The sequence below is a fragment of the Taurulus bubalis genome (genome assembly GCF_910589615.1).
Source record: "Taurulus bubalis genome assembly, chromosome: 18".
NCBI classification, from domain to species: domain Eukaryota; kingdom Metazoa; phylum Chordata; class Actinopteri; order Perciformes; family Cottidae; genus Taurulus; species Taurulus bubalis.
Window position 1 is genome coordinate 5406174 of NC_136606.1, and position 143305 is coordinate 5549478.

The window sequence follows — 143305 nt, forward strand, 5'->3', positions numbered from 1 at the left end:
GTCACAGCGCTGTCTGAACTCTTGCCTGGAACACAATCCATCACTCTCGTCTCCTCCGCAGTGCGACCGAGGGGTTCGCCTCGACTGTCTGGCTTTGCTTTTGATTAAAACTCTGCAAATGTTTCATTTCTTCTTCTTTTTCTTCTTCTTCTTCTTATTGGCTCTGAAGGTTTACTAAACAGATTCCCAAACCGTGATGAGTGAAAACAGCGACTTACACTTTGTTAAAGATAATATTTCCATATTTAATGTCCCATAAGGGTAGAAAAAAACTCTGAAAATTGGAGATTTATGCAAACAATACTCTGAGGGAGAGAACATGTCATTGGTTGAGTTAAACCAATATGATTCAGAACTGGTGGAGCTTTTCTTTTTGTTCAGTGGCTAACTGAACAGAGAGATGTCGAAGGTGTAGCCTCGCTGAGGTCTGTTTGAGATGTGCAGTGGTCAAAGTCCACATATTACTACCTTAACTTTAACCACACCAAACCAAACCTAACCCCCACTATTTCTTATTCACATATAATGAATGTCGTCTCACAGCTACACATAACCCCGTTGGACCTTTAACAACCCGACCTCAGAGTTTTGCACACCAGTCATGCTTTTGTGCCACAAATTTAGTAAAGCCACACTAAGGCGGTTAGCTGGTGAGCCTATACAAATATAGACACGCTCAGTACACTCTTCTACAATCATATATTATAAGTATTTCAATGTATTATACAACAACAAAAACTGCCTTTGCCTTTGCTGTCATCTTTGTGCCCCATCATGCAGCCCAGAATCATTGCACGTTTTTAAATAGTCACAAAATTAAAGCTATTGGTCCTTTTCTTTTACCTTTTTTCACGTCGCTCGGCACGAAAACAATGCCAATGGAAAGTCAATTAGGCTCCTTTTTCGTGGCGGATACACAACTAAAACGCATCCACTTTACTATGCAACGGTCAGAGCGTGTGACATAGTATTAAATACAGAGATAGACCACTTATGGGCGGAAGGGGAAGTGGCTTGGTCCAATAAACACGGGACGTTCAACCACAAGCCTGGTGTTCGACACCGTGGGTCCCGAAGTGTTGTTGTGAAGTGAAGTGACGCATTCTTGGCGATCTTCCAAAAAACTAAGTGGTTTTGTTGCCATAACGTTTGTGTCGTATTGTAAAAAGAAATGGACTGACTATCGTGACCCTCATTAACATGTATGGGCCTTTAATGTTCCCCAGACTGGTTCAGCAGTTACAGCAGCAATACTTAACGTCCTTCATCACAATATTGGACCCTTACAGGCTCAGCCGCTGTTGGGTTTACGGGACCATTAACATGCATTGGAGCTTGTACAGCAGAAAGCATGTTACAGGTCTAGAATTAGTGAAGCTAAAACCCCATAAAAGCGCCACTGTGACCACATGAACTGCCACTGACCCGTCCCACTACTGGTCATGTCCCGCCGTAAGAACACAGGGACTCTGTTTGGACTGCACGTTCCAGCCCATCATAACATTTGCTCTGAGGAAATGTGGACTCAAATAATACACAGTGAGAGACGGCATACTGCACATAATTACAGATGTCAAGTAGACTAAAAACGTATATGGGGGGTTTAAAGAAGCCGTATTTGACATTCAGAACATTAATGTAGCAGAAAATAACTCATCTATGTAAAATACAGTGGAGTAATGTCTCCCTGTATCTGAGCTTCTCGGCCGTTAGCTTTGTTGAGTATCGGCTCTTGCAGCTTTAAACTATTTACAGCATTCAAGTGTTTGAGTCTTGATCAGCAATTTATAGCTATATACGCCCAGCAATACAAGCATGCATATTTTATTACTGCCGATGGTTTCTAATTTTTTCCCCGACTCAGCATGTTTCAGGGATCAATTCCAGTGGTCATGCAGTATTCTGATTTAGTTTTTTAGCACACAGTAACAGGGGAAAAAAGTGATCTTCACACACGCTGATTGGAACAATCGTTGCATATTGTAATCAAGTAATGTGAGAGCGTGATTTCAACAGTTGATGATCTTTAATGACATCATTGGACTGATTGCAGTGGTGAGTTGGAGGACCCGAGAGACTGTCAGTTACTTCTGAATCTGACAGAAAACAGTATCTCGCTCTTCAGTTCAACATGTGCAACCCGACACGACACGACACGACACGACACGACATGTTTTGGCAAAAAAAAAAATGCCTGGAAGTCATGCATACATACTTTTCTTCCTTCAGTCTGGGTGGAGCTGCTAACGTAGCCTCAGGGCACACACTTCAAAGTCTCACTGGCGGTGTCACGTGCACAAGTGTGCCTCATTCTCTCGCTGTCACTCAAACGACGACCAAGTCCGATCCGTGGGAATATTTCGCTTCCTCGCAGCGCCGTCAAAAACAGTGGACGATCATTTTTTGTCACGTGGTGAAAAGGTTTACTTTGAGTATTTCTTTTGGTGTCTGACACTTGTGTTGTTGCTTTTAAACAGATGGATGACATCGACGCCATGTTCAGTGACCTGCTGGGGGAGATGGACCTCCTCACTCAGGTGAACTAAGACGGCTAACACTTCACTCCACACTCATCCTTATATATGGGAGGGAAATACATATTTAATAACAGTCTTGATAATATGTTATAAAAGCTACATTTCTATGATTTTAGTCAAAATGTTTGTTTTGTTGTTAGTAGTATTGTTATTTCGTTTCCAATATATTATGTAAATCCGTATCAGTTGTTCAGATACGTTTGCAAAAATCTACTTATATATTTGCTAAAATAAAATCCACAAAACTACAGAAGAAAAGGGGAAAAGAAAATGACACAGTTTCAAAATAAATTTCTATATTTAAATAAGTAAATGATTAATAAATCATAAAGAGTGGATGGATACATATGCTTAGTTTTATTACGGAACAACAATAACCTTTTGGTTTCACTTTGTTTCATTAAAAAAAAGGCTTAAGAAATGATTTGCAATAAACAGGTGCCATTTGTTTTTTGTTTTTTTTTCATTAGGTAATTTCGTTATTTACAAACACGCCAACAGGCATTTCTGTCACAGTAAAATGCATTAAATCTTCTAAATTTTTTCAATAAAGTACAGTTTTGAAAGCTGTTATATAAGCCTTTCATGCAACACATGCAGAACACCACACATGTCCTCCAGACGCCATGGTTTGTTCTCTCGCATTAAACCTTAAATAGACGTTTCTACTTTAGCGACAGACGACAAACTCACTAAAACCCACCATCGATCACCGACACTCGAGACTGGAAAGCACAACAGACACAGCGGGGGGAAACACTCTTTGTGGTCATCTAACAACCATCAATTACACACTTATTTTAGAAGGGGTGAGGTCAAATGGCATGAACCAGCTAGAGATTACACATTTTTGTCTTAGTGAAAACCCCTGCTGATGACTTTGATGTTTTTTTTTAAACGCACCAGTCATTTTAAATCACCTCCATTTTGCCAGACGGGCCGCATACACACATAGAAGCTCTGGTACCCAAAACAGATGTAGCATTAGACAACCATATAACTTTCTTGCATAATGTTTGGGGATAGTTTATGTTTCAGTGTGTGTTGTGGTGCCGTACAGTTTGTGGCTGTACATATATTATACCAATGCTCTTATAAACACACTGCCTTGCTCATTCCTCCCTGCAGAGTCTCGGACAGGAAACAGTACCTCCTGCGTCTCTCCCCAGCACCAACGAAGAAGTCAACTTATCCATCGGCTACACTGACCTCAATGGTGACGCAACATTTTGTCTATGGACAAATGGATGGATGGATGGATGGATGGATATAGATAGATAGATAGATAGATAGACAGACAGACAGACAGACAGACAGACAGAAACATAGATAGACAGACTGACAGACACATAGACAGACAGACAGACAGACAGACTGACAGACACATAGACAGACAGACAGACACATAGACAGACAGACAGACAGACAGACACATAGACAGACAGACAGACAGACAGACACATAGACAGACAGACAGACACATAGACAGACAGACAGACACATAGACAGACAGACAGACACATAGACAGACAGACAGACAGACACATAGACAGACAGACACATAGACAGACAGACAGACAGACACATAGACAGACAGACACATAGACAGACACATAGACAGACAGACAGGCAGACAGACACATAGACAGACAGACAGACACATAGACAGACAGACAGACAGACAGACACATAGACAGACAGACAGGCAGACAGACACATAGACAGACAGACAGACACATAGACAGACAGACAGACAGACAGACAGACAGACACATAGACAGACAGACAGACAGACAGACAGACAGACAGACATCTGCTTCATCTCCCTTACGTTATCCCTCAGTAAAAAAACAAAGCTCTGGGTTCAAACACAGGAAGTATATCACATGTTCCTTATCCAGAAAATCAACCAGATTACTAGTGAAGTAAAGAGGGAGAAAACAACAACGTTGCTGTGTCTCTGCAGTATATCTGTCTGCTGTTCAAGAAGTGATTTCAGACAGAGATTGAGGTCACTGTATGTGCTAATTATTCAGTGTTTGCCTTTGGCTCTTATGGGCTGTAAAACAAGCAGGTTAAGGTAAAAGCAAGGTTGCTGCATGTGTTGGCAGTAGCACTTAAACATAATTTAACTCGTCCCTTCCCAGTTGTTTATTTTGTAGTACAGTCATCGAGTAGGCTACTTCAGTCTTGTCACGTCAGCTCTGCACCACACATTACTCTCAGCTACAAGGACAAACTTTCATGAAACTGAACTGAACGACAATCAATCACAAAATAAACTAACTAAAAATCTACAACCCGAGCAGCTCTCGGCTCTCGGCTCTCGGCTCTCGGCTCTTAGCTCTTAGCTGTGCTTTGAACAAAATGCTAACGTCATGTTCTCACAATGACAAAGCTAACTGTTTGCCATGTTTACCGTCTTAGCATTGATCAACTAGCACCGAATACGGCTGAAGGTGTTGGAAATGTCATTAGTTTTGCAGCCCTTTTGGTCATAAACCAAAGTATTGGAGATATTCCATTACATTTAGGGGACGCTTTTTTCCAAAGCGACTTCCAACACATTCATGCACCGTAGATACAGCTAAGGGAGCAATTTGGGGTTAAGTGTCTTGCTGAAGGACACATCGACATGGACTGGTAGAAGCCGGGGATCTAACCACCGATCCTCTGATTGAAGGAGTCACAGTCACCCCATATTGAGTTTAGACCTGCTTATAGGGATCAACAAAGTAGTTTTGATTCACCAAAATAGGAAGGATACATCTTCTGGGAACCACGAGTGTTGGTACACAATATCATGACAATCATTCAGTAGCCATGACAACCCTCATATGTTTATACATTGTACATATTCTCTTATTAATAATAGTTAATGAATCATTTACGAATGCTTCAGCCTGACCTGCCCAACCAGCCTTTATTCCTAAAGCCTAGAGGAAATGAACGAGGAATGGAATGGAAGAAATTCCTTCATTTTAACCACATATAATGTTACACATAAATGTAATAAACATGAGCTGCTTGCATTGCATCAGCTTATGTATTTGTTATTATGAAACAAAGAGAGGAACTTGTAAAAAATAATAAAAAATGAAAGTTCATAATGTCTAAAGAAAAAGCTCATGTCATTTCAAAAAAGGGAACTGAGGCAACTGTTTACTCAGTTGCTAAATATGCATCTCTTATCTTTAATGTTCTCGCTGTACTCGGGTCAGTTCTTTACAAATAAACTCTTCTTCTTCTCACACCAGAGTCCCTCAATGAACTCGAGGACAACGATCTGGACGCGCTCATGGCTGATTTGATGGCTGATCTCAATGCGACGGAAGAGAAACTCGCAGCGCAAATAGAAGACCTGAAGGTGCCGTCACCGACACCGCCAGACCTGCCGCCCCCACCCAAGGGCCTGAGCATCCGTCCGGTCTCCTCCCTCGCTTCCTCAACATCGCCAGCGAGCAGCACCAGCAGCAATGTTAGCACCTCCTCCGCCTCCCCTCTACCACCTCCGCCCCCCCAGGCTGCAAAGCCCACAAAGGTGAGTCACCCGAGTGACGTGTAAGCATCTCTACGACCTTTTAACCTCTCTGCTGCTGGGAACCGGTCCAACATTGAAGAAGTGAGGGCTTTAACCAAGGCTTGTCGGAAACAATAGAGTTTATTTTGGTTTCAAGGAAAATGACACAACGCTTGATGACAGATTGTGAAGAAAAACATTTAATGTCTTTGCATTGGCGGGCGACGACGGAGACATGAAGCAGAAAGAGGCAATAACAATGTCACAATTTAGATTAAAGCACTTCCTGAGTCGTTCATGAGTCGTTCCCAGCATATGAATTTCTAGCGATTCCTTTTGGTCTTTGTGGAACTGGGAAGAGTGGTATTGCTCTTATAACAGTTGGACGGTGAGATCATAGCGAGGTTGTTCCTGGACGGACGCATCTGTTCCAGTTACAGAGACCCGTGAGTCTGTCTGGAACAGATCAAACACAGACAGACACAAGGCAGGAAAGAGTAACAGAATCAATACCAAAAGGTTGGAGAAGGGGAGGTAAGATGTGGCAGGAGTGTGGGGGGGTGAATCCAGACGGGAGCTTATTACTTTAGCAGGGCTTATTACCTCATCCTTCTGAGGTAAAAACACCAGCTGTGCTGAGGCAGAGAATGTGTCATTGTTAGGTGGAGGTGTACAAGTTCATTAAAACTGCACCGTCGGCAGGATTCTTTATGTGGAAAACACATCCGAGTTATACGCCAGACTAAAGGGTATCCTATCCCTGCTAATTGAGATTTAGATTAGATATAATGTCCCAAATGAAATTCTTGGACGCACGCTTCACATATGAGACGTTATGGAATTCCAATTAAACTCTGCAGCTCCCGCAGCAGCATTGAAGCGCTGCCTCCACAGAAATGAACTCAGCATCCTTCGTCCTCGTTTACCTTCAGCTCCTTTTTTAAGCAACAGCGTAATTTTTTTTGGGAGATAAACCTATTTGCTTTTTTTGTCGAGAGTTAGACGAGAATATTGATACCACTATCATGTTTGTACAGTAGTAGAGCTACAGCCAGCAGCCCATTAGCTTAGCTTAGCATAAAAACTGGATACAGGGAAACGGCTAACTTGGCTCTGTCCAAAATGTAACAAATCTGCCAGCCAGCTCCTCAAAAACTCACAAATAATCATGCTTTTTGTTTGTTTGATCTGTACAAAAAAGTATATAAAAATGACAAGTTTTGTGTTTTCTTCTCTTCTCTGTTGGTCGTCTCCAGAGATCAAAGATAATTCCTTGGTGCTGATTCCAAAGCATACAAGCTTTAACACAATGACATTACGGTGGCATACAACCCACTTACACCAGATTAAAGCGAAGGGTGGATGAACACATTCTGCCCTTAAACACAACATTTTCTTTGTCCTATAGGAGGAAATCGAGGCGCAGATAAAAGCAGAGAAAATCAAGCTCGCTCTTGAGAAGCTAAAGGAAGCTAAAGTGAAAAAGGTAAGATGACCAAACACCGAGGAGTCCTCTGATCTTACATCCACTGGCAACAACACACTTTAAAGACGCTGTAAATTACAGCTCGTCAATGTAGAAGACGCAACGTTCAAAGATAGCACGGCTCTTTCTCTTCCTCTGGAGGAGCCATCAATCACAGTAATGGATGACTTACCTTTCATCCGGCCAACGTCCTGCAGGACATCACGGCTTCCACTCTTTGGACACTTTCTCATCTTCAAAGCAGTCAACAAAAGTGAAGACATGTGGTTTTGCATGCAAAGCTTTGCGGCAGGATGTGCCATTTTTTTACGCAGAACCAAACCATAGTTGTGTGCCAATTGCATACAGTTTTATAATAGCTAATAGGCTGATGATATGGCTGCCAATTTCTACACTTCTACACGTGTCTCGGCTGAGAAGTCTTATAATTTACATGGGTGTGGCTGCAGTAATGGTCTATTAAGTTATTAAATACAAATTTAAAGGGAGCCAGCAGAAAACAGCACCTCCAAATTGCCGTGTGTGTGTGTATATGTATGTGTGTGTGTGTGTGGATGTTGAGGAAAAACAGACCACTGACCACTTTCACAGGAACATCTGTTTGGTGCAGAAGAGCAAGGTGCATTCTCAGTGGTTTCAGCACAACCGTCTGTGGGCAGAGGCCCCTCGAGTTTCACGCTTTCGTCACGGATGGTGTATTTTTTCATAGATACCCGCCTCGCATGAGGAAGAACTGTAAGAGGAAAAATCATTTGATATCCAGTGACATTTCATTCAACCGCACGCCAAACCCATATTGTTTTCCAAAGGTCAGGACCGAGGAACGTGTGATCCAACACTCTGAATCCTCCTGTGATAACATCTCTGAATCTCCCATTTTTTTATGACGCAAGCGTAGCGACCGACTGACCTCGGTTCTGTGACACTCCTCAGCTTCCCATAGCTGGATTTGTTTCAGATGAGAGGAAATGTGAAGCCATATGATCCAGAGAGGAAAACTCAGGCAACTTGGGGAAAGGGAGGTGCTAAGTCTGCAAAATAAAAATGAATACGATGGGGAGGAAATTACTAGAAAGGCCATACAGGGTCAACAGAATGGAGATACAGAACAGCTGTAAACAAGCTGCATGTGCTTCAAGGCTTTGACTTGATGTTACACTAGAGACAACTGCCGCTGTCCACAACAACTTCTTGCTGCAACACTTTCTTGCTGAGAGTTAGATGAAAAGATAAATACTACTTTCCATTAAATATGAAGTTACAGCCAGAAGACTGTTAGCGTAGCTTTGTATTAAGACTGAAAACAGGTGTAAAGATGGTCAAGGAGAACACACACAATCTTCACCTGGTGTATGTTTTATTTGCAGGTGACAGGACACTTAAAAGCAGTTCAGCCGTAAAACAATTTAAAGAAATTAAATAAACTAAACAACAAAAATGTATCAAAAGAAGGCTCAAAGTTAAGCTCAGCCAATCACTATTGGGCAGATAGCAGCAAGTTTCCAGCAGGTGTGCACCAGAAACTTCAACCATGAAGTACAATTAAGGAGCTTCTACCTCATGCTTTAAACCCAAAGTTAATGCATAACTAATTAAGACAATTATATGTAAAAACTAAACGTTCAAATCATTCTTCTCACTCCTTTAATATGGAGATATTAGTTGCTTAGGGAGCTTAAACAAGGCTGACTATTCCCTGAAGCAATGAAACCCCCTGTCATCAACTCAAAATGGTACAGTCTGAGCACCCTCACTATAAAGCCTACTATAAGCCACTTCCTGTTTGGCAATTAGACCCATTACCCACAGGTAACATGGATGGGTGCACATGCAGCAAACATTTGGTAGATGGAAGTTGTATATAACTGAAAACTTGAATTTCTTGAATGTGTTAATAACTTAATGTAGTTATTTCATTAACAATGTAAATGACAACAGTTTGCCTTTTGAAATGTACCATAAATGTCCAGAATGACTTGCGTTAGCATGTTAGCATGGTTAGCATGCCGCACCAACATAAAACTGACATGATAAAGTCGTGTTCCTCGGACAGTTGGTGGTTAAAGTGCTGATGAATGACGGCAGCGCCAAGACTCTGATGGTGGACGAGAGGCAGACGGTCAGGGAGGTCCTGGACAACATGTTTGAGAAGACTCACTGCGACGGCAACGTGGACTGGAGCCTGTGTGAGACCAACCCGGAGCTGCAACTCGGTGAGCTACTGCGACGTAGCACCCAGTACACCGTACTGATGGTTGATGCTACACATGCATATACATACTTTTACAGTAAAACAAAGATGTGTTTAAATAAATTAGATAAAGGGCATACAATTCCAATTAAAACCCAGACTAAAAGAGGTTATAGATGTTTAAAGATATCCATATTGTCAGTTGTTTCACTGGATTGGAGCATGACAACTAATGGCATGGTGCTAGATAAATTAGTAATATTATTTTTAAATCCTCACATTAAATAATGGAAACCAATACAAAGACTTTAAGATAAGTGTAAGTTGCGCTAAGGCAGACAACTGTAATTTTTTATTTTTTTTTTTAAATGTAGGTAGAGCAGAAACAGACTTTGCATTAGCCTTCTGGATGCTAAAGTGTATTTAGTTTCAATGTATTGCTCAGTGAGAAATGATCACACTGAAGCTATTTTTTTTTCCAGATAATAAAAAGCTGATTTGGTGACATGAGCCTTAAGTTAGAGATGACTCTGAGGTTCCTGACCTCGTTGTTCGGGGCAAGTCTTGGATGATTTAATTGTGTGGCTAGTTTCTCTCTCTGTAGGACTTCAAACTCATATTTCATGTTTTGTGACATCCAGACACTAATATCTAAACTAACATAAGTGTTTTGTTCTCCACATAAAGCAGTTCGTCATCAGCAAAGAAACAGATTTGGAAGCGGTGTTAACTGGGAGGGACTAATGGGAAATGAAGCCCATACTCCATCAACAATCCCCGTTGCTTCTGACGTGTTGATGTAGCACCATGGTGGTTCAGTCTGTGGGCATTTTGTGAGCGATCTGCTGCGTTAAACACCTTGTGACAGGTTGGGTATCTTCAGGGGAAAAGGAAAACCCCTTTGGCGCATAGTTCCTGCGTCAGTTTGGAATAAATCAACGAACTACCAATATTGTGTTAACAGAAAAATAACAGAAAGAGAAAAATACTTCTGGTCATACTGCTTTGTTCACAAGAGATTTCTGGTCAATTTAGAGCAGAAACACCACAGCAAAACTATCAGAACCAGAAAAAACACAGCAGTGATAATATAGATAGACGTTGACAAGAAATACCTTTTGTGTGTTTTTTTTATATGAATTGTCAACGAAACACACGCAATGTGCCGGGAGGGATATTTCCTTCAGGTCCAGAAGATTAACTGTATTTTTATTGGCACGATGGCAGCCATACGGCAGCGAGCTCACAATGAAACATTGATCTCTCTCTCCCCCACTCTTTCCTATACTCTCTCTATCCCTCCCTCTCTTACACACACACACACACACACACACACACACACACACACACACACACACACACACACACAGTGTAGACAGGTGGGTTTAATTTGCTGTATCGGACACCGTCAGTCATCCTCTGTCATACGGAAATAGAAGCCTTATGATCTCAATCCGCCGTCTGCGCTATATTTACTTCAGCTGCTGGACTTTCCGCCTCATCGCCATCTGTTTTCTTGGTTTCACGACATTTTCATCAGATTGTTACTGATCATTTATATATATATATATTTTTTAAGAACCAATCAAATCATGAACAGAGTCATTTCCCACCTGTTTTAATGAGGTACAGGCGGTAAAGTCATTAACCTGTGAGCAATAAACTGAAAGTTAATATTGCTTTGCTTTCGAATTATATTCAAGTCATTTTATATGCAGATAGTTCAGCTGTGAAGCACGAAATTAAAGGATACGCCTGGATTTATTAGCGCATACTTTCAACAAATTCCAATACAAGTCCATTTTGAGAGACTTCCCGACCCCGTCTGCCCTGTCCTACTGAAGACATGTCTTTAAAATATATGTATTTGTATTCTAAGAAACAAAAACTATGTGCACGGTAATTTGTAGCTACCATAGTCTGTTACACAAATAGAAGTAAATGGTGCTATTTTCACTCTATTCAGCAGTAAACCACAGAGTAATGAAGATGCAATGGTGCGTCTCGTTCATGTGTTTTTAATATTTTTTTTTGACAAGATCAGAGGTCTGTGCACAGACGAATAAGATGTTTTGGATACACAGAATAACAGCTGTTAGTCGGATCAATTCATTGTTGCTTTTTGGTCTTTTCATTGGAATTTGTTGTCAATAAGAAAAAATATAATTTCTGCAAACATATCCTTTGACTGTTTGCTGCAAATACCTTGTCACAGAAAACATTTACAGGAATATTTTTGTAATCGTAGCTTCGAAATGCAAACAACTTCTTCCAGTAACTCAAAAACACAAACCTCAACCTCAAGTTTTTGGGCTGAGGTTGAAATGCTGCCTGTCACACTGGGATCTTAAACACTTGACGGGTGCCTTTTAACATCAACAAGAAGTACAAATCAAGATAAACACGAAATGTTGAACTGACTCTTTTACTTTCTGGATATTTTATGTTTCTTTTTCTTTTAAGATGAGATAAACTGCCAGTCCACAACAAATGAGGAAATGAGTGTTTCCCTTTGATCAACAGAGTTTATTTTCAACCAAATGACAGCTCGTGCTTAAATTAGCTGTCTGACTCGCACTGATTTATTTAAAGCATATCATCCACGCAAAAACCTTAGCTCACTTGACTTATAATCACAGGGTTTTGTGTCATCTCTGACTAACTACGGTGTCGGCCGTATGACAGCTTGACGTTTGAGTGTGTTCCTTTTCTAAATGCCTCTCCACCTCCTCAGAGTGTTGCTTTCCAACAGCAGTGGCAGACCTTTTAATCTTCACCGACAAAAAGCCGTGGCAAGTCATGCCCAATAAACACACAAAGCTCGACAGCGACATCCTCTTCAAACAAATCCTCACCCATGTGCTCAGCATACACAGCATACACGTGCACCATGTGGTTTGTGCTGTTCAAAGGGATCCTTTTCTCCGGATAGCTCACTCCAGCAGCAGAGTCACACCATCCATTTAATGATTGTAATAGTCAAACTGTAGACTGGAACCCTGGCAGCAATTTATTTAATTCCTACCTCTGCCTCGGCTGCTAACCTGTAATTGGGGACCACGGCCAAACTACAGTCAAATGCTCAGTGCATTCTGGGAGATCTATAGCACGGTGTCTGTGGGTGGCCAGTGAGGAGGAAAGTGCCCTTAATGTGTTTTTGAGGTTTAGTGCCATTTATTGTTCCTCCAGACAAACAATAAATGGCGTACGGCTGTGAAATTGACTTTGAACCGAGCTCAGCTGATTTTAAAGATTTCATGAAGGGATCAAACTACTGTACGCGTTTGTTCTGAACTGTTGTTGGAAGACTGTTGCAGATTCTGGTAGATCCTAGTAGCCCTGACTCTCAGCCAGTTGGATCAGACTACCTGGACAACCCACATCCTTTCCTCTTTTATGAGTTTGCCTTGGATTAATTGACCACTTTAGGCAAACAACAATTGAGTTGTTCTGTTTTGGTGTGAGAGAGTAAACTGGCTTTGGAAGATTAGAAAAGTTTCCAGATTGTTGGCAGTTTGAATGTGCTGATGAAATATTTGTTGATGGCCGTGTTTACTGCAGGGGTGGGAAGTCAGCAAGTATAATTATTAAAGTAAATGATGCATCACAACCACCCAGGTCTCTCTATATATATGTATGTATGTATGTATGTTAGTTAGTTAGTTAGTTAGTTACAGCTTCAACACTAAAATGCAACTCTGTACTTTTACTCCAAAAAATGACATTTGGCTCACACACACGAGAGGCCTCTTAAACTCTACAGCGCCAGCTGTATTATGTCTTTCAAAAATGAACAAGATAGCATACTTAAAGATTCAGATATGGTATGAGGGGAAAAAATAAATGACACATTCCCCTTCATTATCCCGTTGGCTTGTGCCTGTGAGGCCCGCTCTGTAAATGATCCATGACTTGTTACGGTGTAGTTTTACATTGGGATACTTTTACTTAAAGCCACTATGTTTCAAATTAGAAAATGGAGCGGCCCCTAATGGCACCATTTAAACAAATAAACATGGACTATTGATTGCACTTATGTTTACTAGTTTGTCTCATTTTTCTGCAACTCAAAACGTATGCCGTCAGATAGATAGATGTATACTTTATTTATCCCCAAGGGGAAATTAGTTTGTCACAGTAGGAAGCAACTTATAGAAGACACAAAAAAAGACACAAAACATATCAGGAATGCGAAATACTCAATAAATATCCAACAAAACAGTAGAGTGTATTAATTTAGGAAATTAAACAATAAAGAAAGTAAATAAACAAAGTATTTGCAGTGTATATAAGTATGTATCAGAGTTATTTAACAGATGCTATAATCACATAAGAAATTATAAGCAGCACTGATCTGGAGCTTGGAGTACTTTTATCATTTTATCGTGGTTGTCTATGTTTGTTGTAATGTATGTCGAGACAGATGCCTCGTTTTTCTACTGTTTAATTACTGCAACCCTAGTCTACCTACGGGTACTAATAAAGTAACCAAACGAAATGCAATTTGATCATCTAAATGCTACCGCCACCAACTTTCTGACCTCCAGGTTTAATTTTCTTTTGACAGAACGGGCGTTCGAGGACCACGAGAACCTGGTGGAGCCTCTCTTGGCCTGGACGAGGGACAGCGAGAACAAAGTCCTCTTTCAGGAGCGGGGGGAAAAATACGAGGTTTTCAAAAACCCACAGGTCGGTCCGCTCGTTTTATGCGCCCTTTTTATATACCTCTCCAAACATACACTGAGTGATCGGAGGTGAAGTGCGTGTGATATATCTCAAAGGTCCAACACTGGCTAGTTCAGATCTCCTTGGCCTTGGCTCACGCAAATCCATCTCCACATTGTTTCAGCTCAGCGCCATCTGGCTATTTTCACTGTCTGAATTATGAGATGTATTTCCTCCATGCAGGATGACCTCTTCCATTTATGTCCTCGCCGTTAATACATCAGCTAAAACGGCCTCAGGCAGAAGACAGTGGGATCTTGGCATGTTTGTTGATATAATGGGACCCTTTATAAACCCGGCCTATTTAATGGATTCGGTCTGTTGGCAGAGGCAAATAGTCTTGTTGGAAAACTGGTGCGATATTCTCATTTTTTAAGTACTCCATTATGTCTTCCACATCCCCCAACGCAAGGCTGATCTGTTTGGTGCAGTATGTCCCGATCAAAATACAGTTTCAACTTCTGACAAGAGCTACCAAAATAGAATTCCCCTTTGGGCTTTCGCTCGCCACAATGAAAACACAGGCCCAGACTATGATGTGAAAACACACTGGCCACACAGGGACAACGAGTGGGGTCAAGGTTGGTTTATTTTGGGCTGATAATATTAGTTTCTGCTCTGTGCGGTTTTGTTCTGATATTTAAGACATTTAAATTGGATTAAGTTGAAGATTCTATGTTTTTATCTTTGACCAGACAGACAAAAAACACTTCTGAAGTTGCATTTAGATCAAATTAATTCTGAAAAATATTCATCCATATTTAGGGAAGCAGACATTTGATAAACAGGGGTACAGACAGCCATGCTAGGAGCTCTGTGATTTCAACTAAATGCTAACGTGTGCGTGCTAACATGTTCAAAATGACGACATCCTGATGTTAAGCAGGTAGAAGGTTCACTATCTAATTTATCGTTGAAGCATGCTAACATCTGATACATAGGGCTTGACATAAAGTACAGTGGAGTCGTATTGCAGGTGATAAACAAATTCAATTTCATGGCAATCCGTCTCATAGTTGTTGAGGCATTTTACTTGAAACCTCTGCAAGAGAAAAAGTCACGAGATTCATTGACGCATGTCTTGTTTCATTCCCGCAGAACTTTTATCTCTGGAAGAAGGACAAGAAAGCTCTGAAAGACATGAAGGACCAAGACAAGGAGTTATTGATACAGGTAAGCCAACACGTGCACACAATCCAGAAGTGAAATTGTTTCTGTAGTGGCCATTTGTCCCGTGAATAAAAGAAAATAAACATATAATGAAAGAAAATAAATCCAAATCAAAAAGCCACTGATGCACCGTTGGTTTGAAAATGACGCAGCTAAACGAATGCAGGGTCCATGCGGGAGTCCGATTGTACTGATGTTTATTGAAACTTGAAAATCATAGGCCTACACGTCCTGTACCCGCCTACGTACCCCAGGTGCCCACAGCATTACCCAATTAACAAACCCAAAAAATCTAACCTAAATAAGCAAACAACTATAATTTAAACAATACTACTTGTGAATAAAAATAACGTATCATAGTAATAAATAGCTCCTACAGTTTCTTTAAGCTGCCGGTTGAGACCCCTTTCATCCCTCTTCCCCTCTGCAGGAGAACTTCTGCGGGACTTCCACTATCGTGCCAGATCTGGAGTTGGTGATGCACCTCAAGGAAGACGGAAAGAAGTCCTGGAAGCCGCGACTCTTCCAGCTGAGGGCCTCGGGAATTTATTACGTGCCCAAAGGCAAAACCAAGGTCAGGGGTGAAGAAGGGGACTTGGTTTTATGGCCACAAACACACATACAGCAGCTAATGCTCTCATCCAGGGTGTCATTCAGTTGGGCTCAAGCAAGTGGTGAGAGATTAAAGACCAGCAGGTATGGAGATATTTCTGAAATGTTGACAGAAACTTTAATAAATACACGGTTGATTTAAATGTGTCACTGGGACTACATGGTGACGACATGCAGTCTTTCTGCTTGATCAACTCTGACTACAACAAGCAGTTTGTAATCCATGCTGGAGACCTATTCACTTATATTTTGGCTTATTTGGAAGTTCTTCCCAAAGATATAATTCATATAGGACATTATGTCCTTACTTTTGCACTTGTAGTGTAGTTTATCAAGTTGATAAAGAAACGGGAAAATGACAATATGGATCAAGTTGTAATATCATCCCTTTTTCTCTTCCAGTCGTCCCGTGACCTCGTCTGTTTTGTCCAGTTTGACAACCTGAATATCTACTACGGCAAAGACTTTAAGGGCAAATACAAAGCCCCAACTGACTTCTGCTTTCTTCTGAAAGTAAGTTTGCTCTCAATGTGTCTTATCAATCTAGTTTTTCTCAAAACCACACGTCCGTTTTAACAAACAGAGAAGCTGCAACTTCCCCTCACTGAAGAAAACCTTTACTCTTGAGGCGCCTTGTCATTGTTAGGGTATTATGTTCAGTTTTTGGGCTCACTGTATATCGCAAGAGATATGAATGCAGAATTGAATATCGCATGTTGGTATCTGAGTGGATGGTCAGCCACACAGCTTTACAGGAACAGTGAAAGGCAATAAATACTTTAAATTGAAGAAGTGAAAGGAGACGGTTTTGCAGAATCGAGCTGAAAACGATGAGAAAGACACTACTTTTTAAGCAGTTCCTAATATTTCTATTTATATGTGTGAGAGAACACTATCAATTCATTGTGGAAGTCCTCTTTCTTTCTTTTCCCCTATCTTCTCTGGGAAATACAAGAATCAGCAGATGCCGTTTTGCTACAGTAGTTGGTGAGGATCAAAGCAAAAAAGAGCTTAGAGGTGCAAAGAAACTGAATGACCTACCAGTGAAAGACGGGTCGTTTTCCTTTGCCCTTGGCCGTCAGCACCTTGAGCTCAAACCTGGAGGACTGGGCCAGGTTCCATACGGTAAAACTTGTTAAAAGTTGCCTCGGTTGTGGTCAGACGGTGATGAAGATGATGATGCAATGATAAGTGAAGCCGTTTTGACAGATTGGCGGGGTGGTGTTTACGGGCTGCCGGGAATTGCTGCAATTCAAGGACGAGAGCGAAACAATTTAGCTCCATTTTGGTGTTTTATATTCAGAGGAGCGGCCTGAGGTGATCTGTAACACATCTCCATTATGTAGAGCTGGTATCATCCTCTTCAGGGGGAAAGCGTTAACTGTAGTATTAATGTGAAACCCATACAATGTGCCCTTAAAGCAAATATTACAGGATGTTCTCAACGGCATTCTAACTTTGGTTATGTTCAGAAAAATGCTGACTGGACTATTCCAAACACCAGGAATTAAACATTTAGCTCCATTTTAACTGGAGTTGCCTGTGGAGACTCTGATGCTAGACTCAGTCTGCCCCCTTGTGGTACCCAACAAGAGGAACTCCCTTGATTTAGAAGGTTTTGAACACTTTATACACTGTGTGTGTGTGTGTATATATATATATATATATATATATATATATATATATATATATATATATATGTATGTATGTATGTATGTATGTATGTATGTATGTATGTATGTATGTATGTATGTATGTATGTTATGTTAACTCCAAAATTCAAGTAGAAAAAGCCTTGAAGACCTTTTAACAAAGTCTGTTCTTTTCTAACAAGTTTGCCTTCTGTATTTGTTTCTGCAGCATCCTCAGATCCAGAAGGACTCTCAGTACATCAAGTACCTCTGCTGCGACGATGAATGGTCCATGAACCTCTGGGTAACAGGAATACGGATCGCAAAGGTAAATGCAACCACCTCTGCATTCAATGGTACTGCAGGCTATTCGAACAGAACTCTGATGCGTTTCTTGCGCTTCCAGTACGGTGCGTCGCTGTATGAAAACTATAAAACGGCAGAGAAGAAGGCCGCCGTCAGCTCCGTGTGGACGAACCGAAGCACTCCATCGAGCTCCAATCCATCGACGCCCTCACCCACCATCAAAGGTAGAACGACACACAAGCGGCCATCGCTGGTGTGAGACGAGCCAGATGTAGTGGTGGTGGTCTGAACCTAATGTTTATTTTCCTCCGCCAGCTAAATCACTAAGCCAGGCCAACGGTCACGCTCTGCAGCCCGAACCAGGACCTGTTGCTAAGGTACACTCTTCATCGTCATGATCAATTCATCTGTTGATTATTTAGTCTGTGAAATGTTGGTGAATGGTTGAAAAATGTAAAAAAAAAAGAAATGGTGATGGTTTTGTCGAGAAATCGGGCAAGAGTTTGTTTTTTAAAGTAGAAGAAAATACATTTTGATATTAACTAATTGTTTCAGTTACAGGGTAAATGTAGGAAGACAATGTTATTTCCAGGGTCTGTTATTAAAAAAGTTACAATATAGTACGTTATAGGAAGATATAGTACAGTATGTTATTAAAAAGTAGCATGATATAGCATACAAATATAAAAAACTGTTGTAGTTAAGTAAAAAAGATGTATATTGTATAGTTTGCCGTAAAAAAAAATCATGAAATGTTATTAAAATAAGTCATATGTAAGCCATATTAAAGTCATAGTGAAGTATGTCATAAAATAATCAAATTACATAAAAAGTTGTCATGAAAAAGTCACAATATAGTATGCCGAAAAAAGCAAAATATTAGAGCAGGTAAAGAAAAATACATTAAAAAGTCAGTATAGTGTGGTGAACGAAGTCATTAAAAAAGTTGTAATATGCCATATGATTTAAATCATAAAATGTAAAGTATGTGAAGGTCATGGTATAGTACGAATGTTGAATCTGGTTATATTCCGTCCCCTCAGGACTTTGGACATGTCCCACCTCCACCTCCTCAGGCAGATATCCTTCCCCCGCCCCCTCCAGAGCCATTCCTCCCTCCTCCACCGCCTCCTTTAGCTGCCAAGAGTTCTTCAAGACCTTCCCTCCCTCAGCGACACATGTCCACCAACTTCCCTCCGCCTCCACCTGCAATGGACGACCTCCCTGCTCCACCGCTGCCTCCGCCCACCGACGACGCCTCAGAGGCGCCGCCGGACTTCCTCCCGCCCCCTCCTCCGGCTGCTGGCTTTTCGCCTCTGTTTCCTCCTCCGCCACCGTTGAACTCCCTACCACTACCGCCTCCCCCGGTGAGTTTCAGGGGCGAGAACCAGTCTCTGCCTCCTCCGCCACCAGATCCAGGGTTTTTACCTCCGCCTCCACCTCAGCTGATGTTCACAGGGGCTGGAGCTCCTCCTCCTCCGCCGCCGCCTCCTCCACCTCCTGCTGCCGCTGCCACCCCACCAAGAGTCGCAGTACGGCCTTCTGGCTCGCTGAGGAAGATGCCTCCTGTTCCGCCAAAGAGAACTACGCCATCTCTGCGCGGAGGCGGAGGTGAAGGCGGAGACTTTATGTCAGAACTGCAGAAGGCCATGAACAAGAAGCGTGGTGATCATTAGCCTGAGTAGATTTTACAACCTTAACAATGCTGATCAGCTCCAACATGAAGCCAGTGGAGATCAATACAGACTTCCTCTCTTCCAGAGAACAGATGCCCATCCTTCCTTCTTCTTTACGGCTTATCCAAGACATAATCTTGCATGAATTAAGTGAACGGGTCATTATTCTACAGACCAAACGGTTTGTTCTGTTCAGCGTTTGTAACGTTGCTGAGAAGAAAACATTAAAAAAAGTATAATGCGGTCAACTCGGTTCAAGAGACATCTTCATAGAATTGTACATATTGACATGTTTTCATGGAAGGCTGTAAATACTATAAACAAAATGTCCATTTATACCGGTTAGCTTTCAAATAACTAACAAGCTAAATAAAACCTGGAATATGAAATGCAATGAACATGCTTTTTTATTGTATTAAATTGTTGGGGTTTTCTGGTTATTGAATACAAATCTGAAAGTGTGTGTGATGAATAGTCATACTGAATGTGACCCTAGTTCTAAAAAAAAAAAAGAAAACAGTACAACCTCTTCTGTAGCATCTTTGAATTTATTTAGTTGTCAAAATGGCGTGGATAGGTGAATTCCTCTGAAGCCCTCTTTTATTGTTGGTCACTGTATCAACATAAGGAGGGTAATCTTAGGAAAATAGAACCTTTAACAGCCATGACCTTGACTTTTTTGACACATTTTCATGAAAATGTTTACTAAAATACACCATAAAGGCTCCGTTATGCTGTAATCCTCTTCTCTTGAGTGTCTTTGCTCCATCCAAGAATCTCTCAGGAGGAACAGCTGACCTTTAACCTCTTGGCCCATGAGGGAGGTCTTGCGGCATAGCCCGCCTCCTCTGCAGTCTCTTGTGTAACAAAGGGCGAGGACAGAATATGGTGCAGCAGCGCCACCTAGTGGGGGGAAATAACACACCGGCTAAAAATAAGAGAATAGTGGGGGCACTGCTTTGATTTTAAATAGTACTTAAATTTAAATACAGTATGTCATAATAATGTATAGTAAGTTGTAAAAAATATAATTGAAAAGATTTTAGTATAGTATGTCGTAAAAAGTCATCATATAGTGTTTAGAAAAGTCATAAAGTATGTCCTAAAAAATCAGATGTCATATACACACCTCAGAGAAATCATTTTTCTCAGCTTTACTGATCGCAGACTCCGCCATCCAGTTCCTCAGCACATATCTGGGATTTACATCTGCAAGAAGTTTTTTGCAATCAGACAAACTTGTTCCTGGCAAAAACCTCAAATTACATATTACACGTTCAAACTACAATAACATGTAAATGTAGTGGCTTACTTTTCATCCTCTGCTGACGATCCAAATCACTATCATTTTGTTGTCTGAACAGAGAAAAACTATTTTAAATCTTTGATATAAATATATATAAAAACACCACATCAAAATGAGAGTATAGCGAATGTTTTCAGGCTTAGAAAAAACGACCGCGTGAACATTTCAGAAAAACTTTGGATCCCAAACTAAGTAGAGCAAAGTCTGCATTGCTGTTCATCTTGTTGCTCACCTGATGAGTCGGCGCTGGTACATGTTGAGCCAATCAGAAAAGAGCTCGTGGGACGACAAGTCTTCAAGAGCCCAAAACTAATACAAAACAAAAAGAAAAAGGATGCCTAAAAATCTAACTTGAACATCCTAATAAATCCACTGCTGCTTCATATAACTGCAGTAGCAGCAGTGATCATGTGGTTTACCTGCATACTAATTGCACTAATCCAATATTCAGATAGACGGAAATAAAAATCTGCGACAGTGTAATATACGTAATACGTCGTATTTATCACCATTTACTCATTCTATACGTTACAGTGCAAATACACCCCAGCAATAATCGCGTGGTACAGATATTAAAGATGCCACCAACTTCAAAACACGATCTCAAAGCTGCTTCGGCTCTACCTGAGTGAAGTCCCTGTCGGGAAGCTGCTGGGCTGAAACGCCACTAAGCTGCCTGAAGGTCATGGTGAAGTCCGATCGCGTGTCCTCCATCATCTGACGAGGCAAAGGTGAAGAGAAAACAGCCGGTGAGATAAAATGTATTTAGTAGACTGTGATGGAGAATGTGAATATGTCTATTAAAGTAACCATGCATCTCATTGTCAATGACTTGCCTTCAGCAGGAAGGCAATGAGGTAGTCATCGTCTTCCTGTTCACCCAGAAGCCCCAGTTTAGCTTTAAATAGCTGATGAATCCTGAAACGCAAGCAGGAAAACAGATAGAAAATAATATATAATCACTCTCACTGCTTGGATTTAGAATTAAGAACAATATAAAAGGGAAAATCATCATTTCACATGGACCTCACCTCTTATGGTAAATATCAACATATCCTTTTAAAATATTTTTCGCCCTTAAAAAAGATAAGAAGACAATTTAGTCCGATTACGATTCTGGCAAAGAAATTTTCAAATGTCAAGGTGTGAAGAGCAGAAAGGGAAATGTGATATTTCAGTTTGACAAGGTGCTGACCAACTCATTCAAAGTTCTTAATGTTGAAAAGGTCATCAGTGTTGTTGCACTTTACACTGACGGGAAACAGGTCCCACATTACTTTAAGTTGCCTTAATACAAACAGTAATCGCGGGGCTCTTACTCGCTCTTCTGCTGCTGAGAGAGCACAGGGTCGAGAGCCGCCAGCAGCTTCTCCAGGTTGAACAGTCCCACGTCGGCCTGAGCTCCGATGGCGTATCGGCCCTCATCGTCAGAAGTGTTGGGCACAAAATCTGCGAAAATTGAAACGTGTTTGATATTTGACGAGAAACAGGACGTTCCGTTACTTCAATGAATCGTAGACGTTGTCGTACGCACTGGGGTCGTACGACTCCATGAAGCCAAATGGTCCGTAATCAATGGTGATGGACAGGAGGCTGAAGTTATCCGTGTTGCACACACCTATTGTGGTAAAACACACACATATATATATGCATCAGCAGATGTTGAAACAAACTGTATGATAAAATGATCTATAAAGTTCTCACCGTGTGCAAACCCAACCGACATCCACTGGGCAATCAGATGTGCGGTTTCATTTACAACCGTGGAATAAAACACCTAGAAAGAAATGAAAATACAACCAAATGCAAAGCATCAAACAACAAAGTTCCGTGAAGAAACAAATAGTAGACAGCATGCAGAAGAAACACAGTAACTACAGAGTAATGTAGCGTGAACAGTTTAATTCACGTAATCGATGACAACTTGTTTTTGTTTCTCAGTTTCGACGCCACATTAAGCAAAAACCTTGTATTCAGTGGTCTTATCTTACCCACCAAATATTTGTCTGGGTCATCTGAGTTGATTGAAGGAAAATGTTCGTCAATCACAAAGGTCAACAGCTTTCTGAAATCAGCAGAACATTAACGTTATGTCACAAGCTGCAGTATTCTTAAAGCAACGGGAGGCCAATGAGTGAGAGCGCCTGAGATAATGAAACACAATCACCTCAGGAGATCAATCTCTCCACCTTGAGACAAAATCTCTAAGGAGCCGATCCGGAACCACGACTTGGCTAACCTGAGAACTACAGCTCCTGTGAAAAATGAAAAGAAGCCCGAGTTAAACATAAAACGTAATAAACCATTTAATGTGACGAAAAATAATCGAAATCTCGGTGTAGAATTATTTTGTACCTCTCTCCGTCTTCACGTTGCCGTTGTAGAACTGATCCCTCGTCACCGGCTCGTCGCTTACAATCAAACTGAAACAAAGAAAATTATCACATCAGTCACAGACTCAAAATGTCTGGCATAACTTTATTTGTCAGAACTTGTCTTAATTAAATGTATAAGTAGGCAGTTCATGTTAATACTGAGTTCTTCAACATGCCATGGAAAGTAGAGGAAACAGTGTCGAGGTGAACACTTTGAATAGATGTCGTTTTTATGTCTGCTGCCATTTCAAATGATGTGATGCACCAACGTTGTTAGCTGTGCGGTTTAACTAACGCACACATTACATGAACATTGCTGACTAAACTGCACAAGTTCTATAAACTCTATCAAAAACAAACAGATCCTTTGATACATGAACCCGGTCTGCGGCCAGTCATCCATCACCTGGCGGCCCTGCTGGTTGGAACACCGAGGGAATGCATGGCTTCGCTGCACAGGAACTCCCTCACGGAGGAACGGATCACAGCTCGACCGTCTCCAGACCTGCGTCGGAATGATCAAATTCATATTCAAACGTCAGATTGAAGATAGTTTGGCATCTCGCTACCATTTGGTATCGCCATTGTTGGCAAATGTGAAGAAAAAAAACAACACAAGGGGGGGGAAATGGAATTTGAGGGTGATTGAATGCCAAGCAGATAGAGCTCGACCGCATGAAAGTAGAGTGCAAATGCACCCAAAAGTTAAATCAGGTTAAATCATATAAATACCATCTGGATACGAGATGCATTTCAACTCAAGGTGTGAAGGGAGTCCGACATACCTTGAATAAGGTGTTTTCCCAGAGCCTTTGAGCTGCAGTTCCCACACGTCTCCTGCCCTGTGGCACATTTTTATAACGATTAAAGGTTAGTGTTAACTGTGATGCACCTTGAATTTACAGGACTTTAAATACACGAGGAACCTAATCCAAAAACATTTTCACCTGTTGGTGTATTGACCGAGGGAATGAGCTCGACCATCACCCAGCTGACCGGCCCAGTAGCCAAACTGATGATGAAATATGCTCTTCGTCAGTACATTTCAAAGTCATCAGCTGTGATCAGATCGAGTCTCAGATGTTATTATCTCTCAGAAAATGTACAGAGGCTTCAAGATTTTCTTGACTTTGCTAAACTATGCATGCGAGTACAACAAAACAGAAAACAAGTTCATATTTACCTGATGACCTCCATATCTGTGAGTAAACGGTACTGATCCCGGTGGCAGCTTGCCACCGCTGGCATAATGCAGGAAATCATCCGACTGGGTCACGGCCACATCTATGTCTAAAATCCCCTCGATGACCTCCTATTGAGACAAATTCAGGTGTGATGAATTCTTCACAATTCACTGTGATGCTGTTTATGATGATGATGTCATTGTGCATCACCTTAGAAGCTGCTGCCAGTCTCAACGGGCCTTTCAGTGGTGTCGGAAAGGATTTGGAGAATATGCAGTTCTTCACAGGGCGAGCAAAGTTACCATCAACCACATCGATTGGGAATGCTTCTGCAGAGAGTACAGAAATGGTTGAATTACGACATTATTACGGTGAGTCACTGTTTTTGTATTGAACTGAAAAGACATTCTGTACCTAGTAGCTTTTTGCAGGACACTTTGAACTGGTCCAGGTCCTGCAGAAGGTTTGAAACACTAATGTTCCACCTGGATTTAAAAGTGTTTGAGGACAGCTGGCTGTCTGATGCCGTATTGTCGTGACTATGGCAGTCATGGTCCGTGCAGAACTCCAGAACATGTACAGGTGTGAAACTGGATGCTGCTACCAGAGCTAACACTAAAGCTTTCCAGGGGCTCCACATGTCACAGACACAGCAGCTTCCTCAAAGCTACTGGACTGTAAGCACCGATGCAGTTGTAGCTTTGAAATGGGCAAATTATGATTCCCAGCTGGTAGTCGTGATACACACAGCAATGGGGGAAGAATTACTCTGGTGCTGGAAAATTAATAATGTCAGTGTAAAATACTCATTATATATCAGTAAAAGTATGTTAAATTTACTTTGAGCATCACTATTTACTATACATCCTCATATTTCATGGACCACTTTATTTGTATAGTATAATCTGAAATTACAAGGTAACAAGTACATTAAAGCATTTCACTCTGAAATGTAACGTTATTGGAGTAGTAGTGTGAGGTGTTAATACTCACGCACTAATTACTTTCCTCTTTAAGTGAATTATAATTGAGCTAGCTAGCTTCAATGAGAAGATCCGAAACTCAGCAAACGTTTATCAGTTTTAAAGTAATAACTAAAAAGAAACAACGACTAAGACATACTCTTGAATTTGTTTTTTAACAGGAGTGTGTGAACAAAAAGGCATGTTTATTCGGCATTTACACTTTACCCAGATGATATACTAATAAACAGTTTGAAACCCCCAGTAAAGTTAGTGAGCTACAGCTAGCTAGCTGTTAGCAACCCAGCTACTAACGTTAGCCCCAAATAGTAGCTAGCTAGCTAAGCTACACTTTGCCGTGCTATTTTTAAGAAGACGTATTTTATATCTTCAGTTCAAAGAAAAAAAAACTAGTTTACATCTTCGGCTCCATTTCTAAAAATAAAAAATATAACTTCATAAACGTTTAGGTCAACTCCTATATATATGGGTAGCGGTAATTCCATGTCCGGGTACGACGTCACAGGTCACGTATTTCCGGTTCCGCTCAAATATATCACCCGTCTGACGCCCGAATGCTCGGGGAACATGGCGTGCCCGTGGCTCAGGCAGTGCCGGAGGTGGAGTGCGAACTGTACGAGCACGAGTCTGTTAGAAACCGTGAGGCACTTTAACGGCCGGTCCGTGCCGCCATTCTCCGCGTCCTCTGTCGGGCGGACGTCGTGGAGCCCAGCGCCGGGGAGCGAGGTGAGTCGGCGGGTTCCGGGGCTGAGCGCGCCGCCGAGCCCAGGAAGGTCACCGCGGAGCTGTCAGTTAGAACATGAATGTGGTCGTTAGTCGTTGGCCAACCACCGGGTGTGTTGACGTTACTCCGCAGTTCTGGGACTTTTCTGCAATGTTGGGCCTTTTTTAAAATTGTTATTTCGCAAGAGAGTCTCGTGTTTTGTAAGTGTCGTAAATGAGTGTGGACTTGTTAACTTCTGGATTTGTTGTTGGAATGTTAAGAACTTCTTAGGCTCACATAAAGGTCAAGACCTGCTTCTAATAGTGCAGAGAAATGAATCTACTACCGGCTTTTACTCTGATGGTTGTCTACTTTAAGTCTAGCTAATGTTACCCTCCATTTAGATGTTTTATTACATATTGTTAGTGTGTTCAGCTTGTTGTCCTTGTTTTAAGCTCTATGTTCTGTCCTCATCATTGAGAGCTATGTGCAAGAAGTACATTGAGACATGTGTCCACATACTTGGCCAACAAAGCTTATTCTGATTTCCAACAAAAACAGTGACTTGTACAAATGCTAAAATAACCCCAAAAGTACAACATTTTCACCCTGAAATAAGAGCAGATTTCAGATTGTATTTTGCACCTTGCCATTTTGCAGCAAACCGTTTCTAACTCGTTTTTAGTTTGTTCTCCAATGTTTGGAGTCAACTGTTTACTCTTTCGGCCTTTTAAAGTCTAAAATCCTTTGGTAACGTGTCCTTTTGTTGTTTCAGAGGCAGCTATCGGCACCACCTTCACAGATGCACCCAAAAACTTTTAACTCTACCACATACCTACCCCGGTGAGTTGTCGTAACCAAACCATTTCCAGCATTTTTGCACATTATTGTAATGTGTGTATTTGATAGTTGCTGTTTATCTTTTTCTCCAGACACAATTCACGGCTGCTGACTCCGACACTACAGTCTTGTCGTTTCAGACAGAATTTACACACTGATGTGAAGTTAAAGGACCCCTTCACATTGGCACAGAAAGATTTAACAAATTTATATGATGACATCAGAAAGGTACCTTTTTCAATACAGCCTGTGCTTTCTATGCATTGTTTGCCCTAGATTAGATTATATATATTATTATAGATTACAGCTGCAAACAGGGTAAAGTGCACACACACAAGACATATAAAACAATATAAAAAGCTCAGTAGTGAGCAGGAGCTGCTGTAAAAAGGCAGCCACTCATGCAGCACCGGAAGTAGAATAGCATGTGAAATGATGGAAATGTTCAGCCGACATTATGCCTTTTTAAAACCAGACTAAGTTTAATAACAGACAACAAGTGAGCCTTCCATGTGTTGTCATCTCCAAAAGATATTGCTTTATACAATAACAGAAGATTGAAATAAAATGCATGACTTTTATTACCTCACAGGAGCTATTTGTATCCAAAGAAGAGCTGAAGTCGCTATGCGACTACTACTTCGATGGAAAGGGAAAAGCCATCCGACCGATGATTGTGGTCCTAATGGCTCGGGCCCTGAACGCTCACAGCAACAGATCCGGGTAAGCTTGGATCACTCGCACACATTTCAACAAATATCTAATGTTTTTACTGATGCACCGCACCCTGTCATAAAGCACAATTCAGGTGTTTATTTCATCTCACTTCCTGCTGTCTGTCTGTGTCCTTCTGTAGAGATCTGCTCCCAGGGCAGAGGACCATAGCTATGATCGCAGAAATGATCCACACTGCCAGCTTGGTGCACGACGACGTAATAGACGGATCGGATCAACGACGGGGAAAGAGAACCATCAATGGGTTGTGGGGGGAAAAAAAGGTAAAGGAAGTTAAATATACTCAAACTTTTCCGTTTCGCTTCACTCATTATTTAAGGATGTAAATATGTTTATTTTTCCCCCCAGGCCATCTTGGCTGGAGATTTCATCCTGTCAACGGCCTCCATGGCCATGGCTCGTATTGGTGACAACACCGTTGTGAAAGTGATGTCCCAGGTGATGGAGGATCTGGTGCGAGGTACAGCACTCTCATTGTTCATATTACCCCAGTCAGTAAGGGTCTTTATTAAAGCTGTACTCTGCAGTTTCTTTTTAAGCACGTTGGAAGCTGTTTAAAATCGTATGAACTTCAAACTGTCTGAACCACAAGTTCCTAATGTACAAAAGTGAAGCCAAAAACATCCCGAATATGGGAGATGCAGAGTAGTGATCAGTCGGCTCTATAAATACGTGTATGATCACATTGACGCACGTTCTACGACGCAGATGTCATCTCTGAAACACTGACACTGATTATATGAACACATCCGACGGTCTGACAGTGCTGGCTAATCTTCCTGTATGAACCACAGCGCTGGTCTGTATATAAAGATCTTCCATGCAGTATATGTTTGAAACCGACATGGACTCTTAATGTTCCTACTCTGTATGCAAAGCAGCTGTCAATCATGATGTCACAACTCCTTTTTATAGCATCAGGTAACTAATTATAACCAGACTTGTCAGAAAAACGAGCACAAGAACACAGAGGGAGCTAAAATGACAGAAACCATCTGTGGGAGATATACATTACATGTACATTACAGGGCTTAACTTCTATACTGCATCCAGCCACCAGAGGGCGATCTAGATGATTTGGCTTCACTTTTGGGGAGCCGGTAAGAATCCAGTCTGCCAATACTTTCATTTAAAAGAAACAACCGTTCCTCAACCTGTGCTTCCAGGTGAATTCATGCAGCTGGGCTCCAAGGAGAACGAGAACGAGAGATTCAAACACTACCTCGAGAAAACCTTCAAGAAGACGGCGAGTCTCATTGCAAACAGTTGTAAAGCAGTATGTACGTTCTGTTTCACACAAATATCACGGCGCTGCAGAAGAGACTCGGTTTCTACACTTAAAATGTTTTTGTTTGTTGATTGTCTTTCTGTATTGTTAAAGGTATGCGTTCAGGTTACTTCTGATCCTGAAATTCATGAAATAGCCTACAAGTATGGGGAGAATGTTGGCATTGCATTTCAGGTACGTTCTGTAGTTTCTGCTTTAATCTTTTTATTTTTTACTCCTTACAAGCTAACGCATGATAGCCACCTGTAGTTTACTTGATGAGTGAGACTCAAAACTTCATAAAACATAAGAAACCAGAACATCTGTTGAAATTAAAAATGTACGTCTTTTGTGTATAAAATGATTCCATGGGTTATGTTTTCCTCTGACTTGCAGCTGGTGGACGATGTCTTGGACTTCACAGCCGGAGCCAGTCACCTGGGGAAGCCCTCGGCTGCCGATCTCAAACTGGGCTTGGCCACCGGGCCGGTCCTGTTTGCGTGTCAACAGGTGAGAGAGTTGATGTGTCGTGGAAACTGTACATTTAAATTACTGGAACACACAGACGCCACGTGTCACTGCATACCGTCAGTTTACGCCAATTTTTTTTCCTGCCTGTTCAGTATCCTGAGCTCCATGCAATGATCATGAGACGCTTCAGCTCTAAAGGAGACATCGACCGAGCCTGGCAGTACGTCCTTCAGGTGCGACCAACAATACACTGAAAATATAATTTCAATGTCTAGGTTAGATGAAATGTCTCAAATGCTTCCAGATGAGTTTATACCTAAAATAGACTTTACAAAATAAATCTGCTTCCTGTATGACACTTGTAAATTAGGGTGGATGAATATAAAAAAATAAGGTTTGATTCATATAAAGTCAACATTGTGGGACCAAAACCTTACAAAAGCTATTAGTTGGTAATGGAGGAAGGAGCTTTGTAATTTGCAGTTATCTTTTCGTGAGGTTGTTGATGCCAGACGGATTATTGCATGTTTTAACAGTACAACTCTATTCACAAAACGCTCCTTGAATGCAATCGGCGGCATGTTTAGCTGTGAAGATGAAGATTAAAACAATATAACGTCAACCCCTCCTCCTCCTCCTCCTCCTCCTTTTCTTCTAGAGTGACGGCGTGCAGCAGACCAAATACCTGGCCCAGCGCTACTGCGACGAAGCCATCCGGCAGATCAGTATGCTGAGGCCGTCGGCCGAGAGGGACGCCCTCATCCGGCTCACGGAGATGGTGCTCACCAGAGACAAGTGAGCCTCCTCTGCCAGGCTGCACTTCAGGCAGCTACCTGTAGGGGGAAAAAAAAGCAACTCACCTTGAACTCTTCCGTTAGCGCTGACCGGAGTCGGCTGAAAACGTTGCTTTTAAAAACCATGAGTTTGGTTCGGAAGGACCCCTGGTGCTGGTTTGCTACACACAATATATATATATATATATATAAATATAAATACACCTGGTTTTTAGTGCAAATCTGTTTATTCAGATTTCCTGACTGATAACTTGGAAAAAGGAAATATTATGAACTTTAAATGAATGGATATTACTGAAAACTACAATCCAACTCACGTCATTCAGTACTGTGATCGTCTCATGCTTGAATTTAGTTTGTTATACGCTGGTAAAAATTGTGTAATTTCAAACGCAACGGATGGTAAACGTCGTCATCGGTGCGTTGATTTTGGATCGATGTCGATTTGTTTTTTTCTTCAAGATCCGTCCGCACCTCAGAGGCCAAACAGTCATGTGTCTTTTTCTGACTTGTGAAATGTTCTCCGGTTACTTATTTATTGCAAAGTGTCCGTTAAACTAACAAGGCCTTACACATCTTCAAGGACTGATCAATAAACTTACAATTATGCTTTTGTTTATTTACGCCGTCTCCCCCTTTTTTTGATTCCCTCCAAGTGACCACACCGTGCATGTTGTACATAGAATTGTTTATTATAAAAGACTGTACATTACTTTTTCAATCAACATATTATATGTACAAATGAAGGGCAGACAGAGACAGATTTCAATAATTCTACCCATGAAATTGAGCCGGAACATTGTTGGTTCTTTTTAATTGGAAATTTCTAAAGCAAGCGGGCAAAATATCAAGGCATAAGCTGCAGTATCCTGAAATGGTAAAAAAAAAGAAGGAATTGTCATGTTAGATGGTACGGTCGAGGGCCGACTACGATGTTGTCGAGATGAATGATGACCTGAGTGACAGCTGATTTTAAAATATGTACACCTGTGCAGCCCGGAGGGTTTCGTGTTCAGAGCAGGTCGTCGTTGCTTCATGAAGGCTGCCGAGGTATTGGAGTTGTTTGTTGGTCTACGGTACATATGACTCGTCACATGGCACATATGACTCGTCACATATGACTCGTCACATGGCCCATATGACTCGTCACATATGACTCGTCACATGGCAGTGTGTCAGGCACGACAACTCCAGCTCTAAACATCACTTTGCTGTCAATCGGGAGCACGGCTCGTTATTACCAGTCCCCTATGGATCCCACAGATTGGATGTGGATTAGTAGAAAATAACAGTGATGTGACGTAATCGTTAAAAATGGAATGTGTTCTCTTGCGTCAAACGGATCCAAATGTATGAAAACGTAAACTCCCATTTTGATTTTTAAATGCTAAGAATTGGCATTCGGGAAGCTTGAGATTTACTTCAGTCTTTAAAAAGTTCAGTGATTTCAACAGTAATAAGAAATTAAAAAGGTGAATACATTTACAACGTAATGGAAGCATAATGGCAATAAACTTAAGATTACATTATATCTTTTAAAATGTTACATGCTTTTAGCGCCAAGACTGATTTTCAGGAGTAATTGTCTTTTGATAATACCATATACAGTATTTTAATTTGTAAATAATTTCACGAATGAGCTTTTGTGGGGTCGATGAGGGCGCCACTTAATTAGAACTATCATATAAATCGACATTCACTGAATTCACATTACAGAAACCCGAGCGGCTGCGGCTCACGTCATATATACAACGGACAGTAGAAACACGTCGACCGAAGGTGTTCGCGTGACGTCGACGTTTTGTTCGCTCCATCAAACCTAATGTTCACAAAAAAAAAAAAAACACAAAATAAAAATCGCTAATCATTTTCGTGCAGGCCACGATGACGTCGTACATCCTTCAGCTGTGTGACCATCGTCTTTAGAGTTCAACCGGCGGGAGCGTGCAGTCCAATTCTTTAGAAACTTTTTTTTTTTTTTTTTTACATATTCCATAAATGTCCCCCCCCCCCCCCAACCCGCCCGCATAACACCAAAAATAAACTAAATAGATATTACTTTTCATTTTATTTGCAATCGGTAAGGGAAAGAACATTCTGTCATAAAAAAAAGAGGGGAGGGGATCATACAGTTGCGTCTATGCATCTCTCAGGAGTCAAGAATGGCGGCGGTCAGTCTCTCAGTGGATTATGATATGACTGAATAAATAGACTTTACTGTTTGCTACCCCCTCAGTCGGCGTAGTGCATGATGGACTCCACGTAGTTGCCGGGGAACAGCCCGGTGACGCCGCCGGACACGCCCTCGTACCAGCCGTCGTCGTTCTTCTTGATGACGTAGATGATGGACCCCTCCATGAAACTCAACTCGTCGTCCTTGTCCCTGCTGTAGTCGTAGATGGCCACCACTGAAAACACCGGCAGGGGAGACGTTTGTTCAGATAAAGCGAGAGTGACCCAGAATGTTAAGGGGCTCTTAAGTGGTTGCGCGCAAACCTTTCTCCACGTAGCTCTTGGGCGCCCACTGGGGGTCTCCGTCGGCGTAGGGGTCGCTGTACTGCACCACGGACGCGTCCTCCTCCTCGTAGTCCACCGGCGGAGGAGGCGGGGGCGGAGGGGAGTCGTCGAACATGGGAATGTCGTCCGGGGGCGGAGGAGGAGGCGGAGTGGGAGTATCTGCAACTGTTGGAGAGAAAGGGATTTTATTTTGTTGTTTTGTTGTTGTTAAAAAAAGATCAAGGAGCACCGGGTCAACATGCGTCCGGTGCTGGAGAGGGCGGCGGCTGAATCATGCAGAATTAGTGATTTATGAAAGGGGAAAAGTATTTCAATATTAGAGTAATGTAGATAGATTCTCAACACTGTAATTCATTTGTTAACAAATATCCACCGCAGTAAATCTCAAGTTGCGGATTCTTCCTGAACCGGATATTTGAATGTAATGCGGCTCTTTGTCCAGCAAGGGGCAGCAAAGAGTCCAATCTCACCCGGTTGTATTTTGCAGAGACCTTAGACTCCTTTCCTCTCCTGCACATTATCATTCACCTCAGCTCAACCCTGCAGCGCTGCGTTCAGCATATAAATACCACGCTTCAGTCGGTGATAAAACACCCTGCGTGAGACCAAATCACTAAAAACAGTAGGTGGCTGCTTCAACCAGCTCAGTTGGTGGCTTCTACTTTATTGCTACTGTAGTGATGTAGTTTAATAGCTGAGGAGATAAATCTGCCTCCAAACAGCAGGGAACGAAGTTACATTCGGCATGACAGCACTCTAACGAGACACATTCTTGGATGGTTCATTGCTGCAAAAGGACAAGACAGGGAAGATTGAACAAGCACAATGCATGCTGGGTGTTCTAGAAATGGGAGTAGTTGGCACAGATGAGGAGGAAAGTATGTCTTGGCCTCTTCACTTACTGCTCTCCTGCATCCTGGCCACAAAGCCAGTCAGAGGTATCTGTGGAGTCAGCTGGGGCATGGGGGGAGGAGGAGGAGCGACAGACACTGAAAGCACAGCGGAGAGAAAAGAGAGAGAGAGAGAGAGAGAGGCAGAGAGAGAGAGAGAGCCCATCAGTGACCGAGAATGTACAGAAGATAGTGAAAAGTACCTCAACCCCAAGAAAAACACACACTGCAAGAACTGTGAGCGTGTACACGTCCAACAGGACAGAGTGATGAGCAGCAGAGTGAGAGCTTGTGTCGGATTAATTAACCTGTCGACTCAAAGACTCAAATTAGATTTTTAAAGAATATATATATTATTTTAAAAGATAATTTATTGAGTCAACAGATTAATTAAATCAACTGCTTGTAGCTGCATGTTGCTGGAAAGGTTCGGTGACGTCTGTGATGGGTCTCGTGGTATCTGGGGGGTCTCCGGGGTTTGAGGATGAAAACGAGGATTAGGTTTGATTTGTCGGTTTGACACGAACGGCTCGGGAACTAAAAGAAGTGAGAGCAGCCGGCGGCCAGAGGGAGGCGCTGTTTGCACTGGAGGTCCATCCACCTCAACCCAAATCCCTGCAAACCCACTGAACTCCCTCCAGATCTGTTCAGAGTACTCTGAATCCAAAAATCGCATTATGATGTCAAAATACTATTTTAAATTAAACTAAGTTGTACAGCAGTTACACATCATATCCTACAGACTTAAAAAAACAAACATATTTTCTTTGGTACAGATCTCAAAATCCCCACCATAATCATTTTTTTTATATATTTTGCAATAAAAATGTGAATATTTATGGTAAAAAATACAATTTTCCTATGACCTTTTGCACAATTGTTCAGCTCGACTTTAAATTCTTAGTTAACATTTGAAAATGATGATATCGATCCAAAGTTGGTGACACATCGAGCTCTGTGCTTCTGTGTAATGCACATCAAAGGCTGGAGGTGAGACACCAGAGGTCCAGAGGTGAGACACCAGAGGTCCAGAGGTGAGACACCAGAGATCCAGAGGTGAGACACCTGAGGTCCAGAGGTGAGACACCAGAGGTGAGACACCAGAGGTCCAGAGGTGAGACACCAGAGGTCCAGAGGTGAGACACCAGAGCGACCTTCACACCCGGCAAGAGAAGCGTGCCGCCGCCTGCTTTGAACGAACGTCCACATCTGGAGTCTGGCTGGTGTTGAGATCTGATCTCAGCCAGGTGTGAATGCAGAACATACAGTGTGACCACATTCTTACGGGGGGGGGGGGAGACAATCCTCCCGGCGGGTTTAAAGATCCCTTAACTGCACTTCTAATTAACAACAGTTGTAAATGCACAGGCCCAGATAGAGGCAATGCATCCAGACACTGATCACGTCATCACCATGCCAAGGGTCAGGTTTTAGACAGTCGAAACCCACATAATAAAACGGAGAAATTCTCATTTTACAGGTTTAACTTCTGTTCATTATTTAGCGCGAGGCTGAATACTGGGACTTTGTATTGCGAGCAGACGTCGATTGTCTCGTTTTGTATCTGCTGTAAAAATCCAAGGACGAGGCATTCTTCATGAATATTAAAGACATCCCAGTTAGATAAGAGGCCGTGACCTAAGATCAGACTTAGAGAAGGACTTCGCCCACAAAATAACAAGCATCCTCGCTAAAAAATGACGTCGGATGAGCAGCGAGATGGTTTAGTGTTTTAAATACTATTAATTATACCGCACGAGTTGTGCAAGTTCTTAAATTAATGTTTTGATATAGTTGTGTTGTCAAACGCAGTTCCCACTTACCTTAATTCATCAAAAACCTTATTTTTTTATTTAATTCTCCGTTTGCCGTGCAGGCATTTCTTCAAGGATTCAAGGTAACGCCAGCTGATTTATAGATATACAAAAGATCATTTTGGAGGTTAAGTACTTAAAGAGCCAAAAGCACGAAATATATTTTTTGACATATACTGACGTATAATTGTTGTATTTTCTGCTTTTAGAATACAGACTAGGTATTTTGCCTAGAACAAATAGAGAAGTAAGGTTCATTTATTCACTTGATAGTTTATTGTTAAGTGGCTTACAGCTCATGTGTAGAGCGTGTAACCCAGAAAAAAGGAACGCTTTAAATCAGGCGAGGCGGGGTGTTGTTTTGGACGTTAAAAAGTCAATAAATCTGGTCAATCTTGACCTTCAGACAGCTGTGACTCGCTTGCAAAGATGAAATATTGGTCCGCGACTTGAAAAGGTTAGCTCACTTTTAAATCGAGACTGTGCCTGATTTGAAAGAATGTGATGTTTTTATGACCTATAAAGCAGGCTGGGACTGGAGACAGAAGGGCCTTACTTGAGTTCTGGCCGTAGCCAGGAGTGCCTCCATTAATATGAGGCTGCTGCTGCTGCTGCTGCTGCTGCTGCTGCTGCTGCTGGAGCTGCTGCTGCTGGAGCTGGAGCTGCTGCTGCTGGAGCTGCTGCTGCTGCTGCAAGGAGAACTGGGAAGTGACCGACGGCGCCCGGCGGTAGGTGCCCGTGGCCGAGACCATAGACACGGAGGAGTTGGAGGGGTTGTGCCGCGAAATCTGCCGCGAGATGGTTCCAAACTGGGACATTGGAGCGGGGCCCAGACCAGGACCAGGGGCCACCACTGGAGAAGGAGGAGATGAGAGGGGGGGGGAGAAGAAGAAGAAAAAAAGCACCCAAAACATGAATCATCACGATTGTAAAAGATAACGTGAGCTTTTAAATGCTGATTAGAGCCCCACACCTTGTGAAAAGACAATTTAGTGAACAATTTGAGGAAGCAGGTGTGCAAGGGAAGCAACACAGATTGTTAATTGATAATACAGTCGCACAGAGATGGTAAAAGGGAAACGCAGAAGTCGAAAGAGGTCAACCGAATAAATCCTGCATCTCGAACACACGGGAATCATGACATCGGGTGTCCCAGAATAACCAAATAATCCATAACGACAGCGGCGTCATTACAACATGATACTTTAAGATTATAGATGCAGAGTGCAAATGTGTGTGAGAAAACAGAAGAGGAAGAGATTTCTTTTTGGCTCCGATCGAGTATTTCCTGTTCACATTTCTAGATAATGCGGCGTCTCTCGGGAGAGAACGAGAAGGGTGGAACCGGAGGAAGTGAAGATTCAGAGGAACGCCGGAGCAAACAAACTCCACATATTGTCCCCGGCAGAAGTAATTATAGCCGAGAGCGTGCATTGATGTTGTGAGGGTGAAGAGTGCAGGTTGTCAAGTGATCAGTCGATCAGACACGCATCCAGGAGTAGAGACGGCTTCCAGAGCTCCGACAGCAAATCAAAACCAGTATCACTCAGTTATTCAGGCACCGGGAAGTAAAGCCACATTAGGCAATATTGAATGCTTGAATTACCCAGAAGGCATAGTTTGTGACATCAGCTGTGAGTCTGGCAGTCACAGAATTGAGTCACTGTTTTGTATTTTAGTCTCCTTTTTTTGCATCAATTACTTCTTAAAGATGCACGTTGGGAGATAGGTAGTCTCTCAATGGCTCTCAACATGGCGGCAGCTTAGCAAATACTAGCTCATTTCAATGTAGCGATTAGCTAAACCCAGGTGCACCATTAACAGACACTGGGTTGTAAATGTAAATGTTTGTTTAGGTCTGCATACATATCTAAACATGTTTAAATGTTGAGTTAGTAGTAGGTCTATTGATCTAGAATGAAGCGGAAACATGCAAGCTAGTTCAATGTTGTTGACATGAAGTTTGTTGTCTATTTAAAATAAAATGTAATTAAAGATCTCCCTCGTATGTCGGCCATATTCCATCACTTATGTCACTCCTAAATCTAAACGGGTCACATATTAGCGATATATATATATATAGATATATATATCTATATATATCTATCTATCTATCTATCTATCTATCTATATAGATATATCTATCTATCTATCTATCTATATATATATATATCTATCTATATAGATATATCTATCTATCTATCTATCTATATATCTATATCTATATCTCTATATCTATATATATATATATATATATATATATATATATATATATATATATATATATATATATATATGTAGGAGCTCATTAGTGTGGTGCAACCTGTTTTAAATAAGTGATGCATAGTTATTCACTTAGTAAACACTTGAGTTATAACTCAAGGCTAAGTTTGATTCTAACAGCTTGTGCAACCGGCTCCAGATCGAGACAAATCTAAAAATGTGAAGATGGTTCTTCTGTCAGTCCCAGAAATGATTTAAGCTAGAATAAAAGACATTTTGCCTGAGGCAGCTTTAACCACGATCACTTTTCTTGTAAAAAATAACTCAAATTAAACAGTGACATACCTGTGCAGAAAGAAGTCTCAAAGTCCTTCAGGGGCATCTACTTCACATCTCTCACTGGAAACATTTTCCCACATTCACATTCAGTGCCTCAGTTTTAAATTTATGTTGTTAAAATTATCGTCTCGTCTGTCAACGACGATAACCTTGCTAGATATACAGCAGATTGAGGTCAAATTTGTGGAGATTCTGAAGGCAGTTATTAACTTTTGCCGGGCCGGAGGTGATATGAGACTTCTTTATGAGCCAATTAAAGCAGATAAGTGAAGAGTAAGGAAACACCACCACCACTGAGGATTAAAACAATATATAAATCACTTTCGCATAGAAGGCAACCTGTTTCCAAAAAGAAGCCCATAAAGTCTGTTCACACTGCAAGCAAGACTATCAGCAGGTCATTTCCTATTAACCGCCATCAGTGGTCAAGAGCCAATCACATTTCCATCCTTCCTCATCTCCTAAATATGAATATTTCATCTACGGAGCTAAAATACAAACCGTATGCGTTTCACAGCTTTAAATTCCGGCACTGCGGAAATAAAACAGTTTGTAGAACAGCTGCATCCATTATTGAAGTTTAAATTAAAACAATATAAAGCCAAAGCAGCCGGATGCTTTTTTGCACAGCACAGAAATAACCCGCTTGCTTGCAGTGTGTACAAACAGTCGAGACGCCCGTCCACAAGCGCAACACCCGGATTTGTGCGTCTCCACCGTGAGCGGATCACCGGAGCCGTGCTGATTATCCACCGGTGCCGAAGCGGCGACCGGCGTGGCCTTGGAGGTCGAGGTGTCTCACCTATAGGTGGTGGTGGAGGAGGAGGAGGAGGTGGTGGTGGTGGTGGGGGGCCGAGCCCGGCCATAGGAGGAGGAGGAGGGGGTGGGGGAGGTGGAGGAGCTCCCGGAGGAGCAGACATGGGCGGGACTGAAAGGAGGTTTTGTTTTGTTTACATTAGTAACCATTTAAAGCTCTCCTGCACCTCGCCGCCGGTACATGACATCACTTCTACTTCACTCGGGGAAACCACTTCTTTCGTTAGATTAGCTCTCGGCACGGGAGGTACAAAAAGATGCTACATAAACCTGAAATAATCTTCTTGTTCAGCTCAAATTTTTTTTGTGAAAGTTAAAACGCAGCAGCGTCCGAGGCGTGTGCACGGGGCCACGTGCACACGCCTCACCGCTCCACTGTAAAGCAGCAGGCCTGAAGCGGCGTGGCCTATTTACACGGTGGAAGAGAGAATCAGCTGTGCTGAGGACACAATGGACATGCATAATCCCTGTCTGGTAAACATGGGCTTTGTGTGCAGCGTGGCCTGACTATCTGCACACGCATGTCACATTCACACCGAGTGACGCCCATTATTGGAGTATTCATGGGTAATATATTTAAATTGTGTTGCATTAAATTAGATTTTAAGCAAATATTTTGAACAAATACTTTAAAATGTCGTGGCATGTGGTGTTATGTAGCAGCTGCTCTGTCTCCCGTCTACTTCAACAAAGTAAACTCTCTCACAGGTACGAGCATCGCTTTCTCATCACCGCCTGTCAATGTTTGAAGAGCGTTAACTGGTTTCACCCCGGTCAAACACGGCAGGCGTCCAAGTGTGAAAACAGATTTTTTTTTTTGTGGAATATAAATAGTTATTTGTTCTTTTTATATACACTCAAGACAGATTTTGGAGCATGGAACGGAGTAACAAAGCTCTTCGGTGGGTTAGCGGTGCTGTAAATCATGGTGGGGCAGGTTTAAAACATAATAACAACAATGGCTGAAGATAGTTGAGTACAATCCTGTGCAGCTAGCAAAGCTCACCTGGTCCAGGGTTGGGGATGGAGGGCGTAGGCACGGCGATGGGAATGCCAATACCGCTGCTGCCGCTGTTCTCCCTGCTGCTGCTACCCCCGCTGCTTCCACTGAGGGAGAGAGAAAGAGAGAGAGAGGACGTTGTTTTACTCAGGGCGAGCTGCTCAGACTTCACAGCAGGTAACACTGGACTCTGCTGCATCTGTGCTCATGTTTAATGTAGAATTATCTGACTGTAAAACTTCCTATCAGCGCGCTCTGCTCTCATCCTGATTGTTGTCTTTTGGCTTCTGAGAACTGAGCTGCAGGATTTCTGGTCAGAATCAGAGCAACAGAAGAAAATTAAATATAGTAGATGATGAGATTTTGTTCTTCTTCATGTAGACCACTTAAATAGCTCACTTCCGATCCTCCGATTGCCCCCAAAACACTCATCTGTGCTGCGTATACCGTGTCCTGAAAGCATCAAAGACTTCAGCTTCATGTAATGAAGTGAAGCCACAGATGCAGATGTTGCTAACAGATGTAGCCAGTCAGTATTATCAGTGCCGATACAATAAAATGTGTTAAGGGTAGATATGTGTTTCACATATTTATCGTCGAAACATAAGGTGTTCATATTTGTGAATTCATCATATTTGTACTGCCGTTTGTTTCATAGGTGATAAACCACTTATGCCTGACCGTAAATGTATCACTGGTTATTAAATTAAAAAGCATTTCCACATGACAAACGTTTAAAATGTGACAAATTCCTGTGACTATTTATAATAATAAGTAATAAATCTGCCCGTGTGGTTACTTTCACATCATTGCTAATTGAATATCTTTAGGCTTTGGGTTCTTGCTTCGACAAAAACAAACCAAAAAGTAAAATAAAAAAAAGGTAGGAATGTATTTAATCTTTAAAAAACAAGGGAAATAATTGTGAGTTGAAGCCATACTACTTTTCATTATCACATGAGACATAGGTACCCATATTTTGGTATAAAATTTTTTTCTGATCTAAAAAGCTGCATTACAGTAGAGACAGTTTTAGTTAAGTAGCAACCAATAACCTTAAACTTGGGTCATCGTATCCACTAAAGTAATAAGTGTTTACTAAATAAATGGGACGTACAGGACATTGGGAAGCGCGCGTCAGCTCTTTAGCGGCCCGTATAAGCGCCGTTCACCCTGCGTTTGACCCGGGGCTCGCACATCAATGCCCCGGCAGACTAAACCCCCTCTCCTTTCCTCTCCCAGCCTGTCCTTGATCCTCCTTTCAGCCGCAGCCCCATCGACCCCCACCTCGCCCTCTTCCAGCTCTTTCATCCCCCCAAACCGATCCTTCTCTCTACCTCTCACCCCTAACCGTCCATCGGCCTCTTCCTCTCATCTGCTGTGAAGTGATTCCCCTCACCCCCGTCTCCTCTGATTCCTTCCATCCCTCTGAACCCGCTCCCCGACATCCCTTTATCTCCTCTTCCCATCATCCCCCTCTCCTCCTCTCTGATCCATGTCAGTGGCGCCCCGGGGCTCTAGGGCACAAACAGCAGGGGTTACCCCCCCCTGAAGGATGTTGGTGGCGGTGGGAGCTCAGTGTCTTTGGGCATAAAGAATAGACAATGTCACGTCGTACTTCACTCCCTCCTCTGCATGTTTTGGATTTATCCTTTCTAATCCCCCTATAACTTTGCAGTTCCTTCCCTCATCCAGTTATCTCTTCCCCGGCTTTTGCTTTGTTTCAGTGTGAAACAAAAAGCACTCCGATCCATCTCTCCACCTTCCTGCCTGCACGCCCAATTCATTCAGCCTCCACTCCAAAGTGTGTTTATAAATCGTCCGTCTGTAACGCACAGCGAGGCTTTCAAGAGTTCCAGCTCACTCGCTCACAGCTGACAAAAAAAATAATCCCTGGAGCCAATGGAGAGAAAAAACAGCAGCACTTTTCACCATGTAGGGAACAAAAAGGAAAAACTAAATAGTGAGGCGTCGTGGTGACAGGATGACTTGACACAGGTGGGAAAATCGACTTATATATTGTATAATATATTAGTAATCTATCGATATCATAACATGAGGCCAGATTCATCCAAAGTGTTCTCTCTTTGTGGTTCTAATGCATTACAGTTAAGTGATATACATCCTACCAGATGGTTCTAGATGTTACATCATTTGCCTTTACCCACATTGCAGCTGATTATTTATTCAAATATATATATATATATATATATATATATATTGTTTTAAATGAACAAACAAGGAAGTGGAAGAGTAGATAGTAGTAGGAAGAACAGCTGGCACAATACAAAACAAATTTAACATTGTTTTATTGTATTTTGATGGAAGATAATAACATCAGGAACACACAGGTATTGGATTTAGGCCTCAGTCGACGACGGCAGAGACCGATGAGCTGAATGAGCACGGTCTACTTAAGCCTGTATAATCAAATAGTGATGCCACAGCAGTATTAGCTGAAGCAGGGCGGTATCGGTTTGGTAAAGGGGCATCAGAGTGGCTGTAAACCACAGATCAGTGATGCTGATGCTGCGTTAAGCATCTGAAGACGTCCTGGACTTTGGTTTTAAAAATCGAGCAGCTTTGTGCAAACATACACGAGCAAGAGAGAAGAGTTGATTTCCACAGAAGGAAAAATACAAACACGTATGTAATATTTATGAGCGTCACAGTCAGCATAACGGGCTTTTTAGCTAATGAGGCTACTTCTCTCGCTCGTAACTCAAATTTGATGAAAGAGTATTCTGGGTAACAAACCTTGAGAGTCGTGTGCAAGGGTTTCCATCTGTAGTTGGCTTGTTTTTTTTCTTTTTTTTTGAAACAGCACTTTATAATCAGAGGCTTTTACAGATATTAATATCAAAGTGATTCCGGCTGCAGAAAGAAAACCCTCTGACGAACATTAAATGCTGGGTTTAGTGTAGCGGAGAGGAGGAAGAGCTGTGAAAATGATCAGAACAGCTGAACTAAGAGAAGCGATTAGGACTATATGACACAGGGGAACAGGTTTGTTATTGAAGAGACGCTTTGCTCACATTACTGAAACACGAGTACACGTTTAGTGCTCAGCTTTAAAAAGGTGTAGCTGGAGCACCAATTCCACTCGTTTCTATCCATAAATGGGCGAAAAAAGTAGTGCCGGTCTTGCTCGCCGTTAAAAGCTTTGCTTCTTACCCATAAAGTTTCTGCCACTACTTGGGTTTGTATACCGTCAAGTACTTCTGTTATTGTGTATTCATAGTACTTTGTAGTTCTCGGAGGTACACTGTCCTTTTACTTCTCTACATTGTGATTCTACTCTGTATCTGCTATTGCACGTCTGCTTTAGGAAAACATCCTCCGTTGCTCTTCCTGGAGGCTTTCTAAACTTTCTTTACTTTACTTTTATCTCATATAATTGAACCTGACTTGACTAAGTAGTGTGTGCGTGTGTGTGTGTGTGTGTGGATCTGCTGCTGCAGCTAATCTATAAATGCGCATCCACCTTTTCCTGCAAAGTACGTGCCCTCGAGTCATTATTTTCCATTGTCGACTAATTTATTACTTATTATTTTTCTGATTAACGGACGAATCGTTTGGTCTGTGAAATGTTTAAAAATAGAAATTGATCAGATCAAAGCTCCCGAAGCTCATGACGGCACCTTGCTGTTGTTTGTTTGTCTCGCGTAATTAAAAAAAGGTATTTAATTATCAATGATATGAAACAGAGAAAATAGTCTATTAATAACCTGTAGAGCTGCTCCGGTCTGTGTGTGTCTCTCTCTGCGTGTGTGTACATGTGTGTGTGTCTTTTCTCATCTACCTGTGTGTGCGTTGCCTCTGGTTGAGCGAGGCCGTGCGTCCGGGGCTGTGCTGCTGGCCCAGGCGGGCGGGGCTGGTCATGTAGTCGTTTGGCACCGTGGGCGGCTTCACCGGCTCCAGGGTCTTGTAGGACGTGTTGCGTCTGAAGAAAGAAACGGAGAAGGAAAAAAAAAAAAGGCAAATAAATAAGTAATCATGGACGGGAATGATCACGATTCAGCGCAAATCCCACTATCAAAACTGTGAGGCCGCGTTCACTCGAGCGTCGCAAATCCCATCAGTTTACTCAGCTGGATGATGCGGGCTGAATTAATATCCGATTAATGTCGCCGACGGCTGCTTCTGCGGGGTGTTTCACACCAGCAGATAAAGGTTCCCAGACCTTTTCTCTTTTTACCTGCATTCAGTTTTGTGATTTTTAAATGTGAACACTTAGTGAAAGCTAAGATAATGTCCTGGGGCATGCTGTTAGCTGAGCAGGTTGTGTTTGTTCACCGTGTTACTCTTAAAAGAAAGAAGGTGCAAAAAGCAGAAAGTAGTCTAAAATATAAATAAATGTGACATATACTGCATCTTCTTGTATCGCCGCCCCCCTACGGGAGCTCTGTGTTTTTCTTCTTTTCATTCAGTGTTTCATAATTAGAGGATTAGTGTTCTTTTCGTGGAAATCTTTACCCGAGCGTGCCGCGCCCCGACATGGGAGGGCTCGGCGGCTTCTGCGTCGGCGGATTGGTCCTCGATAGTGTCCCTCCTCTGATTGCCTGATTGTTTCCATGTTGCTGTGGTAAGAAGGGGGGTAAAAAAAAAAAAAACACTTAAAAACAAACAAATGACTTCATGCACTTGTGTGACAAAAAAAATAAATCAATCGCTATAGGCTGCCCAGATGTTTACGACAGTTATGCAACGCTCACGTTCAGTCACAGTGTGTTTGCTGCTGATTGCAGGTTAGAAACCTCTGGGTTGTTCCAACAAGGCTTCTTGTAAAACACTTGTGTCATAACAAGCACGTGACCGCCGGAAAAAAAACAGATAACTCAAAAGCTTTGAATTTAGCAACATCTGGATTTACACTGTTGCGAATTCCGCATAACTGTTCAGTAAAATTATTTATGCTTTGTCTGGGGAGCCTTTAAGGATCGATGACAGAACATTTATGGACAACTACACGTGTAAAGGAAGTGACAACATACAAGGTTGGTGAATTGACAAGGAGGGAGTACTTATACTAAGAGGACTACAGCACAAGTCTGTTAATGGGAAGAACGTGGGAATTGACCATAACAATGACATGTACAGGGGTTTTCTTTGAAAAGGGAGTTGGATGACTATCAATAATGCATTCTAGTAAAATGGGTCATGTGACAAACCACACTTACCTTGGCTTTTAGCCACTTATGAAGACGAAGCAAGAGACAGGCGAGAGAGAGAGAGACAGAAAGAAGGCATGTCAAAAATGGCCACGGTCTAAACGGATCAGAAGAAATCAAAGTACAAGCGAGCAGCAGGAAAGTGATTCCTGGTTGTATTTACACTGAGTAAACATTCAGCAGGACCCGGGCAGGTCAGCGGTTACGACTCATTCTACCAGCGGAAAGCACTGAGGCCTGCAGCGCCACACCCAGTGCAACCGTCGGACTGGAAGGAAATGACAGGAATCTGACGACACAGATACCGTGAACGAGCCAAACAGGTTTCATTTTATCTTAACATGGTGCCTCAGATCGAAGGAAAGTGGATTTGTTTCTTTTTTTGGTACATTTTCAGGTTCGGACTCAAAATAATTCAGCTGATTGCATTACTGGCAGCGATTAAAAACACCTTTGTACTCGTGTGGGCTGAATATAGAGCCAACAGAAGCAGTGGGCTTTGACACTGCAGAGTCAAGTGGCTCATCTATAATGCAGCTTCCCCTGTGGCCTTTGCAGAAAGGCATTGTAGCTTCTCACAAGTCCACGAGAGAAAGAGAGAAGATGAAACCCCCCCAAAAAAGCTAATTCACAGCGTGGGACAACACGAGGTGCTTTCTGCCGCAGTAAAACAACGTCAGTGCAGCTGTGAATGGCACATTTCACATTCAAATTTCACTCACCCCGGGTAATCGGAGCTAGACGGGATTCACTTTACAATCTAGGTCACGCAAAGGCCTGTGACTGCCTTCCCTTATCGTCCTGACTAATGCCGTATCTCGGTTTTGCTGCACAAACCAGACTGGCAGCGTGGAAATGCTTTTGGTAACGTCCCGCGTAGAATAAAGGGGACAGGCAGGTTCAGATTAAGGTCATTATCAAGTCCCAAAAAAAGGCTTAGCATGTCGAGCTGGGGTGAAAAGAACTGGAGCAATGCAGTCAGTCAGGGCCGGGGCGAGTCTGTATAAAAGACACAAACGCTTCCTGCGTTTATGATAGTCGCCATGGATACGTCCCCAAAAAGATAAGACAAACATGTCGGAGGGGAAATATTCTAACTGTGGTTTTGTTTTGAAATGCGACAAGAAACTCACAATCCAGAATGTATAATTTGGAAATTGATGTTACTGTTGCATTGGCCAACTCCTCAGAAAGGTAACAGCATGAAATCTGATTGAGGTTGTAATTATTTTCTTTATAAATCAAAACAAAGCGAGTTTGTCTGGCTGCCCTGCAAACTGCCTGAGCTGCTCAAAGAGTGCTTGCTGTTGTATTAAAAACACACTTTCTGTTGGTGTTGCCAAATCAACCCTGAAGATATTAATTTAGGAGAATGAACAGACCGTAAAACTAAAATCTAGTCATGGCTTTGTCCACTCAAGTACAACATTTTCTTTTAAAAATCCCTCAAACACTATCCCTTTAAGATACTCTTTCAAACTCATAACTGACACAACAAAAAAACATTAAAAGAATGCAATATAACTTCAAACACCTGACATCACCCGCGCTGACTACATTAAACATCGTCTGACTGGAAGAATAAATCTCATCTTTCGCATTAAAGCTAAAACGCCTTGAGATGCAGGAACATCCGGATCTGTCAGCTCAAATTATTATTGATATGATGTTCAGAGAAGAATCAGATTATCTACCAGATGAATTTCACCTTCTAATTTCTTTCTTTTTTTCTTCTTTATTGCTCGTTTGGATCCGCCATCAGCTTCTATTTAATAATGTATGTGGACGCCACATAGCTCACAACACGTAGCTCACAGTTTGGCGTTTAACTGCACAAACACTTGGTTTGCATACAACCAAATGGAGCGCCGATGCAAACACTCGGGCACATGTGGTGAGTTTAAAGTATTGATTCTGGTCAGTAAGTAAACCGTGGCTATAGATATTCTATAGAAGCCTGATGTTGATTATTGATTGGCTCCCTGGGCTGTGTGACCTGCAGCTGCCTACATCTCTCACCTCCTTCCATCTATGCATGAGCATGTATGTATGTATGTATGTATGTATGTATGTATGTATGTATGTATGTATGTATGTATGTATGTATGTATGTATGTATGTATGTATGTATGTGTGTATGTATGTATGTGTGTATGTGTGTATGTGTGTATGTGTGTTCCCCATCACATTCACTACCTAAGTGCCACATTGAGAAAGACATTTTAAGGAGAAAATCCACTGAGATTAGGCCCAGAGTAATATGCAATGCTCTTAAAATAGATGCAAGGAACACTCTCAAAGCAGCCATGAATCACGGTGGTTTCGGTAATTTGACACGATTGTTCGATGACGTAGCGCTATCCTCATTTTGAGAGTCAAAGTAGAGCCAGACGTGTGGATGATTCACACGGGCATTTGTATCTGATTGGATGCGAAATGTAATAAGATTGTTTTGTCAATGGTATAAATCATAATTAAGTGATACATATGAATACTTTATGATTATACATAAATACTATCAAATGATTAAAGCAATAGCTTGACTTTTTGGGAAATACTCCTATTCACTTTCTTGCTTGCAGTTGGTGGTCTGTGCACCAACTATGGCCGGTGTCAATTAGCTTAGCTTAGCATAAAGACTGAAAGCAGGGGGAAACAGCTAGCTGGGCTATAAAACGTTTCTAAATCTGCCAACCAGCACTCCTAAAGCTCACTATATTTATACCAAGAATGAATACCAGCACATGTATGAGATGCAATGTGTTAATAGCTTTGTCTTTATGCTAGGCTAAGCTGAAAGCCTCTGGCTTCATATTTAGCACACACACACGAGAGGAGTCTCATTTATAATCTCAAACTTGGAAAGAAAGTGAATTAGCGAGCCAAAAATGTAGAACTCTTGATTCAATAATAATAATAAAACACATCTTTGTGCACTTTATGTACACAATGTGGTCTCTCACTCCCCATTAGCCATCGCACTCTTCCACCATGACAGAAGTGTCCAGCGTGTTTTCCTACACAGTAAATTGAGAGCGACACGATGGCTTTCATCCTGCTTTCTCAAAGCCCGTAACGCCACGGGACGGTGATGGTGGACCTCTAATCCAATCCTGTCTGACAGCTGCAATTGATTGGCTGATTGATGGGGCCGAGGACGCTCTAAGGGGGGGGAGGGTGGAGATCGCAAAAATGCCTCTGGCCATCAGAAAATGATGTCATTACCGCCACTGTCGGGACGACCCAGTGACCCCTAAAGCGAGCGAAGTGAAAGTGTCACAGTTGGATCATGCGAGTTTATCACATGAAACCAGCTCCTCTCCCACCTTTCCGATGTGAAAATAAACTACAAATCTAATTGCAACGACGTCGTTCCGAAACTGGAGAACGAGATTACGAGGGCGGTCCGAGGCCTAAGTGCCTTTAAAAACATCTCGCAAATGTGTCCTTTTTTACACAACGCTCTGAGAATAGAGCTGTTTTTCCCAGAACGCCGTATGATGTAATCTCTTTATTCGTTCATCTCCCACCCCCAACCCGTTCCCACCAACCCACACTGAAACATATTCCTGTAGGGTCAGAAAGGGTGCTTTCTGAAGATGAAAGAAAACGCACAAGAGATGGAGTGTGAGACAGAAAAAACGAGTCAAAGTGGGAGAGAGAAGAGAGGGAGGGAGATAGGAATACCTCTGGCAAGAAGGAGAGGAGGGGGAGGGGAAGAGCATTTTATACAGTGGAAGAACAGAAGCAGAGAAACTAATTGAGTGCAGAGGAAGCCGATCTAAAGTGGAGAAAAATACCCCAAAAATCAGGCAGTCCTGCTCACCTTAACGCCATGGCCGACGTCGTCCAGTACATTGTAGTCGACGGGCTTCCTGATGTACCTGACGGGCCGCTCCATGTTAGCCGGCGCTATGATCTTATGGGTCCTCGCGGTGTTCTTGTTGGTGGTCAGGATCCCGATCTCCCGCCGGGCCACCTTCTCTTTATGGATGTCCACCGTCTGTAAAGGACAGGAGAGAGAGGGTGTGATCGATGCCTCAGAGACGCAGGGCCCAACAAGGACCCCCGGGATTCAACCAGCTCGTCAAACAGAAGCTTAGGAAGGTTTAATTAAATCACGAGGCTGCGCTTTTCATCACCGAGCTTGTAATCTTTTTACGACGGCCTGCGCACACTAATAAAATCGACTGCGGTGGAGACCGGGGCCTGAGCGGAATAATGACCCGAGTATGCGCATCTGGACATCATCCCTCAACAATACTGACCCCCGAATCTAGATTCTAAAGACTAATTAAGTCAGCAAATGATTGAGGTTATTAAATACACAAAAGAAGAAGATAGTGATGAGTTTGAATTAAAAGTGATTGAAGTGTGGCACCACTGCATTCATATTTCAGAGGAATACAATTAAGTCTATTGTGCATTGGGAAAACCTCCCTTCCATCTGCAACATTCTTGGGCCAAATTGCGATGCCTTATTCATGCTCCTCGGGACCAAGAGTGTTTTTCCCCAATTGCGCCAATGCTCCATTAATTAGCCTGTCCCCTTTATGAAAGCTAATTACTTTTAAGATGCATTAGGAAACCGTGCACACTGCTGGTTACAAATAACACACAAAACTGAACCCAGAAATGAGGCTTTCCTGTTGAATACCCTGCAAGGTTTGATCGGAAATAACATTAAGGCTTGAAGGAGGCAGCAGTTAGTCCATCTTGATTTTATAGACTGATACGAATACAACTCAGGCTCTACAACTATTATGTTCATTATGATTTGGATTTTCGCAATAATATTTTAATTATATAGTCTATAAAATGTCAGAAATCAATGAGACATTCCCACCATAATTTCCTTTGGGCCAAGGTGGCAACATGAATCATGGCATCATTTTCAACCCTTTTCCAGCGTGATCCTATGTGCCGCGCGTTAAAGTGAATATATGTCAAATAGAATCAACAGGGATGTGAACAATTATAATATATTAACGTACAAAACATACGCTCTCCTTAAAGCCACCAGACTCACGGCAATTTGACCTCGCTGATCATCGACACACACGTCATTCAAAATGAACAGAAACTAAATAAAACCGTCTTGCTAGTATTTCCACTGCTCCGACAATCACCACCTCTGGTTTGGTCGGAATAAACCCTTAATTCATAGAGTTAGATGAGAAAATAAATATTATATGTGCTTCTCAAAGCTACAAGAATCCTGTAATAGAAAGTAATTTTACCTCGATGATCATTTGAAACACACAAATATCCAATTCACACTTTTATAAAACAGAAAAGCACAAAATCCTCACATTTGAGAAGATAGAACCAAAATATGATTCACACTTTTGCTTAATAAACTATTAGTCAATGACACATTTTCCGCCAGTCGACTGCCATCAAGGTGGCAGATGAGCCGTCACGTTCAAACAGTCTTCTACAGATCTGAACGCCACTGCATTTCCATTCCCTGAGCCGGGAGGAGCCCAGGAGCAGCTGCCCTTCCTCTGAGAGATGAAAGGCTGCAATGTCTGCGGAGGGCAGAGCAGTAAAACGATGGTCTCTCACAGGGGGGTGGGGGAGGCAACAGAGGATTCCTTTCATGCCACGGGGATCTGGAGCTGGACTGAGCTCTGTCTCTGTTCCACTGTACGGCCGACTTCAAGTATCACTCACCCCGAAATTGAGGGGAGTCGACAACACTGGCGGACTCGTGTGTAGTCCAGTACAGCGCAGCGGTCTCTGGTCAATGTCAAGTCTAATTTTAAACCCGAGAGCTCACGGGTGAGTGCAAAGTGATGCAGAGCAGAGATCCCTTCTTACTTCCTGTTCTGTAAAGTGAAACCAATGCAGAAGTTTCTTAAACTTGAATTATCGCTACTGGCCAGCAGGGGGCGATGACTAGTTGCAGTAAAAAGTCTTGGTTGTATAGAAGTCTATGAGAAAATGACTCTACTTCTCTCTTGATTTATTCCCTCAGTAAACATTGCAAACATGAGTTTATGTCTCAATCTCTAGTTTCAAGTCTTCTTCAATACAGCATGATGTTCATTTAGTAAATTATGGTCCATTTAGAGTGAAATAGACAATAAGGCAGGGTTTGATTTAGGGCGGGGCTACCTTGTGATTGACAGGTCGCTACCCTACCAGAGTCAAAACGAGTAAATAGATAATTTAAAATGACTTTAAAGACGTTCAAATCAGTGAATAAAAAGTATAAAATAAAAAACACAATTGTATACAATATTTTGTTATGTAGTCACGTGATATGTTGCAGCAGAGTGCTGTCCCATTCATATTTACACCAGTTCAAGCCCTCACAGCCTCTCACACTCAACCACTTAGCAGCTGACGTCAGTAAGTCCCTGAGGGTTCAGGGTTTGAGGGTTTAGGCTGGAGATTGGGACTACGTCTCCTCAGCAGTCCAAACATGGTCACTTCCATTCAATAGTTGCAAAAAAACAAGATCGCAAACTCAAGGCATCAAAACAGCAGTCCACACACCAACGGGTGACGTCACCACTACGACTATGTACACTTCTTATATACAGTCTATGCCTCTTACAGGACACGCAAGGATACAAGACTGTAGATTGTTCACAATGACAGAAAGAAATATAAATATTTCACAACAGGCAAAGTTGCTCATACATAATTGCTCCCGCAGAGACTTCCCATACAAAGGGGAAACATCCGTTCTGTTCCAATGCTTTGTTGTGTCTGTTTGAATTAAAGGGGATGGCGGAGCGTCTAATACAGTCATCTTTTATAATCCGAGCTGGGCTGCCAGAACATGAGAGGCTCCTAATATAAAAAAAAGAACTGCGGCGACAAAGTCTTCCCAATGAGGCGAACAAACCGATGCACAAATATTCCATTTTAGCAGCATTTCAAACTCCAGGGGGTTGTGTTTCCACTGAGACTGGATTTGAGCTAATAGGTTGACTACGCACACAGCTTGGAGATAATGCCCAAATTTTAAACGGTCATAAATCATGATTGATTACATTTTGGCCCAGTTTCCTCCAGTCTTTTTGCCATCCATTTGCATGGGTACAGTGATTGGCTGCGATGAACACAATGCAGAAGGAGGAGTAAAGGAGGATTATAGCTCAGTCAGTCTAGGTCTAGTTTTACTTCCAAAATAAAAGCTTTAACCTCATTTCACCTCACTGGCACTCCAACACAACGTCCTCTCCAAAGTCCCTTTCCCACTGGACAAAATAAAACTAACACACACCCACAAACATCTGGCTTTTGTCTTCACCATCGACATTCACTCCCACGACGAATGACTGCAGAGGTCTTGTGTGTCGATCGACTCCAGATCAGCAGCGATGGAAACCGGGGGGACTTTTCCAGCGCGTTGGAGTGAGTTTATAATAAATAAAATAAGCAGGGATTCGGACAATTAGAATGTATTACAATACATACAATTAGTGTGCTCTTCTCAAAGCCACCAGACTCCAGTCAGGCAACAATAATTCCACCTCGCTAAACATTGAAACACACGGCATTCAAACCTGACAGAAACTAAATAAAACTCATTCAAATGGAAACGGTTTTAAAACCTGCATATTCATGTAAATGTTGGTTTGAAAAGAGTAGTAGAGACCATAATAGTCATGGGACATTGTTATTATAAGATATGGCGGTGAAGAAGCCATTCTGAAGGGGAAAGTCCAAACCCCCAAAAAGGACTTCCTCCTCAAGAGAACTGTTGTTGAAATATTGTATAGAAATTGGGAAAGCATCTGGCCTCGGCTGAGCACACTCCCCTTATCAGAGAGCAGCGCGTGCACCAACATCATCGCAGCTGGCAAACAGGGAGGTGTGGGGGAAGTGAGAAGGCGGCGTGGTGTGAGGTAATCTCCTTCCTGTATGCCGAGAGAATAGCTGTGCTGTAACAGCCTGAAGATACAAGTGATCGCAGAGGGGCGAATTTAAAACCGCAGCGAGCGTTTTGCACCCTGTCGAGAGCGCTTTGCTCGTCTACTGACCGGCACTTAAAAAAAAAAAAAAAAAACACATTAAATGGGCTCCAATAGCTACTTTTCAACTGGCACTAAAAGGCGTTTACTCGACCCCGTCTGTCTGCGGGACAAAGACCGAACTCAACAACATGTTGCCCAACTGAAAAGGTGGATGATTCACATGTGTGTTTTTCAACCAGCCACCCATGTGTTTGAGGCCTGTGGGTGCTTTTCCCAGAATGCTGAGCCGCTCTGGTGTTTGGCTTCTTCTCCGCCGTATTGCTCCTTACTCATCATCAACTCTTTCTTTCACTCAATTCTTCTTCTGCATCCTTTTAAGTTTCTGTCTTTTTTTTCCTTCCCATCCCTCTAATTCCCTACTCCCCACACCAAAGGAAAAAGAGTCACCCACCTACATGACTGACTGCAGTGAGGATTTAGGTCACACGTTGCAACTGTTGCCAACACCATCATCATCATCCTCAAAACTCAAGCCAGACAGACACACTATATCCAGTCCAGACCACTTAGGGCTGAAAGGGTTCTTCCCATATAGGGATGCGAGTGAGTCAGTGCAGCGGTTGCCACGGTAAGAGATTCCTGTTGTGTTGTTAGCAACAAGTGCCTAAATATTTGCGATTGGTCATTTTTTCTCTTTCTTTTCATCCAGATTGTTGCCTTTGTGGTTACGGCTGCTCTTGGAAAGCTCGCGGCTCCAAAAAAATAAACGGGACCCAGGAGTCCGATGACGTCGTGATGCGTCACTCGACGAATCACCGGTCTGGGATCGCTATTTAAGATGCCGAACAAATGACGGAAAAAGATCGGTTGTTGTAAAACACAACTAATTCCTCGGCTTAACATAACTTAATTCATGACTCATTGGTCTTCCTATAGATTTGGTGCAGGAGGAAATGTTGTCCATCGCGGCTGATTGAATGATCATGCATGATATTTGTAACCATTTGGCATTCTTACAAATAAAAACCTTCCATCACAGAAAGGTCTGAAAAACAACTCTTCCTCTATAGTGTATTGTTCTCTGTGTGTTTGTTATGCCTCCTGTTTGACTGAAAGCTTAGACAATTAATGAAGTGTAATGGAGATGAGCGTGCAGGGGATTTGATAGATAGATATATAGAATATGTAAACTCTATTCATCCCCAAGGGGAAATTTGTCCGTCACAGTAGCAAGCAAGGTTACAAAGAACACATATCAGGAATGAAAATATTCAATATATACAACAAATTAGCAGAGCATATTAATTTAGGAAATTAAACAATAAAGAAAGTACAAAAATGCAAAGTATATGCAGTGTGTATGAAGTGTATTTCTTTTTCTTGACACACATTTTTTATGTTTTTGTACCCGGCACATTTTTAGACTCCCGTTATTGAATGCTAATTAGATTCTTCCCACGGTGACCTTATCCGAACCCGCCTCTCTCTTCGTCACACCGATCAGCACCCGACTGTGGGGAGTATTTGGAAAACGGGTCACACATCAGCTGAAGAGGCATAAATCACCAGGAACAGGAATGTCGAAGCCTTACGCAAACGTAACCTGACAACTTCCCACCGGACAAACACTGTGTTTGGAGGGCGAGGCGAGAAGAGACTACAAAGAAGAAGAAGAGGAAAAAAAACTAATGTTTGTAGACTTTGATATGAACTTGAGACAGCCGGTTTCACGCCAACAGATGTTGAAGGAAAGAGAAGAAGAAAAAAGAAGTGCCTTTTCAGCGTTTTGGCAGACTGGCCGCCGGATGATATCCTCAATAAAATGCCAGCTATGCACAAACAAAATAAAAAGTACTGTAGGGAGCTCACACACACACAACATGGGAGGGGGAGGAAGAAAGTCTGCTACCAGACAAACACACCCGACATACCAATGTGTCTGTGTGGCGAGACGGACCAGACAAATGTGCCAATGGTTCATGATGAGAGTGCAGCTGGTGGAGAGAAATGTCTTCTTCCTGCTCCTCCGAGACACAACACTGAGGATCGGTTCCCAGGGAACGCTGTCCAAGAACATTAAGTCATTCTCTTTTTTTTACTGGCCGTGCAATATCATAAACCAGGACTGCACATCATTATGAAATATGACGTGCCACGGGGTCTTATTAGAAAGGCCATTTTTACAAGCTCGTCTTTACAGCTGTCCAGGATTTGGAAATCCTTGTTCTGCCGGATTACGAGGAGATAATAGCGATGAAGCGCTCGTCTGTTAAACACGTCTCAACCTCAGTTTCGGGCTCGCTGCGCGGGAGGATTCATCTCCGTGGTCGGAGGCCGCAAACAGGTGAAGACAGTCTCCTCTCTTCACTCGTATTTTTCTTTTCTCGGAAAAAGATACCCGCGTCATTACCCACGTTCACCCCGGGGGAAGCGGGTTTGTGATGCTCAATGCGTTCAAGCAGTTATTTTGTGATGAAGTGCTACTGTTTTATCCGCTGCGCCCACTTTCTCTCAACCCGTCGGCTCGGCTTCTCTACTCCAGTTATTTCCTACTGTTTTCCTGAAATAACCTCCTCAGAGCTAGGATCCTCACGGACAGGATGCCTTTGATAAGTAGACACTTGTGGAGCTTCGAGATGAGATCATTACGTCATCTCGTGGTTTTCGTGCATAATCCTCCTTTTGGTGCATCTTTGAATTTAACTTCCACTGTGTCACTGTTTAGTCAAAGTAAAAATAAATTACTTCAATTTTGATCACACTGTTCCTGATTCAAATCATGATTTTGCCAATTTTTAGGCCGTGTTCTTGGAAAGATGCCTTTGTTTGGGCAACATTAACAAGGCGCATAAACGGCCACAAAACAGGGGAATTGTCATTTTTAATTTTTACTACAAAAGAGATATAACATGTGAACCAGGGAGCTTTTGAGGTGCTGGTCGGCAGATTTTGTGACCTTTGGACAGAGCCAGGCTAGCTGTTGTTGGGTTATTTTGTTCATAATCATCTAAGTATCAAAGTATCATTAACTCTCTCCCAGCTATCGGATTTGTAATAGTACAAGTAGGTAAGAAAAGTCTTCTTCCTCTCCTCCTCCTCCATCTCGTGAGCCCTCCGGTTGACCCTGTGGGCTCAGAAACCATTGTCCCAAGACACTTTTTGAACTGTTGAACTTCTGGTCACATGCCGGTGTTTACAGTCTCTGGGCCGCTGAGTCTTCTGCTTCTCGCCTCGTCCGTCGGAGCAGCCCAACCCTCCCGCCGCTGCACTGAGCCAGAGCGGCTATTGAAGCAGAGCGAATGCCTTTTTTCGGCCGGTCCGTTTTCACGGCGTGATTGCAGCCGGCACATCTGAAACCCGTCATCTGCGGAGTCCGAACGCGGCGGTCCTGTTAGTGCAACACGGAGCGTGACGGGTCAGTCCACACTCGGCCTGAACGGGAGGTCAACTCGCCCTGTGGGGAGCTCTCCCGTTTGGCAGCTTCTTGTTAAACATCCCTCAAAAACAACACAAAAAAAGAGACGGATTCCTCTGTTGAATCTAACAGCCCATGTGTGGGACGACAGAGCCAGGAGAAGAGGTTGTGTGAGGATTCAAAGTGAACTGTTTCTCCCAGCAGAAGAACGATTCAAGACAGCGCGCCAAGGTCGGCGCTCTGTTTGCTAACTCGGCACATATGGAAACACCTCGGCCGTCTTTTGCCAAACACCAAGAGCTGAATCTTCTGCGAGTGAGAGAGGAGGTGTTTATACAGAGCCGTTAAATAATTGCAGACAGTGTTCTTAAACAGAGGAGGAACTGCGGAACAGAGGTGCGATGATTACATGTAATTGCAAAGGGCTGTTAAGTGGGGAAGACTGCCTGGTGCTCTGCAGTGGGGAAGAGGAAGAGGAAGAGGAGGAGGGGAAGTAGACTCGGAGAAGAGGAGCTGATGAGTCACTGAACAACATCAGTCACCAGTCATTTCACATTTAACCTCTATTCATGCAGAACGGAGTCATGATAACCGCGTGCTGCAACGCCCTGCAGGAGGCGAATGCGGCAGCAGTCTAAAAAGTCTGGAATTGATTGGATGGTTAATCAAATAAACACCAATTTAATATAATACATCTGACATTTGCTGGTTGCAGCTTCTCATATCTGGAGAGCTGTTGTTCTGTTGAGAGTTTGTTTGACTTAAATTAAGGTCTTTTGGGAAATTGTAATGGGCATTTCTCACTTTTTTTTTATAAAAATATGATTGATGGGGAAATATGACTGTTATTTGAATTGAGGCAATAAATTAATAGATTTCTTTTAAAAGAAACATTTCTCCTATCTAAAGCCACTTTTGAATATCAGAAGAACCATGCCTACAATAATAACCACAGCCCGGAGGCAATGGGCTCCACAAAGATACACACACAGGCAAGCACACAGGATCAGCAGGAAATACAAGGAACACACACACACACACACACACACACACACACACACACACACACACACACACACACACACACACACACACACACACACACACACACACACACACAGTTTGGATGAGTGCCATTCTTCCACGACGGGAGGTCAGAAAGCCACCGCTGCAGCACACAGACGCTACCTTAAGCCTTTGCATGAGTGTGTGTTTCTTATCACGGCACTGCACACACACACACACACACAAAATAGAAGCAGAGTATAACGGCATGCAACTGTACATCCGAGGGAACAAGGACTGCAATGAAAGAAGAAATAACCAAAACAGGGACAATGCGAGTCCGCGCTGAGAGCATGAACACAAACTTGTGATCAGATAAGAATATTGTGTAACTGTACTAACACACAGCTGTGGGAACCTTCCGTGTACAGTAGACGTGTCAGCTGCTTTCTGCTTCATCACTGGGGTCACTGGGGTCAATCAGCACGCCGGCCAGCTCCCAATGCAAGTGTGAGCCGTTTAACGTCATTGTGCAACAACGCTGCTCTGGAGAGTCGAACAAAGCATTTTATACAAATCACCACACTGTCAACTGCTCTTTAAGATGTGGACGCTAACATGTGTGGTGGTGGTTAGTTTGTGGTTAAAAAAAAGAAGTGGTTTAGAGTATGTATAATTTAGATAAATACATGTTTAAAAAAGCCCTCTATATGGTTTTTAAAGGGTTAAAAAACGTTACACTTCTTGCACTAAAATACATGTTTGCATTTATTTTCTATCGTATTTTACTGATGATTGGCTATAATATGTCTCATATATCATGACACACAGATTGAGTTGTCTAACTTAATAATAAAAAGGCACGCACTTCAGAAAATCTGACAATTTTGCACTTAAGTTCTCAATTAAATGAGAAAATACTTTTAATTTGTCAAGTATTTAACACACAGACAGACGAGTCCCGACTATTTATTTATGGTTATGGAGGTATGAAATGACTTATATCGTGATGTTACCCAGCACCAGCTTAAGACTTCCACTCAAGATTCTCCTGACCAGAGTTCCCCACAGTAGTTGCCGGAGCTTGACTCAGTATTTCCAACCGACTAACTGCTTCAACCTTGCTAATAATGTTCTAATAGACAAAAGATGTTACTATGAATCATGGGGATTTTCTAAGAGAGCCGTGATCAAAAATAGCTTTGACCGGATGCACAAAGAAAAAGTGTCTTCTTCTATCGCTCAGTGTGGGCGTTGGTGTGAATATGAGTCGCTGCCTGTTTTTAGGTCGTAGGTCTTCATGCTCAATTCTTGTTTATTTTGTGGTCGTATTTTACTCGTGAAGATATGCAGACAAGGATGCAACTGCATTTCACAGCATTAACTGTTGCTGCTGGAACTTAAAAAGCTACTTGTTAGCTCTACTTTTATAAAAAAAAAAACATTAAAAGTACTATCACGGTGCCTTTTCAAACAGTGACCCCTGTACTGTGTATCTAACTGAACTGTGAGCTGACGTGTTGTTTTACCCCCAGCATGCACAAACAATATGCGTTCATATTGTTTGGCCTCCCCGTTGTTCTCAACTCCCTTCAGCTCACGTCTACGTCTGAGTTTCTCCAAACAAAGTGGCTTTTATTCCATTGTCATGTCTCATTCTCAACACTAACACTCCCTTCACCAAAACGGTGTACTTCTTCTATTCATGGCAGCGGGGACAATTTCAGATTTGAACTTTCAACAAATTACGTGCAGCTGTGTGCACTTTTATCAAAAGATAAATGCATGTGGTGCCGATCAGATTTGAGGAGAAAAGCTTCTCCATGGCACTTGAATATCAACAATATCATAATCAGGACACAGGAGCTGCAGCTTGAACATTGGCTGTTTGTGCCAATGTTCAAGCCCCCCAACCCCAACCCTCTCTTTCCTCCCTATTCGGGTATCACAGAGAGGTTCTCAATGTGCGGCATTTTCTTCCGCCGGGCGGACAAAGCGCTCCCTGTTCGCAGCCTCTTAGCAGCCACTTCACACGCAGCACAAGGTGGAAGCCCCGCAGGCTACTCGGTTTTCCCATCAGCCCTTTCTGCCTCAATACTGCAGAGAGACCCCGGCCTGGGGATGACGGCAGGGGATATTCAAGACACAAACAAATACCTGTCAACACACACACACACACATACACATTTGTGCGTCTGTCACCGCTCACCGATTCAAGAAACTGCAGCCTGACCCCGACGTCCACTGAATATCAATAAGCAGTTTACTTAATAAGCGCCATGCGCAGCTTCAAATGCATTTTAATTAAGAGCATGTGAGATTCAACACTCAAAAGACTCTGATGTTATTAAAACATCCACCGGCATCTTGATTTGTGTTTCAACAATTAGTCCACAAGTAGATTAATCCAGCTGTTTCCAATTTAGGGGTCACAAAAGAAATCTGAGGGGTCGGAAATGTATGACAGAATACAAAAGCAGAAAAGTATTTGTTCAGACGTTTATTTAATACTTGCTTTGTTGCAAATTTCTGAATAATTTATGTTTATGAAAAGAAAGCATACATAAATAAATAATTAAGCAAGTTAATAAAATACATAAATGATTTGGTGCAACTGGATTGAACTAGTCACAGATAATATGCTACCAATATCTGTTGTGTTACTTATTGCTTCATATCGAGGGTTTGCAAGTCACAAGAAGAAAGAAAGAAGAAGAAGAAAGAAGAAGGATCAACATCACAGGATTAATCAAGATAGAAACTTAATTAACTATTATTTAAGTAGATTCATCATTCAAACAAGTAATCAAGCCAAACTCTAGAGTATTTTTAGAGTATTTTGGGGATCTGTTAGTTTTTGTCAAAACGAGCAATTGGGTCACCAGTGGGCTCTAGGAAAACATTTCATGGATCCAAAAAGGATTCAGAGATGAATTGCTGAATAAATCAAGCACTGGGAGCAGCTTTACAGTTGCTTGAATATTAACAGAGGCCGGAAATATTGCATCTGAATTGTTCCTTTTCACTTCTTTGTACCTCCCAGCGTGCAAAACTACTTGTATTATACCATACTACTTCCAGCTCAGAAGGGATGGCAGCTCCAGTCGGAGAGATGCCACCACTGAGCCGACACACCCTGCCCAGAGTGAACCCCGTGGAAGCGACCACACCGAGGGAGACGGCCCTGACGCCAGGCGGCGTCTCACCACACGGTAATGTCAGAGGCTTAGGTCAGAGACTGAACTGAAATGATGAACAGGAAGACTAGGGAGAGAAGTAGAAAAAGGGGCTGGTGAGATTATGTCTAGCCTCGAAAATTCTGCAGCGTGTTCATCGCTGGTGTCCGGAGGATGAAAAGGAGCCACGCTCGCGTCTCATTGGTTATTCACCTGAGAAAACTTCCGTTCCACTGTTGAAACAAGCTGCAGGCTCCGCTACACACTCAGCAGAATGCCACGCCGGCCTCGGGGACCCGCCGCTAAGCTCATATCCATGAGCAGCGAGGGCGACGTGATAATGATCCCCCTCTGAACCGCGCAGCGGAGGGCAATAAAACCCGCCCACGTTCTGCAGCGCTCGCCGCCCCGCTTCCTTATTACCAAAACAGAGATGCTCCTCGTTACGGGGAACACATCAGGAACCTCCTCTTGCTGTTCAAACCATAGAAAACAATGAGGCAAAACCGCGAAATCATTCAAGTTATGCAAATTATAGAAAGATTGCTCGAATAAAAGTCACTTTTGGCGCCTAATTCACATTACTGCATTATTTTGGGAAGAAAAAGAGGAAAACATGTATTTTCTGACCATCAGTGACACCATCCAGTTCATATTCATGATGGCGACACACAAAGTACACAAACTCGGGGTTAAACAAAGCACAGGGAGGATTATGTTCTCCATGCACAAGACGAGAGACGGCCATGAATACCCACACAAGTAAAACAATGTCACCTGGAGTTTACCTTTTGGTAAAAAAATGTTTAATTCTGATCCAAAGTACCATGTCTAACTCGGCTTCTTATGCTTTTCAGACGTGGCCCTGAGGGTTGTCATGGAGACCGAGACAGATAGTGACCTTGGTGTCGGCTGAACGCGATTGTCAGGATATTGACTCAAAACCTAAAAGGAGCATTTTTTTTTTGTCTCTCTTTCTCTTCTTGTCTTTATTTGCTTGTCATCATCCATCTTCCATTTCCTTCCCTCTGATATGCCGGATCTCCCTCTCTCCCCCTTCCCCTTCCCCTCTCCCCCTCTCCCTCCCTCAAGTCTCAAAGTCATATTTCCTTCCATTAGCCTGAAAATCTGACCTTCACTGTATCCTGCAGGAATTTCTGGCGCTCTTAGCAAAGCACGGTCAGAGGACAAAAAAACAAACACAGATAGCGAACATGGGAAAGCCAAAACTAAAAAGGAACTACTCCCTGCATTCCATCAGGATCCCTCCGTCGCCGCATAAGGAATATTTCCAACACAACATTTACTTCCTAAATTTGGATTGAACCACGATGAGAAATATACGCGTGTTCCAGGTTGGGTGAATACCACTTCTAATCTACGAGATGCCACCTGGCTGGAGCGCTCTGTTTGATTTGTCTGAGCTCTTAATGCCTTCATTGGATGAGCGGATGGATTTACCTGCACACGGCAGGAAGCCTCATGCTACAGAAAGAAAAAGGGTAGGAGAGGAAGAAACGCGGTCCAAAAGCCGCAGTTTCCGATACACAATTAAGTCGGGAATGACCTGTATGGATCACATCCTGGATCCCCGTATTCTGTAAAACGTTAATTAATCGCTTTTATTTGCATCAATCACGGAACTCGACAGACCTTTATTTGGCAAGCGTGTCTTTACGGAACAGGCCTTTAATTCCTTTGACGCACAAAACTCGTGCTCAGCAAAGATGAGAAATACTGTCAATATCCTTATCGTGACATTATTTATTTAATCCAGTTGGATTATTACTTGTGTAACAGTGCGGCGTACCGACACAACACCTCTACTTTTCCTCTAAAAACCCACCTGCTTGTCGTCTGACAATATTCAGAAGTTTATACTTATTGATTCTCATGAAAAACTGTTGATTCATTGATTGATTCAACTTGATTCATTTGATCAGTTGACAAAAATATTTAAGGAATGGAGACTTATTCAGGATTTATGACCACTTCAACAGAAGGAAGTCGCCCCTTTCTTTTCATTTATGTTGATCACCTTGGTTACGGTGAACTAAATGAACTGGACTGAATTGTGGAGAATCTAACCATTATAATGTGTTAGATGTTGGCAAAAGTTACCCGACATGTAATTGAGACCTGCACTTATTTGTCAAAACTTGTAGCAACACCTTAATGGGGACTGAGCAATTCTAAATAGATACAATAACCAGACAGGAATATCTGTTTTTGGTTGCCTAAATAACTGAAATCAAGTCACATGAATGCAAAAATGATATTAAAAACCAAAGCACAGTTATCATATTGCACAGTTAGTCTGATTTATTCTTGTTTTAGCTCAAAATATGTATATATGGTATGTGTGGTTATTTCTGTCTGTCAAATAAGCCACATAATTAACATAATAACAGATGTTTTAAATATCAGATATTACTATACTACACCACAGTCTACAGTGGTGTCTGTGTGTTTGGGCTGCACAGTAGTATTACAGACCAATAACTACAACTTAGAGTGATTGTGCCAAATATTTTATAATGTTTGCACCCCTCCAAAGACGACCAGAGCATAAAGGAGAGGCAAACAGAGCACCAGTCATTTAACCAAACACACAGCCAGTCAGACGCTTGTGCAAGACCGATACCAAATACCGACCATTAAAAAGGAACCATGGAGACTACAGAAGGCCTCGCACTGTGAAAATAACAAGAGTCTGTGTGAAAGTGAGAGGAGAAGTGGGAAGTGTGGGGTACCATTCTTCACAGCTGTATGGTCTGTGGTGTGTGTGTGTGTGTGTGTGTGTGTGTTTGTGTTTGTGTATTTCTGACCTGGGAGATGTGGTTGATGGAGGACTCCATGCGCCGCAGCTGCGAGGCCTGGATGTCCAGCAGCTGCAGTACATTGTTGGCTAAGGCATTGATCTGGTAGGCCACGCTGGCCAGGGACTGGGTGGTGTAGGCTTTGGTCTCCTCCAGAGCTTTCCTCTTGTCCTGGGCCTGTGCATGAAAAGGGATTAGAGAAAGAATAAATAAATAAAAAGATTGAATGGGAAACCCAGTTACGTTATTATCGCATAACATTCACATTCATCTTCTATCCAGGTCAGGTTTGTGATGGATTCGGGCCAACAGAGCAGCCACGGCATCCTTTTCCCACCCAAACGTTCACTCCCCAGATACCTCGCTCTCTCTCTGGGGAGATTTGAGATGATGTAACTCATCCTGCAGCAGCCATATTGGAGGCTCTGGGAACGGACTGAGAACAGCTAATTTGGCCAGCTTGATAGAATTTAACATACTTGGCATATTATTTTTATTTGTTATGACAAAGTATGATTTTGCAAGTCACTTTTGGGCTTAAAAGTTTCTGTTCATTGCTAGTACACTAAACAGTTTACTTTTGTAGCACCTTATTATGTTTGTTTGGTCACAAATGAAAAATGCAAACAGCTAACTGCACTAGCGACAAAAATAAGCTGAATATTTAGTGTGGCAAAAATAGAAGTGAACATATTGTTATTAAAAGATCGAGAGGAAGTACATTATCCTTCAGCTGTGGTTTTGAAAAGTCGGGTCATTGCTGCTGGAATTTGTTATTATTGCGAAAAGTACAGTGAACGTTTTCTACAAAGATTTTAAGCTAACGTCGCTACAAACTTTTAGCGGGGCACCTTGAATACTTTAGTAACTGTTTAATACTCAAAACATGTTAGTCCACCAAGTTTTGGTGGACTAATCTTTTATGTATTTAGTAGAAGCTCACATTAGCATTAAAAGGCCGCAAGTAGTTTCTACACTAAATTAGGTTGCTGGCTAGTTAGCTTAGTTGTTTGTTGGCTTTGCAGCTAACTAGCCAGCCGGTAAAGTTCTGATGCTTCTGAAAACAGGCCACGAATGTTTGATACTGAAAACATTTCGGCGTTTTTTTTTTTTTTTTTTGGTTTAAATGTATTCGGCAGAAGCTCATTTAACATTCGCAACAAAGACAATGAGTGGCTGGTTTAATAATGTTGACTGAGCTGACATAAGCTACAACCCATACTATTCTGGTACAGTTTGGGTTTTCCATTCTTCTTCAATATTATTGAGCAACACACCGACAGTCTCAAAAATTGGTTGAACCAGAGAACGTGCGGTAATGGAGCTCTGCACCGCACATCAAACAGGCTGATGAGAAGAGCCAAACTGAGCCATCATGTTTGATCTCTGCGGGCTCTTCCCAATCCCACCGCTGCCTGGAGGGCCACGCTGGGCTTTGATACCAGGCTGCCGTAGCAGAGGGGGGGAGGTGCTGGTGGAGGAGATCATTAGTGCTAGTCGTGGTTAGAGGGCAAAACATTTTGGTCATATTAAGAAGAGGGGCAAGCGGACGGGCAAAACAACAACCATGTCACCCACTGCATGTCACATTGCTGATTCCCCGTGGCAGCGCCTAACTAATCCCGAAAGCAATCCGTCCGGCTAAAACCCCCTGACCTGCAGGGCTGCTGCGCCGGGCCGACCTCGGCCAGGTTGAGGGGACGGCAGCGTTTGGATGCGTTTCTTTTTTAGCGGCAATCAGAGCAGCAGATGTGTTATGCGCGATAACACAACACACCGAGAGGGAGGAGAGATTCCTCCAGAGGGCCCCGGAGCAAAAGGTCCGTTCATTCATGTGCACACGCAGACACCTAGTAGTGACACTGCAACATGCAGCAGTGGTAGACAGAGTAACAGCTGCAGGGAAATGTACGACACAAAAAACAAACAAACAAAAACAGCCTTACGTGCATCAGCCATTTGTATATAAAAAAAAGCAAAGGGATGCAGTTTTTCCCCAACAGATTACTGGACAACATATGCTTGCCTGTGCAGAACTGCTGGCCTACATATAAAGCTGCCTGTGAGATTGTGTTTATGTTGCTGAAAACTAGTAGAATTTCTCAGCCATAGAATATTATTCCTGCAAGCGAATCCATTCAAAGTCCTAGAAAAAGAAATTGTAGAAGCGCTGCACAAAAAAATGAAATACCGACCATCACTGCGATTTACAATCCAAAAAGGCAACTGTAATATTAAACTGCACAATTAACAAGGGACACCAATTTTAGTTCCTGAATTTCAGTTGATGGGTATCTTGGCGTCTTCTGTTTTTTATACTAAACTGCTCGTGTATTCCTTTAACTTGGTTTTGTCAATATCTTGCAGCTGCAGAGCACAGATAAACAGCACCATTGACACTGCGGCTACTGAACACACAAACTGTAACATGTAAAGAAAAGGTCATTTGCACCCCAGATTCATTTGTAGAAACTCCGTATTAAAATATGGCGATTCGCATCGCAAATCGCAGTTTTACATTCAAAGAAACTGCACACTTAACTTGTTTTTGTTAATATCTTGCAGCTGGGAAAGTGCAAGAGACAAACAGCACCATTGATGCTTTCGGTCGCACAAATGCTGAACTGTGGCGTGTAAAGAAATACTATTTAACATCCTGCATTTCTTACAAACACATTCATTCAAGGTGGTCTGCGCCTCCACACAAAGCACGACATGTGATGTCGCTCAGGCCGAGTTGTTCAATGTCTGCAATTGATGCATTTTTTTTAAACGTGTCCAATCCTTTTGCACGCTCATCATACATTCTGCGTGAACGGTTGTTATTTATAAAACTGATTGACTGGCTTTCATTTTGAGACAAAAAGGGACATGGTTTCATATCAATTGAAGAGGAAAGAATGAGTGTGTTTTGCAACAGCGAGCCCACAACGATCACACATTTGGTCTCTCACCATCTCCAAGATGATGCAGCAGCACAAGATGACGAGTCTATATCAGTTGAAAATCTAGAGCTGTTAAACTAGGCCACCAAACACTATTAACAGTCATCCCTGCTACTAAAGTTTTTATTTCCCCAGTGAGCGCAGCCACAATTTAATACGATTTAATTGGTCAAGAAAGTAGAAACACTGAACGGAGAAACCTTCCTTTCCTGGTTTCCGTGAGGTTAAATCTTAAGCCTCTCGTGCCGATCATACAACTGTAATTCTTCAAATCCAGAGCTCAGTCGGCACGATCAGTTGCACATTTACTTAAAGAGTCAACACGCTCAGTGGTGAAGTCCGGCCCTTGAAATTCTCTGCACTTCTGGACAAACGGGCCCAAGCTGTACGAGCTGCCTCCGGATCTGACGCGAGGTCAGCGGTGGCCGTCGGGGAGGACGGATGAGACACTTGATTGCGTCGCCGCTGGCGGCATCTTAGTGCCGTCTGCTCCAGTTAAAGCCGCCGTCGTCCTTTCACTTGTTCACGCATCAGAAGGCGGACAAATCCGCAAACTAACCAGATTTGTTGTTCAGTGCCCAAGCATCTTTAGTCCCTGTGACTCCCATTGTCAACGTGGATACAAACAGAGATGAGACACTAGCCAAGAGGGGGAGGGGGGGGACAAAATGAGTGCAAGCTCAGTATGAAAAGGTAAATAACAGCCTTGGAGAGCTTGAGTGTAGTACACCACCACAGGAGATTGCAGAGAATGAGGTGAGCGCTCCCAGAGAGCTCCAGGGCTCCTGGGGCACTTCATCTCATATTTGTGAGCCGAGTAATGACAGAGACACTGCGGAATATCCAGGCAGAGTTAGACAGCCTGTCAGCACCTCCGCTGGGTTTTAAAACAGGAAAAAAGGGAGTTAAGAGGAATGCACGGCCCGTGTACACAAAGTGAGATTGTAGCTGGGAGCTGAGGAAAGATAGGTAATCAAACAGAGCAGAAACACGGGGCCGGCGAGGCCAACGTTCGACTGCAACCGCTGGATGTTCGTGAGCGAGAAGGGAGTGGCAGTCACAAGAATGGATGTGTTTCTTGGGAACCTTTTGAAGCGCTGAACTGGATAAATACTTAGAATTCGTTCCGTCACCCATCCAGTCTGGCAAGGTAACCAACAGCCAACAACCGCAACTGTAATGCAAATATGTTTTTGTTTTTTTCAGAAAACAAGGCGGTGCCAGGAATGAGTCTCAAAACTCAGAGTCGAGTTGGCAGTTTAACACTTCTAACTTGATGCTAACTTCCGGGGGGTTGGCTGAAGGAAAAGCCCAGACTTCCTCTCTTTGGAGAAAAAAAGGGGTCAGAGGTGGTGTAGCCTCCCCTCCACCCAGAATGCTGGAGCATAAATAGCAAAAGGACTAAATTAGTATTCCTCCGTGACTAACAGAAAATCTGACGAAGTAAGACATCAAAACTCAACTGAATCATCCCTCAAAGTTTGGCACAATGACAAAACTTCGCCCTCTTTACATGAAATAAAAAGGAGTCCAAACATGTATGAACGTTTGGCAATACATGGCGACATCACTCAGTGTGTATAGCCGACAACACATTTGAGTTCATGTGCTCCCACTTGTCCAAAGGGGAAAAGCTTTTTTTTTTTTAAACACACCTTCAGGAATGTTTGGAATCCTGCAACATGTAATCGGTCTCCAAAGTGTTGCTAGAGAGCTACAGTGTCAGGAGTGCACGGGGGAATAAAAACAAACAGGCTGTACCAGAGGAGCCGAGGATTTGTTTTTCCTGTGAACTGACAGGTCGGGCTAGAAAAAGAAATGGAAGGTGAACAGCAGCAGCGGTGTCGATTCTGGTCCGGAGCAGAACGGGTACGAGTCCGACTGGAAGGCCGTGGAGGTCGCGTGGCTCTTTGTATCGACCGCCGCAGACCGGACATGGCGCGCTAAGTGCGGCGGCCGAGAGCTGGTGCTCTCTGGGAAGCTGCATCGAAGTGGCTGTCTGACCGCTGACTGGGAATAAAGCGGAGAACCAGTACGGGTGAGATTAGAAAAGACGCGTTCAGGGTCCGATCGAGTGCGACTCCGGCTATTTCTTGGTCTTTTAATTCCTTCTGCCATAAAGCACTGTGATAAAAGTGAAAATAAACAGATGAGGACTCATCTTGTTATGGCTTCTGTCACTTTTTTATTACCGCTGCGACTGCAATTTGATGACATTTAAATGTGATCAGACGTGATCACATGGAAGGTCAAAGTTCACGTCCTTACAGAGAAGTACCGGGTCTCGTTCCCTTTATTTTGTCCATGACTACTGGTCAGGGGATCGTTCTACTCACCACTTACTTGGGAAATCAATACCGATTGGGGGCCACTACCGCAGGCAGCTAGGTGCATAAGAACGAACGTTTAACTAGTTTGAATTAAATCAAACACACAAAGCCTGAATCCTAAACTAGGTCGTAAAACTGGCGTTTTGCAGTTCATTCGCGGTGCTTCTGCTACGTAAACTGACAGGTAAGGTCATGTTTGTTCCCATGACAATGTCCCTGTACGGCAGTTACAGCCTCACCTTTGACAACCACGCTGTGGCGTTGAATCATAAAAATGCTTTACTTCTCAGTTAGTTCGGCATCGAGATTATCAAGTTCCCTCATTTTACGTCCGCACAGATAACCCTGACACTTTACACATCTAATATCTTATTGTTTTACCATGTTTAAACTTTTCTACATATTTCATGCATGTCATTGATTGACAAAAAAAGTATATATTATGAACATATCAAAAGTTCAGTATGGGTTAGATGCCAACAAAACTCAAAATGCACACCAGAAAACACCAGAAATTCTCTTTTAACATTGCAGTTAAAAAAAAATACAACTGATATCTTCTCAACAACCTATTCAAACTTTTAAAAATGAAACTTAGCGCCGGCACAAGCCACCTGTGGCGACGGACACGGCGGCGAAAGTGACTCTGGGACGTGTCGCGAATGAGTAAAAACCTGCAGACTTAACAACTTCTATTCTTCCTCGAGCGAACGTGAATACTAAGTCCTCCGGGGGCAGATGGAGGCTGACGGAAAGGCCATAAGGTACACCCGACCTTGAAGAACCGCCAGCGCACAATTAAAAATGCCTTCAGTATGTCGGAGAGGAGCCACAAAGGCAAAGTCTGCGCGTGGCGTAATTCACCTTTCTTTGGGGTCGACTTCTTAAGTGGTTCAGGCAGAAAGAACCTGAAAACAAACTGAGTTGATAAACAAATAAACACAAATGTAAATATATGTTTTTTTTCCAGTTTGCCGAGTCAGCTCGCTGACACAGAGGGTGTAAAATTGGGTGGATTATTCACACGTTTCAAGCTGAGCAGTGTGAAGAAGCGGACACTGCTTCCGTATGAGCCGGATATTTTTTTTTCTTAACTCCTACACTCCAACAGGACTGTGACAGATCAGTCCGACACTCAAACCAGCGCCCGTCGGCTGAGGGCGAAGGAGTGACAGGTGGTCAGAAAGGATGAACGGGTGCCCGTCTGGTGGGCCGGAGAGCCGCTAGGCCTCGACATGCTGGGTGAAAAGAGTGTGAGAAAGCTGGAGAAAAGAAGGACAGGACACGAGGCCTCAGAGTAACCAAGAGAGACAGAACTGTGTTATAGAAAAACATGAAGAAAAAAGAAGCCGCCTACTCCCTTCAGGGGGAGAAACTCTCATTAATTCACCTGGTGGAAAGCAGCACAGGACAGGTGCATTCAAAAAGGTGTCCGAGATAACCAGGGAGCTACCGGCATTCATTACGAACACATCAGCCGGCATTTCAAAAGAGTGAGTTTCAAAAGAGTGCTAATTTTGGAGCAGAACCAGAAGTGGGCATCGTGCTGGCTCAGCAGGCGTCACATGTCCTGAGCTTGCAACACTGCATCTGATCCGGCATATGACCTCGCCACTTCTATTTCCCCATTCCTGGTTACCGTATGCTGTTTATTCAACAATCAATTTCAAAGAAATATACCACCTACATGATGGAAAAAGTGTTCGATTATTTAAGCCGCCAAATGTGTTTGAAGCCGTCATAAAAGAATCATCTTGCACTTATACAGTATTTAGTTTTCTTTGTTCAACAGATGATTCATTTATAGTTTAAAAAAAAATAATCAATGAATCATTTTAAAAAAAAGGAAAACAATTCTAGATATCATTCCATATATTTTAATAGATCACATGATCATTGAGAGATTAATTGATCATGAAATTAAACTTAAAATGCAGCACAAAACTCAACAAAATTATAATGGCTGCTCAAAATATATATTTTTTTAAAAGCTCAAAGACAATCTGACCTGGTTTCAGGTGATGGCAGTTTTTGATAGTTTCCTTTTTCTATATTTAAAAAGTTTTCAAATTTCTTGTTCAGTCTTTGTCAGTACAAATCCCAAAGATATAATATTTACTTTCACATGACAAAACCAAGGCCGCAAATCTTCACACACCGGCAGCTGCATTTGGAAAAAAAAGTGAAATACATTTTCAAAAATCGTTGCAAATTGATTTTCCGTCAGTCAACAAGTCATTTTTTTAGCTCCACAAACATCAAATGCGGCTCGAGCCAAACTGATGGCACATGAACTACAGCGTTACCGTGTTTAACAAAGCAGCCGGCTGCCAACGTGACCGGGTGGCCCACTTTGCATACAGTGTGTATGCGTCCTTGTCACAGAGGTTAAACAAACTGACTTGCATCAATTAAACAACAAAAGAAACGCGAGTGGAAATATATAAACAGAGTAGAATATATAAACAGAAGCATATTAAAATACAAAACCCCCCAAATTAAATCAGACTAATGTAATCTAAAAGGGTGTTTGTGGGCTCTGTTATGAAGCCACTTCCTGACGCAGAGGGAAGGCATTTCCAGGGAGTCATTCTCCAGAGCCAACGGGGCAAACAGGAAACATAACTCTGACCTGTCGGTGTGTCAGAGACTACACACACACAAAACACACACGTGTGAAAACACTCCCTTGGACACACAAAAGTCCCTATCAAGTTGAGAAAGTGGGGCAGTGATCTGTGTCTTTGGTTAAACAGCGCTTTCACCATCTGCTTCAATCTGCTGAGCTGCACTCAGTCAGAAGAAGAAGAAGAAGAAGAAGAAGAAGAAGAAGAAGAAGAAGAAGAAGAAGAAGAAGAAGAAGAAGAAGAAGAGATGTAAATGTGAAGGAGGAGCGCTGAAAGGACGAGCGGATTCAAGCTGAGGCATGTTGATATGTGCGCGGTTTGCAGAGTGTACACAGTATTTGTGTGTGTGTGTGTGTGTTTTTTTCTATCAGAGGCAGAGAGAGAGAGAGAGAGAGAGAGAATATCTACAGCAGACAGAGAGGGATTATGAAAAGTGCACTGTTAGTCTGACACTCGCTTCACACGAGTGCCGAAAAGCTTAAAATCCTGATTTTTTTACATCAGCGCTTTTAAAAACAAGACGTTCTGCTAAAACAGAACAGAATCACAAAATGGGTTTTGACTCGTGAATCAAGATTGTTCTAGTTAAATGTTAGAGCCAATGCTGTACACTTCATCCACGGCCACATAAAAATGACTTTTTGTCAAAATGACTATTTGTGTACACGTTTTACACCATTCGTTTGGGTATTAGTGGAGATTTTTATCCCCATTATGAGCCAAATACAATTTTTGGATCCTCTTCTATTTACCGAAAGCAAACGGACATTAAAATGAGGTCAGTTAATACAAGAAGTGGCCAGAAGTGTCATTTTAGATGAAAAAGTGCAAATATCAGCAACAAACATGGGCTGCATTGGCAACTATGGTGGAGACTAAAAGATATCAGCAACTGGCCTTCAAAAATTTCCAAAAAACACTGTCGTGCTGCAAAAGATTTGCTCAAAAGACGACTACATGCCAATGCTTCTGCTTTTATAAAAGGCTTATCAATACTGTGTCGGTTTGGGGAATCCGTTTGTAACAAGATCCATAACAAAGATCCACACATGTATACCCCTGTATATGAACTACACATGATACATACATGCAGCAGCAGAGGGGTATAACTTTGTTTTAGGGCTCATGTGGGACAAAGATGACAACCTTCTCGTTCTGTTGTGTTTGCGTGGGTTACAACTGGCACAGAGCTCAGCTGCACAACGCCAAATCCCCGGAGGAGGACACAGAAAAAGACAAACCCAACTAAATTACAGGGAGTCCTGGGGGAGTACAGCTGGAGTGGACACACCCTCTCTGTAGCCGACACGGTGGGTTGACTTCCTGCTGAAGAAATGTTTTCCCACCCAACCACTGTTCGCCTGTCACTCAGTTTGTTCTCTGGCTTATTTTAGATGTGGTTTACCACGAATATGTCATGCTAAAATGTTCGTTTTTTTTAAAGATCTGTGGTCATTGTGACACCGTGGTTGAGTTTCATTATGACACACATTTACATGCAAATAATCCTTAAATTACTTTAATTAAATAGCTACTTTATGTAAGAAGAACTGAACTAAAAGACAGATGTGAAGCTACATAAAAGGGCCGAGCTGTTCCCATGAATAAGTTGAGAAAAATCAATACCTCCAACCTTTATTGATCAACTAACAATGGCATTGCATTCCTCAACCCAGCTGAATGATCTTCAATGAGCTCTCTCCATTAAGCCTGGGCAAAAAACAAGGGGCCTTCCACAGATTTCCATGCATATATTATGTTTTAATGTGGTATTAGAAGCTGTTTATTAATGGCTAAAGAATCACGCAGCAACAATAAAAGACATTATAGCATTTCCACTGAGTGCTTACAAGCCCATAATGTAGACACTATATGCCTGCACTGTAATACCCCTGTAGTATCCCAATGGGGACCTTTTTGTGGTATTAAATGGTGAGTTTAATGACCCTATGGACTGTAATGGACTGATGTGTTACTATAATATTCATGCAGACGTGTGTAGTGTTAGCGCGACGTTTAGTTTCCCCACAAATGTAGTTAAAACATTTTTAAGCAACGTCCGCGTCAACTAAGGCGAAACAAACTGGAGTAACTTTCTTTGTCGGTGTCTTTCAAAATCAATTTAAAACAAATTGATGTATTTGGCAGCTAAAACTTGCTGCTGTAAAAAAAAAAAAAACACACACACACACACAGGCCTCCCTATCAGCAGTGAGAGTGGGAGCTGTTTTTTTTTTTTTTTTAACCGACCCAGTGTAATACTAATATGAAAAAGTAGACACACCCTCTGTGTAAACGGGATAAATGTGATTAATGGTGCGGACTGATGCTCGATGGAGAAATGTCCCACAGTTATGAAAGCATCCAACTGTTCGTACAAAGCTTTGGGCGGAGGGGATCGTTTCCAGCTTCTTTATCCACATTTCCTGTCCCAACAACCGGTTCAATCCCGAGCGTTTCGCGACCAAAAAAAAAAAAACGGCGGTTGAAGATAACGCGCGAGCCAACTCTCTTACCTGAACATAGTTGTTTTCGCAGTAGTCCGCTACTCTTGTGAGGTTTTGGTAACTCTCCACGAGTGCTCTTTTACCGGCAGGAATCTCTTCCTCTAACAACATTTGTAGCTCTGCCATCTTACATCTCCCCGCAGAGCCTCCCTTCCCCTCTGCCGTCCCTGTGATTGAAACGGCAAACCAGCTCAGCTCTGCTTACAGAGAAAAAAAGAAAAAAGATCCTCCGCCTGCTATTGTGGGATTCCTGCCCTCGCTTTGGCGTAACCTTATTCCCGAAGATCGCGTGTGCTGCGGAGGAGTAGTCACTCTGTGGTTTAAAAGCGGGACCAGTTGTGTTACACAAGTGCATTCTTGTGAAATATGTTTCGCTGGGAGGGAAGTACATAGAAAATATGAAGGGAAAACACAACATTTACAATAAAGAAATACATAATATAGAAACACATATAATACAATGCACTGAATTGGTGAAGAGTAACTAATTGCATGACGTATTTCAGTGTTCTGCAACTTTACTGTATAACATATCAGAGGTAAATATGGTGCTTTTTACTCTGCTACGTTTATTTAATATCTTTAAGTACTTTGTGTGTTCGGATTAACAGACACAAATATAATCAGCTATTAAATTATGACTTAATATTAGGAAAGACATAAGCTATGAAGCAGATAAAGTAAGTACAAGTAGCTGAAATAACTTCCATCCTTATCAGCTGCAAAAGTATAGTGATGCACACATTACTACATAAATGATCATAATATGCAATCTTATTCTGCAATGGGCCACCCTGCATAATTATGCGTTGGTACTTTTTGTATATTTGAGTGCATGATTGAATATTTCTTTGACCTCCAGTCTATGCTAAGCCAAAGCGGCATTCATCATTATTATTGAAAACTATGTATTAGTTTTTTTTTTTAAACATTTAATGAACATAAAAGACAAAATAAATTAAATAGCAACAGAAAGGTCAAGGTCCCCATGGGGCAAACATGACTGCATACATTATGAGGGTGGGATTTCTATTTTTATATGTTCAGGGTTACTTTGCTAATTTTCAGAGAAAAATTTATATTTTGCACTTTTTTGACTATTGTTGTCTTTAATGTCTTTTTTGTCTTTTTTTTATATTTATCTTGTTTATGTATATTGTGTATAAATACAAAGAGCTAAGTGAAACCGGAGTCAAATTCCATGTATGTGTAAACAATAAAGCTGATTCTGATTCTGATATTTGTAAATGATTTAGGCATCATTCATGTCGATTGATGAACACGTTAATGAACTCTTTTCTTATCTAGTTATCTTACAACGATTTGCGGTCCTCAGAAATTAAGACACAGTGAGATCTCCTGCTTATTTGCTTCCGTCTACCATCACACTTCCAAGTGTAGAATAAAACATGGATCCTGACTAGAGCATTGTGGTAAATGTAGTTTTACATAGATCTGTAGCTATGGTGGCTTCACGTTATGAATTCGACAGCACTTCTTACAAATCACCTCTTCATAGTTTTTTTATTTACTCAGCCTACATTTTCAATCTCTCCACCCGACCGTTGAAGCAGACGCGAAGGATTGTGGAGCTTGTAGGAAAATATCGACAAGCAGTCGAAAACTACAACTCCCATACTACACCTACGTCTGGCTTCATTACACCGTTCATGGCGTCTGGTCGAAGGCTAAAGACGGGTCTCCTTCTGCCAAACAGATAAAGCCGTTGACTTTAACGGTAAGCGCGAAGGGTTTCCAGGGTTTCCGTCGACAGCACGTCACGTCGTACGCCGTTTTTCAGCGCAGGTATCGGGGGGCATTTAATGGCGTGTCGCATAGCAGACGATGTGTCCTAGTTAGATACACAACCGTGTCCTACCGGTGGCGACAACAACAACAACAGCAACAACGGCAACTTACAAGTTTAGATAACGTTAGTAGACATAACGCTGTCAACGTCTGGATTTATACGTTATAATTGCTATAAATGCGGCTGTGAATGTCGGGTTATTTAAGTTGTTGTCGTGCGGTGTGTTTGATGTGCTGTGTGTTTATTTTGTAGGTGTTTGTGTTGACCGTCTCGGTGTGACACAATGGAGGTGGAGAGCGTCAGAGTGGACGACGAGACGCGTCTGACCCTGCTGAGGTTCGAGGCCGCCGTCAAAGTGATCAAGAGTCTGGCCCCCGATGGTGAGTTAACGGCGTCAGACCCGGTTAAGTCCCTTTGGGTTCACGTTAATCCACTTTGCTTGCAGTGTGCAGAGATTTGTAATGCGGAACCACTTCCGAGTGTCTTGTGTTGTCTGGGAGCTTTTACACAGATGCACAAGAGACTGACAGCGGTAGGAATAAGTGCTTATAAAGCAGATGTTTTCAGTGTGAAATGTCCTTTTTTATTTCCTCCCCTCAGGTCCCTTCCAGCCCTCCAATGACATGATGCTCAAGTTCTACAGTTTCTATAAACAAGCCACTGTGGGCTCGTGCAATATCCCCCGACCTGGCTTCTGGGACGCGGTTGGCAAAGCGAAATGGTAAATGATTAAAGGAAATATACAACCATATGTTGTCATTGTTGCCCAGACGTGTACAGGTTTTTATTATGTTCTTTGTGCCACGGGGGAAATATTAGTGTGTTTATTTACGCTAATCTCTGTGGTTTCTTCTATTACGACTTTCTTTCAGGAGTTTGTCCTTCAAGGGTCAAGCTGACTAAGCACAAGTTGCATTAATACAACAGTGTTCGATGACATATTTATTCTGGAGGAATCGTGGAGTGTTGGAATTGATTTGCTCACATTGCGCAACTTGTTGCTTTTGCCCCACTTCGACTCGGGCATGTTGTGCACAGTGAGATCAAATTCCCTCCACTGGGTTTTCTGACTGCCAGCTCCTCCGTCTTTAGCCTCATGTTGTGTGAGGTGATCTCTGGACTGTAACCTCTAACCCACTTTTGCTGCACGTTTCTTTTTTCCTTCCCCCACATGGCCCCGTTTCATTTGTGAAAATACGTGGTCATGGAATAACTATAGTTACGAGTGATTCGTTACATTTGTGTCGCCCTCTGACCTTCAGCTGACAAAGAGCACGATTACCTCAAACAAACTGGCCTTTTTGACAAAGTTGAAACTCCAATCTTGATGATTTAGACACTTTACACGTTGTTACACGAGTAACGTGATGTGATAATTGTTATAAAAACAGTAATAACAATACAGTTTTTATTTAATCTGATGTTTCAGGGATGCATGGAGTTCTCTTGGAGACATGCCAAAAGAAGCAGCAATGGCCGCCTACGTTGATGAAATTAAGCTGGTATGTCGCTTTTACAGGAGATTCAATCCGTCTTATTGTCCAGAAATGGCCACATTCTGAACGTGTGAGCGTGTTTCTGTCGGTGCGTAGATCCTGGAGGGCATGCCCATGACGGACGAGGTGGAGGAGCTCCTGCGCGTCCTCGGCCCGTTCTACGAGCTGATCGACGAGAAGAAAAGGATCACACAGATATCAGACCTGAGCACAGGTAGGTTTCAAGCGCCGCTCTTTCACTGTTGTTTGTGATGTCTACAACAGCATGCGGAGCTTAACCTTTTTTAATTTTGTATTATTTGCCTCTTTGTCATATGTTTAGCCCGTTTGACACTGTTTGCTAGGCAACTGGAAGGCAAGTACATCCCTGTGTCAACATTTGAGTCCAGTGGTAGTTTGGTATTTGTCTGGTGTTGTAGCTCAGATGCTTTTGCCGCTTATTAGCAGTGCTGTCAAATGTAGAAACTTTTCTTTTGATTCATAAAAATCTTAACTGAGTTCCTGAAACTTACTTGACAAAAGTAAGATTTCCTTTGACTCCAAACAGCCTTCCACGTAGTATACAATGAGTTGACATCTGTGTCTCTAAACCTCATGTAAACCAGTAGTTTTTGTTATTATTATTATGTAGATAAAAGTATTAGTAAACGTATCCTTAAAGGAGGTGTTGTATTTTGGTATATGTGGTTTTATAATTAAGCCCTGTTTCTTTGCACAGGGTATGGCACTATGTTGAATTCAATGCCATCAAAGAGCATCGCAAAGAGCATCGTCAGAACGATGGAAATGAACGGCACCCTGGAGACTCGTCCTGCCAGGCTGAAGTCAGCGGAAGAATCACAAGAAGAAGAGGTGGAAGAAGAAGAGGAGGAGGAAGAAGAAGAGGAGGAGGAAGAGGGAGAAGTAGTGATACGGGAGGTCAGAAAAGGTAGAAAATTTATAAAACACCGTGTCAGAAAATATTGTCAGGAAAACGTTTAGTTGACGTGCTTGTTTCTCTTCGTTGGGGCTTCATTGCAGACAAGAAATCCGCAGCTTCTCAGCCAAAGAAGAAAGGTTCAGCCAGGAGACACAAGGCGCCGCTGTCGAACGGCAAAGTGGCCAACGGGATCACCCACCTGACCAACGGCCACCATTCCAGGGCCGCCGTGAACAACGGCATCTCCCAGGAGGGGTCGGTCGGAGAGACCCTGCTCAACGGTCACCACGCGGGTAAGGGAGCGTTTAAATCTTGACTGAGGACTCTGTACCCGCCTTGCCCCTCTGCCTGCTTCGACCCAAGCTGGTGTGTCAGCGCACCACGTGATCAGATAATCTGATGAGCTCCATTCCCATTTTAACACTTCACCTCCTCCTGGGACACGTTTGGTGGACTAAATGAATAGCTTTGTTTAAAATGGCACACAAAGCTCCCAAATTAAGTGAACGCTGCCTCCCTCCATGTCACTCTTGTTATCTACGGTTGACTCTGCATTGCAATGCTGAGCTTTTATTCAGGGTTCGTACGGTCATGGAATTTTAAAATGGTTATTTCAACGCCTGGAAAAGTCCTTAAAAAAAAAATATGTTTGTGTCGTTCATTTACGCTGAGTTTGAAATAATTAATATGCTTTTAAAAGAAAGACGCTCAAAATATAAGCAGGCGTACATTCTATCTTTAAATGTTTATTCTTTTAATCAAACAATTGTCTCATTCATTTGTGTCATTTAAGGTATACTGTATGCTTTGGAATTCTTATTGTTAGTTTAAATACTATATTTTCTCACTTTTTCATGTGTACACCGAGATTTCACAATGGAAATTTGGTTTAAAGTCAAGGAAAACCTTTGGTCAAAATGTGTATGAACCCTGTTTATTGTGCTGGTCTCAGATCCCGGTGTCGAAGTGTCTGGTTCGAGCCACCTGGCCAGCGACTCAGACAGCGAAGTCTACTGTGACTCTGTGGACCAGTTCGGCCAAGAAGAGGCAAGTCAACAGCTCGAAGCTCCTTGTTTAGTGCAGTGGACTTGGCTCTCGTCACGGACTCCGTTTTTTAATGCGCCTCTTCCCCCCCAGAGCTCGGAGCACAACCGCTCTCTGGACGACCTGGACGAAGAGGAGAACCACGGCCTGCCGCCTCTGGATGAGCCGCAGACAGATGTTCACGGCGCACCGCGGGGCATCAGGTGTGGAGGAGAAGACGGAGAGAACGGTGGCGCAATGTCACAGAGACAGAGGCTGAATGCAGAAAGGCCGGACAGCTCTTTGAGCAGAAGAGGACGGGGTAAGCGTGTCTTTTATTTTTTTTTACAGGGCGAATAACCTCGTTTCTACTGTGTGTTTTTTGTGGTCATTTTAATAATATCTGTGTTTTTAGGCTCTCATGGCGGCGGCTCTGGATCTCTGATGCCCATGTACGGTGGTGGCGATGGGGACGGGGACCGCTGGGGAGGAGCTGAGACGCCTGGAGGGAGCCTGAATGAGCAGATAGTGGTGGCGTTGGCCCGACTGCAGGAGGACATGCAGAGCGTCCTGCAGAGGCTGCAGACCCTGGAGGCTCTGACCGCGAGCCAGGTCAGACATGTCATGAATATGCAATAAGGGCCCCCAAAACATCACATTCTGTTGTTCCACCTTCTCTAATATTTAAACATTTAAATACGTCAATTTGAGCCTGAGAGATTCATTTTTGTATTTATTTTTTTACTATCTTGTAATATTTTAGAGATCAAATGCTCAAAACAACTTCCTGGGACTACTCTTGTGTTTTTTAAATTGAAAGTAAAAGCATTCTAAAAATGATCAACATTCACTAACAGTTGATGAAATTGCCAATGTATCAAAAGTAGGTGGTAATTTATTAATTTAGTATTCCTCAACCGCGTGTGTAAAACTATCATATTAAGGTTTTCAGGACAGAAGATAAGGGGTTTGTGCTTTGACTTTTGGAAACATTAAGGACCGATAATAACTCAAACATACCTACTTTAATGGTTTTTACCTTTTTTTCTTTTGACAAAAGTTTATGTACTTTTATTTTTTAAATGTATTTCTTGCTCTCTGCAGGCAAGATCAACGTCTCTCCCTGCAACGTACGCATCAACCCTGGGGAGTAAGAGGAGTCAGGTAAACCTTTTAAGCTACATTGCACTTTAACAAAAATGATGTACCTTTTTAATTATACACCAAAACAAGTTTCAGCTAAATTACATTTTTTACGATCATTAGCGGAAACTAAAAAGATTTCGACCCATTTTAATATGAAGTCATGCTGATTGTTTTCCCTCCTAGAAACCATCCTGGTGGCCTTTCGACATTTCTCCGACCAGTTTGGCCTTTGCCGTTATTTGGCCATTCGTGGTCCAGTGGCTTATTCGCCTGTACCTGCAGAGGAGGAGAAGGTATTATTTTTCCAAAATAATAAAAGTTTGAATTTGTCATAATAATTAAAATAAATAAATGTCCACTGTAACTCCTTTTCCTTTTCCTCACTCTTCCAAGGCGCATCAACTGAACCGGATCTCGCACAAACACCAATGGGCATCGACGATGAAGAGGAGTCCTCCTCACGTCTCTGGTTGGGTTGCTAACAGCTGTAACTCCCCCCTGCTTTAGACTCACAACCCAGTAATTTGCTTTTGCACTATAAAGAAGGCACTAGAGTGAAATGAGAGTGAGAGGAAGATATACTGTGGATGTGGAATCAAATGGGAACATGAATGTATGGAGTGTATACAAGCTTTTCAAGACGCCGCCCCTGTACTGGGCTCGTTGTCTCTTTAATGACTGGTTTTGAGAGGGGGAACATACAGATGTGATGTTGTTAGCGTGTTTATAAACCTGAACGGCGGCAGTTTCTCATTTACTTCCATACCTAAGGCTGCGTTGCACATAAAATAAGCCCGATACGTTGTTGTTTTAAGCGTACCGCTTGCTGCGGTTATAGATTTTCACGATTATCTTTCATTAGTTGCCCAGATAATGCTGCTATAATAATATAATGTGTTGTTTAGAAGGGGATGATTGAATGTAACAATATATTGATGTGTGAGATTCTTTTAAATTCTGATAATTTAATATTTATTGCTTTTTAGCCGGCTCAAACGAAGACGTGACTGGCCAGATTTCAGCCGTACAAATGAGTTTAGCGTGGCCGCTAAATGTTGCGTGTAGGTTAGACGTCATGGTTTCATCACCCGCCCTGCTGCGTATTAGTCTGCGCTTTACATCAAAGAAGTGCTCACCATTTACCGCCGTTTCTCAGATAGAAGAAGTGCCTCAACATCTGAGGGTACATTAATACTGTAGGTGTCATTATGGCTTCTCGCATTCACATACTGTAGCATAACTGTTCCAGCACAGGACCAAATCAACATTAATCATACTACCTAGTGACTCATGAAGTGGTGATAATCTCAGCCGTCTGATTATTAATATAGAACAAGTGTCACCGTGTTGTTTACGCTGTCGAGATTTTCTCTATTGTATCATTTTAATGTGATGTAATATGTTTGTACGAATATTGTGGAACGATTTTGTGTGAGTGATAGTATCAATAATGGTTGAGATCTATGTAAATTGTATACAATAGCTGTACAGTTCAGATTAAAATGCAGTATTTTAATTGCATTTCCATGTATTAATGATATAGAGTACTATATAATGGACACATGTTTGCATCTGCAATAGCACTAATATTTCCAGAGCCATTATGTTTTAATAAAAAAAGTAATAATTTACCTTTCTACTGAAATGTGCTAAGGCTTCTCACCGTCTCTGCCTGTGGACAGAGCGGTGTTTGCATGTGATAATCAAAGCCGCAAAATAAAGTTTTCATGAAGTATTTTAATTTGTCCGAGGGATTGTTACATTTTTGGGGGGAAATTAGTTTATGCGCTTGTCTTTCTGAGAGCGAGACTTAAAACGTCTCCATGTTTGTGCGGTAAAAATGCACAAAGCTTTGAACAGAGGAACAGCCAGCTACCGTTTTAAAGCCATAACTTGTTTTTATACTTTGAATGGGTTTTAATAAACAATATCGACTGACAGAGCCAGCTGAGCTAGCAGTAACTAGAAAGTTAAGTTAGCTAGCTAGGTACTAGCTGTAGCTAGAAAGTTAAGCTAGCTAGCTAGGTACTAGCTGTAGCTAGAAGGTTAAGCTAGCTAGGTACTAGCTGTAGCTAGAAGGTTTAGCTAGCTAGGTACTAGCTGTAGCTAGAAAGTTAAGCTAGCTAGCTAGCTACTAGCTGTAGCTTCATATTCCACAGACAGAAGTAAGAGTTGTCGATTTTATCATTGAACTCTGTAATAAAGCAGACTCGCACTGTCCTTTAAACATGCAGTTTAGATTTGTATCCAAAAATTCAGCCGCTGTGATGTTTGATAAGTTACCAAAAAAGGCACAAGTACATCATGTTACAAACAAGATTTTATTTGTATTTTACTTTTTTTCCTCAGAGTGAACAAGATAAAATTTCACAAGGAACCTCATGAACTTATCTAAAATAATAAGAAAAATTGTAGTGTGGAAAATGGACAGATCAGAATTACAAACACAAGAGACATAAAAGCAGCAAAAACAGTTCCAACACAAAGTACTCGACTCCAGTCTTAAAACAACACAGAACGTTATTAACAAGATTGACATATAAAATAGATTATTTATGAATATATTACCATGTTTTAAAGAGAAACTCAGCATTCTGCTATCAGCAGGGGAACATTACAGTGATGAACGATGGAGCGCATCTGCACAGAGACTTAACATCGGGGAGGAAGCGCCACATGAACTTACACATACAGTTATCTCACATTTAATCAATATAGCAACAGAAAGCACAACTTATTGTAAAGGAAACACAGTAGCAAACACTATTCTGCTAGAATAATAACCTAATTTAAGAGACATTACTGTGTATTATGGTAATACGAAGTTTAAAAAGTTAACTTTCTGCAAAGCAGATTGGTAACTAACTGAGCAGATTCAGTGTGTTTGTGGCTCTTATGACCGGTGATTGCACGTTTGGTAAAATGTTTAAAATCCACATCATTACTGTGTATTTATCTGTATAATGGATCCGAGTCTGAGTTCCCTGCGTCCTGTGCTTCATTAAGACTTTACAGGCTGAAGCCGGACACGGCGATGTGCTGAGCGTTGTTTCTTGCATCAAAATAAGAGGTGTCGGTTTCATCCGCCGGCTGAGGAATGAAGGGCATCGGCTGGTTCTGCAGGTCGTCCCAGTCCAGGCCCTCGAACAAGGGGTGCCGCCTGAGTTCTGGTGGATGTTCAAGCAAAAATGATCAGAACACACCTCACATTTTTATTTTGTCGGACAATTAGATTAGAACAGGTATTCTATATTAGCATTTTATTGTGTGACAATTCCCTGACATACATTTATGTATACAAATACATAAAACACTTCATCTTTTTAAAGAAATTTGAGTAAAATTCTCATACAGAATTTAAGGATTTGTCAAAAAAAAAAACTAAAACAAATATGCTGTGTTAAAAAAACATGAACATTACTAGTTTAAAAAAATAGCAGCATAAAAAAGAGAAATAATAAATTCTAACTAACTTGGATTAAGTTGTTGTGTACTATACATTATATCAGGTATTACGTTTTTAGGACTCTTACACACTAGAAAGTCTCACTGACTGATGCTTTGGGTAAAAAAACAACCCCTCAAAAAAAATCCTGAATTCTTTCCATCCCTCATTTAGGAAATGGTATTTCTGCTCTCAGACATTTATCTGGTAAAATCAACAGATGACAATAATGATTAAAAAAAAAAAAAGGGGGTCAGTGTGTTGGATTTGATGGCATAAATTTAATATAATAACTATGTTTTCATGAGTGTATTATCGCCTGTAACTAACATAAGAATGAGCCCTTCATATCCTCATAGGGAGCGAGTTGCATTGCCATGTTTCTACAGTAGCCCAGAACGGACAAACCATACAATGGATTCAGAGAAAGCCTTTTGCAGGTTGTTGTTTTTGCGTTACTTGAAGGCCACTGTAGTTCTGACATGCGTGGAAAGAGAGGGGGGGCTGGAGGGGTATTCGGTTGGTTGCAATTTGCAACTTCACCACTAGATGCCAGTATTTCTTACACACTGCTCCTTTAAATTTAGAAAAATAAAACAGAAGAAAAGGAGGTACTCACCCTTCAGACCAGCTCGTTTCGTCATGTCCATGGTCAGGAGAATATCTATCGCTTTTCTTGAGTTTACAGACAGTTCCTCCTCTTCCTCAGGCCAGGGAATATCTAAAATGGCGGACATTGAGACAGTAAAAGAAGCAACAAAAGCATTACCAATATGTCCGGCATGTTGATCGTCAAATAGAGGCTCGATAGAAATGTGGTAAGTAAATTGAGTTTGCGGTTTAGGGTCGGACGTTTTCTCGTTGAAGAAAACCAAACCCACCTCTGTTGAGAATGTTCTGGAAGACCAGCGGCGGCGTCTCGTCGTTGAAAGGTGGCACGCCTGTGAGGAACTCGAAAAGACACACACCAAGCGCCCACCAATCCACCATGCAGTCTGGACGGAAGCAAAGAAAAGACACATGTCACACAGCTGCTGGCTCCAAACACCCCAGATCCCCCTGTGATTCCCGTTAGGAGTGTAATAGCTGCACTGCGGTGGAGGAAGCAGGCACTAACTTAGGTTGAGGATGGAGGGATTGAAGTTATGGGTTTAAACTAATTCATCAACAGTTAGCCTGAGATATCTGTAATTATCAATCACAATTAACACACATAAACTTGAATTGACATTTTGCTTCTCAGTGACTGCAAGAAATGTTCACAACCGCCAATTGTTGACTTTTTTATAAAAATCATTGACAGCTGATGAATAAACTGCCACACGGAGGTTCATGAATCCAAAGGGCAGCAATCAGGTTAGGAAATGGCGCGGTGCAACTGACAGGAAACAACGGTGTGTGCAAATCAATAGGTTATTATTAGATGACATGTTGCATGGCAAAATAAAGCCAGTGCCAGAACACATTCACAGTAATATCACTGTGTGCCACAATAACCCAAACAGCTGCAGATTGAAAGACCCTTCTGTCCAGTTAAAAGCACATCAGCCCTAATCCCCAACTGTTAAAATTGTTGTTAGCTTAATGTTAGAAGATTTTTTTTGCCTTTGTATTCACATTTAAAATCACCCCCCTTCCCCCAATCAAAGGGGCAGAAACAGAACCAGAAAAACAGGGGGAGGAATCAGCTAGCAGCTCATTCCCTCGAGCGCATCAGCAGGCTGGGGGAACATGCAAGCTTGCTTGCGCAAACAGCAACATCATTATAAAACTTACCACACTGACAACTTCCTGAAACTCAAAGAGAACGCCGGTCACAAGTACAGCATACGTACAGCAAACACCATGACACTGTGTGGCGCTATTGTGGTGTTTTGTCGAGGTGCTTGGGATTTGGAATTTCTTTTTCTTACCGTGTGGTTTTCCCAACAGAAGCTCTGGAGCCAAATAGTCGGGGGTTCCTAAAATGTGTGCGTCCAAGACAGGCAGAGCTCCCCTTCTGACACTCTTCGGGGTCCTGAAAGGCGTGTGAGAGGTCGACATGGGCTGAGGAGTCTGATGAGAGGAGGAACGAAAAGGGAATGTCAAGAGAGGTCAAATGACACGACAAACAATTCATTAAAAAAAAACATTCAATAATTGTGAGATTTATGCCAATTACACTGTAATTTACACACAAACTATGCCGAAAGTTTGACCTCTGACCTCTTTTTTCTTAAAAGACAGAAAGTTCAAGCTTCACAAAATGGAGCTTTACTTATTTATCCTTATAATTATATTACACTTCTTTAGTTCGCCTTAAATTGGTGAAATTTGAGTGTTTACTCAGTTACTGTTTTTTTTTTTACTTTTATTATGGAGCGTTTTAATAGTTACAAAGTAATTTATTGTTTTGTGTGTGTGTCAAATAAATGTTATTTGTATTAAAGTGTTACAAACGAAGGCCTGATTAATTATTTGAGGTCTCCAACCATGCTAGCAGCTGAATTTAGGCAAAACACTCACGAGAATGAACTGCTTTAAACGAGGACTTCTACAAGTCCTGGTCTGCTCACCTGACAGAGGGAGCTGTTGGAGCTCGGCCTCTTCTGCACTGGCGTTCCGATGCCAGACGCAGAGTGAGGAGAAGCTGCGGCGGAGAGGTCCATGGCCTCGACGGAACCGACGCTGAGGCGGGACACCCCCGACGCGTTGGAGCGGTTAATGGAGCTGCAGTAGCTACGGAAAGCTACGATGTTCCGCGGCTTGAGGAATGTGAGCGACTGCGCGGCGCCGCAGACCTGGAAGGAGCCCTGAGATCCTCCCCGGCCAAAGTTACCAAATTTGGGTGTTTCAGTAGCGACGGCAGAGGGAGTTTGTGGGAGCGATTCACAGATGGACCAGTCTTTGATCCCCCCTTCGTCCGAGTTCCCGCTTTTGGAGCGGTTGCTCGGCTGGAGAGACGCACGGCTGTCGATGGTGAGGGACGTTTCGAGCACGGACCCGTCGGAGTCGAGGGTCAGGCTGCGGCAAATATCACTGCTCCCAGCGAGCGGCGACGTGAAACTTGAGGCAGACAAGTCTTTGGCTCCGTCTTCAAACACGTCCTCCGTTGGCTCCTCCAGTTCACTAAACAGGCTTTCGGTCACAACAATGGGGCTGGAGCGCTTCGGGATCCGGCCTTCAGCCAACCCCTTAGAGGAGGGCTGGAAGCCATCTATTTGGATGGTGGAAAATGTCCCAGTCAGGCCAGTGTGAAACCTCGCCGTCTCTTCTTGAACCTCGTAGCATCTGGTATAAGCTGCATTGCTCCTCTTGGCTTGGATCTCCCAAAGCTCTGGGCTTCTCTCAACTTCAGAAAATTTCCTCTTCACAAACGAGGCGGAGAGACGCATTTCATCCGGAGCCATGGAAACGGACTCCAGATTGTTGCCGTGAGCCCCCTTTTCTGCCAGCCGGTGTGTGTCCGGGATAACGCCAGGGGCCTTGTCAGAGAAGCCGAAGGTGGCCAGCTTTGTGGGCACACACTCCCGTTCAGGCCCTTTAGACTCGGAACGCCTCGTCTCCTTCTGGCTATTAGCAGGTTCATTTTCTTTCTGAAGGAGAAATAAATGAATGTCACGATAAGAACCAACGGAAGGCATACCATCAGTATCGGATACTGATGATATGCCTTCCGATCCAATTTGATCTGCTTACATCGACACTAAACATGTCACTAAAATGTAAAGCAATGGGGAACTATTTCAAAAATACATTATCACATTAAGTGACTAAATTAAGATTTGGAGGTGGCAAAGTTGGTCAAGAGACCCCGAATAAAATAAAATAAAAAAATAAAAATCACATTGTTTAATAGACTGTAAATTACATACAGTAATTTACAGTCTTTAGGTTTATAGGTTTGAGCTCACTGACCTGCTCAAACTCCCACAGTGGACTGATGCCACATTCGGTGTCGGTGGTGCTGCCTGCACTCATCGTCTCAAACCTCTTCCTGGACTTCAGCAGTGAGGGGGTCAGATTTTTAGCCAGGTTGTGAGGGCTGAACATCATCTTGTTGGATCCTGTAGGGAGATAATACAGATGAACTGTTAAAACACACCGTCATTGCCACATTCTCACCAGGAGTCAATACTATGCACACACCTTTTATACAAAAAAAAACAGTTATTGCGTAACTAGTCATTCCACAATGGTAATTAATGGGCGGAGATTTTTAAAAAGCCAAGATGTGTATCTCTTGCATAACTACTGTGACGTACCCATTTCCCAAGGAACCGGAGAGCACTGATGATCTTTTTTCTTCATCAAGGGAGAACCAAGAGAGCTATTCTTGTGTTTTATTTTGCCACAGGACATGGGACTAGACACAGCAGATGCGCTGCAGTGACGCTTGCTTTCTCCTGCAGGTGAATTCTGTGTTTGATTAAAACAAAAAGGAAGCGTCATTATTCAACACCAACTGTGTATAAAAGCATGCAATCAGGGCATTTCTCCAGGGAAGAATAGTACAAATTCACTCACAAATCCAATGGTGCTGATTAGGGAGAGGACTTGACCCGGGGTGCGGAAGTAATCCTTTCTTGGTTTCGCCAAAGATGGAGTGGTTAGGATATCCATAAGACACAGCTCTGAGAGAGAGCAGAGACATGAAATGAAGAAAATATTACTGACATTACAAGCGGGATTGATCACAATTTGTGTGATCAAGCTGGTGGGATCATACCATGGTCAAGCTTGACTTTAGAGAGGCCGAAGTCTGTCAGTTTGATGTGACCTTTGTCGGATATAAGCATGTTGTCCGGCTTCAAGTCCCTAAAAAGTTATAATTCAGGTAAATATCCAGGTCACACAATACATCTCACCCAAAGACTGATACACATTAACTGGCATTGACTTGTACCTGTGGATTATACCGTGGCGGTGGAGGTAGTCCAAAGCCAACGCAACCTCTGAAATGTATTTTACAGACATATCCTGGTCAAAATACCCAAAGATGTGAAGCAGAGATTTGACATCTCCACCAATGAGGTATTCCATTACCTGCAAGAAACATGAAAATACAGTTATTTATTGTTACACTTAAGTAGTTACTATCGGTGTAATTTGTGCAAGTGTAATTATTTGGTATCTTAGTGTTACCAGATAGATCTTGGTGGCTGTCTGAAGGGAGTAAAACAGGTGAACCACGAAGGGGCTTTTGCTCAAAGCAAGTGCATCTCTCTCTGCCTTCATCTGGCCCGTCATATTTTTGTCAACCATGTCTGCTTTCTTCATCATCTAAAGAAGAAAAAAAAATATATATATATATTTATATTTTCAACTATAATGAGCCTCGTAGAATGATTCAAAACTGTCAAAGTCCAACAGACTCACCTTAATGGCATATAATCGCGCATTGCACTTCTTCCGTGCAAGGTAGACTTTGCCAAAAGCACCGCGGCTGATGGGCTTTAAAACGGTGAAATCCTCGATTGAAGGCGGTTGAGGAACATCCACCGACTTAACGTTTGTACCGGAGTCGTGCTTTTCATCCGCGTCCATTTTAATAACAGCAGTTTTTTCAAATAAGGAATCGAGTTGCGTCTGCAACCGCCAGCTAGCTCGGAGTAAACACTTGCATGTTAAAACAACAATCTGGGGTTTGTTTTGAAATTTTGAATTTTGCTCCACGGGGTCCTCTGAAGTTCGTTCAATTTAGTTGTACAATTACGCGCCTGTGTGAAAATCATACAATGCTCTTGATGTGGGCTGTAATTGAGTTATTGATTTGATATATCGAATTACTAAGTGTATTGACGCTTGTCAAAATTAGGTAAATAATATCGAACGATATTGTATATTATTTATGTATTTATTTATTTTGTATTTTTATTTGTGTTTCTTTCTCTGTTTAATTGTTTTTGTTTTTGCTCCAAGCTGTTGTAACATTGACGTATATTCCCGCTGGTATTTATCAAATACTAGCTATATTTATATAAGGCGTTAACTGAACTATTTGTATATTTTAATTTTGATCAGGCAGAAAGGACCACACAAGATACGTAACCTAGCTAAACAGTCAATCATTTTATCACTGTAGAACAAATAACAGAAACATTTAAATAAGTAATAATTGTAATATTTGTGTCATAATTTTTTATTTATTTATCCGATTTAAATAAACTTGCAGTTTGGGTCCACAAGGGACGATACGCTGACGCAAGACGCACCCGGTAGTAATGCAGCATGACGTCATATTGTAGTCCATTCGACCTCCGATGCCGGAGAATCCATTTGCAGTTTGTTAGCTAAGCTGTCGAAAAGTTGTGTAACAAGCAAAACAAAAGGACACCGCTCCCGGGAGGACTCGTTCTTGTGCGTTGTAGTGAGGGTCTCTCCTCACACACCAACTCCCTTCTCTCCCCCCACCCAGCTCCTAATATTGAATTATCATTCGGCAAACATGTTTTCATTGTCAACGTCGTTTCAGCCTCAGCAGGTAAGCTAAGCCGACCCGTATAGCAGATGTTAAGCTAGCTAACGTGTTATTTAACGTTGTCAACTTTACGCGTTTTAGTTAGAACGTCGGCGTTTTACGGTAAATGCCGTTGTGGGAGTTGTAATATCAACAAGGAGCTCTGTCTGTCTCTGTGCGTAGAATGGCTTCTGCTACGGTCAATGACAACCCGGCTAACGTTAGCTTTAACAAGTCAACGGGAGATCTCTTCGTGAGCAGCCCGTGCTGACGTCACGTTGTCATAATGAGCCATTTCACAAACAGCAAGCCCCGAGAAGCTTTGCACGTGCGGGGGGGATTTCTACCTGATCTGACAGGTCTGGGAAGAGCGAGTTTTAAAGTAAATTGGATGCTGTTAAAATGTATTTTCAAAGAGTTCAGGTTACGTAACTCGTCACAGGTCTGACGTATGTGCGCCATACTGCAAAGAGCAGGTAGTTAAGCGTTGAGCTGACACTGATATAACTGTCCTGGCTGGACTTGATACACTTTTTTTTTTAAACATCAACTTTTACGAGTGTCAAGTACATGCAGTAACAGAAGGATCACAATATGGTGTTGTAACCGTTCCTCCTTCTCCTCTGTTTATCTGCCAGATGATAGTGCCTCTCAGCCAGCTCATCAACGCCCTCCACTCTCTGAAGAACTCAGCCACAGCTTCGGTCCAGGCCCTGCACAAAGACTTCAATCCAGAGCACAGCTCGTATCTTAATGAGGTGAGACGGACGCCACGGATACATGACATGATCTCACAAGGGTACAGCAAGTATGGGAATGTTTCTACCCTGCTGACTACCAGCAGGGTAGAAACATTCCAATCCTTGCTGGACAAAAAGCCTGTTTCTCACTGGTTGTATTGGACAACATGCAGTAAACAATAGCTTTTGTAACCAATAACATGGGATTTTGTCTGACCTTTCAGAAAGCTTACATGTTGATTTAACAAATCCTTCATGAGAGAATCATTATTATTATCATTATTCATACATGTATCCTGTAAAAAGGGGGAAGGATTAATGTCCGTCTTTATCCTCAAACACACGTTAATAACCATAAAAGAAGATGGTTTTCACACAAGCTAAGAATGTTATCCTTAAGTCTACCAGTACCTGCCACATTGTCTATATCATGTTCAAAGAAATTACTTTGCACATCCCAGTGTGCACTTAAACTGGTCTAATCTGTGCAATATATATCTGCCCATAAATCAATAACAATGCGTCTCTGTAAAAGTGAGGAGGATGTCTCGGAACGTTTTTTTAAAAAGGTTCTTAAACATGCAATTGTTGTCTCAGAAAGGTGTAGATAACTGCTACTTTTGCGGTCTTCTCTTCACAGCCCTGTGTGAGTCTGAGGGATCTGGGCCTGTCTGAGATCCGGGTGAGTCAGCTGGATGAGCTGGTCTGCAGGTTGTTGCCGATACCGGGACCAGAAGAACCCCCCGCTGTGTCCTCGATATGGAGGTCGAGTCATGTTTCTGCCAACAGCTTCTTTCACAACAAGCATGGTGAGCAGCTCAGGTTTATTTTTTATTTTTTCAGATAATCTGAGAAAAGCTAATTTGACACATTTGTGAATATATAATGTCATGTAATTGAAACAAACCTTTTGTTTGTCTGACAGGGTTTTCACAGAGACGGTCGGGAGTTTTCGGCTCCCACATATTCCACACACAATACCACAGTCCTCTCAGAGAAGCTTGCTCAGAGCTGCAGTTCTTGCCTGGTAAGAAACTGACCCTGCTGTGCGTAAGTTATCCATGTGTATTAAATGCTTGACGTTTTAGGGTAATGTTTAATGTTCATCGGCTTTCACGTGTGTCTCTGTTAGTACGGGTCCAGAGTCGGGGTTTCAAGACACTGCAATCAAAGACCAGACGAAGAGAGTCTAGCTATGACGGTCCGGTGGAGACCGAGGCTTACACGCCATTCTTCATGAAGGTCAGCGATACTATCATTGAAACTATTATCTATTGAAAGGCACTTTGTGTTACCAAATTAATTAGTCAGTGAAAAGGGCAGCGTTCTGACAAACCAACTCTTTGTTTCCCCTCACAGGGTTTTCTTCAGAGGGAAAAGGTACCAGAAGCACAATCACTGGACCAACTGACGAAACAGAAGAACGTTCCTGTTAACCAGCAGGAATCTTTCAAGACGGGTTTCACCGAGGGGTTCATGAGGTCTCAGGCCTTCACTCAGAGAACACAAGGCATGTAGCTCGCTCACAGTTATCGGTTTGGAAGAAAAGGAACCTTACACAATGAAAGGATTCCCTGGTGGTCAGTGTAACAGTTGCACCAGGTTTTCTGAGGTAAAACACAGGGAGGTCCTATGATTGACATGAATAACTAATATTTGTCTGTGCTCTTGTTTTACAGACTCGCTGAGGAGAACCAGGTTGATCCTGGTGGTCCTTCTACTTATTGGCATTTATGGCTTATCAAGAAGCCCGTTTCTCTCGGGTAAAGGCTCCTTTTCTGACGCTGGTTTGTTTCAGTTTCTATTCTCTCCACTGATTACAAATCTACTCACGACCCCACATGCACAACGCAAATAGATCAAAGCGTATCAATTTTCCGCTTAAATACTTGATATTTGTTTTTAATGTTCAAGGTAATACCGTACAGTATACAGTAGCTTATAAGTTATGATGTCTCTCCTGCGCTGTGCATGTGGAGCTTGACTGATTATTCTGCTGCTTATCACTGTGCAATAATCCTTTAATATCTGTATAAACTGTGTGTATGTTTTACATTACATTTGGATCTTTGTCTTTACATTTGTGCCGCAGTAAGACTATTGTAACTAGCAGTTACTGTCTAAAGAAATGGAAGGTTTTTTTGCCGTTATCGTACTAAACCAGTTGTTTTTGGGGGATTTCACAGTGAGGTTCCGCACCACATCTGGTCTCGACTCGGCGGTCGACCCCGTCCAGGTGAAGAATGTGACATTTGACAATGTCAAAGGCGTGGACGAGGCAAAAAATGAATTGGAAGAAGTTGTCGACTTTCTCAAGAACCCCCAGAAATATACTGTTCTGGGTGGAAAGCTGCCTAAAGGTATTTTATGTTTTCTCTAATTTGTCCTGTTTTTGTTTTGCAGGAAATTAACACAAAAATATAGCAATTGGCTTTGACATGCTGGTATTTAATACGGATGTGTTCCCTCTGTTCTCCTTTCAGGAATCCTCCTCGTTGGACCACCAGGCACAGGAAAGACTCTGTTAGCGAGGGCCGTGGCCGGAGAGGCTGACGTGCCTTTCTACTACGCCTCCGGATCAGAGTTCGATGAGATGTTTGTGGGCGTCGGCGCGAGTCGAATCAGGAACCTTTTCAGTAAGTTTGCAGAGTGTGAGTAAAATGTGAGCGACCAGTTGAGGGTGTATCCAAACCACTACAATCTCTCTCCTCTTCTTCTTTTGTGGTTTGCAGAAGAGGCAAAAGCTAATGCTCCGTGCGTCATCTTCATTGATGAGTTGGACAGCGTCGGCGGCAAAAGAATCGAGTCTCCAATGCATCCGTATTCGAGACAAACCATCAACCAGCTGCTGGCTGAAATGGACGGGTCAGTTTTCTGCCTTTTTCAAAACTGCGGAGTGTAAAAAAAAAACTTCTAACACTCACTGTTATGGTATTTTACAGGTTTAAACCCAATGAAGGCGTCATCGTTATTGGCGCTACAAACTTTGCAGAGGCTTTGGATAGGTATGTTTACCTCTGTTTTTAATTTAAGAATAACTAGTTTGAAATCAGGTCAATCCATACAGGATGTAGATACGGTTCATGTCTACAAAACTGTTCTAGTTTTTTTGCTTTCACCTCTGTGACCTTTACTCTCTGACGGATGCCTCAGGCTGTTTTATCCTTGTCCTAGTTTATGTTACACTGTCTAACTGGAATCATTTCATGCACACAAATAACAAAATAAGGTGTATGTATGTATGTATGTATGTAGATAGATAGATAGATAGATAGATAGATAGATAGATAGATAGATAGATAGATAGATAGAAGTAAAGTCCTGTAATTTAGGAGATGTTTGGAGTTTATGTACTGTGAATCTTAATTAATTCTACTTTGCTCCTACTGTCCAGCGCTCTGGTGAGACCAGGAAGGTTTGACATGCAGGTGACTGTGCCTCGCCCCGATGTGAAAGGACGCACTCAAATTCTCATCTTGTACCTCTCCAAGATCAAAATGGACCCTGGTACGTCTCAGATATTGAACGTTAGCTTTTTAAAAATGAATTAAAACCCTTTTTTTAAAGCAATCGAAGCTGTAAACCTGTGAGAAAACTTTTGTTTGCCATGTGTGTAAAGGGCAGCATTGTCTCCTGAACACTGGTCGCCTTTTATAAAGAAGGCCTTTTCTATTGCGTTTCTCTTTCACAGCCGTGGATGCGTCGATTATTGCCCGGGGCACAGTGGGCTTCTCCGGGGCCGACCTGGAGAACCTGGTCAACCAGGCCGCCCTAAAGGCAGCCATGGACGAGAAAGAGATGGTCTCAATGAAGGACCTGGAGTTCGCTAAAGACAAGATCATCATGGGTGAATACACGCCGTGTTTAGAGCCGCTCCGAGTCCCGCGAGAATCACGCGAGAAGGACGTCAAGTCAGCGAGAGAGAACAATAATGGGAGATGAGTGTTTTCAAAGCCTTTTTTATTTGTGTCCTCGTCATGCCAGGCCCCGAGAGGAGGAGTGTTGAAATCGACAAGAAGAACAAGACCATCACAGCCTACCACGAGTCGGGCCACGCTATTGTTGCGTATTACACCAAAGATGCAATGCCCATCAATAAGGCCACGATCATGCCGAGAGGCCCAACTCTTGGCCATGTGAGCTCTTGTTATTTCTCAAACTCCTTACCGGTAACGTTTGTGTCATTTGTATTTGTTAAAACTCAACCGACAGCTAATCCGTTTGGTCCTCGTCTCCGTCCTCTAGGTGTCCCTGCTCCCAGACAACGACCGCTGGAGCGAGACCAGAGCCCAGCTGCTGGCTCAGATGGATGTCAGTATGGGCGGGCGAGTAGCGGAGGAGCTCATCTTTGGAGACGAATACATCACCACTGGTGCGTGAATACAATGAGTGAATTTACTAGATTTGTTTGTTTTGATGGTAACATTTTTAAAGTTTCTCAGAGCGGTGTAAGTACGACAAAAAAAAACACATTTTGACAGATTGGTATCATGAAGATAAATATTTTCATTGTTATTAAGACATTCTTCTGCAAAATACTTTATTCACAATTTTGATGACAGAACTGCGATACTACATTACAATGATTATAGCACATGTCTGATAATCGTCCGTGACATCGCATTAGTCTAATCTTCTCCTGCTATTGTACTTTTTAGGAGCCTCCAGTGACTTTGATGGAGCAACCAAAATAGCAAAAATGATGGTGACCAGGTTCGGCATGAGTGACAAGGTAACATTTTAATTTGTACGGGTAAGAGGGAATTTTTGTTCCTTTCTACTGACTGTTCTCAGAGCTTTTATTGCTGCGGGGCTTGACCTTTTGTTTACTGCATCTTCAATTGTTTGCACAAAGCCACTTGCAAAACATGAACACTGATGTATTGTTATGTTGGAATGAAAACCTGCAGTTCTCTAACATTAGTGTAACCTATAATTACACCTAAGTCAAAGAAAATCTGTATACATCTGGACTCCCGGGAGAAGAAAACCCTCACAGCGTATAATGATCAGTGACTAATGCTTGAGAAGGTCTGTTCATTCAACCTAAAGGGTGTAATTTGTGTTTACTTGCAGCTTGGTGTGATGACCTACGGTGACTTGACCAAGCAGAGCCCCGAGACACAAGCTGTCATCGAGCAGGAAATCCGAGTTTTGCTGAATGTGAGTATTTTTTCCCGCAGCGCTCTCAAATGTACTTTGAAGTTAATTTGCAGATCTTAACCTCTCTCTTCCTCACCGATCTTCCTCTTCCATCCAGGACTCCTATGAGCGTGCCAGACACATCCTGAAGACTTACAGCAAGGAGCACAAGATACTAGCGGACGCCCTGCTAGCGCATGAAACTCTGGACGCCAAAGAGATCAAGCTGGTGCTGGAGGGCAAATCACCGGAGATCCAAATACTTCAGTAGAGGTTTTAGACTCTTGGATCATGTATATATGACTCTGTGCAACTACACACAGGCCTTGTATTTCATTTGTTTGTATCCCTGATTATTATTATTATTATTACTACTAATGTGAAGATGACACTGAATTGATGAAGTTTCACCCCATATAAACATTTTTATTTTATTATAATTTGTCTTGCATTTCCTGGAGAGAAGACTTTTGGTTTCACAGTGCTTTTTAAAGCACCAGGGATGGACATGAATATTCTACTAAAGGATGTTTGAGGGGCTTGTTGTCCTTTTACTCTGAACACAAATGGATTCTGTAGTAGTTTTATGCATCAGTCATATTTGGTCTCATAACAAGGTTCTCAGGCAAATGCATTTGACAACGATCATGGTGAATCAAGATGAGATGAATGATTTCATGTATGTCTCATTTAAGATGTGTACAGACTGGTGAACACCTAGGATCTTAAAGTACCTCAATCTAGAATGTCTAGAATCAGCTGTAGCAAGGCACAGGTGATGCTGCTGTTCATAGTTGAGTTTTCTCCAACTGATGTCTTTTTCTGTTGCATCTATTCTGTTCATATTTATTTAAGTACCCAAAGGTGTTTTCTCTTTTTCTGATATTAGCGATAGGCCCTCATGTCCTATTTTTATGAGCGAAATGTATATATATGCACAATGTATGCGTGTAAAAGGATTGCTTGTTTGTTCCTTTAAAGGTCTTCTTGGAGCTGAAATAAAGGTTACCTTTACTCATGGATGTGTTTACGATGACTCAAGTGAATCTTAAGCTTGTATTCATTTATAATGGCGACTTGAGAGCCCACAACAGTGGCCTTTGTAGCTTGTATGGCTAATGTTTTAGCAAATGGTCCCTTATGTATACATCCAGTTGGGATTAGCATTCATTTGGAATATCAATTTGGTATATTTTTGACTCCTGGTTCTTTTTTTGGTCCTTCTGAGTGAAATATCAGCTGCTAAATGCTCCACTATTTTCACCAGCTATAGTAATACAGACCCTTTCACTTTAGTGAGTTGCGGTTTTATGCTTATTTACTTATTAAAAAATAAAAACACCAACAAAAGCATTCATACATTTAACCCAGTACTTAATTGCAGCCCCTTTGGTAGTGATGACTAATCTTCGTGGTATGAGGCTTTGAACACTTAGAGGTGGACCGTAGGTGGAAACCTATTTTCAGGTCTTTCCAGAAACGTTCAATTGGGTTCAAGTCCAGCTTGTTTCTCAGTCTAAGAGTCCTTTGAAGCTTTTATTTGATTTTTTTCCTTCCAAAAAGCAGGCTTTCATTGTGGAGAGGCTTCTTTCTGGCCACTCAGCCATTAAGCCCAGATCAATGCAGTGGAGTGTTGCAGTGATGTAGTTTCTTTCATCTCCACAACATCAAGACCATCAATATCTCCCTGACCACTCTGTCCTTATATAGACGTGTGTGTGTGTGTGTGTGTGTGTGTGTGTGTGTGTTTCTGCTTCATGTCCAAATCAGTTGCTTTCACCACAGCTGGACACCAGTCAACATGTAGCAGTTGGATTCAATGTGATATTTCAGTTTTTTTTCTTGTTAATGAATTTCCAATTTCTTTGTTATTATGGGATATTGAGTGAAGATTGATAAGAGAAAACATGTATTTCAACAAGGTTAGCATGAGGTTGCAACAAAACAAAATACGTAAAAGTGAAGGGGTTTGAATATTTTCTGATTTCAGCATAATATTAATTAGACCACAAAGACTACTGTTACTGCCAAGAGACTTTGATTCATAAGCATGCATATATATCTGATGTGTTGTCATGTTCTTGTCTGACTCTTTCTGAATCTCTGTTAACACCTGATCAATGCAGTCTGATCCACCGTAATGTTTATATGTTGAACAACTATTAAGTAAACGTTTTATTATTTCTTAGAGATGTGACCACAGGTTCTTGTGGAAATTAACAATTCGAGGACTTTGTAATCAAAGAACTTGTTGATAAGCAGACTTTATTATGCAGTGTTTTCTATTGTCAAGGTGGAAATAAGAACAAAAATGAATGCACTACTGCTTTTGAATGGTCTTAAGTTACAATGAGTGCATCTAGTTGCAGATGAAGCCAACTGAGACGAAACAAGGCAGAGCATTGTGTCCGCTTGTCCCTTCTCATGGCGCTGTGCTTATAAAGGGTGGAGAGGTACAGCAGCTGAACACTAAGCTTCACTATGGAGAGGCTGGAATTTTTACTTTGGCTTTTAGAATAAAGCAACCAGGTCCCCAGAGCGACTTGACGACTATCTCAAAGGAGCAATGGAGGACGAAGAGAATGTCATCGCTATTATCGGGGTTGGATGCAACTTCCCTGGAGGTAGGATGCAAGCATTTTAAATGTTTTTTTAATCAGTTGTCTTAAGTTGAATTCTAAGTGTTGTGGTTTGTTTTATTTTAGGTGAGGGGTTGGACAACTTCTGGAGGGTTTTGTTGGAGGGAAAGAATTGTGCTGTAGATATTCCAGCAGAGAGATTTGACACCACTTTTTGGTACGATGCCGATGATAGCAAACCCGGAAAGACACAGACAACCAAAGCAGCTCTTATAGAAGGGTAAGCATCATATTCTTAAGATTAAGTGTTAATCCTTATATTGAAAAATGTTTGAATTGTGATGGATCTGCTTTTTTTATTGAACTTTTTATTTGGCTTTTTCCACATAACAGACATTTAAATCAATATAATACAATACGATAAATAGTAAATAATCAAAACAGTCATATTAGAATCAACAGTGTAGCTTATAGCGAGTATAAACCTTCATATACATCTACACTGACAAATGCTATACATATGCATCTACATACATACCTGCACAGCATATTCCATCCCACATGTATACTTTTACACATGCACTCCACAAGAAGGATTGAAGGGTGAGGGAGGGGAGGACTGAATAGCTACATTGAGTACAATTAAATGATATATGCAATAAATATATAAAATGAAATAAATAACTAAAGTAAAATAAAAGATACCGAAATGAAAAGAGGTTGACATTCTTATCAAAGCAGGATTTACAAGTTGGCTTAGCAATCGTAGTCCTCATATTACAGTAGTAAAATGTAACACAAGTCGATCTTCTTGTAAAAGTATCTATTATCATTTGTAAATTTGCAGTCATTATTTCCTTTTTATTTCAGCTTTAATGAGTTTGATCACAAGTTTTTTGGCATTACTGAAGCAGAGGCTGAATTCATGGACCCTCAGCAGAAGCTCCTTCTGCAGTGTACATACAGGGCGTTAGAAGATGCAGGAACGGCGATGGAAAGCATCAGTGGAAGCAGAACTGGAGTTTATATAGGTGACCACTATCAATCTATTATACTTTCAACACTAGAACCGCTAGGGGTCGGTGTTTACCTAAAACCGCCAACAGGTAAAATGTACCCCCTGTTAGAATGCATTGATTCTCACGGTATGAGGTTCAATTATTTATTGTTATCTGTTGTTGTTGTTATCTTCCCTTTTTGCTACTCAGCACAATAGTCACAAAAAACCCAGGATCCATCGCTTAGTCATGACTATCATGACAATTTTTCAAAAAAATGTTTTTATTGAAACTATTTTTCAAATTTTCTTTTTTATTGAAAATATTTTTCAAAAGAAAATTGTTATTGGAACTATTTTTCAAAATATATTTTCTATTGAAACTATTTTTCAAATTTTTCCAAGTCCAAAAGTTGAAATCGGAAAACATAGGTGGGTACATTTTACCTGTTGGTGGTTCTAGTGGTAAAACAAGCACAATTTCATATTTCATACACAAATTGTAATGTACTCTGCTTTTACAATAATGTTGCAGGTCTAATGAACAGGGATTACGAGATACTCCGAAGCAACAGTCCTACAACGATAACCCACTACAATGGCACTGGGACGGCCATGAGTGTGGCTGCCAATAGACTGTCCTTCACCTTCAACCTCACTGGCCCTTCTCTTGCTATTGACAGTGCCTGTTCTTCATCTTTGGTGGCTCTACATTTAGCCTGCCAGGCTATAAAGCAAGGTATTTAGTTCCCTTTATTTCCCCTACAAATGCCATGCCCGAGGACAAGACAGCCAACATTTAAATGTGACATATTTTTCTTTTTCAACTAGGGGACTGTGAGATGGCTCTTTGTGGAGGTGTCAGTTGTATCATAGAGCCACGAGTGTTTGTTGCTCTGAGCAAGGCAAAGATGATCTCACCTGAAGGGACTAGCAAACCGTTCTCCAGCAGAGCAGATGGCTATGGAAGAGGAGAGGGCTGCGGGGTCGTTCTCCTGAAGCCGCTGAAAAATGTAAGCAACTATTGTGTTTTACGGTCATTACATGCCATTAATAAACTGCAAACAGTGGAGATACAGGATTGCATGCTAACAGTGTGACTTTCTCTACAAAGGCGATGAAAGACTGCAACAAAATATGGGGTATCGTCAGCAAAACAGCGGTCAACCAAGATGGACACTCAGTCACTCCAATCACCAAACCGTCCATGACTCAACAACAGGAGCTGTTGCAAAGACTCTACTCAGAGTCGGACCTTGCAAATGTCCAGTACGTAGAGGCCCATGGGACTGGGACACCAGTTGGAGATCCAACGGAGGCAGGAAGCATTTCAAACGCCATCACTAAAGCCAGACTTCCCGGCTCAGAGGCACTGCGGATCGGCTCTGTGAAGGGCAACATTGGACATACAGAATCTGCTGCTGGAGTGGCCGGACTAATTAAGGTACTCTTAATGATGAAGCATGAGACCATCGTTCCCTCTGTTTTCTACTCAGAAGACAATGCCAGTGTAGATGTAAAAGCTTTGAGTATAAGTATTCCGGTTAAAGCTGAAAGATGGGAGACCAAGGGGTCATTGGGAAGGGTAGCTGGGATCAACAGCTTCGGGTTTGGAGGCACAAATGCACATGTGATTATAAGAGAGTACAGAAAGACCACTGTACCCACTCAGATCCACAAACGTGGTCCAAAACTCTTTGTAATATCTGCAGCCTGTGAGAAATCGTTACACCTGTCCATCACTGACACCCAACAGAGGCTTTGCCGCAATCAATCAGTTGATTTACAGGCACTGTCATACACTTCAGCATGTGGAAGGAGTCATTCTAGACACAAATATAGGAAGGCCTTCCCATTTTCTTCCCTGTCTGATTTAGAACAACGGCTAACATCTGCAGTGAAAACAAATGTTGATTCAATATGGTCTGACATCCAGGTGGTCTTTGTGTTTTGTGGAAATGGGGTTGCTTACAGAGGTATGTGCAAGCAGCTCCTGAGAGATGCTCCCATTTTCCGAGACAAGGTCAGAGCAGTTGAGAATCTTTTTCAAAGCCATAAACACACCAGCATTAGCCGATGGCTTACTGGTGAATACGATAATGATGTTTTCAGCAAGCCAGATGTTGTCCAGCCTCTTCTTTTTGCGATTCAAGTTGGCATTGCCGCTCTCCTAAAACACTGGGGAGTCAGACCCGATGCCGTGCTTGGGCACTCCGTTGGTGAGGTTGCTGCCGCTTACTGTTCTGGACTCTTGTCTCTAGAGGATGCCGTGAAAGTGGTGCACCACCGCAGTACTCTTCAGAGTAAGGTCACTGGGGGAAAAATGCTTGTTGTTGGGAATGTGGCTGTTGAAAAGGTATTACAGATCCTTCCAGAGTTTTCTGGCAAAATTTGTGTTGCAGCATTCAACAGCCCCCAGTCCTGCACTCTGTCAGGGGAAGCAGATGCTATAGACATCCTGTATCAGAGGCTGAAGCTGTTTACGGAGAAAAATCTCTTCCTCCATGAGTTGGATGTGCCAGCAGCATACCATAGCCATATGATGGATCCTATACTAGATGCCATTGAGAAAAGTATTGAGCCATTGCATGCCAACAACAAAGAGTGCAAACTGTTTTCAACAGTGACTGGTGACAGTTGTTCAGATGGCGACTTTAGAACAGGCAGCTACTGGGCAAGGAACATTCGAGAGCCTGTCTTATTTGAACGAACGCTGCATGCTGCAACCAAAGACAAGCAATCCGTGGTCTTTGTAGAGATTGGACCTTGTAGGGCTCTCCAAAGAAACATACATGAATCTTTGGGGAAAAACACCACAGTTCTTTCCTCTGTCCAGCCAGAGAAAGATTATGACACAATGTTGTCTACTGTGGGAAAACTATTTGAACTGGGCATCAGTGTGGACTGGCATCAGCTCTACAGGGGTTGTGAAACATTGCCAACAGATCTTCCAGTCTATCAGTTTGTCAACACAAAGAAAGAATTGAATTTTGAAGCTTTGAGAAAAGGTGGTGACATATCTACATTTCCCCCCTTTGCGCTCCTGTCTCAAACAAAGCAGAATAACAAAGAGTACATGTGCAACCTCTCATTGGAGACTGCCCCATATCTTTGGGAGCATAAAAACAATGGTGTTTGCATTGTGCCAGGCGCGTTCTATGTTGAGCTAGCGTTTGCCGCCGTGATGGCCAGTTTAAGGCCCAGGAAACCGGTTTCTCAGCTCCAGCTCAGTGTAATATTTGAGAGTCTGTTTGCACTTAGCTCAAACTGTCATCAGTTGAAAGTGACGCTGGAGCATGCAGAGAATGGAGCTTCATTTAAAATACAGTCTTCTGTTGCAACACATACCTCCGGCACATACAGGTGTGCAGATGGCCAAACGCTGTTTGAAGAACCAATCATTTGTCTGGACATGATCTCCCAAAGGTGCAAATTGGTTATGAAGAGAAAAGAGATTTATTCAATTCTTTCTCGAGCAGGATTTGAATATGGAGCTGTCTTCAAACAGCTTAATGATGTGCATTTTGGAGATGAATTTAAGGAAGCTGTGACAGCAATTCAGGTTCCTGGTCAACTTCTACAACACGTTCATGAGTTTTTCATTCACCCTGTGTTATTGGACTATTTCTTGCAAATGACCGCTGTGGTTGCTATTGGTCGGCTATCAGCAAAGCAGGGATTCCCCTCAGCTATCGGTAGTGTCACCATATCAGGACCACTGCAAGAAGAAATGGTCATGTACTTACGAGCCACTCAAGAGACTCCAGACTACCTGGATGTATGTGGTAGCTTTGCCACCCCAGAGGGTCGTGTACTGGTAGAACTTAAGGGTGTGAGGATCTCATTTTTGGGCAATTGCTCAAGTGCTCTTCAGTCATGGTTCTTCCACAATGAAATAACTGCAATTCCTGACATTATAGACTTGCAAAATCGCAAAATAAAAGCAATAGTTTTCGAAGACAAACTTGGCATAGCTAAAGGACTCAAGCCATACATACACCCAGAGTCAGCACTTGTGGAGAGCAGAGAGCGTTGGACAGCAGACCAAATTCAAAATTTGGTGTTCGGTTCACTTACCACGTACGTTGATATAGAAAATGTTCTCTTCATCTGGGCTGTAGAGGACCTCAGTCACTTGTCATCTAATAAGATGCTTGACTGCTTGGTGAATTGCTGCGAGCTGTTTCGCCAGATTGTTTTAGCCTTGAAAGAGAGCAAACGCTCTTGCACTGTCCGTGTCATTACTTATAGATCGACAGAAACGATTGTTGGCCATGTCAGTCCTGGTTTCGTGCTGTCTGGTATGACAAGGGCTTGTGCAGCAGAGATGGCGGGTCTCTCTTTTCAACTGATTGACCTTGCTTCTGTAACCAGTGAAGACATTGAAACGCTGGTTTGTGTGATAAACACCTGCAAAGAACAAGAGGTTGTGATCAGCAAAGGCCAAGCATTGACAACAAGAATAGCACGGACGCCCATGAGGGACGAGGCGTTATGTGAAGGTGATACGCACTCAGTGTATGTGAGTGACTTTGTTCTTCAGACAACTGATCCATACCGAATGACTCACTTGTCTGCCATCCCCTACGACACAAATGCCAATCCTATTCAAGAGAAGTCCGTTGAGATTCAGCTCACCAATGTGTGCGTGCAATCATCTGATTACTTTCCCGTCACCACATCACATTTGAAGTTTGGAAAGACGATGTATTGGAACAAGCACACGTCACACAATCACAAGCTTCTTGCTTTAGATTTTAGCGGCATTGTCACAGCTGTCGGGAAAGATGTTCACAATCTAAGAGTGGGAGATCATATTGCTTCATGTTATCCAGTTGTTGCCACTTCGAAGGTTATGATTCCCGAAACAGTGTGCTACAGCACAAAGAGACTCCCGTTTCTGAAAGAGATCCCATGTGTGTCTTACTTCATACTCGCATGGGAGATCCTGCAGAAAATGCTGTTTCAGGTAAAACAACAACACAGGAAGCTGATCATCATCTCTTCCAACTCAGCCTCAGCCCTGACAAAAGTTTTGGCTCTGACGGCAAACAGGTCCGGCTGGAACGTTTCTTCATTGTCACATTTCAGAGGAGAATCTCTGCATTTTGATCAGAGTCATGCTTTCATTTTTCTGCCCCCGTTCGATCACTCTTGGCAAGGGATGCATGACAGCGGTAGTCATGACAGACACCTTATTTTTGTAAGTAGCGATCACATGTCACCGTCATTTTCAGCAAACATGTTTGCCCTGAAGAGTGAACGCATCCATGTTCATAGACTTGATGTGGCTAATGTTCTCCAGAGAGTCAGTTTGCAAATGCAGAACAGGGATATCTCTGATTGGCTATTGTCATTAGGCTTTGATAAGGTATCTCTACCTTTGAAAATAGATACTTTTCAATTATCTAGTGTAAAAGAGCCGCAGAACGATGCAGATGCTGAGTCCTACTTCACAGCAAAGACGGTGCAGCAAGTTGTTCTAGATCATGGAGAACCTGACTGTCAAATATCAGATATCCCTCTGCTGACAGGGTCTGGACAACTCTTTAAACAACGTTGTGCTTATATTGTCACTGGAGGGCTCTCTGGTTTGGGGTTTGAGACAGTGAAGTTCATTGCCTATAATGGGGGAGGTTGTATTGCAACACTGTCCAGAAGTAATCTGACTGATGAATTACAGTTTGAGATGGAACTCCTCCAGAGAAGGTATGGAGTTAAAATCATAAATGTCAAATGTGACGTTTCTGTGTCGATGCAGGTCGTGGACGCGATCTCAAAGATCGAACAAAGATTCTCCTCTTGTCCGATCAAAGGAGTGTTTCACAGTGCTGCAATTTTACATGATGCGTTGATCGAAAACCTCGATGAGTCCCTCCTCCGAAAGGTGCTGCAGCCTAAAGTGAGTGGGGCTCTAAACCTTCACTATGCAACACTTTCCAGCAAACTGGATTTTTTTGTGTGCTACTCCTCCATCTCTTCATTCATTGGCAATGCCTCACAATGTAACTACGCAGCAGCCAATTCTTTCCTCGACACATTCTGTCATTTAAGGAGAAACCTCGGACTTGCTGGACAGTCAATCAACTGGGGTCCTTTGAACCTCGGCCTCTTGTTGAACAAAGACCATTTCCAAAAGTTCCTGGAGGCCAAAGGGATGATGACAATGGATGTGTGTGACATCCAAGAGGCACTTGAAAAGTGTCTTCTGATGAACAGAACACAACAAGTCATATGCAAGTTCAACTTCAAAAATCTTCACATTCACGTTCTTTCGCAAAACGCGTCTCTCAGAGAGCGTCTGTCAGCACTCGTGGAAATTGAGCTAAAAGTTGAACTGAGTAATGAACCCATGGTTCAGCATTCGTCTTCCACATATGAAAGTGTGAGAACAATTGTTAGTGACATCAGCAGCGTTGGCGTAGACGAGCTAGATGATGACTTAGCTCTGTGTGCACTGGGTATTGACTCGATGTTGGCCATGACACTGCAGAACAAGATTTTCCAAGAGACAGGCGTAAATGTACCTTTGGTTAAAATATTGGAGCCCAACAGCACACTGTCCACGTTGGCAGCTATAGTAAAGAATAATGGATAATTTCAATGGACTGCATCAAATAATACCCTGGATTAATGAGTAACAAAGGGTTTTGTGAATTGAAAATGCTTGGAATTATTTTTTTGTGACTGCACTCACTGCTGTGGCTTTGTTCAGATTGGTTGAAAAGATTTACAGTAGGCTTGTTTGTACAACTCTATTAAAACATTAAATAGCTAGTCAGTATGTGTTATAGTTGTTTTTTCCAATGACATCTTGGCTTGGTCACAATTGTTTAAAATAACACTGTGCTAATTGCTATTGTAATGTTTATATTTCTGTTTCTGTGGAACAGATCTGTACAATAAATCAAAACATGAGATTGAAATAAAACAAAAGACTTGTGGTATTTATTTGTAACATATTTACCATTTGTGAACACTGAAGCATAGTGTGAACGAACAAAATATGCCTTCATGATTCAATTTGGAAATGTACCTTGCCAGCTTACTGAAATTGCAATTATTAAGTAATCTTAAAGAGTATTTGTTAATTACCAAAAAAACAACCAAGCTTGTGTTATTGTGTCATGAAGAGGTAATAAATAAAAACAATACAGTTAATTAGTATCACTTTTTTTTTACTTCTTTAATGTCGAAACATGTTTTACATTTGTTGCAATACCAAATATACAGTGTGTTACCAGTAGTCATACTTTGTGTTAAAGAAGGAATTGCTTAATTGTGATTTTCAGAAAACAATGGTATCAACACTTACATAATAACACATTTTTTGTTTACTTTTATTTGCATGTTGGGCCATTGGCAATTTCCTTGTCTGCACATGTGTTAAATTAGTGGTTCAATCAGCAAAATACTCTCACGCTCTCACACCCCCAATTGAACATTTCTCATGCCAGAATACTATCACATGTATTGTTCCACTAACATCATAAAGATAATAATCAGAATCAATGAGCTAGCAGTGATAACAACTGGCCGATCTGTGAGAGATGAGTGAATATAAAACAGATAAAAGTGAGTTGACGTTGGACCAAACCCTGTGACAGATTACAAAAAATTACAGACAAGCTTTAAAGATTGATGAAAATAAATGTAAGTTTCTTCACATAAACTAAATTATTCACGACTAAAATCACTTATCAACAATCATTATGCCTTTAATTGTAATGCTGACAGTTTCATGTTTACATAATGAATATATCACTAAACAGGTGTATTGTTATTACAATGAACAAACATTTCAAAGTATAATACCAAAATGAACAAAAACAATAACCACTGCCAAAAATGAACTAAACAAGACAATAAAATAGGAAAAATACAGAATGATCATGTGGCATGAACACAAGAATACTGTTGTATTGCATTGGCTATCATAAGCCTTCTAATGAAGCCAATACCATTTTTAATTAGCCCAGTATTACATTTTTCTGATAACTGTTGTCTACTGTGTCTGCTTTTTTATCTTTCATTTTTTAAATCTGGTAGAATCAACACCCACACCTTCAACAGGAAGAGACTCCTGGTTGTCACCTTCAGCATCACCTTTTTCACTCAGTATAGCTACTATCGTTGATAGAGTGGCATTGGGATCCAACAGTTTCATCAAAGGCACATTCACACCTCTTTGCTGAAAGAAGAGATTCTGCAGAGTCATGGCCTGCATGGAGTCAACGCCTAAGGATGAAAGAGGTGAGTCATCTTCCAGCTCACTTTTATCCATGCCAATGGTCTCACAAAGCAGAGACACAACATAATCTTTGGGTGAGACGGATTCAGATTGTTTAGTTTCAGAGTCTTTCTCTTTGGATTTTTGGAGAGCCTCAAGTACCAATGCGAACATACGCACGGCCAAGGCTTCATTTTGAGATAGGATGTTGTAACTCATGTTTCTGAAGTGAAACTTGCACACAGCCTGTTGGGGTCGATTGAGCACGAGACATTGCTCCAGACATGTATGAATCTCACCCACTTCCAACACACTCAACCCCTTTGCCTCCAGAAACCGCTGGAAGTGTTCCTTGTTCAAGAGGAGACCGAGGTTTAGAGCTCCCCAGTTGATGGACTGTCCAGACAGCCCGAGTTTGCGCCGGTACTGACAGAACATGTCGAGGAATGTGTTGGCTGCTGCATAGTTTGACTGTGATGCGTTTCCCAGAAAAGCTGAGATCGAAGAGTAACACACAAAGTAATCCAATTGACAGCGCTGTGTTGCATGGTGCAAATTCAGTGCACCGTTTACTTTGGGTTTGAAAACCTTCTCGTAAAGGGATCTGTCAAGGGTCTCAATCAGGCCATCATGTAGGACAACTGCACTGTGAAAAACTCCCCTGATTGGACAACCAGGAATGTTCTTGCCAATGACACTGATAACCTTGTGCACACTCTCGGACACGGAGATGTCACACTCCATGGCGGTGATGTAGTTTCCACACTGTGTCTCTACATTGTTTATCTCTTGCTGCACTTCTAGGGTGGGTTTGCTCCTGGAGAGTATGACAACGTACTCACCCCCTCTTTGAGAGATGAACTTCACAGTCTCAAAGCCCAGACCAGAAAGACCACCTGCCACTATGTACACCGCTCTCTTTCGGAACAGCTGTTTTTTTGTTGGCAACAATGGAATGTCAGATAGTGTATGGCTGCCGTCTTTTTCCAGAGCCACAACAGCCAGCTTCTTTGAGTTGAAGTATGACTGTGGTGTCTCTGAATTCAGGCTCTCAATGCTTTCAGATTTCACATTCTGAAAGGGAAAGCTGTCAAGAGCAAATTCCCTGCTCGAGTTTAAGGACTTCAACCACTGATAAATGTATGGTCTCTGTGCCCTCAGAGATCCTTTTTGCAAAATGACTGGCATCTGAATTGTCTGCACGTGAACACTTTCCTTTACACGTTGAAACACTTCACGAGCAAGCAAACACTGCATCTGAGATTCACAGATGAAGAGAACATGTTGGACACCAGGGAATTTACCCATTTTTGCAATCAGCGACTCATCAAACGGAGGCAGGACGACAAACACATCCTTTTGACTGGCATCAACAAAAGAGCCATTGCACTGTGTGCCAACAATCACATTCCAACCGGACTTGTAAGAAGTGTGTGCCAAGACTTTCATCAGAGCAGAATCAGGCACAGATGATATGATTCCTAGATTATGTTTGGCTTTGGGCAATGCTCTATGCAGGATTTCCCATGCTAACACAAAGTAGGAAACACAAGGTGTGTTTTGAAGGAATGGGAACTGCTTGGTGCTGTAGCACACATCTTGTGGAACTCTTACCTTGCTGGTTGCCACCACAGGGTAACAGGAAGCAATGTGGTCTCCCACTTTAAATGTACTGACATCTTTCCCAACTGCTGTAATAATACCACTGAAATCAAGAGCCAGTAGCTTGTGTTTCTGTGAGGAGTGTTTGTTCCAGTATAGGGTTTGTCCAAATTTCAGATGTGAATCACTGACAGGGAAGTAATCAGATGTATGAACACATATCTTAGTGGGCCGAATTTCAACTGATGTACCGCTGATTGGCTGGGCCTCCTCCTCTAAGAGAATGGCACTCAGTTGGTTCATCGTATGTGCTTCCGCAGTCTGAAGGATGCAGGGCTCAGACATCAGAGAGGTAAAACTGCCCTCTGAACTGTCAATGATCTCAGGGGGAGTACGGACAATGGAAGGTTTCAGAATCAGCCCATCTTTTACCACCAACTCTGGGTACTTGTTGCAAGGATGCGATTTCAGGACCTCTGCCAGAGCTGCAATGTCCTTAGCAGAGATACTGCTTACATCAATCAGCTGAAATGAAAGATCGGGAATCTCTGCAGCAAATGATCTTGTCATGCCAGCAAGAGCAAAACCTGGACTTACGTGGTCTACTGTGATGTCAGAGGAACAGTAGGTGACTACTCTGATGGAGTTTTTGAAGCCAATTCGCTTTAGCTCAAGGACTATTTGGCGGAATGTCTCACAGCAGCTCACAAGATTCTGCAGGACAACCTCAGCAGCCTGTGAGCTGAGATCTTCTTTGCCCCATAGAAACAGTATCTCATCAAAGTTGTTCTCAATATCCGTTATATTGAGATTTGCCAAAAGAGAAGGAAACCCATGGCTCAAGATATCTTTTGCATGTGTGAAGGCAACATATCTAGACCTCGAGTCCAAGTATTGCTGCAGGCCTTTAGAGATCCCTATGTGGTCACAGAAGACCAAGGCCCTAGGAGGAGCAGATGTGACGCCTTCAGGGATAACACTAAAGGTGTTATGGTAGAAATACTCCTCAACCACATGCGAGCGACTGCCAAGGTACTTGATTATCACATGCTTTACCTCAACCAGCACTCTTCCGTCTTTATCTGCAAAGCAGCCACAAACCTCAAAGTGATCAACCCCAACGTCAGTTGCTCTCAAATAGACAATCATCTCATCTTGCAAGGGTTCAAACACTGTCAAACTTCCTATTTCGGTAGGGAATCCTGGTCTACCAGAAAAAATGTGCTCTACTGTAACTGGGAGAAGCTGCATGAGAAAATCCAGCACAACAGGATGAATGCAGTAGTCATGTAATTGAGACTGCAGTTCTTTTGGAACTGTGACATTTGCAAAAGCCTCCTTGAGGTTTTCTCCATAGTGCACATCCCCCTTAATCTTGAAGACATCTCCATACTGAAAGCCTCCTTGAGAGAGAGACCCATAGAACTCCTTAGAGCTCACTGCAGATGTGCATCTTTTGGAGATGGAGCTTAGTGAAATGCACTGCTCCTCAATCAGCCTCTCTTTCTTTGAAACCACTGTGCCCGACGCATACATTGCAGATGGTGAGAGTACCATGAACCTAGTTTCCTTCTCTGTTTGTTCCAGTTGCACCTTCATTTCAGGTGAATTCTGGCTCAAAACAAATGGACTGTGAAAACTGACACTGACCTGCAATGAGCTGAGCGGTACTTTTAGTTTGGCACTGGCCATGAATGCAGCTAAACCCAACTCGGCATAGAAGGCACCAGGGATGATGGGTATGTCGTTGTGCTTGTGCTCCCTCAGGTAGAAAGAAGAGTCAGACAGCAGATCACAGCGGAAGACGTTGCTTTCACTTCCTGTCTGACAGAGCACAGGATGATTACTTGCTGTGTTTTTCTGTGCTGCTCCAATGCTAATATCTCTGTCTGAGCAATCAAATTGGTATTTCGGAATAGGCAGTGGCACTGTCTCATACCCTTTGTAGAAGGTGTTCCAATTTAAATGGACACCCAGTTCAAACAGCTTCGGCACAACAGACTTTATTGTTTCATGATCTTTCTCCGGCTGCACTGAGGCAAGAACAGCTGTGTCATTACCCAGAGATTCCATGATGTTTCTCTGTAGCGCCCTTCTTGGCCCTATCTCCACGAACACTGTATTCTTCTTTCCTTTGGTAGCTGACCTCACTGCTTGCTCAAAAGCTACTGGCTCGCGGATGTTTCTAGCCCAGTATTCCCCAGTGCAGAAATCTCCCTGCTGGATTTCATTGCCTGTCACTGTTGAGAACAACTCTGTGTCGAGATCATTCACCTGTAAGGAGCCAATTGTCTCCTTAATTTCTGGTAGAATAGGGTCCATCATGTGGCTGTGGTAAGCAGCAACGACATCCAGCACACGAAGGAACAGATTCTCACTGTTGGCTGAGGTACTTAGCTCCTTATAAAGGCTCTCAATGGCATCTGCATCACCTGCGAGGGTGCAGGACTGTGAGCTGTTAAAGGCAGCAAGGCAAATTCTACCAGAGTAACCAGGGAGAAGAGCAGTTACCTCTGTTACAGGCATGTTGCTGATCACAAGCATCTTCCCCCCAGTGACTTTGCCCTGGAGGGTGCTGCGGAAATAGATGACTTTTAATGCATCATCAAGAGACAGGAACCCAGAACAGTGAGCGGCTGCAACCTCGCCAACAGAGTGTCCAAGTATTGCATCGGGCTTGACGCCCCAGTGTCTGAGTAATGTGGTAATGCCAACTTGGATAGCAAAGAGTAGTGGTTGGACAACATGTGGGTTGTTGAAGTCACTACCCTCAAACTCACTCTCAAGTGTGTCCAAGATGTCCAGCGTACTGAGTCTTTGGAAACGTTGTGCAACCTCTTTGATCTTACCTCTGAATACAGGCTCATGTTTTAGTAGTTGTTTGCACATGCCATGGTACGTGACGCCATTTCCGCAAAAGACAAACACTAACCTCGGGTCTGAGTAGGACGGACGAATGATTTTGCCGACAGTGTCACTTAACTTCTCTTTAAGATCGACTACAGATGAAACAACGATGGCCTTTCTGTATTTATGCTTTAGATGGCTTCTCCTACAAGCTGATGTGTATAACAGAGCATCTAGATCAACTTTGCTATCAGCTTTCAGCTGTTTAATGGTGTCTTCCATCATCAGTGTAAGAGATTTTGGTGACTTTGCTGACATGATGAAACAGTTCTCCTGTTTCCCACCTTTCTTTTGCTCAATGCGTGACTGTTTGTGCTGTTTGACAATGGCGTGTGCATTTGTACCCCCAAATCCAAAATTGTTAACTCCTGCAATTCTTGCACTAGAGGCTTCCCACTTTTCTGCTTCCTTAGGAATTGTAATGTTCAGGGCTTTGGCATCTACACTGGCAGACTCCTCAGAGTAGAAAACTGAGGGAACAATGGTCTCGTGCTTCATCATTAAGAGTACCTTAATGAGTCCGGCCACTCCAGCAGCAGATTCTGTGTGTCCAATGTTGCCCTTCACAGAACCAATCCGTAGTGTCTCTGAACCGGGAGGTCTGGCTTTAGCGATGGCGTTTGAAATGCTTCCTGCCTCCGTTGGATCTCCAACAGGAGTTCCAGTCCCATGTGCCTCTATGTATCGGACATTTGCAAGGTCAAACTTTGAGTACATTCTGCGCAGGAGTTCCTCTTGTTGCGTCATGGAGGGTTTGGTGATTGGAGTGACGGAGTGTCCATCTTGGTTGACCGCTGTTTTGCTGATGATGCCCCAGATATTGTCATGGTCTTGTATAGCCTGTAAAGCAACAACAATACTGAAATGAAACAACTGCAAGACTGTTTTTAACATTGCAAAGTATGTCATACTAGCTATGTTTCCATTTAATTGTCAAGCAAATTTTTTGCAAAATTCTGTTAAAATGTGCTTGTCAAAGTTTCCATCAACTGGATTAAGCTAATACATTTGGCTAAGGAGTCGTTGGTGCTACGCAAGGCTGTTATCCGCCAGTAAACAGAATAGAAGAAGTAGTGGTTGTTAATCGAAAACAAATCAAGTCGACTTGCCCAAGTAACCAATCTACAATAGAAAAATGGAGAGAGGTCTTCAGGAACTTATTTCAATTGGGCAAGTTTTAATTGTTCTTTCATGTCAGCTATTGTTGGCCATGTTTCATGCTATTCAGAGATAAAAACAAGCTATTAATTGATGTTGTGGTTAGGGTTGCTTGTATATTAAAAAAGCAACAACAAAAAAAAGTTGCACTATTCTGACCTTTTTCAGTGGCTTGAGGAGAACGACCCCGCAGCCCTCTCCTCTTCCATAACCGTCTGCTCCGTTGGAGAACGGTTTGCTGGTCCCATCAGGTGAGATCATCTTGGCCTTGCTGAGAGCTACAAACACTCTTGGCTCAATGATGAAGTTGACTCCACCACAAACAGCCATGTCACAATCCCCTGATAAGATACAACACATATCGTAGTCTCACATTACACATATCTGAATGCACTTAACACCACCATGCTGTGGCGTAGCTTTCCATCAGCATTCCCTAACAGGCTGCTCTAGAAAGTGTCATTGACTTTAGTTCGGCACACTGCACAGACCTTGTTTAATGGCTTGACATGCAAGATGAAGAGCCACGAGAGACGACGAGCAGGCACTGTCTATGGACAGGGACGGCCCAGTGAAGTTGAAGATGTAGGAGACTCGGTTCGCTACAATACTCATGGCAAGCCCTGAACCGGTCCAGTGGTTGATCACACTTGGGTGCACGTGTGCAGAATGTGACTCATAATCTCTGTTCATTATGCCTGTAATAAAATCAACATGAATACTGGTCAAAGTGCACGTATGGATATTATTAAGAGAGTAGTTGAATCGGATGGAAATATTACACTAAACTATCATTTAAATAAAAGCCATTCGCTGGCCACATGTACCAATATACACTCCTGTGCTGGTCCCACTGGCCTCCTCCATAGGAATCCCAGCATTCTCCAATGCCCTGTAGACGCACTGAAGGAGCTGTTTTTGTTGAGGGTCCATTTGTTCCACTTCACTGTCACTGATGCCAAAGAACTTGTGGTCAAATTCATTGAACCTGAAAATATACAAAAACCATTAAATCAATTTTAGTGACTGAAAAATAGATAGAAAGTCTTGCCTAAAGGGAAACTGCCGTTTAAATCAGTGGAATTCTGTTCATCCACAGGCAATGTGTTTCTGCACACCGCTTGGTTTGTTTAAGTTAAGACCAAATTTATAAATTGGTCCAGAGCGCGTTCTTCATTTATGATAATCTCAAATCACTTTTATCATACGCATTATTCATTGTAGTTTCTATCTATTTAGGGATCATGCGTTAGTGTGAAAGACCATATATTGAAGAGAACATGGAAGCAGACTGAACTCTGATCGTATTATATTCAAAGTAAAGCTACAAAGAAATAGACACAGCTGTTTTCATGTACTCTAGTCTAAAGAATCAAAGAATATATAGAGATAATATTTGATGCAAACAATAATACATATAATTTGGAAAAAGACTGTCTATACACACTTATTTACAAAGCATAAGTCGGCCTATCCAAATAGGTTACATAATAAAGTTTAAAGAGCATACCCGTTAATGAGAGCAGCCTTGGCCGTGCGGGATTTACCCGCTTTGTTGTCATCAGGGTCATACCAGCTGGAGATGTCAAATCTCTCTTTGGGAATCGGCGCCGAACAGTTTCTTCCATCCAACAGAATTTTCCAGAAATTCTCAAGCCCTTCTCCTATTTGGCAAAAAAAAACAAACAAAAAATGAAAAACATTAAAACATACTATAACTTTTGTTTTGTTTTAGGGATTAATTTGACCAACCCAGATGGTTGTTAAAAGGTTGAATGTGTCAATGTATTTGTATCTGTTCATTTCAGAGTTGATCTAATAATTTAACTTGAAATGTTATATGACTACTACGGGTATCTTAATTATACATTGTGGGAGAGGAATACATATTTTTCAATGGAACATTTGCTGATAAAAGATTAAGAAACAGAAAAAAAGAAAGAAAAGAAGCCAAAACTAATTCAGATGGCTTACCCCCTGGGAAATTACATCCGATGCCGACGACAGCAATATTGTCTTCAGCTTCCTCCATTCTGACTGATCATCACTGAGAAAGAAAGTCAAAAATATTTACTGAAGTCAACATCTCTCTTTCCACCGGGCATCTTCACATCCAGAGTTAAATGTGCTTAGCTTTCTTTAAAACTGTGTGATTAGTCCAGCTGGGTCATGCACCGGTGCATCCTTACATCCATTTCGTTTGCCTTTTCCCTCAGTGATGGTATCACTGCCGCCTGGTTCTTATAGCCAGCTTCTTTTCTTTATTCAACATTAATGTGTTCGTGGCCATGGAGATGAAGGACTCCAGTGCACACATGTATGGCCTTGCAAATGATTAGACCGCGTTTAACCTTTTAAAAACCATGGCCCCTTTATAGGGTGAAATGTACACATGATAGTTAAACTGTGTAAAACATTACAATAATCATGAGCAAATATATTGATGTTACACATCAAATTAAACAAGAGAACATGGGATACAATAATCAGTCAGACATTTTAACACAACTCAAACACCAACTAAAATAATTATTAAAATATCATAATCATAATTTTGTCATGAGTCAGCCCACTCGGCATGTTTCCAGAACTAGCAACCCGTTGCTCGGTGCTATCCGAACAAAACAGATGACAAAAAGCAAGACAATTCCACACAGATTCCAAATCTATTCACCAAATCCATCTCCTCCAAAGCATCACCGAGATATGAACCAAAGAACAGAGCAACATAAATCGCTTTATCGCTTTACAGTCAGCAAATGCTGCCTACCTTTGTTGATTAGAAGAAGAAAAACGCATTTCCCCCGGTGAATCCACACTGATATAAGTATATTGAACACCATAAGTAATATACAAGTGAAATATAAGGTTTGGTACATGAGAAAATTCAAATGGCACATATTTTGGAGACCCCGCCAGAATTCTCTCTGTACTTTACCTCTCTAACTTTGTTCTGCTTCACTTTTTCAAAATCAAACTTTGCAGAGAAACTGTTCACATATTGTGCTATGATTTGGGAGCTTTAGACCTTACTGCTGCATCATTTAAAAGAGATCATCATGCTGAAAGTGCTTTTTTTTATAGGCGGACCTGAAACTTCTATTGTTGCTGTGTTTCAATCTTTATTTACTCTTAACCAGTAACATATATACTAATCACATAATACACATCTGAACAAAAGCTCTCATGGGTTGCCTTTATTATAACAAAATTATTCAAATAGCCCTTGTGGTTGCAGAGATCCACCCTTTTTAGTTTGGGTATGTCATTTCGAACAGAATCCTAAAAAATACCTCGGTTTTAGAATCAAACCGACGACGGGGTGACTCCGGGTCTGGTTTCATTGAAGTTTATCTTGGCTATACCATAACTCAAAACCAAACAAGCAATCAAGGACATTTTAAATTTAAACCTCACAACTTTGTTAATCCAATTATGATAATTTTAACACACTTCATTAAGGAACACGATAAGAATTAACAAGACAACAATGTTATCATTGCTCTGATGCATAAGGCAGACAACGGTTCGAATGTGGCCTTAACTTCCATTTGCTTTATGTCGGAATGAGATACGTTGAGTTCAAGGTTGATGTTGAAAGAAGCACTTTTTAAAGAGATAAACTCTGGGAAAAATTGAGGCTTTTAATGATGCGCCATCATCTTCAGATGTTTTACGGCATCCAATAGACCCTATGCTTCAATGCAATTATGTCTACAATGTATTACATGAATTACAATGTATGCAGGGTTACCTTTGGACACATTATGCAACTAATAATAATTATATTCTCATGAGAACTGTCAAAGACCACCTATAGGCACTCGCTATACAGAGAGAAAGTATTAGAACGTTTGATTTACTTTCATTTCTTCCATGTTTTCACTGAAACCACAGAACAGCCTCACGCGCTATGACAAGATCACGTCTTTGGTTTCATAGTTTAATAATTTGATTGGTTATTGAGGGCATTCATGTAACACCTTATCAACTAATATGAACAATAACATCACATGTTCGTTGATAGGAAGATTTTTTAAATTTATTTTCACGGCCAATGCAAAACAACAAATGAAACTATATCTGAATGGTTTCAAAATGACTAACTAGTTGCTTTAAGAAAAATGTATATAGAGAACCAAAATATGTGGAGAAGAGATGCAGTAATATATCACATGGACAATTAATGAAGTTACAATTCTGCTTCGTCATGTCATGCTGCTCGCTGTTCAGTTATATAATTGAATTAGTATTTTCTTTATTAGAAATAGTACCATGAGCGTTATGTGGAAACTGCATGTTAGTAAAAAAGACTACCTTATTCACCTAATTAAAATCAGATGTTATCAAACTATAACACATAATAAATTCATGACAAACTCTTGCAAGGGGATTCAACAGCTATCAACCCCTCTCCTAGCCGGGAAGCACACAGAAGTGCCTGATGTAGGGGCCAGAGGTCAAACAGTGATCTCTCTCTATAATAGTTACACCAAACATGTGTCTGTTATGTCAGTGTATCCTGTATATGTATCAGTGAGTGTAGACGTGATGGATGTGCCTCGAACTCACCTCAGGGGCTGTCGGGGCGGGTCGTCGTGAAGCTCTGACTCTGGCGCTCGGGTGGATGGATCAGCGACAATTGAAGAAGACAAAAGAAAAGGCTACGGCGAACCGACTTGATTTAAACGTCAATATCAATCAATATTTATTTTAGCAAAAGATAGAACATTATGTACCATTTACAAATGCAACTGCAAAAGTACTTAGAAGGAAAACTGAGAACTTAGGAGAGTAGAGACTTTACTGAAAGTGCGGAGAAAGTAATTAACTCAACTCCACCTACGTCTTAAATACAGTGATGCTGAGGAAAATGGGCTTTCTCCAAGCCCCCACTTCTTCAACTTCTCCTTTCTACGTCTCCTTTTTGACACTTCTCTTGCCCAAGTTCCCAGTTTGATATTTTTTTTATCAGAAATCACGTGATGTTACAAAGTATTAATGAACACCACACTTCCTGATTGTACATTTGAATTTAATACAGACATTAGATTATAATTCTTCTTGATTCATAATACATTCTGCTAAGCATTGGTTATATGGTAAGAGCACCTAAATATATTATTGTAGGAGCCAAATGGGATCAAATGTTGTTCCTAAATATGTACACTGGGTGGCGCTGTTCTGTGTTCCTGGGATTGTCAATATATGCAATTAGAACACGATTGACGGCAGTTGTTGGACCCCGGAAAGGGCAAAGGGTTTTGACCGAAGCGGTACTGTTGGGCTTGGAGCAACAAAGCGTTATTAGTCGGCATCCGGGGGCCATATGAACGTTCATCCATGGCATAAAAGAATGAACACGACTGATTCATTACAACGTGTCCGTGGAATACTGAATCAAGTCAAAGGAACGCAAAGTGATCGTGGCAGAGGGAAAAGCACCTCAGTAGCCCAGGTAAGGGCTCCTTCAATAATTATACTCTTATGCAAGGTGGATAAAAGATGTCTAATAAACACTTTGTTATCCCAAAACCTTAGCATCACTATGTCTTACTGAAAAAAACACATATGTAACACAATTAAACAGAACACTTAATCTAGCAGAATTTCCCCAAACCATCTGCTTCATTTGCTTATCTAAATTTCGCAATTCTTCTCCAAGATAAAACTGGCCTTGTGCATATTTAGCCCCAAAGGCATATTTGACATCCTGCCACCCTCACACGCGAACTTGAGCATGGACACCCCTTCTCATGAGGTAGTTCTGCTTTCTAGATGACTCAACCTCTCTAGATGTTCGTTACTTCGAGCTTTTTCGACACAGTAAATTCCCCAGTCTTAAATATACATTGTCAAAGTATATGAAGTGTACTCTGGAAAGCACTCTGTGAGGCTCCGCCCACCTCACCGCACCATCCTGCACTTCTGGTAAAGTCTTCTTGTAAGTTTCTCTGAATCGCTTATGAAACCAAAAGTTGGCATTTAAGCAGAAGCGAATGACAGGAATACCGTTATATTCTTGTCAAACATACACTGCAGTTGTTTTTTTGTCTTGAAATAGCAGAGGGCCAGCGCGACCGAGTGGAAGGTTAGCTTAAATGTGCTGCACAGTTAAGCCAAAATAAGGCTAACTGAATTATCATTTTTCAAAGTAACCTAAGCGTTATTTTACTGACAATGTAAATCTTTGTATTTACAGTCATTTCTTCGAGATCATCTCATATTTAATGAATATTGTCTTGTCCTCTTGTCTATTGTTTCACAGCAAATCTGTGTTGGCTAAGAAAGCTGGTGGAGACGTATTGTCTGGACTACAACGACGAAAGGTCTGACGGACGGGAGCCACACTGGCATCTCATAAACTTAAGTGAACATTGTATGCATGTATTGTATGCAAACTAAACTAAAATGTTTTTATTTTTAATAAATTGTTATTAAGACATGGATATACTGGTGTTTGTGGTTTTTTCCCCTGCAGACATTTTTTTGTTTTGTTTTAAGTGTTAGCTGGACATGGTAAAGTGAGAATGTGCAAAACACTTCATAGTTATTCTGTTGAAGAGTTAAAAGGGAGTCAATTGAAAATAAGTAAGTAAGTGTTGGATAAAAAGTACACTAATTAAGCAATAAGGTACGAGAGGCAGTACTATATCGTCAATAATGTACTGTTCAAGATTGTTAGGCAAACCCTTGAACAGTACATTATTATTATTTTATATTTTATATATTTTATTATTTTATGATTATTATTATTTTTTATATATATTTTTTGCTGACTAGGCTGTAAGAGATAGTGCCTCTTCTTTGCCCAAATACAGTATTAAGAATTCCTCTGGTGAAGCTTGCAGTGAACGACCAGGGCCCTGCGTTGATAAGACATTCACACTGCAGGTTGTCCAACAATGTAACTAGGTTGGTGGTTCCCAATCTAAGAGGTTGTAACTAATACGTTAAAACAATTGCATGGCAATTTACAGGATTAATACTTTTTTTTTCTTTTTTCATGTCAGGCTTTTAACCACAATTTAAATAATTCTAATCATTAATCAATTAGAAATGAATTTGGAATCAACTTGTAGACTGTGATAAGGCCTATAAATAGACAACAGTGTGGGGCGAATAAGCAGCAGATACAGGGTTCATACACATTTGAATGTGGAATCGGTGTGTGCTTAGTTAGTTTTCTCTGGCCCCAAATACGGTCACTGATGAGATGTACAGCCGCATGTCAGCGTTCCACCGTTGGTTGTCGAGGTGGTGCCAAGCAAACAATGTGGGCTTCGTAGATAACTGGTGATCTTTCCGGGGGAACCCCAGTCTGATTAGGGGAGACGGCATTCATCCCACTTTGGATGGAGCAGGTCTCCTTTCTGCAAATATGACCAAGCTTATTGGCCGACTTTGTCCATGACAGACCAGGAAGCAGAAGCAGAAGCAGAGTTGTAGTCTTACACCCTTCTCTGCATTTTCTTTAGGGCAGTTGCCCACCTTTAACTCTCTAGAGACCAGTGGCGGGCCGTTGTGTCAAAGTACATCGACTATTTCAGAGTTAATACAACAGCAGCAAGAGTAGACATAGTGTATTCTGGAAAGTACTCTGTGAGGCTCCGCCCACCTCCTTCTCCTCTCAAGGATCATGAGTTTTCCCACCGCACCATCCTGCACTTCTGGTAAATTCTTCTGGTTTCTCTAAATCACTTATGAAACCAAAAGTTGGCATTTAAGCAGAAGTGGATAACAGGAATAATTATTATCTTGTTGTTAAATATACACTGCAGTTGTTTTTTTGCCTTGAAATACTGAATAGCAGAGCGCTAACGTGACTGAGTGGAAGGTTAGCTTAAATGTGCTGCACAGTTAAGCCAAAATAAGGCTACTAGCTAACATCAAACTCGACAATGTGGGCAAGAGAGCTCAAAGTGGAGGATCGACAGTGTTGTATTGTTTTAATGTACATGGAGGACAGTAACATAGCAAATACTGCAAATGCTCCTTTGACTGCATGGACTTAACTTTAAAGCTAATTAGTTCATAAGATTCAGTTACGGCATACAATCGTTTCTTTTTTGTCCAGTTCAACTGAATTATCATTTTTCAAAGTAACCTAAGCGTTATTTTGCTGTCTACTGACATTCAGTCCTCTCTCGTGTGTTTATAGCTGCAGCGCTGCACCTCTCAGGCTCGGCCCTGAGGATACGTCAGCCCTTCCAGAAGAATGTCAGTTTCCCAACTTTAACTCTATAGAGACCGGTGGCGGGCTAAGCCTTCTCTGCTGGCCTAAACAGAATCACAAAGTTATATCTATTTTTTAATAATTAAAAGTTATATCTATTTTATAATGTAATTGTTTTTTTTGCGTGCGGCGCGAACAGCTGATCCACTGCAGGCCCAGTTAGACAATCCCCGGCCCACCACTGATAGAGACTGTGTCTGTCCCACGGCCACTTAAATTAATTAAATCAAAAGTAACCAGAAGAGGAGTTATAGAAAATAACATCATAAAGGTTAACACCACTATTGCAACAATGCAACACGATAGGAGCATTACATGTGGACTCCTAAATATTAGATCTTTGTCTTCTAAAGCTGTATTAGTAAATTAATTAATATCAGACAATCACATTGATTTATTTTGTCTTACTGAAACCTGGCTGAGGCATGAAGAATATGTCAGCCTAAATGAATCTACTCCTCCAAGTCATATTAATGCTCACATTCCTTGAGGCACTGGCAGAGGAGGTGGAGTAGCTGCCAGCTTTGACTCGGGTCTGTTAATGGGTCCTACATCTGGATTGAACTGCAACTCATTTGAAAGCCTTGTTCTTAGTCTTTCACATCTAACCTGGAAAACAGTACAGCCGATTCTTTTGGTTGTGGTGTACCGGGCTCCAGGTCCGTATTCAGAATTTCTATCTGAATTTTCTGAGTTTTTGTCAAGTTTGGTCCTTAAGACTGATAAGGTTATTATTGTAGGTGATTTTAATATTCATGTGGATGTCGGCAATGATAACTCAGTAAGCTAGCAACGGAGAATAGGGCGCAGAAGCAATTTGACTGATGGAACTCCTCCAGAGAAGGTATGGAGTTAAAATCATAAATGTCAAATGTGACGTTTCTGTGTCGATGCAGGTTGTGGACGCGATCTCAAAGATCGAACAAAGATTCTCCTCTTGTCCGATCAAAGGAGTGTTTCACAGTGCTGCAGTTTTACATAATGCGTTGATCAAAAACCTCGATGAGTCCCTCCTCCGAAAGGTGCTGCAGCCTAAAGTGAGTGGGGCTCTAAACCTTCACTATGCAACACTTTCCAGCAAACTGGATTTTTGTTGTGTGCTACTCCTCCATCTCTTCATTCATTGGCAATGCCTCACAATGTAACTACGCAGCAGCCAATTATTTCCTCGACACATTCTGTCATTTAAGGAGAAACCTCGGACTTGCTGGACAGTCAATCAACTGGGGTCCTTTGAACCTCGGCCACTTGTTGAACAAAGACCATTTCCAAAGGTTCCAGGAGGCCAAAGGGATGATGACAATGGATGTGTGTGACATCCAAGAGGCACTTGAAAAGTGTCTTCTGATGAACACAACACAACAAGTAATATGCAAGTTCAACTTCAAAAATCTTCACATTCACGTTCTTTCGCAAAACGCGTCTCTCAGAGAGCGTCTGTCAGCGCTCGTGGAAATTGAGTTAAAAGTAATGAACCCATGGTTCAGCATTCGTCTTCCACATATGAAAGTGTGAGAACAATTGTCAGTGACATTAGCAATGGACTGCATCAAATAATACCCTGGATTAATGAGTAACAAAGGGTTTTGTGAATTGAAAATGCTTGGAATAATGTTGTTATTTTGCATGGAGACTGCACTCACTGCTGTGGTTTTGTTCTCAGTCAGATTGGTTGAAAAGGTACAGTAAGCTTGTTTATACAACTCTATTAAAATATTTAGTAGTTAGTAAGTGTGTGTGTGTTATAGTTGTTTTTTCCACTGACATCTTGGCTTGGTCACAATTGTTTAAAATAACACTGTGCTAATTGCTATTGTAATGTTTATATTTATGTTTCTGTACAGATCTGTACAATAAATAAAACCATGAGAATGGAATAAAACAAAAGACTGGTGTTTATTTATAACATTTACCATGCATACCTTGCCAGTTTAATGAAATTGCAATTAAGTAATCTGCATGAAAGAGTATTTGTTAATTACCAAAAACAATTAAGCTTCTTGTATTGTGTCATGAAGAGGTAATAAATAAAAACAATAAAATTAATATCACATTTTTTTTACTTCTTTAATGTCAAACAATGTTTTACATTACCAAATATACAGTATGTAGCCAATAGTCATAATTTGTGTGATAGAAGGAATTGCTTAATTGTGATTTTCAGAAAACGGTACTATCAACACTTACATAATACATTTTTTTATTTGTTTACTTTTATTTGCATGTTGGTCCCTGTGGCAATTTCCTTGTCTGCACATGTGATAAATGAGTGGTTCAATCAGCAAAATACTCTCATGCTCTCACACCCCCAATTGAACATTTCTGCGACATGCCAGAATACTATCACATGTATTGTTCCACTAACATCATAAAGATAATAATCGGAATCAATGAGCTAGCAGTGATAACAACTGGCCGACCTGTGAGAGATGAGTGAATATAAAACAGATAAAGGTGAGTTGACGTTGGACCAAACCCTGTGACAGATTAAAAAAAAAAAAAAAGTAAGTATCTTCACATAAATAAAATTATTCACGATTCAAATCATCCCTTAACAACAATCATTATGTATTTAATTGTAATGCTGACAGTTTCATGTTTACATAATGAATATATCACTAAACAGGTGTATTGTTATTACAATGAACAAACATTTCAAACTATAATACCAAAATGAACAAAAACAATAGCCACTGCCAAAAATGCACAAAACAAGACAATAAAATAAATAAAAAAATACAGAATGACCATGTGGCATAAACACAAGAATACTGTTGTATTGCATTGGCTATCATAAGCCTTCTAATGAATCCAATAATATTTTAATTAATCCAGTATTACGTTTTTCTGATTACTGTACATTTCTGTGTCTGCTTTTACCTTTCATTTTTAAAATCTGGTAGTATCAACACCCATGCCTTCAACAGGAAGAGACTCCTGGTTGTCACCTTCACCATCACCTTTTTCACTCAGTATAGCTACTATCGTTGATAGAGTGGCATTGGGATCCAACAGTTTCACCAAAGGCACATTCACACCTCTCTCCTGAAAGATAAGATTCTGCAGAGTCATGGCCTGCATGGAGTCAATGCCTAAGGATAAAAGAGGTGAGTCATCTTTCAGCTCACTTTTATCCATGCCGATGGTCTCACAAAGCAGAGACACGACATAATCTTTGGGTGAGACGGATTCAGATTGTTTAGTTTCAGAGTCTTTCTCTTTGGATTTTTGGAAAGCCTCATCTACCAACGCGGACAAACGCATGGTCAAGGCTTCATTTTGAGATAGAATGTTGTACCTGATGTTTCTGAAGTGAAACCTGCAAACAGCCTGTTGGGGTCGATTGAGCACAAGACATTGCTCCAGACTTTTATGAATCTCTGCCACATCCAACACCATCATCCCCTTTGCCTCCAGAAACCGCTGGAAGTGTTCCTTGTTCAAGAGGAGACCGAGGTTTAGAGCTCCCCAGTTGATGGACTGTCCAGGCAGCCCGAGTTTGCGCCGGTACTGACAGAACATGTCGAGGAATGTGTTGGCGGCTGCATAGTTTGTCTGTGATGCATTTCCCAGAAAAGCTGAGATCGAAGAGTAACACACAAAGTAATCCAATTGACAGCGCTGTGTTGCATGGTGCAAATTCAGTGCACCGTTTACTTTGGGTTTGAAAACCTTCTCATAAAGGGATCTGTCAAGGGTCTCAATCAGGCCATCATGTAGGACAACTGCACTGTGAAACACTCCCCTGATTGGACAACCAGGAATGTTCTTGCCAATGACACTGATAACCTTGTGCACACTCTCGGACACGGAGATGTCACACTCCATGGCGGTGATGTAGTTTCCACACTGTGTCTCTACATTGTTTATCTCTTGCTGCACTTCTAGGGTGGGTTTGCTCCTGGAGAGTATGACAACGTACTCACCCCCTCTTTGAGAGATGAACTTCACAGTCTCAAAGCCCAGACCAGAAAGACCACCTGCCACTATGTACACCGCTCTCTTTCGGAACAGCTGTTTTTTTGTTGGCAACAATGGAATGTCAGATAGTGTATGGCTGCCGTCTTTTTCCAGAGCCACAACAGCCAGCTTCTTTGAGTTGAAGTATGACTGTGGTGTCTCTGAATTCAGGCTCTCAATGCTTTCAGATTTCATATTCTGAAAGGGAAAGCTTTCAAGAGCAAATTTCCTGCTCAAGTTTAAGGACTTCAACCACTGATAAATGTATGGCCTCTGTGCCCTCAGGGATCCTTTTTGCAAAAAAACTGGCATCTGAATTGTCTGCACATGAACACTTTCCTTTACACGTTGAAACACTTCACGAGCAAGCAAACACTGCATCTGAGATTCACAGATGAAGAGAACATGCTGGACACTTCGGAAGTTACCGATTTTTGCAATCAGCGATTCATCAAACGGAGGCAGGACGACAAACACATCCATTTGACTGACATCGACAAAAGAGCCATTGCACTGTGTGCCAACAATCACATTCCAACCGGACTTGTAAGAAGTGTGTGCCAAGACTTTCATCAGAGCAGAATCAGGCACAGATGATATGATTCCTAGATTATGTTTGGCTTTGGGCAATGCCCTATGCAGGATCTCCCATGCTAACACAAAGTAGGAAACACAGGGTGTTTTTTGAAGGAATGGGAACCGCTTGGTGCTGTAGCACACATCTTGTGGAACTCTTACCTTGCTGGTTGCCACCACAGGGTAACAGGAAGCAATGTGGTCTCCCACTCTAAATTTACTGACATCTTTCCCAACTGCTGTAATAGTACCACTGAAATCAAGAGCCAGTAGCTTGTGTTTCTGTGAGGAGTGTTTGTTCCAGTATAGGGTTTGTCCAAATTTCAGATGTGAAGCACTGACAGGGAAGTAATCAGATGTATGAACACATATCTTAGTGGGCCGAATTTCCACTGAGGTACCCCTGATTGGCTGGGCCTCCTCCTCTAAGAGAATGGCACTCAGTTGGCTCATCGTATGTGCTTCCGCTGTCTGAAGGATGCAGGGCTCAGACATCAGAGAGGTAAAACTGCCCTCTGAACTGTCAATGATCTCAGGGGGAGTACGGACAATGGAAGGTTTCAGAATCAGCCCATCTTTTACCACCAACTCTGGGTACTTGTTGCAAGGATGCGATTTCAGGACCTCTGCCAGAGCTGCAATGTCCTTAGCAGAGATACTGCTTACATCAATCAGCTGAAATGAAAGATCGGGAATCTCTGCAGCAAATGATCTCGTCATGCCAGCAAGAGCAAAACCTGGACTTATGTGGTCTACTGTGATATCAGAGGAACAGTAGGTGACTGCTCTGATGGAGTTTTTGAAGCCAATTCGCTTTAGCTCAAGGACTATTTGGCGGAATGTCTCACAGCAGCTCGCAAGATTCTGCAGGACAACCTCAGCAGCCTGTGAGCTGAGGTCTTCTTTGCCCCACAGAAACAGTATCTCATCAAAGTTGTTCTCAATATCCGTTATATTGAGATTTGCCAAAAGAGAAGGAAAGCCATGGCTCAAGATATCTTTTGCATGTCTGAAGGCAACATATCTAGACCTCGAGTCCAAGTATTGCTGCAGGCCTTTAGAGATCCCTATGTGGTCACAGAAGACCAAGGCCCTAGGAGGAGCAGATGTGACGCCTTCAGGGATAACACTAAAGGCATTATGGTAGAAATACTCCTCAACCACATGCGAGCGACTGCCAAGGTACTTAATTATCACATGCTTTACCTCAACCAGCACTCTTCCTTCTTTATCTGCAAAGCAGCCACAAATCTCAAAGTGATCAACGCCAACGTCAGTTGCTCTCAGATAGACAATCATCTCATCTTGCAAGGGTTCAAACACTGTCAAACTTCCTATTTTGGCAGGAAATCCTGGTCTACCAGCAAAAATGTGCTCTACTGTAACTGGGAGAAGCTGCATGAGGAAATCCAGCACAACAGGATGAACGCAGTAGTCATGTAACTGAGACTGCAGTTCTTTTGGAACTGCGACATTTGCAAAAGCCTCCTTGAGATCTTCTCCATAGTGCACATCCCCCTTATTCTTGAAGACATCTCCATATTGAAAGCCACCTTGAGAGAGATACCCATAGAACTCCTTAGAGCTCACTGCCGATGTGCATCTTTTGTAGATGGAGCTTAGTGAAATGCACTGCTCCTCAATCAGCCTCTCTTTCTTTGAAACCACTGTGCCCGACGCATACATTGCAGATGGTGAGAGTACCATGAACCTAGTTTCCTTCTCTGTTTGATCTAGTTGCACCTTCATTTCAGGTGAATTCTGGCTCAAAACAAATGGACTGTGAAAACTGACACTGACCTGCAATGAGCTGAGCGGTACTTTTGGTTTGGCACTGGCCATGAATGCGGCTAAACCCAACTCGGCATAGAAGGCACCAGGGATGATGGGTATGTCGTTGTGCTTGTGCTCCCTCAGGTAGAAAGAAGAGTCAGACAGCAGATCACAGCTGAAGACGTTGCTTTCACTTCCTGTCTGACAGAGCACAGGATGATTACTTGCTGTGTTTTTCTGTGCTGCTCCAATGATAACATCTCTGTCTGAGCAATCAAACTGGTATTTCGGAATAGGCAGTGGCACTGTCTCATACCCTTTGTAGAAGGTGTTCCAATTTAAGTGGACACCCAGTTCAAACAGCTTCGGCACAACAGACTTTATTGTTTCATGATCTTTCTCCGGCTGCACTGAGGCAAGAACAGCTGTGTCATTACCCAGAGATTCCATGATGTTTCTCTGTAGCGCCCTTCTTGGCCCTATCTCCACAAACACTGTATTCTTCTTTCCTTTGGTTGCTGACCTCACTGCTTGCTCAAAAGCTACTGACTCGCGAATGTTTCTAGCCCAGTATTCCCCAGTGCAGAAATCTCCCTGCTGGACTTCCTTGCCTGTCACTGTTGAGAACAACTCTGTGTCGAGATCATTCACCTGTAAGGAGCCAATTGTCTCCTTAATTTCTGGCAGAATAGGGTCCATCATGTGGCTGTGGTAAGCAGCAATGACATCCAGTACACGAAGGAACAGATTCTCACTGTTGGCTGAGGTGCTTAGCTCCTTATAAAGGCTCTCAATTGCATCTGCATCACCTGCGAGGGTGCAGGACTGTGAGCTGTTGAAGGCAGCAAGGCAAATTCTACCAGAGTAACAAGGGATAAGAGCAGTTACCTCTGTTACAGGCATGTTGCTGATCACAAGCATCTTCCCCCCAGTGACTTTGCCCTGGAGGGTGCTGCGGAAATAAATTACTTTTAACGCATCATCAAGAGACAGGAGGCCAGAACAATGAGCGGCTGCAACCTCGCCAACAGAGTGTCCAAGTATTGCATCGGGCTTGACGCCCCAGTGTCTGAGTAATGTGGTAATGCCAACTTGGATAGCAAAGAGGAGTGGTTGGACAACATGTGGGTTGTTAAAGTCACTACCCTCAAACTCACTCTCAAGTGTGTCCAAGATGTCCAGCGTACTGAGTCTTTGGAAACGTTGTGCAATGTCTTTGATCTTGCCTCTGAATACAGGCTCGTGTTTTAGTAGTTGTTTGCACATGCCATGGTAAGTGACGCCATTTCCGCAAAAAACAAACACTAACCTCGGGTCTGAGTAGGATGGACGAATATTTTTGCCTACAGCGGCACTTAACTTCTCTTTAAGATCGACTACAGATGAAACAACGATGGCCTTTCTGTATTTATGCTTTAAATGGCTTCTCCTACAAGCTGATGTGTACAACAGAGCATCTAGATCAACTTTGCAATCAGCTTCGAGCTGTTTAATGGTGTCTTCCATCATCAGAGTCAGAGATTTTGGTGAATTTGCTGACATGACGAAATAGTTCTCCTGTTTCCCACCATTCTTTTGCTCAATGCGTGACTGTTTGTGCTGTTTGACAATGGCGTGTGCATTTGTACCCCCAAATCCAAAGTTGTTAACTCCTGCAATTCTTGCACCGGAGGCTTCCCACTTTTCTGCTTCCTTAGGAACTTTGATGTTCAGGGCTTTGGCATCTACACTGGCAGACTCCTCAGAGTAGAAAACTGAGGGAACGATGGTCTCGTGCTTCATCATTAAGAGTACCTTAATGATTCCGGCCACTCCAGCAGCAGATTCTGTGTGTCCAATGTTGCTCTTCACAGAACCAATCCGTAGTGTCTCTGAACCGGGAGGTCTGGCTTTAGCGATGGCGTTTGAAATGCTTCCTGCCTCCGTTGGATCTCCAATAGGAGTTCCAGTCCCATGTGCCTCTATGTATCGGACATTTGCAAGGTCAGACTTTGAGTACATTCTGCGCAGGAGTTCCTCTTGTTGTGTCATGGAGGGTTTGGTGATTGGAGTGACGGAGTGTCCATCTTGGTTGACCGCTGTTTTGCTGATGATGCCCCAGATATTGTCATGGTCTTGTATAGCCTGTAAAGCAACAACAATACTGAAATGAAACAACTGCAAGAGTGTTTTTAACATTGTAAAGTATGTCATACTTGCTATGCTTCCATTCCAAGCTAATTTTTAGCAAAATTTAAGTCGAGTGTGCTTGTCACAAAACAAAAATGCAAATTAGACAAGTTTCCATCAACTGGTTTAAGCTAATATATTTGGCTAAAGAGTAGTTGGTCCTACGCAAGGCTGTTATCCGGCAGTAAACAGAATAGAAGAAGTAGAGGTAGCGAATCGAAAACAAATCAAGTCGACTTGGCCGAGTAACCAATCTACAATAGAAAAATTGAGAGAGGTCTTCAGGAACTTGTTTCAATTGGGCAAGTTTTAATTGTTCTTTCATGTCAGCTATTGTTGGCCATGTTTCATGCTATTCAGAGACAAAAACAAGCTATTAATTGATGTTGTGGTTAGGGTTGCTTGTATATTAAAAAAGGAACAAAAATAAAATAAAAAATGTTGCACTATTCTGACCTTTTTCAGTGGCTTGAGGAGAACGACCCCGCAGCCCTCTCCTCTTCCATAACCGTCTGCTCTGTTGGAGAACGGTTTGCTGGTCCCCTCAGGTGAGATCATCTTGGCCTTGCTGAGAGCTACAAACACTCTTGGCTCGATGATGCAGTTGACTCCACCACAAACAGCCATGTCACAATCCCCTGATGAGATAAAACACATCATACTCTCACATTACAAATATCCTGCCATCCCGCGGGCGTCCTTTACTGTACATTTTATTGTACACTGAACATCTATTTATAGTTCGGTACGAGTTCGGTACGAGTGCCACGTGTTTCTGGAAACCTACGATTCTTGTGATTCCAGCTATGCAATCCGTTTCAAAAACCAGACCACCACAGCAGCTACAAACAACCAACAAACCGATGACGCATCATATTAATCCACAACATTCCAACAACGACGGCATTGTTACGTCGTAAAGGTCCAATAAAAAATAATCCCATGAAAGATTTAGTCCAAAACACGTGATTACATTCATAAATATCCACAAACTGGCGTTGCATCATTTCATATCAGCTGGAAGATATGAAACAATATCTATGTGTTTTTAGAAGCAAAGTAAATTTGCATGAGAGCACAGATACAAACTCAGCACCAAAATGTGCGCCAAAGCCTAACCTTTCTATTGGATCCCTACTTGAACCAATAGTAGCTTCATATCCTGACTGACAGGCTACATTACCCAACTAGAAGCTACGTTGAAGTACAGGGTCAGCCTCTCTTTTCTTACGTGGATCAAGCCTGTCACATCATACGGCTCAGATGACAGGCGTTTTTGTACAGCCAATGAAATTGCCTAAAAAACGGGTCTAAACAAGAGGGGATGGAGATGATCCCAACAGCCTTCAGCTTCACCAGAACAGACAGATGCTGACTGAGCCTCAGTTTGGCCTTGAATTAGCACGAAAATGCATTTATACTTAATTTTCTGTCAGCAATACTGGTAGTAAATATGAATAGTACCTCTATAAGTGTGCAAGACTATAAGCCTTTTTAATTAGGTATATATATATATATATATATATATATATATATATATATATATACATACATATATATATATATATATATATATATATATATATATATATATATATATATATATATGTATATACTATATATATACTATATATATATATACATATACACATATATATATATATATATATATATATAGGCACACTGCACAGACCTTGTTTAATGGCTTGACATGCAAGATGAAGAGCCACGAGAGACGATGAGCAGGCGCTGTCTATGGACAGGGACGGCCCAGTGAAGTTGAAGATGTAGGAGACTCGGTTCGCTGCAATACTCATGGCAAGCCCTGTGCCGGTCCAGTGGTTGATCACACTTGGGTGCACGTGTGCAGCATTTGTCTCATAATCTCTGTTCATTAGCCCTGTAATAAAATCAACATTAATACTGGTCAAAGTGCACGTATGGATATTATTAAGAGAGTAGTTGAATCGGATGGAAATATTACACTAAACTATCATTTAAATAAAAGCCATTCGCTGGCCACATGTACCAATATACACTCCTGTGCTGGTCCCACTGGCCTCCTCCATAGGAATCCCAGCATTCTCCAACGCCCTGTAGACGCACTGAAGGAGCTGTTTTTGTTGAGGGTCCATTTGTTCCACTTCACTGTCACTGATGCCAAATAACCTGTGGTCAAATTCATTGAACCTGAAAACATTCAAAAACCATTAAATCAATTTTAGTGACTGAAAAATAGATATAAAGTTATTGCATAAAGGGAAAGTATAATGCTATTCATCCACAGGCCATGTGCAGGATTTCTGCACACCGCTTGAGTTAATACCAAAGTTAAGTTGGTCCACAGCACGTTCTTCATTTTTGGTAATCTCAAATCACTTTGAACACAAGTGACAGTGTCGTTCTATATCATTTATTGTAATTTCTATCTATTTAGTGATCATGCGTTAGTTTTAAAGAAATACCATATATTGAAGAGAAGATGGAAGCAGACTGAACTCTGATCTTATTATATTTAAAGTAAAGCTACAAAGAAATAGTTACACACCTGTTGTCATGTACTCTAAAGAATCAGACAATATATAGAGATAAGATTTGATGCAAACAATAACTATGATTTACTGTTGGGGAAAAACTGATTTCCTCTTAATATATGATGTTTTATGGCCGGTGACTCCGGTGTGAACTTTCCCTCACACAAAGCAAGTTCAGCTTTGGAGTCAAGTGATCTACTACATCTGTACGTTCCAGACTGAAGACAATACACATCATTATTGTTCTAATGGCTTAAAACATATCTATGAGATGACGGGAGGAAGGTTCACGATAGGTGCAAGACGTCATGAGGGCTTCTGTGACTGTATTTTATGTATTTAAGGGTGACTCTCTGCTTGTTCGGAGAGCAGACTTGGATATGCAATTAGTAAAGTAACACCTTGTGTCACTGACTCTGCTCCTTTTTTGCAAAGAAATAAATGATTTTACAACCGGTGTCGAGTAACAATTTTTCTAACATTTACTCACTATGGAAAAAGAGTATCTATACACACTTATTTTATTATTATTTAAATAGATTACATAATAAAGTTTAAAGAGCATACCCGTCAATGAGAGCAGCCTTGGCCGTGCGGGATTTACCCGCTTTGTTGTCATCAGGGTCATACCAGCTGGAGATGTCAAATCTCTCTTTGGGAATTGGCACCGAACAGTTTCTTCCATCCAACAGAATTTTCCAAAAATTCTCAACCCCTTCTCCTAGACACAGGTCGAAATTGTTGCATGAAATTAAAAATGTAAATTGAATAACATATGACACTTTTTTTTGTCTTACAAGGGATTAATTTTTACCAATAAGGCTGAATATGTCAAATGAAAACATTTGTATTTGTTAATTTCAGAGTTGATCTAGTAATGTTTAAATAATCTAATTTGTCTTTAAATGTTCTATGACTACCACAGCTATCTTAATATACATTGTGGGAGAGGAATCCATATTTAAATGGAACATTTGCTGATAAAAGATTAAGAAACAGAAGAAAAAAAGAAAGAAAAGAAGCCAAAACTAAGATCCCAAATTCAGATGGCTTACCCCCTGGGAAATTACATCCGATGCCGACGACAGCAATACTGTCTTCAGCTTCCTCCATTCTGACTGAACATCACTGAGAAAGAAAGTCAAAAATATTTACTGAAGTCAACATCTCTCTTTCCACCGGGCATCTTCACATCCAGAGTTAAATGTGCTTAGCTTTCTTTAAAACTGTGTGATTAGTCCAGCTGGGTCATGCACCGGTGCATCCTTACATCCATTTCGTTTGCCTTTTCCCTCAGTGATGGTATCACTGCCGCCTGGTTCTTATAGCCAGCTTCTTTTCTTTATTCAACATTAATGATTGATTGTGTTCGTGACCATGGAGATGAAGGACTTCAGTGCACACATTTATGGCCTTGCAAATGATTAGACCGCGTTTAATGAGAGAATCAATATGTTATCCGACATAGGGGTGAGTCCGGGTCTGGTTTCATTGAAGTTTATCTTGGCTATACCATAACTCAAAAACAAACAAGCAAACGAGGACATTTTAAGTTTAAACCTTGCAACTTTGTTAATGTAAATATAATACTTTTAACACACTTTATTTAAGGAACACAAGTATTAATAAGGCAACAATGTTATCATTGCTCCAATGCATAATGCATGCAACTCATTCAGGACGAATGTGGCCTTAATTTAACTTCCATTTGCTTTATGTCGGGATGAGATACGTTGAGTTCAAGGTTGATGTTGAAAGAAGCACTCTGATAAACTCTGGGGGAAAATGGAGGCTTTTAATGACGAGCAATCATCGTTAGATGTTTTACGGCATCCAATAGAACTATATGCTTCTTTATTACATTAATGACAATGTATGCAGGGTTACCTTTGGACACATTATGCAACTAATAATTATTATATTCTCATGAGAACTGACAAAGACCACCTATAAGCACTCGCTATACAGAGAAAGTATTAGAAAGTTTGATTTACTTTCATGTTTTCTTGAACTAAGTCAAATTAGTGATTTCACTGGAACCAATCAGAACAGCCTTTCATAGTTTAATAATTTGAGTTTCATAGAACGCCATTTAAAGCACCAGGTTAGTTGTTCTGATGGTCATCAGCTACCTTTGGAAACTCCCAGTCCAGTCGTGCACATATTGAGCCGTTATCTGTTTTATTGCCTCCATCAATCCACTGAAGTCACACAGAGATCATGAGGCGGTATTAAAGTCATTAACTGCGATTATATTTATTACTCTCCGTCCAAAAAAGTGACTTAGTCCAGAGGTAAGATCAGGGCGAAAGTATTCGGGGAAGGAAGCTTGTGCCAAGTTGGTTATTAAGGGCATTCATGTAACACCTTATCAACTAATATGAACAATAACATCACATGTTCGCTGATAGGAAGATCTTCTTTTTTTTTCAGGGCCAATGCAAAAAAACAAATGAAACTATGTCTAAACGGTTTCAAAATGACAAACTAGTTGCTTTAAGTAAAATATATGTATAGAACCAAAATATGTGGTGCAGTAACATATCACATGGGCAATTAATGAAGTTACATCTCTGCCTTGTCATGTTGTGCTGCTCACGTCTTTTAATGTAAATAAATATTGTTGTTGACCAAAATGTGTTTCTTTGTAGCCAATTAATTGAAATATCAATTGCGTAGTAGGAACAAAAACAACGTTATGGATTGTCTCACCGTGTTTAATACCAGTAAATACAGACAAACATTAGCGACATGAAGAAACACTTGTAGCCTGACACGCTACACACTTTCTGAATCATTCCACGATTCTGTCCAAATATCTACTACAAAGCGATTATCAAAATGGATAGAAAAGTATTCAAGATTGTGATCATTTAGCAAATCTGAATCACAATCTTTATATAAGTTATATAATTTACTATGTATTTACTTTATTAGAAATAGTGAAATGAGCGTTATATGGAAACTGCATGTTAGCATGTAAATCAACATAAAAAAAGTGCTGGAAGAATATGTAACGAAGAAAACTCTTATCAAGATAATATTTTGACCATGCAGTATCAGTGGATCCATGTCGCCTCATTCCCACGTTACCGACAGCATCTGACAGCTCAAGTCCCAGAACTTCTGCGCCAGGACGTCGTCTTTACCGGCCGCCGAGCAGCTGGCAGGAGCACAGTCGCTGTAAGCAAAGACGCATCGGGACGAGTGAATTAAAATTATGAAGAATCATCTCTTTCATACATCCGGTGTGGCGCCTGCGTTCAGTTCCTCTCCGTGTTCGACTGGGAAATTTATATTTACGTTTATTTTAAAGAATATATATCCAGCAAAAGTATGGATATAATCTAGAAGCCAACTATATTATCCTTTTAAAGTACTTTATTTTGGAGGTAAACATTATTAAAGCTACGTAGCAGGTATTTCAGTGCCTGTGACAGACAACTCTAACTAGATAGCTCATGTTTATAGAAGACCAATACATATTTTACCATTTTTGTCACTATATTGCAAATTATGTTGGTAGTTCCCAATCTGGGAGGTTGTAACTAATAAATCATTTGCAAGAATTTGCATGACAATTTACAGAATTAATACTTTTTTTCCCCATGTCAGGCTAAACTAAATATAAATAATTAGAATCATTTATCAATTAGAAATGAATCCGGTAGCAACTTGTAGACTGTGATAAGGCCTATAAACAGACACCATGTGTGGGGGAATAAGCAGCAGATCATTTTGTTCTAACTCCCTAGACTATTTTATCCCTCCCTCCAAAAAAAAATGTTTAATGGGTTGCTCTTTTATGTGATAATAAACCAAATGAAAAAGGTCAGATGTCCACGCATCACATTGTTGTGAGTCTGGCTCGCTCAACACAAAACAAAGCGTACCTGGCTCGGTCAAAACAAAGCGTACCTGTAGTATCCGCCGCTCTCTTTCTCCAGCGACGCTTCCACTGCGCAGTAAATGCTCGTCTGAGCTCCCTGGGACGAGTTTTTGGTAAACGGGCTGACGATCTTCATCATAAACTGTTGAGGCCCGCTCAGATGGCGCCATAGATCCGTCTGCACGACTCCGGGGTGGAGGGAATACGTCGTCACGCCTGTGCCTGAAACACACGTCACCACCCGATTACCGTCACCGTACGACATGAGAGAAACGGTGCGTGAATAATGGAATAAAATGCACACCTTCCAGTTTCTTGGCCAGCGAGCGGGTGAAGAGGACGTTGGCCAGCTTGCTCTGAGAGTAGGCGCCCTTCTTGTCGTAACTCTTCTCGCTGTTGATGTCCTCCAGGTTGATGGAGCCCCAGGTGTGAGCCATGGAGGACACCGTGACGATCCTGGCCGGCGCGGATCTTTTAATCAGGTCAATCAACAAGTTCGTCAACAGGAAGTGACCTGAGGAGCAAGGAAATTACTTCCATGTTGAGTTTGAGAAAACAGGAAGAGGATCATTTTTAAAAATCATATACAATTGGGAATATTACAGAAAAAAAAAAAAAAATTGATAAACTGAATTGATAAACTGCACAGAAAGACCTACAACAGAAAGAACTTTTGTACCTTAAACTTTCTAGCCACAATTATACAGCAGTGACATCATGAATTAATAAGAATATAAGAAGACTTATAGCAGGGGAATTTTTTTTTCCCCAGTTTATAGTAATTGAATTCTACCTTTACAAAGATTATCATGTTGAAACAGTTTCAGAGAGCTGTTGATTCGACTTAGAGGTTATTTTGTGGCTGTAGTTTGTGGTGATGTTGAGCTGTATTGTGTCATACTGAAATATGTTTGTACTGTTTAGTTTACCCACATTAATAATCAGTAAACGGGACAAAATATAGACAGTTGAAACGCAGCAAAAATGAGTCCCGATGTACGAAACGTGTCACTTTCAAGGTTGCTTTGCTGTAGGTCTTAGTTTGAACTGACACTCAGCAGTGAGTAATAGAAAGTACATCAGCATATTTTAAGTTTGCTGCGTAAACTATAAAACATCTGGTAGAAAACTGTGAGGAACTATAACTGGCAGGCAAAATGGGACGTCACAAATTCCTCAGCTACAATTACTCCTTCCTTATAATTTCAACCTATTTATGAACGCCCTAAGAGACAATGTGAAAATAATGTAGTAAAATAAACCTTTTGACTGTTGTGTTGATCAAAACCAGTAAAAGCATTGGAGACAAACTACATGGATATTTAGTAAGCAAGTTTAAAGACAAGGAAGTTATTAAAGCGGCGGTCTATGAACCTTCACAGGGACAATGTTCCGATGGCGGGGTCATAAACCGAACTCTTTATCTCACCAAAGGTCTATTTGTCTTATCAGACACCAGCGCAGCAAACTCTAATATCAACAGCAATAAATACTGAACAGCTAAAAGGAAGTTTCTGCGAGATAAGAGTTTCCCAAACGTTGATTTCTGGGAACCACCTTTTTTAAAACGTCAAACCATCACGACCCAATTCACAGAAGGCCTCATTTATAAATAGTGAGAAGACCTGTTTTTTTATTTTCATGATCATTTATACTGCCTTTTCTGCTTAATCTTGTATTATCTTGATTAGGTAAACCAGTCATTTAGAAACGACCCACACTTTATAACACACAACTTTGTGTTATTGAAAACATAAACACATGTTAAATACTTTACATGTGAGAACAAATAAATGCCTTTATGTGGATTTGACGGCCTCTCGCTCTCGTCTTTTCATTTCCTCTTATCAGTAAAACTTTATCAGAACAATACAAACATTCAGGCTCCCTCATGTGGCTCAAACGTGTACTCCAGAAATAGAGCTTAACTGAGGAATGATGGGATGTTTCTTTACTCTGCTAATTTATTTCGTGACCCGAATAAAATCTCCTGCGACCGACCTGTGGGTCCCAAACCAATATTATGGGAAATAATAGCGCATATTAGAGGGCTATAAACAGGTGAGCATAAGAGGTTTTAAAGTGACTTAGTGGTCTTTTCTTCTGAATATCCGTATAAGTTCTGTCATAATAAAAGAAAGTTACTGTAAGTAATGTGACAAAATATTAGATTTAGTGAGAACAAAAAGAGCCAACTGTCCTAGCAGACATTATATTTATGGAAATTGTTTCTCCCAGTTGGAGACTTGGCTGAAACACTAAAAGCAAACCTTGTAGCTTCAGGAATTCACAGTTTTTTGGCAGAAAATATTAATGTGTTTCTCTTACAAAATTAGCTCTGCTTAAAAAAAAAGAACAGAGTATCTGCTGAGAGTATAAGCTCATTTAAAATGGATTCTACATTTAAAAGCAATAATGTGGGCATCAAATCAGACACTAGAGGGTGTATTAAGGCCAGAAAAGTGTGTTCCTTGACCCAACACATCTTTAACTCCTCCCCTCGGTAAGAGATGACATAGTTGTATTTACCAAAGTGATTGACGCCGATCTGCATCTCATAGCCGTCAGCTGTTTTCCCGTAAGGACAGACCATCACGCCGGCGTTGTTGATGAGGATGTTGAGCTTTGGCTCTCCTGTAGGAGAGGACATTAAGAAGGTAAATGCATTTGTCTCTTTAAAATCTCTCTACGTGTACATTTATCTCTATAAAATAAAATCGGGTTCACCTTTGTTGACGGCTTCGGCGAATTCTCTAATCGACTTGCTGTCTGCCAAGTCGAGTTTCATGCACACAACATTTTCGCTGGCTGAGATTTCCATGACTTCTTTCACAGCGGCCTGCGCTCGCTCCATGTCCCTGCACGCCATGATGACCTTTGCCCCTGAACACGAAAATAAACAGCAGTGAAATACAACATAAGAAATATCTCCATGAACTGTAATTGAATGCCACATGGGTGAAGAGCACCCCCTTGTGACCAAATGTGTACATGATGTATCCAAGGTTTAATTGACTTAAAAAAAACTCCAATTTGTGGTGTTGTGAAGCAGCTGAATGGAAGAGGGAATACATAATTAGATGAATTAAAATGTATCCTACGTGCCCAAAAGTCACTTCTTAAGCTTAATTAGAGACTGGAATCTTTGTTTTTTGTCATTTGTAATTAGAGCGGAGTGTCAAACTCCAATGCGGTTTGAGTACAGACTGACATGTGTAACTTTGAGTCTCAAAAGCTTGCATGTTTGAGATTATTGAGTCTTGTTAATGTATTCTTTAATTCAATATTTCTCTAATTGCATATATATAATATATATATATTATATATTGGACCTACTTGAGTATTCCTTTTGTACATTTAAGTTATTGCAGAAAGCTCAATACTTCTTCTTCTGCTTTTTTCTACTGCTTTCATCAGTTACAGTAACTTTATGCACTTTGCTTTTAGAGTGAAGTTTGATTAATCTTGTCACAAATAAAGTAATGTACCCAGTACATACAAATATAATAGTGTTGGGACTAAATGAAACACTGATGCATTTGAGAAATGTGGCTTATTCTATATATTGCAGAACAAATGCACATTCCATATTCCTCCACGTGAGGCCCTGGCAGTAGGTAACACACATTAACATAGAGGATGAAAGAACCCATCCTGTGGGCGGTGTGAGGTCAGACCCACCTCTCTTGGCCAGGTCGATGGCGGTCTCCTTGCCAATCCCGGTGTTGGCCCCGGTGATGATCACGGTCCGGCCCTCGAGCCTCTCCGCAGAGGACCAGGCACCCCGGAAGACATTTCTGGAGCATTGCAGAGAAACCCCGGTGTTACTGATGTTACTCAACAGGTGTGACTCAACCAAGCCACACACTGGGTGTGATGTGAACAATGACAAAGCAAAAATAACTAAAATACAAATAAATGTATCTAACGCTATATACATTTGCTCTGAACTAAGGCAAACATAAACGTTGTATCGACTACTAAGTAGCAGTTAAAGTTACATTGTTTCCCACTTACATCCTTCATTCAGCCAGCTGGAGTGTTTACATGAATATAAGGAGTACTCACCTTATTGCCTGCATCTTTCTTTGCTTCAGCAGTCACGTGGTTATCTCACGTGACACTTTACGAATTACAAAAACCTGAAAGCGAAACTTTAATCTAAATTTCAAAGGCACTGTAATCACGCAAATTCCTTAGAAAGCTCCCAGGTTGAAATTAGGCAATGCGGAACTGTCACTGTTGTGACATTTGAGCGACTGTGATTACAGCCAATCAGCTGCGGCTCGTTTGCGTTCGGCCAACACTGATTGGTTGAGCTTCAAGCCCGTCTCTTTAAGGTGTGCTCGATTATCAGCACGGGCTGCGCCGGATGTGGAAGAGCGCAACAATTCAATGAACTATTTACCCCTCTTTAGTGTTAATTTAAATTGCGATACTGTTAAACATCGTTATTATAATTATTGTATTATAATACAACATACTTATTAATTCTGACATCTTCAATAATTAAGTAAAGTATAATTTAAGTGCAAATAAATACCTATATAATACAAAAATAATTACTAAATTCGGTTGGTCACATTGTTTTATTTGTATTTTTTAATGATAGCAAAATAAATAATCAATATTAACTAAAAGTCAGGTCCTTAATGTTGTAGTCTGTAAACAGATGTAACACAACTGTGTGTACCTGTGTGTTTAAAAATACAGCTCACTGTATTGTGTATTCGTGCATAACTTCTTTTAAAACACTCCGTGTATTTTTCAATATAAGATTTAAGTCATATATATATATATATATATATATATATATATATATATATATATATATATATATATATATATATAAAACAAAGCAAAAATCACTAAGAAAAGCAAGAAAACCCACTTGTGGATTCTTTACTGTTTTTATTACTGGTTTACTGTTTATTTATATTACTTGTTTTATTTTATTTTATTATGTGTCTCTTTTGTGCACTGCTGCTATAATCCTGCAATTTCTCCACTGCGGGACTAATAAAGAATTATCTTATTTTGCTAAAATATATACAGTATATATATTATAAATCATGGTATCATTCCTCAGTACTTGTCTCTCTCCAGCAGGTGGCAGACAACGACCGTCTACTAATCCGCTGACGGAGCTATTTCACTGTGACACCAGCCCTCTGCTGCTGGGTCATGTCTACAGACAGATTAACAGGTTGGTATTTGGTTAAATCTTGTCCTTGGCTCAGAGCTCACTCTGCTCATTTCTGTTTACAGCTAGTTATTTGCCAGCAATCAAAGTTCACCAAAACAGCATTAAAGGTTCATTCATACGTTACAGACAATATCCCAGCATGCAGTGTGATTACAGGGTGGACGGAAGGTCATTAGAACAGGAAACACTGTGCCAGTCATCAGCTGATTGTGCGTAAGCAAACATTTCCTTCCCTTTTCTCCGTGAGAGTCAGCAAAGGAGTGTGTGTGTGTGTGTGTGTGTGTGTGTGCAGAGTAAAGGACAGATATAGGTGTGTACGTGTGTGTGTGTGTGTGTGTGTGTGTGCAGAGTAAAGGACAGATATAGGTGTGTGTGTGTGTGTGTGTGTGTGTGTGTTTATGTAAATGTAGGACATCATTGGAGTCACACTGATTGGAAAACACCCAATGAGTCCAAATCAAGTGTGTGTGCACTTATTATGATTGTGTCATCCTGACCCACCCACCTCCTCCCCTCTTTTACTTCCCTTTCCATGTTTATTTAAGCAACAAGTGGTGGTCAGTAGAACAGGAAGTGGTTGTAAGTGGATTGATGTCTCATATACTGTACGCCAACGTGACTTATTGTGATTGCTGCTCAGTAAATCATTTTGTTCTGTCACAGTTGCTCTGTGGTTCAAATGGTAAAAACACACAGGTGACTATTTGACTCTCCAGGATGGCCTGGACTTTACATTTTATGTTTGCTGTTATTGACGGGCTACTTTTTTGTCATTACTGGCATAAAAATAAACATCAGACATAACAGGTTACCTCGGGTATTACTGGCGCCGCATTAGCAGCTTCCCAGAGGCCGAAGACAATGGAGAGGCAGGAGGATGCACTGAATAAACCATGAGAACAATCCATCAGCTATAATGGGACTATTAACTTTACTTTGGCAGATGACGAGAAAAAGGATGTGTTTTTATGTATTTTTCATACAGAGGGGAGAAAACACAAATAACCAAGCGAGAGCAGCAGGAGGACTTTTTATCATTTGACATTGTTACCATGTTTTAATTCAACTGACTAATACAACAATATGTAATTTTTCAGTCAGTAAAATGTTGATAACGTAAGAAAATGACAACAAAAAATACAGGAAAGAAAGAATAATCTGCACAAACAGTCTGATCCAACCCGTTGTCCATTTTACTATTACTATTACTACTACTTACTTATGCTGCTACTTTTAAAACTCTACATCAATCTGCATAGTAAAGGTCGCTCAGCTAAGTGTTTGAATTG

General features: G+C 41.7%; 11 protein-coding genes across 14 annotated transcripts; 5 read left to right on the forward strand and 6 right to left on the reverse strand.

Annotated features, from left to right (window-relative positions):
- Window positions 1–2477: 2477 nt before the first annotated feature.
- Window positions 2478–19869, forward strand: apbb1ip (amyloid beta (A4) precursor protein-binding, family B, member 1 interacting protein; the record flags this gene model as incomplete). The annotated part of the gene is made up of 13 exons (XM_079234372.1): window positions 2478–2537; window positions 3666–3753; window positions 5795–6078; window positions 7466–7543; window positions 9597–9756; window positions 14302–14423; window positions 15558–15632; window positions 16060–16203; window positions 16644–16754; window positions 18102–18200; window positions 18279–18402; window positions 18494–18555; window positions 19222–19869. 13 exons carry the CDS (start codon window positions 2478–2480, stop codon window positions 19852–19854), a joined length of 2040 nt encoding a protein of 679 aa, XP_079090498.1. The 3' UTR covers window positions 19855–19869.
- A 756-nt stretch (window positions 19870–20625) lies between these two features.
- Window positions 20626–25359, reverse strand: LOC306750894 (protein adenylyltransferase SelO-like; the record flags this gene model as incomplete). Its single annotated transcript, XM_079234373.1, has 19 exons — window positions 20626–20757; window positions 20984–21063; window positions 21167–21210; window positions 21393–21469; window positions 21785–21877; window positions 21997–22078; window positions 22192–22236; window positions 22480–22609; window positions 22695–22778; window positions 22865–22937; window positions 23156–23225; window positions 23328–23415; window positions 23516–23583; window positions 23942–24040; window positions 24321–24377; window positions 24483–24547; window positions 24719–24847; window positions 24930–25048; window positions 25134–25359. The coding sequence occupies 19 exons, from the start codon at window positions 25357–25359 to the stop codon at window positions 20635–20637; spliced, it is 1752 nt and encodes a 583-aa protein (XP_079090499.1). The 3' UTR covers window positions 20626–20634.
- Window positions 25360–26267: 908 nt separating this feature from the next.
- Window positions 26268–31124, forward strand: pdss1 (prenyl (decaprenyl) diphosphate synthase, subunit 1). Of its 2 annotated transcripts, XM_079234294.1 has the most exons (11): window positions 26268–26428; window positions 27181–27248; window positions 27338–27473; window positions 27838–27968; window positions 28102–28243; window positions 28329–28440; window positions 29147–29256; window positions 29362–29442; window positions 29644–29757; window positions 29871–29951; window positions 30377–31124. In XM_079234294.1, exons 1-11 carry the CDS (start codon window positions 26270–26272, stop codon window positions 30515–30517), a joined length of 1275 nt encoding a protein of 424 aa, XP_079090420.1. In that variant the 5' UTR covers window positions 26268–26269; the 3' UTR covers window positions 30518–31124. The 2 variants fall into 2 exon arrangements, with proteins under 2 accessions (XP_079090420.1, XP_079090419.1); XM_079234293.1 differs by having other exon boundaries at window positions 29147–29442.
- Window positions 31125–32575: 1451 nt separating this feature from the next.
- On the reverse strand, window positions 32576–74183 carry abi1a (abl-interactor 1a). 3 transcript variants are annotated; one of them, XM_079234543.1, is made up of 11 exons: window positions 74050–74183; window positions 63641–63808; window positions 49109–49285; window positions 44588–44691; window positions 43914–44054; window positions 40118–40218; window positions 39098–39223; window positions 36290–36586; window positions 33932–34018; window positions 33009–33194; window positions 32576–32920 (listed from the first exon to the last, which is right to left on the reverse strand). In XM_079234543.1, exons 1-11 carry the CDS (start codon window positions 74164–74166, stop codon window positions 32745–32747), a joined length of 1680 nt encoding a protein of 559 aa, XP_079090669.1. In that variant the 5' UTR covers window positions 74167–74183; the 3' UTR covers window positions 32576–32744. The 3 variants fall into 3 exon arrangements, with proteins under 3 accessions (XP_079090669.1, XP_079090667.1, XP_079090668.1); XM_079234541.1 differs by lacking the exon at window positions 39098–39223; XM_079234542.1 differs by lacking the exons at window positions 33932–34018; window positions 39098–39223.
- A 1529-nt stretch (window positions 74184–75712) lies between these two features.
- On the forward strand, window positions 75713–82163 carry acbd5a (acyl-CoA binding domain containing 5a). The gene is made up of 13 exons (XM_079234222.1): window positions 75713–75778; window positions 76103–76230; window positions 76451–76571; window positions 77280–77352; window positions 77443–77560; window positions 78065–78274; window positions 78367–78558; window positions 79218–79312; window positions 79403–79610; window positions 79704–79900; window positions 80393–80452; window positions 80618–80727; window positions 80828–82163. Exons 2-13 carry the CDS (start codon window positions 76134–76136, stop codon window positions 80838–80840), a joined length of 1494 nt encoding a protein of 497 aa, XP_079090348.1. The 5' UTR covers window positions 75713–75778; window positions 76103–76133; the 3' UTR covers window positions 80841–82163.
- Window positions 82164–82856: 693 nt separating this feature from the next.
- On the reverse strand, window positions 82857–88672 carry mastl (microtubule associated serine/threonine kinase-like). The gene is made up of 9 exons (XM_079234064.1): window positions 88588–88672; window positions 88386–88492; window positions 88124–88277; window positions 87777–87925; window positions 86435–87454; window positions 85793–85934; window positions 84761–84874; window positions 84499–84600; window positions 82857–83601 (listed from the first exon to the last, which is right to left on the reverse strand). The coding sequence occupies exons 1-9, from the start codon at window positions 88655–88657 to the stop codon at window positions 83444–83446; spliced, it is 2016 nt and encodes a 671-aa protein (XP_079090190.1). The 5' UTR covers window positions 88658–88672; the 3' UTR covers window positions 82857–83443.
- A 1634-nt stretch (window positions 88673–90306) lies between these two features.
- On the forward strand, window positions 90307–97220 carry LOC306750555 (ATP-dependent zinc metalloprotease YME1L1-like; the record flags this gene model as incomplete). Its single annotated transcript, XM_079234000.1, has 18 exons — window positions 90307–90342; window positions 90957–91076; window positions 91699–91867; window positions 91984–92085; window positions 92191–92300; window positions 92418–92568; window positions 92738–92821; window positions 93245–93418; window positions 93542–93694; window positions 93791–93923; window positions 94001–94063; window positions 94453–94565; window positions 94750–94905; window positions 95043–95194; window positions 95304–95430; window positions 95717–95790; window positions 96135–96221; window positions 96319–97220. 18 exons carry the CDS (start codon window positions 90307–90309, stop codon window positions 96469–96471), a joined length of 2157 nt encoding a protein of 718 aa, XP_079090126.1. The 3' UTR covers window positions 96472–97220.
- Window positions 97221–98766: 1546 nt separating this feature from the next.
- pks1 (polyketide synthase 1) lies at window positions 98767–106374 on the forward strand (the record flags this gene model as incomplete). The annotated part of the gene is made up of 6 exons (XM_079234223.1): window positions 98767–98824; window positions 98906–99059; window positions 99650–99810; window positions 100312–100515; window positions 100608–100789; window positions 100891–106374. 6 exons carry the CDS (start codon window positions 98767–98769, stop codon window positions 106372–106374), a joined length of 6243 nt encoding a protein of 2080 aa, XP_079090349.1.
- A 1431-nt stretch (window positions 106375–107805) lies between these two features.
- LOC306750751 (phthioceranic/hydroxyphthioceranic acid synthase-like) lies at window positions 107806–115705 on the reverse strand (the record flags this gene model as incomplete). The annotated part of the gene is made up of 6 exons (XM_079234224.1): window positions 107806–113355; window positions 113833–114014; window positions 114165–114371; window positions 114501–114661; window positions 115184–115337; window positions 115648–115705. 6 exons carry the CDS (start codon window positions 115703–115705, stop codon window positions 107806–107808), a joined length of 6312 nt encoding a protein of 2103 aa, XP_079090350.1.
- Window positions 115706–124798: 9093 nt separating this feature from the next.
- LOC306750752 (phthioceranic/hydroxyphthioceranic acid synthase-like) lies at window positions 124799–134034 on the reverse strand (the record flags this gene model as incomplete). The annotated part of the gene is made up of 6 exons (XM_079234225.1): window positions 124799–130342; window positions 130844–131025; window positions 132081–132287; window positions 132417–132577; window positions 133489–133642; window positions 133977–134034. 6 exons carry the CDS (start codon window positions 134032–134034, stop codon window positions 124799–124801), a joined length of 6306 nt encoding a protein of 2101 aa, XP_079090351.1.
- A 1598-nt stretch (window positions 134035–135632) lies between these two features.
- rdh12l (retinol dehydrogenase 12, like) lies at window positions 135633–140988 on the reverse strand. Its single transcript, XM_079233975.1, has 7 exons — window positions 140879–140988; window positions 140492–140607; window positions 139538–139693; window positions 139340–139444; window positions 137115–137324; window positions 136840–137032; window positions 135633–136102 (listed from the first exon to the last, which is right to left on the reverse strand). The coding sequence occupies exons 1-7, from the start codon at window positions 140890–140892 to the stop codon at window positions 136000–136002; spliced, it is 897 nt and encodes a 298-aa protein (XP_079090101.1). The 5' UTR covers window positions 140893–140988; the 3' UTR covers window positions 135633–135999.
- Window positions 140989–143305: the final 2317 nt, after the last annotated feature.

What these genes read in the sequence shown, in the direction of transcription:
- rdh12l (XM_079233975.1), bottom strand. An exon ending in GATCGGCGTCAATCACTTTG is followed by an intron (nt 137,325 to 139,339) that starts GTAAATACAACT and finishes CTTGCTCCTCAG; the next exon opens with GTCACTTCCTGTTGACGAAC. An exon ending in GCTGGCCAAGAAACTGGAAG is followed by an intron (nt 137,033 to 137,114) that starts GTGTGCATTTTA and finishes CGTGTGTTTCAG; the next exon opens with GCACAGGCGTGACGACGTAT.
- pdss1 (XM_079234293.1), top strand. Translation starts at nt 26,270, where the DNA reads ATGGCGTGCCCGTGGCTCAGGCAGTGCCGGAGGTGGAGTGCGAACTGT. An exon ending in TCTACCACATACCTACCCCG is followed by an intron (nt 27,249 to 27,337) that starts GTGAGTTGTCGT and finishes CTTTTTCTCCAG; the next exon opens with ACACAATTCACGGCTGCTGA. An exon ending in CCTGGCAGTACGTCCTTCAG is followed by an intron (nt 29,952 to 30,376) that starts GTGCGACCAACA and finishes CTTTTCTTCTAG; the next exon opens with AGTGACGGCGTGCAGCAGAC.
- abi1a (XM_079234543.1), bottom strand. Translation starts at nt 74,166, where the DNA reads ATGGCAGAGCTACAAATGTTGTTAGAGGAAGAGATTCCTGCCGGTAAA. An exon ending in CAGAGGCAACGCACACACAG is followed by an intron (nt 40,219 to 43,913) that starts GTAGATGAGAAA and finishes TCTCTCCCTCAG; the next exon opens with TGGAAGCAGCGGGGGTAGCA. An exon ending in CATCCCCAACCCTGGACCAG is followed by an intron (nt 39,224 to 40,117) that starts GTGAGCTTTGCT and finishes ACCTCCTTTCAG; the next exon opens with TCCCGCCCATGTCTGCTCCT.
- mastl (XM_079234064.1), bottom strand. Translation starts at nt 88,657, where the DNA reads ATGCTTATATCCGACAAAGGTCACATCAAACTGACAGACTTCGGCCTC. An exon ending in TCCGGTTCCTTGGGAAATGG is followed by an intron (nt 87,926 to 88,123) that starts GTACGTCACAGT and finishes ATCTCCCTACAG; the next exon opens with GATCCAACAAGATGATGTTC. An exon ending in CCAGAACATTCTCAACAGAG is followed by an intron (nt 84,601 to 84,760) that starts GTGGGTTTGGTT and finishes CCGCCATTTTAG; the next exon opens with ATATTCCCTGGCCTGAGGAA.
- acbd5a (XM_079234222.1), top strand. Translation starts at nt 76,134, where the DNA reads ATGGAGGTGGAGAGCGTCAGAGTGGACGACGAGACGCGTCTGACCCTG. An exon ending in ACCAGTTCGGCCAAGAAGAG is followed by an intron (nt 79,313 to 79,402) that starts GCAAGTCAACAG and finishes CTTCCCCCCCAG; the next exon opens with AGCTCGGAGCACAACCGCTC. An exon ending in AGGCTCTGACCGCGAGCCAG is followed by an intron (nt 79,901 to 80,392) that starts GTCAGACATGTC and finishes TGCTCTCTGCAG; the next exon opens with GCAAGATCAACGTCTCTCCC.